Consider the following 144179-nt stretch of genomic DNA (forward strand, 5'->3'; position numbering starts at 1 on the left):
TGGCAGCTGCTGAGGCGGACCCCAACGACATGCAACTGAGCTAGGAGGGCTTCCTCCTGCGGCGGCGGCGGCGGCGGCAGCGGCGGCGGCGGCGGTCCTTGGAGCGACACCCCAGCCCAAACGGAGAGAAGAGAAGCACCCGGTACCCACAGCGGCGGCCCCGCCTCTCCTGGCCGGTACTGTTGTTGCCTCCCCTTCCTTCCCTCTTCCCCATTCCCCGCCACCCCGGGCCAGTGGAAAGAGCGGGGCTTTGATTTTCTTGGACATATTGCCATCTCCCCGTTTCCACAAACTTGATGTGTAGGGTCGGGCTGCGTTGTTAACTTTGATTTCCGAGACGCAAACGCCCGCAGCCCTTCAACTGCTCTGTGGGGGAAACTCCGCTCTCACCTCGTATCCCGGACAGACGCGCCCCCAACCCCTCCAAAGCCAGCCATAGCGCGAGAGAGCGCGCTTAAGCTCTGGCAGCATCTCTCCCCTCCCCCTTTCTCTGCGGGCCCCGAGACCGACATCCGGCTCAGTCCTATACCCGGGTGCCCGCGGCGCTTGCCAGTAACTGACTCCCGCCTGTGACACCCCCTTTCTTTCAAACAGGCCTGGAAGGGGCCAGTGTGGCACCCCCAGATCCCAGAGGGCGCATTCCAGGCGGGTACTCTCTCCGCAGTGAACCAGGAGCGCTGGGGGGAGGTCTTTGCGCATGCCAGGTGCACAGACACCGACTTCGCCAGCTTCAGTGCCCGTGCGCCGAGGCGTACCGGACAGTGCCTGAAAGGCTGCGCCTCCTCCGCCCTCTCTGCCTTCGCCTCAAGTACTGTCCGGACTCAGTGGCTCGTCGTCCAGGCCGCGTAGACGCCGCCCGACTCGCAGCCCTGCGCGGCTGCAGCCAGTTACGGCCGGCTAACTTTGAAGGGGGAAAACTGAGTAGCCGGGCTGGAGGGAGGGGGCTCGGGGCGGCGCGGCGCTCCCTTGGCCCCACGGAGCCCCCGGGGCCCCTGCGAGCGCCCGCAGCGTCCGCCGCAACCTCAGCATTGGAGCCGCCACGGGTTTCCCCCGCGCGCCGCCGGGCCGCCCTGGGCGGGACTCTTCCCGCGGCCTCCGGGGCCACGGGGCGCGCGCAACAGGCGGCCCGAGCCGGCGGGAAGCTGGAGCGCCGACGGCGTCGGCCTCGGAGGGGTGTGGAGAGGCGAGGCCAGGCAGAGCCCCGCGCAGCCATGGAGTCGCTCCTGCTGCCGGTGCTGCTGCTGCTGGCCGTATTGTGGACGCAGGCAGCCGCCCTCATTAACCTAAAGTACTCGGTGGAAGAGGAGCAGCGTGCAGGGACGGTGATTGCCAACGTGGCCAAGGACGCGCGGGATGCCGGCTTCGCGCTGGACCCCCGGCAGGCCTCAGCTTTTCGAGTGGTGTCCAACTCGGCTCCACACCTAGTGGACATCAACCCCAGCTCTGGCCTCCTGGTCACCAAGCAGAAGATTGACCGTGACCTGCTGTGCCGCCAGAGCCCCAAGTGCATCATCTCACTCGAGGTCATGTCCAGCTCAATGGAAATCTGCGTGATTAAGGTAGAGATCAAGGACCTGAATGACAATGCACCCAGTTTCCCAGCAGCACAGATCGAGCTGGAGATCTCGGAGGCAGCCAGCCCTGGCACACGCATCCCTCTGGACAGCGCCTATGATCCGGACTCTGGAAGCTTTGGCGTGCAGACTTACGAGCTCACTCCCAACGAGATGTTCGGCCTGGAGATCAAGACGCGTGGGGACGGCTCGCGCTTTGCCGAACTGGTAGTGGAAAAGAGCCTGGACCGCGAGACGCAGTCGCACTACAGCTTTCGAATCACTGCGCTAGACGGTGGCGACCCGCCGCGCCTGGGCACGGTTGGCCTCAACATCAAGGTGACCGACTCCAATGACAACAACCCGGTGTTTGGCGAGTCCACCTACACGGTGAGCGTGCCAGAAAACTCCCCTCCCAACACACCCGTCATCCGCCTCAACGCTAGCGATCCAGACGAGGGCACCAACGGCCAGGTGGTCTACTCCTTCTATGGCTACGTCAACGACCGCACGCGCGAGCTCTTTCAGATTGACCCGCACAGTGGCCTGGTCACTGTCACTGGCGCTTTAGACTATGAAGAGGGCCACGTCTATGAACTGGACGTGCAGGCCAAGGACTTAGGGCCCAATTCCATCCCAGCACACTGCAAGGTCACCGTCAGCGTGCTGGACACCAATGACAATCCACCGGTCATCAACCTGCTGTCAGTCAACAGCGAGCTTGTGGAAGTCAGCGAGAGCGCCCCCCCGGGCTACGTGATCGCCTTGGTGCGGGTGTCTGATCGCGACTCGGGCCTCAATGGACGTGTGCAGTGCCGTTTGCTGGGCAATGTGCCGTTTCGACTGCAGGAATACGAGAGCTTCTCCACTATTCTAGTGGACGGACGGCTGGACCGCGAGCAGCACGACCAATACAACCTCACAATTCAGGCACGCGACGGCGGCGTGCCCATGCTGCAGAGTGCCAAGTCCTTTACCGTGCTCATCACTGACGAAAATGACAACCACCCTCACTTTTCCAAGCCCTACTACCAGGTCATTGTGCAGGAGAACAACACACCTGGCGCCTATCTGCTCTCTGTGTCTGCCCGAGACCCCGATCTGGGTCTCAACGGCAGTGTCTCCTACCAGATCGTGCCGTCGCAGGTGCGGGACATGCCTGTCTTCACCTATGTCTCCATCAACCCCAACTCAGGCGACATCTACGCGCTGCGATCCTTTAACCACGAGCAGACCAAGGCGTTCGAATTCAAGGTGCTGGCCAAGGACGGCGGCCTCCCCTCACTACAAAGCAACGCGACAGTGCGGGTCATCATCCTCGACGTCAACGACAACACCCCGGTTATCACAGCCCCACCTCTGATTAACGGCACTGCCGAGGTCTACATACCCCGCAACTCTGGCATAGGCTACCTGGTGACTGTTGTCAAGGCAGACGACTACGATGAGGGCGAAAATGGCCGAGTCACCTACGACATGACCGAGGGCGACCGCGGCTTCTTTGAAATAGACCAGATCAATGGCGAAGTCAGAACCACCCGCACCTTCGGGGATAGCTCCAAGTCCTCCTATGAGCTTATCGTCGTGGCCCACGACCACGGCAAGACATCTCTCTCTGCCTCTGCTCTCGTCCTAATCTACTTGTCCCCTGCTCTGGATGCCCAAGAGTCAATGGGCTCTGTGAACTTGTCCTTGATTTTCATTATTGCCCTGGGCTCCATTGCGGGCATCCTCTTTGTAACTATGATCTTCGTGGCAATCAAGTGCAAGCGAGACAACAAAGAGATCCGGACCTACAACTGCAGGTAAAGCCAAGTTTTCTTTCTTTGTCTTGGATTGAATAAGGTGTGCTTATCTGTGTCTCTGTGTGAAAATCCCGGTGCTTCTGTTTCCTACTTAAATGCATGCAGCATACTTGCAGTGCTTCTTTTTGTAGGGTGAAAAGTTTGTGACAGTCCAAGTTGATCAATTCTTTTGATCTGACAATTTGCTGGAAGACAATCATTTAGTGTTTGAATGGATTCTATCACCTAATGATGAGCAATTATCATTTTAAAATTTGCACAGCTGTTTCCATGAAGGTTTGAAGTTATGGCAGGAAACACACACACACACACACACACACACACACACACACACACACACAGAGAGAGAGAGAGAGAGAGAGAGAAAGAGAGAGAGAGAGAGAGAGAGGATTGTTCATATTTTCAGGAAAACAACCACAACTTGGTGTCCAGGGCACAGTGTTTTTGGGACAGGTACTGAAAGAAGAGGGAGTGTTGGCAGCTACCCTGTCTTGTTGCAGTGATGAACTCTGGAGAGAGACTTGGAGTGGGAGTGTCAGATGGGAAAGGGAGATTAGGGGGAGGAGAGAACCGGAGTGTGTGGAGATGCAGGTGATTAGTGGTTTTTAGTTTATTCTTGGCATGTTTTTTATCTAGTCCCCAAACATCTGGCTATATAAAGTGAAATTCTATCAGGCATCTGTATGTTTTCAAATATCTGGTTGGTTGGTAGTGCGGAGACCAAACATCCCAATGAGGAGCAAGACTTCGCATCCAGATGTTTCAGTAAAAATAGCAATATTCTAGAGTTGATGCTTTCCTCTAACGGGAGACTGTGTTGTGGCATTAAGATCTGGTTGCTACCAGTGGATGTCACTATGGGCTATTGTGTTGCAGTTTCTCTTGAAGTGTGTGCAGGGTGTCTGTGTGTGTGTGTGTGTGTGTGTGTGAGAGAGAGAGAGAGAGAGAGAGAGAGAGGGAAGGAGGGAGGGAGAGAAGGGGGAGGAGAAGGGAGAAAAGAAATGTGGAAACGTAGTATTTTTTTAAAAAAAGATTTCCTGGTAAACACATTAGAAGGTTTTGCTGAAGCCCTTTCATGTATTTGGATAGAGCACATAAGTCTAAGCATTCCTAGAATCCCAAAATCCAATTTATGATGATACATGTCATTTTTTTTTCCAGCAGTGTCTTATCGAAACAGTTGAAAAAAGTTGTTTCTTTAGTTTGCTGAAAATGAATGATGCTGTTATTTATAACCAAGGTGTGTGTGTGCTTTCAACACACCTACACATCAGTGTGTCTTTTGTGCCATTTGTGCTTGCATGTTAATCAGTCAAAATATGTTCCTGTAGGTTCAGTTTGTATTTGACACCGTCTGAAATGCACACTTCTGTGAATCAAAGCCCCCTGAATATGTAACAGCCATGCAATTATTGTTTCCCTTTTACTATTCTCTACGTTACACAAGTTAGTAGACAAATGCTAACCACACATGAATATCAATCAGGTACCATAAAAGAGCAGCTGCAATGCCTCATAAATGCTTTAATCCTGTTACTAGTGAAATGGCCATGACTTTTCTTTCCTTCAGCACCAAGTCATTTCAGATGGGAGAAATGTAAATTAATACTGCCCTTACCTTTCAAACCTATGAACTGCTAGTGGAGATTTTTATAGGAGAAAACTATGGAGTCAATAAAATTTTATTTATATGGAGATAATTATGGAGAGGGCTCTTTTTAAGCCATTTTCTCAGCATAAACGCATAAGATCCTTTCCTTGATGAAAAACAAAAACAAAAACAAAACCCAGCTTGAAATAAAGATATTGAAGACTTTGCCACTTCTTGGTGATGTATGCCTAGAAGTGAGAGCCCTTTCTGAGAACTTGCCAAGGAGGTGATTAAACAGGAGGAGAGCATTTGAATATTGAAAGAAAAGAGTAAAATCTCAGTGCTCTCCAACTTCACCCAGATGTGTATTTTCTGAAGTGCTCTGTTTCCTGTGATGGTTTGGGATTAATGAAGTACAGTATAATTAAATCATTGGTCAATACAGAAAGGGCTGCACAATGAATGCTTCAGCTGAATAATTTGATGAGGCATTGCCAAACTTACCCATCATGGGTAAACAAAATGATTAAAATTTCCCATTGATTCTGTTAACAGATTAGAATAGAAAATCAACCTTAGTCCTGGGGTTTTGAGGATTTTATCTGCTCAAAACCCAATAGTACCAGTTTCCCATCACTGCAAATCTCCCTAAGCAGAGTGAAGGGGTGAGGGGAACCCAATTGCTTAGCTCTAGGTAGGTCCTGGGGACAGAGCAAGAATTTGCCTCTGTAGATGTGCAGTCTCCGTATCTGCTCAGACTTTTTAGAAACCCAAAGTTCAGGAGCGTGTCTTTTCATGTGATTAGGCAGAGGTTGTTTCTTTTTCTCAGCCTCTGCACAACCTCTTCCTGAAATGCATTCATTTATGAGACTTGCGAGATGATCTGCAATTGCTGCTTGAATTGGGCTCCCTTTTTGTATTCAATTAGCTTTGTCGAGTGAGAATAAGGCACAGTCTTTTCCCTAGTAAAGATCAACCTGTGTTATTTATTAACCCTATTGTTTTGCTGATTATTGCCCAGAAATCAAATTTCCAAAAATTAAGCTGAATCATTATGTGCAAAGTATTAAATCACTTTGAGAATCTGGCTACATTTAAATGTATTTCTTTTGTCAAGTCTCTTAATGCCTGTTGTCTTTGGTGCACGTGGCTGGGTCTGTTTCAGTGTTAATTAAATTGAGCTCTTTATGTTCCAGTTGCAGCACAGCTGCTTGTAGGTACACCTGAATGGAGAAGGATGCTGAATGCACTAACCTTTAAATTCCTTTGCAGTAATTGTTTAACCATCACTTGTCTCCTCGGCTGTTTTATAAAAGGACAAAACAGCAAGTGTCTGCATTGCATCTCGGTTTCTCCCATTAGCGAGGAGCAAGACAAAAAGACAGAGGAGAAAGTGAGCCTAAGGGGAAAGAGGTAAAAAGGCATTTCCCCTCATTTAAATGGGCTTGGCTGTTAGTTTTTTCTAGGAGAGGAGGGGGGTGGGAGAGTAAAAGGAAGCCGGGCTAGGGCAGGGAGGAGGGTGTGGAGGAGATGCGAAAGAATGGGGTCTGATCTCCTACCCCAGCCCAAAACTGATCAAGTGAGTCATAGAGGGAGCTGATTGAGGGCGTGTGCCACAGGGCAAATGCCTGGAGGAACTGGTGAGGCCGGAGTATTTTTATTTTCCTCTATCTCTTCTTTGGTGACTTGCTTTGTATTTCACCTAGGAGTTCCTTTCGGTTCCAGGGAAGCTCCAGATTTGAGCATTTTCATGCTTTCTCTCCCATAGGCTCAACTTTCCCTGTCCCCCACCCGTGCTCCCAGGCCACTCACAATGAAACATTCCAAATCCAAAGCATAGAAACTTTTTTACGGGGGTTGGTGGGAGGTTACTATGTTTAATACAAAAAGTTTATGGCCCTCAGCTTGTTTTCCCATGTACAAAGCACAGGGAGAAACCCGATGATGTAATGCGCCAGAATAAGGAGCTGGAGCAGAGATGGGGTGCAACCCTCTGGGGTGCTTAATGTTTATTAATCAGTGCATGGTTTGGAAAGGTGTTAGCGATTCATGCTGCCTTTTCTGTCACATAGAATCGCTGAGTACTCCTATGGGCATCAAAAGAAATCAAGCAAGAAGAAAAAAATCAGTAAGAATGACATCCGTCTGGTACCCCGGGATGTGGAGGAGACAGACAAGATGAACGTTGTCAGTTGCTCTTCCCTGACCTCGTCCCTCAACTATTTTGACTACCACCAGCAGACACTGCCCCTGGGCTGCCGCCGCTCTGAGAGCACTTTCATGAATGTGGAGAACCAGAATACCCGTGCTAACCACATCTACCATCACTCTTTCAACAGCCAGGGTCCCCAGCAGCCTGACCTGATTATCAACGGTGTGCCTCTGCCTGAGGTGAGTGCAACTACGTGGCTCTATGAGGTTCTCCCAGACCTCCTTGTTTGCTCCACCTGTTGCAAATATAGCATGCTTGACAACCAGCATTACTAGCGTGCCACTAAAGTGGCTTAGAAAGGGTCAAGTAGTGCTGAAAATGGATGAAACCCTCTAATGCCCTGGGACCAATTTTCCAGTGTGAGAGTGATTCAGCCTCCTAAAGCCCCCATTTGCTTTTTCTTTGGTCACATCACTGTTCTCTAGCATCTTGGTGAGAATATGGATGGGCTGGTTAAAGGGAGGCAAAGCAAAAATTAAAAAGCCACTTTGCTATTTTTTTAGCAGTTCTAGTGGTAACATTTGATGGTCGAAGAGATTGAAACTGTCATTATTGCTGAAAATATAAGAATTAGCTGGCTGGTTGCAGTGGCTCACACCTGTAATCCCAGTATTTTGGGAGGTCGAGGCAAGAGAATTCCTTGATCCTGGAATTCCAGACCAGCTTGCCAGCCTGGGCAATATATCAAAAAATAAGAGTAAGAATTATCTATGCATTTGAGTTAGCTCGGTTTCTCTTCACCGGGAATAAATATTTTTAAGTAGAAATATTTTTTTAAACGTTATGTGGTCAGATGTTTGCTGGCTGTTGAAATCTTTTAGGGCAGTAGAGTGGTGTGCGGATAATGGCTGGTGGGTGGTTGGGTGGAAGGCTATAAAATAACATTTCTTAAGTTGATTTTATTTTTCCATGAATTGCTTAAGTCCCTCTTTGGTTGGAAATGTGATGCACTCAAAGGCATATGTCCTCTTCCAAGCTGCCAGTGAAAAGAATACTGCACGTTTGGAGAGCACTTTCACATCTTTCAGAGCACTTTCCCAAACATTGTTTTGTTTGATCCTCACAATCAGGTATCTTGATAGGTTGCCCTTCAGTAAATGATAAAACTGAGGTCTGGAGATGCTAAGGGGCTTACTCATTCTTACAAAGTTGGTTATCAAGGGAGGGAGGACCAGACTAAAGGACTCTATAATCCCTGGCAAGTGTGGTTTCAGTGACACCTTCCTGCCTTAAAAATAATTCAGCCTGACATACCCAGGCTATGATACATACATAAAATGGCCTCATTGTATTTCTGTCAATTTTGTAGGACAAGGGGTCTTAGGACCGCTTACATTGATTACTCTTCTAGTTCCTGAACAATAATTCCCATCAGAATTAATGGGGCCAAACAACAGTGCTTTTGATGAGTAACTGATGGTATTCTGCCAGCAACAAAAGCATCAATATTTTCAACTTATGACTCTATAAATAAGGATTTGTTGAAAGTCCAGTATTGTGCTAGGCAAATGCAGTTATAATTATTAATATTAGTGAATACTACTAAGTCCTAACTGTAGACTACTTGGAAGACTACTTGTGGATCACCAATAGTTCAGCAACAGAAAGTGAGAGGTAGTGCTGTGTAGTGGAATCAGATTGATCATCATTTTGAATCTAGGCATCACTGCTTGCTGTGGAACCTAAGTCTCTGTTTCTTTATCTACAAAATGGGCACACCTGTCATGCAAAGTTGTTCCAAGGTATATGACTCGTGTAATATCGAAGGTCCAACTCACTGGTGTTCCTAAAATAGTAGACCTCTTCATTAGACAAATGGAGAATCACTGTTACAATGGCTTGCACAGCTGAGTGTGTCTCCCTAGGCACTTGTAACCAAAGAGGAATTTAGGCTGCTTCTATATAGATAAGTCCTACAAAGTGTTATGTCCATACTATTCCTATTGATCATTTTAACGGTAGAGGTGAAAGATGCCAAAAAGTTGTGGGTTCAGTTGTTCATAAGTAACAGTGCTGTTACTTTTGGAGATGGACAAAAGGGTTGAATCCTGGGGACTTGGTGATCACTTAGGCATTCAATTCAAGACACTAGAGAAATGTGAGTTCTGGTATCTATGAAATAGACGGAAAGGACAGAAAACAGATGACTGCATCGACTTGGTTTACCTAAGACTTAGTATCCCTTCTGGAATTCTTCCGTGGGCCGAATGAAACAAAATATTGCTTCGATTATGTAGAAAAGCCATTTAAAGTCTCAGTTTTGATCCTGTCTCTGACTCACAAAGCCAGATGCTTTTCCTTGGTTAACAAAATTACACAGTTTTGGTGTGTACAGCGGGTCAGGGGCAAGAGAGTGTGTTGTGTGAGATTGTGTGTATTTCTAATATGCAGTCCTGCCTGGAGAGTTCAACTGGCAAACACATTCAGAAAGGAGAGAGGCCCACTTACCGCTGAATACAGACCAGGCCATTTTACCTGAATCAGTCACAATGTCCTGCATAGGGAAAATGACACTTCTCCTTTTCTTTTTTATACCAAAGGCCACTGGACTCAGTGGAATACTTACGTCCAGTGAAATCTATAGAAGAGCAGGGATGATTGATTTGTTCATTCAACTGATATTTGTTGAGTGTCTACTCTTTGTAAGGCACTGCTCTAGGCTCTGTCATTAGAGAGATGAAAAAGACAAGAAATGCACATTCTAATGGGTAAGACAATCAAGTAAATAGGTGATTTGCAATACAGAATAATAAATACTAATATAGGGTGCAATGGGACATTCTCTATTGCTAGGATAATAACATGTTGATATATTTCCTAAATTATCCTTATATTATCCTAATTAATTAATCCATCCAAGAAAGCAACATTTATTAAGCAATTATAGCATAGAATGATAAGTGCTATGATGTGGTAAATATAAGATTTTATAGAAATTTCTCTATTAAATCATATTATGTTACTTGCTTTGTTGTTTATTTCATTAAACCATTCTTTCATTTGTTCATTAATTTATCCCATTAGCATTTATTATACATTTAGAATGTGCCAGATACTGTACTACTTCCTGGGGATCAAAAGTAATAAAACACTTGATTCTTGACCCTAGGGAACTTACAGAAGGACAGACAAGTAAACAGGTAGTTTCAATTCTTTTCCTGAGCACATGTTACATTCTTACTCTCCAGGTTGGGACAAAAGGCCGCTACTTAGTAGCTTCCTCTATTGGGTTACCTGTGTCAAACCGATTCTCTTTATGAACTGTAGATCCAGTTACAGGGCTTACTCTCAAAGGCATCATATATGAGTCCACTCAGACCTGTTGCGTGCTAGCTGTACTCTATCACACTTTGAAATTTATCATCATGGCATTAGATTAAGTCAGTAAGCATTGCTGGAGTATCCACTATGGGCTCAGCTATGTGGCAGGGACCATGGAGATTCCAAATAAGTTTCAGATGTAACTTCTGCCCTCAGAGAGTTAACAGTCTAGTTGGGGAGCTAAGATCACCCACAGTAATTTCACTAGCAAGCAATACAAGATAGTTTCTAATCACTTGTTACTTTGTAGACTCCTAAGAACTCCTTTTTCCTCCTTTCATGGCAGCCCTACATTTTATGTAGATTTGCTATTGAACTCTCAAAATTTAGTGCTGAGTGGAAGATAGCTCTTGTTTCAGTGTCCAAACGTAGTCACATATGAACGTTGTTGCCTCTAGAAGCTAAAAGAAGTAAGACTTTGAATGAAGTTAGGTAGGCAAGGTAAAGGGAATGGAACACTAGTTGAGAATTGGAACTTAGTTTACAGTATTGCAGAGATAATCTTGTGTAGAATTGTATATCATTATTTACTTGTCCTCTGATTTTGGCTGGGAAATCAGCTATATGGATTTTGTGGTTTTGTACACAAATTTGAGGGGCAAAGTGGAGGATGCCTTTGCTGTTTACGGAAGACTTTTGTAGAATTAGCGATGTCAGGTATCTTTTACATATTTTAAACTGAAAGGCGAGGTTCGCATTCCTTAGTATTCTGGTTTATTTTACTCATAGACTTAGGGTATATGTGAATGAATTAGAGGGTGTGTGTGTCTGTGTGTGTGTGTGTTGGGGGGGGGAATAGAAAAGAGTGAAGAGAGAGGAAAGGAGGCTGAAAAAGAAAGAAAATGGAGAAGAAAGATAGTAGGTTTGTCAGTTTGCTAAGATCTTTCTAAAAATAGTCCAAGTTTTTTGAGAGGCTCCTTACTAAGGCAAATAATTTTTCTTCCAGTTTTATGGAAGGGAGACATGCCTACTGGTGCCTCTGGATGCTGGAAAGTGTTATTCCTTTGTACAATAGAATTTCTGCATTGCCATTTTTGTCACCTGGGCCCAGTCATTATTGAAGAAAGAAAATGCAACTCATTGCTTCGACTGGAAATGGAGACTTGGGTGAGGCTTCTTCCTGTCTCCAGGAGGGAGGAAGGAAGAAATGGCCCAAACACCCAGTCTCTTTTGTGCAGTATTTTTCAATTTTAGTTTTCTTATGTTGAATGCTTCTGAGCCGACAGCTCTAACAGAGTGATAGTAGGCAAAAACTTACAGAATTTCAGTCACAGGTACCTAGGGATTTAAATTTTGGTTTCAATCTCTATCTTCAACTCTATTTGCTACCTTTTATCAGCAAACTGTAGTTTCTTTGTTATGAGACATACAAGGAGTGTGTGTGCTTGCTCTGCTATAGTCACTCATGCAACAGTCTTCATAAGTAGTGATGTAGTAGCTGTGGCAGAGTTTGCAGAACAAGAATGTATGTGGCAGCCAAATTGAATGCTTCCAATTATCATATAGAAAGTCTGAATTCATGGTCATCTTAGTGGAAATAATGAAAATAAAGCATCAGTTAGGCTTTGAAAAAAATAGCCCAGTACACTTTAGTTCCTAAAACAGAGTTTTAAAGTTAGAGATTTGCAGTGACTTGAATGAAATTCTGGGCTAAAGTCCGTCACAAACCGATCAGATAGTCAATTCAGAAAGCGCTAAAAAATAATAGGTATGATAAGGCTCCTTTGGATAGCATGGAAATGACACAAAGCATCACCTCTAATTAAAACAAACCAAGAAACCCTTTAGTGAGCCTCTTGTTTGTTTCCTTATTATAGTGGGGTCTTTAAATCATTTAAGTCCTATCCCTGATGGTCAAAAGTAACCTTGCAGGAGAGAGCAATGAAAAACAATGCAGCCCCCATCTTTTTAAGCATTCTCATTTCAGTTTTCTTTTAAAATCAAGGGTTCCATTCCTACCAGCAGTCAGTCTAGGACCACCCATTGCCTACATTGTGTCTTATTGGCACGTTCCATCTCTAGCGGAGACAGCCAGTTTCCCAGCGGGGATCGGCTTGCAAGGTGTGTTCCAGAATAAACTGTTCCTCTGTTGTCTCCATGCAACTGCCACAGAACTGCAGAACTGAGTTAGTTTACATTAGTATCTGCTAATTTATTATTATCATTCCTTATTGGCAATTAACTGGTTACCTTAGAGATCACCTCTCTCCCTGTACACCTTCACTAAAGTTAAGCTCAGCCAGAGCTCTTGCTAATGATCCTGAGATTTTTCTCCCTAAGGGGCTGGAGGCAGGACATTTTCCAGAGAGGGCTCTAAGGCTTTGGAATTCCTTTTATCAGAGGACCACTTGTTTTGGGTCCAGGTGGCTCCACCTGGCTTTTTCTCTGACTGTCAGTCAGATTTACGAAGTGGGACCGACAGCTGCAGTCCTCTCTCTCCCTAACCTTGCCTCAGTCTGTGCTGTGGCTTGGGCTTATTGTGCCCAGGGCTGAAGCTAAGGGCTTAGGGGACTAAGAAAGGATGAAGTCACCCCCTGGCAAAGCTGGAGTCTTTCAATTGTGGCGGTGCTGTGGTTCTTAGGCGTCTGCTTTTAGTTTCAGATGTTGACCCCTCTGCCTGTGTACCTCAGCTTCCAGGATTTAGCGGACGCCGAGCTTGGTTGAATCGAGGGTCTCCGATATGGGTAAATAAAGCCATTTGTACCAGAAGCCTGTCTGTGAGAGGTGGGAGGCTGGCTCTGGAACAGCCATTTTCCCCCACGGAGAAGAGGCTTGATTTCTTGTTGTGTGACTGGCTGGCCTTTGCTGTGAGCCTCGTTTACTTCGAACAATTGAAAGGCTTGAAGTGAAAATCCCAGAGGATCAGTTGTTTGCAGAGGGAAATGCTCTTCAAGTTACATTTCCTATTTGACTGTTGTGTAGTTAGAGTGGTTTCTGTGTGGGCTGCTTAGTGAGGTCACTCAGCTTCTAGTGGGTGTATCCAGGCTCCTAGCACCTCCCTGTACCCGCCAGGGGAATGAAGAAGAAAATTCCTGCTGCGGTGAGGGACAGCAATTCTGTCAGCTCCGGAAGCCTGGGTTCCTCTGCAGAAACCTTACTTGTTATCATTCGGCATATTGGTTAGGACCACACAGCTCCACGGCATTTTTAGAAAAGGTGTCAGAATGGACCAGCGGTTCCACTCTACAGTCATGAAAATGGAGTTATAGAAAAGGCAAATGACTTACTCAGGCACACGACATTTGCAGCCAAACTAGCCTCCATTTTGCTTCACAATAGTTCCTCTGGTGCGGCTTCCAAGCGTTTTCTGTCACATAATGAAAAACCTGACAGGGTTCTCCTGGAGGACCTGCGGGTGTGCTTTTGAAGATAGTTGTGTTCCTGAAAAGTTAGTCAGCCAAAGAGTGTTTGTTTTGTAAATTAAACCCCATGCTAATCACAGTAGTGGAATTCTGTATTTAAAGAAAGCCTGTGGTGGATCCTTTCATAAACGAGAGTCCTTATACAATGCGGATAATCAACTCCTAACTGACTGCTTTTGTAAGTCTGGATTTTCACATATCTTGTTTAGTTAAAATTAGATCCCTCAAACTGACAAGACTGACAAAACCTTTGAAAGTTGGGCCAATTCATTTTTCCCTTGATTGAAATCTGGCCCTTGAATCCTCACTGGTTAGCCTTCCTGGTTGAATTTTACTTAAGTAAACACATTGGAACTATGTAATATTTAGAATACAGTTTCCAGAAAAGATGGGTACATGCCATTGAAATTTAACGAGTATTAGCATTTAATATTTGCTCCAGATCCTAAAAGAATGAAATAAAATATGACAGCTACCACCTTCCCATCTTGTTCTCTTCACTCTGAAACCTGTGGCTCAAAGAGCAGAACAGAAGCCCATCACGAATGTCTTTTTTTTTTTTTTTTTTTTTTTGTCTTCACCTCTAGAGCTTGTTCCTGAAAAGAGACGTTTACTGGTCTCAGATTCTGAAAGCTCCCCAAGTCAATAAGGATTTCCTGGATTGGGTAGACCCTGGGAATTACTTTGCAAAATGAGAGGGCTCTCTTAGACATTCCTTTAAATTTAGTCTCTGGGGAGGGAGAAAAATCACTTTTCAGAACAGGGAAAAATGAGAGACAGACAAATTAGTAGACAGACATGTGTTAGGACCAGCTACCTCCAGAATTTTGAGCAGACCCTTTGGGACTGAAGCATATGGGAAGCTCAGTGTTCATTGGTGGACTAGCACTGCGGTTTATTATTTTTTCTTTTCTTTTCCTTCTTTCTTTCTTTCTTTTTTTTTTTTTGAGACGGAGTCTCACTCTGTCGCCCAGGCTGGAGTGCAGTAGTGCAATCTTGACTCACTGCAGCCTCCACCACCTGGGTTCAAGCGATTCTCCTGCCTCAGCCCCCGAGTACCTGGGATTACAGGTGCCTGCCACCACTCTTGTCTAATTTTTTGTATTTTTAGTAGAGATGGGGTTTCACTGCATTGGCCAGGCTGGTCTTGAACTCCTGACCTTAGATGATCCACCCGCATTGGCCCCGCAAAGTGCTGGGATTACAGGCGTGAGCCACTCGCCAGGCTGCACCGCGCTGGGGCTTCTTAATGTCAGATGCTTAAGCACTGCCTTGATGTGCATAGTCTTCTGATGCTCCATTAAGTCTCTGAGTGCCAGGGAGGCCAGTTTTCAGTTTCTCCCACTGGGCCCCATCTGGCCGCTATTCTGTGGCAAGCTGCTCTCCCTCAGTGCCACCAGCACTGGCCTTGGCAGTCTCTGCTTTCTGGATTGTTTCTGCTCCCAAATCTGATTTCCAGAGCATGAAGGGCACCTCTTCTCAGATTGTGTAGTTTGCTCTTCTGAGCAAAATGGATTCCCTGTGTAAGCTGACAGGAAGAAAAGTTAAATGCAAAGGCTAGATCCCTCTTTAGGGGAGAAAGAGATTAGGTCCTCAGAGACTCCTTCCCGACTCTGACATTCTGCTGGTTGTCTCTCTGAAAAAATGCTCATAAGCCTAGTCACAGCAGGGTGTGATCCCCTAAATGTGAGGCCATGGCACCCCAATTTGATATAGCTCAGGGATAGATCTCTCAGGGACTCTTTCTAATTGAGAACTCTGAATAGGAAGCAGCAAAATATTCATTGCTGTGCATACAACCCAGCTTAAGAATATGTTACATGCATATTTTCAATTTACTAGAAATTATTTCCTGATGCTCGCTTTCTCTTTTTGTTTCTTTTGGGCACAGTTCTGTATCAATCTTTCATCTTCTTTAATTCTCTTGGCTTTAGGAAGCCTACTTTGGGCTACCTATGTGTACAGGTCGTTTGCTATAAAACCATATCTTTTCTAAGTGAGAAGAATGGACACGGAGACCCTGTTAAACTGCATTCAGCGGGATTGGCTTAACCTTTAAGAGGCTTTTTTAGAACTAAAAATGTCTGTAATCTAGCGTTCATATTTGAAACTTGACATGCTTGAGGGAGGCAGGGCTCTCGAGATACAGGGACGAGCAGAGGCATATGGCTACAGGTAATGGTGAACAGCCTCTGATTTTCTCCTCTGTGCTGCCAGGCACAGAGGCCATGGTAAGGACATAGTCATACTGCACTCATAAGACTGGCATTGAATATGAGCTTGCTGTACTGATCATTTCTTTAATTAGTGCATTTACATTTTTTCAAGTATACACTTTTGAGTGATGAAGTATGCTAATGGTAACATTTGTTTCTAAAAGCTTAGAGGAGAGAACATGATGGCATTAGTATTAAATAATGGTTTTTTCATAGTGAAGATATTGCCTGATTTTAAAATTGCAAAATAATTTTATGATAGTTATGGCTCTTTGGAAACAAATCTCAAATACTACATATGAAACACCAATTTTCTGTGTGGCTTGTGTACTTACTAATGGCATGTATGTGCTTACACTTCTAAGTTATTCTTTCTAATTTTGCCTTTACTGGTAATTCTTTAGAAATAGAAAAAAGATGTGCTTTGTTACAGTAAAAAATAAAATAATTTCCTGAAATGGAAAGAAAGCTAACTTGCCTTTGCAAAAACTATGCATTGTGTAGTGGCCTGATGGGGCAAAAACCTTATAAAACTGGTAAACTATAAATACCGTGGCACTGGGCATTTTGGAATGACATCGGGGGCTTGGTCTTTCCACATCTTATCATCAGGTACCTTCAAGAGGAGATCATCGAAGATGGAGAAAAATCCGTACCTGCAAAGGTTTGTGGCTCTGCATGGTGTCATATTTGGAAGTATGGGATCAAATAAATGTGTGTGATGTTTGCAACGCTTTGCTCTCCTCACTCTTTTAGCCTAGCGGACTCCATCAGGACAATTTTCTGTAGAGTTTGGATAAGCCCAAGTGACTGTATCATCAAAGATAACCATGTAGAAATCTGCAATTCTGAGGTAGCAGGGGGAGGTCACTAGCAAAACGGATGAAACAATTAAAAACCTCATAAAAGAGAAGCTTTAGTTTATCGAAACCTGTTATCACGAGGGAAATCAGAATCCAAGACATAGAGAATTCTGAAAAATCCAAATGCCAAACTATATCAAACTTGCAACAATATGTGAGGAGATTAGAGGATCTCCAAGTCTCTTTTAGCTCTGGGTGTAAATGTATGACTGTTTGCAGCGTTGGTTTGAAGGGCTTCATACAGCTGCCTGTATTAAAGTTTGAGTCCACGTAATGCCAATGGTTGCTCTGTAGGTGGTATTGAGGGCAGAGGACGTAGCTATGGTAGGTGACACAATAGGTATGGCCCATTAGCTTTTAATAAGGGCAGTATATTCTGTGTATAATCTGAGTTGTGAGTGTGCATGTCAAAACTCAGAGCCTCTCTGTTCAAATATGTCTTCCTGTCCAATGTGAGTTATGCCATAAAGGCAGCAATAGGTATACTAACCTTGCTTCAGTTGGTCTGTACTTGTTCTAGGGATGAATAGTAGATGCATGCATCTTGCTTGGCAAATTAGACCTTTCAGGAGAGCACAAATTCACTTAAATATAAATTATGTTGCTTATCACTCTACCTAAAAATTTACAGAGCTGGAAGTCACCGAGATCTCCTTTTTAATTTGGGTATTCTTGAAAACTGTTTTGTATAGCATGATAAATTATCTAACCTTTTATACAGTTGAAGGCCAACATTATGGAAATAAGCAGCTTTTTATTCCATTCTAAGGTCAGTCTAACAAAATTATGCAACTTCTAATGCAATTGCTTGAAGCTTCCACTTTGAAAGTTTTTTCATTTTAATACTTTTGCAACAGAGATAAATATTGTAGCTACTATTCATGCTTAACAATATATTTCACTGATTGGCATTCTCTTTGTGGGATTTCTTGGCACAAGTGGCACTCCACCATGGCTCTGCTCATTTTGCTGTTTGTTATAGATTATTAGAAATGAGCCAGAATTCAATAAAAAATGTATTTTTGTTCTTATTGTTATTTTTAATTTCAGGCCATAGGAGGCTAACTGAGCCCTACAGAATCAATATATACTTGGCACTTGGGGTTTGACTTAAGAGCCAAAAATGAGGTAGATTTTCTTTTAAACTAGATTTGATTCCAGAATTATTATTTATTTATTTATTTATTTATTTATTTTTTGAGACGGAGTTTCGCTCTTGTTACCCGGGCTGGAGTGCAATGGCACGATCTCGGCTCACCGCAACCTCCGCCTCCTGGGTTCAGGCAATTCTCCTGCCTCAGCCTCCTGAGTAGCTGGGATTACAGGCACGAGCCACCATGCCCAGCTAATTTTTTGTGTTTTTAGTAGAGATGGGGTTTCACCATGTTGACCAGGATGGTCTCGATCTCTCGACCTCGTGATCCACCCGCCTCAGCCTCCCAAAGTGCTGGGATTACAGGCTTGAGCCACCGCGCCCGGATGATTCCAGAATTATTAAACCCAATGCATGTTGGAGGCTGATGCACTGCATCCAGCAGAATTTTGGGCACCTTCTGTAACAAAGCAATCTATTTCTTTCAGGGAGTCACTGCTACTTCAGGGGAAGGGGCAGTTAGTGGGGATGCTCTTGGAAGCTCTGTTCTACCCTAGGCTCCCTAAAGAATAATTTTTAAGATCTCCTTGACGGTAGGATCAATTCTATGAAACTTCTTTTGGACAGTGTCAGGTGTTTATTAAATGTATTTTGTTATTGAATGCTATCTCTACAGTGGTTATAGTGCCCTGCTGTTAAAGAATATTCATTTATTCTTCATCAAACCTTGCCCTCTATGATGATTTGCCTCCAAACTTTAGTGAATGGACTTCCTGTTTAGTAGTTAGGCTCTTTAAAAAAATTATTTTGGTTTGGAAATATCCACCCATTCATCCATTCATCAAATATCTATAGATCATCCTTTACTAACCAGCCCTATACTCAGCCCAGAGAGATATAGAGAAAGTATAAGTAGTAGCTCACCTTGTAATTTATATTGCCCCTGAGGAGACAAGATAGAAGTTAAACACATTTTTGTTTTAATCATGAAGAAAGCAAGGATCGTTTACTAAACGGTGCCATGTAATTTGTTAACAATTGGAAAAAATATGATTTGATTTCCCACTATATGACAAAAATAAATTCTACATTTATCAAAGAGTTAATATGAAAACTCAAATAATAAAATTATTAGAAGAAAATATAAATATACAATCAATTTTGAAACCGAAGAGGACTTCAAGAGCATAAAAACAATGAAAATGAGCATAAAGAAAAATACCAGCAGCTGACTATATAAAATTTAAGAATGTCTGTATATCCACAGTATCATAAACTAAGTTAAAAAATAAACCATACACTGGGAAAATATTTTACATTTATAGCACAGACAATGAACCTGTATTTATTAATTTGTTTTTTAGCTTTATTGGGTGTGTAATTGACAAATAGAAATTGTGTATATTTAAGGTATACAACTTGATGTTTTGACTCTTGTATACATTATGAAATGATTGCCACCATCAAGCTAATTAACATAGCCATCACCTCATACAGTTACCATTTTTTAAAATGGTGAGAACACTTAAGATCTACTCTCTTAGAAAATTATAGGAATACAATACAGTATTGTTAATTTTAGTCACCATACTGTACATTTAATCTCTAGAACTTAACTTGTACAACTGAAACTTTGTATCCTTTGGCCAATATCTTCCTATTTCCCCTACCCACAAGCCCTGACAACCACTATTCTGCTCTGCTTCTGTGAAGAACCTGTGTTTATTAATTCATTAATTAATGCTTCAATTATTTATAGAGTGCTTACTACATGTTAGTCACTATTCAAGGTGCTAGGGATACAACAGTGAACAAAAATCTTTGTCTCCATTGAGTTTACATTTTTATGGGAAGATGGTGATATGAAGAAAAATAAAGAAGTATGAAACATACATGTTTTGTCAAAAATGAGGATTGCTCTGCAAAGGTCAGGGAAGACATCTCAAATAAGAGAACATGTAAACAATATCCCTATATATAAAGAGCTCTTGCAAAACAATGAAAAGACAAATAGCTCGATATAAAAAATGCAAAATGAACACAAATGGGTAATTCATAAAGAAACCATACAAATGGCCAATAGATATGTAAAAATACTTCAGCCAGAGTAATTAAATAATAGCAATGAACTGCCATTAATTTTTAATTGCAAAAATGATGCATACTTACTAAAAAGTCAAGCAACACAGGAATGTATAAAACAAAAGTTAAAGTCTCCACAACTATTTCCTCACCAACCCATTACCTCAGGGGAATCACAATGATTTAATATATAAAATGTCATTTTGTACTTATCAAATAAGCAAAGATTAAAAAAATAATAGTGATGGCAAGGGTGTGGTTATGATACATTGCAGCATGGAGTGTAATTTAAAATATTGATATAATCTTTCCAGGGGGCAATTTGGCAATACACATTAAAAGACCTAAGATATCTAATATTTCTACTTTTGGAATTAATCTTCAGGAAATAATTTTAGATTGGCATAGAAATTCATGTGCAAGGGTGTCACTGTCAGTATAATTTATGGCGATAAAACCTTGGAAATATCCTAAATATCATTAATATGTTAATAGCTAAATGTATTATGATATATACATATGCTAGAAAACTGTGAAGGCAGTAGAATAATATTTTGAGAAATATTTAATGACACAGAAAAATACAGTATAATATACATTAATTGAAAAAATTAGAAAATAAAATACACAGATCAATTCTAGTCGTTTAATATTTGCATATATTAATTATTCCAACTGTTTAAATATACTAAAAATATATAGTATATAAGCAACTCTAATTGTGTATATAAATACGTGTATGTGTGTGTATATATATATATGTATGTGTATATATATATATTCATACACACACACATGCACATATGCACACACATAAGACTAGAAGGAAAATTACCAAAAGATTAACAGTTATCTCAGGTTGTAGGAAGTCAGGCAATATTTACTTTTTAAATAGTATACTTTTTAAATTTTCCAAATTTTCTACCCTGGACATGGATTATTTTTGACATAAGAAAATCAATTACTTAAATTAATCGTGATATTATGAAGTAGGTATTAAGGGCCAAAGAGGTGGCATAGACAGTTTTTATCAGTTATGCTGAGGAAGGGCAGACCGAAATCTTCCTTATTTTCATTTTTCAATTAGATCATACCAATTTTTTTTCTTAATTTTCTTATCTTGGAGGTCTCGCTCAGAAGGTAACAGGTATGAAGTTTTACATATAAAATAACTCTTTTCTTTACTGTTTACCTGTTAAATGTGAGAATAATGTTATGAACAATATTATTTTCCTTTTTCATTCTTCTTGCCCGTAGATATAGTCTTGTAAAAGTAGGTTTGTCTCACTAGTATTAGACATCTAGTTCACATATTTTATTTTTATAATGGGAGGTTTTAAAATAGTAACATTTAACTGCAACTTGTACAGATATTTAATACTATAAAAATGATATGGGCTTTATCTAAGGGCCACTTTTGGCAAAATATATTTTTTTCAGTGCCCTCTTCAGTACCAAATGGCCAATTTGGAGGGAAGTGCTTTTTTAGTATTCTCCAGTATTTGATTTCATGGCTCTGAGGCATACTGTTTCAGCGTGATAGCCCCAACCATTTGGAACACAAAAAAGAAAGAGTCAATGATTTGATGGTCATTGAGATGCTAAAAATTTTAAATTCAACCTTGACTAAACGCACTAGTTTTTTTCTTTTTTCAACAAAGTAGAATGGGTTCAATCCTTTTATGAAAGGGAGATTTATTTGATTGCATCCTCATCTAGTAGCCTAGTTTTGGGCAGCATAAACACAAAATCCAACATCCTCTGGAACACCTCTTTAATTGATGGCTGTATAAACTTCTCACATCCTAAGCAACACACTTAAGGGCAAAATATTTAATTCAGTGGCCCTGTGTAGATAGACATCAGAACTACTTAGATATTGTAAAGAAAAGTCTCATGGAAAAAAACCTCACACAGATGCTTCACTCTCCACCCCATAGCTAATGCATGACCCTATACAACTTCACTCTGATTGCGAATGGAATCTTTGCTACAGGAAAATGTCTGTGGCCTAATTCTGTAGTCTGTCCCTTGGATACATGGAGGCTATGACTTTCAATAGGACTATATTTCTTATATGTGCAACCATTTAACTAGATGGGCTTAAATTTGAATTGTAAGGTTTTCATGTTATAACATGGAGCGTTTGATAGAAATAAATATCGATTCCTTTTTTCATGTCAGTGGGCATGAAAGAAGGATCTAAAAATTGAGGGACCTCCTATCCCAGCCTCCTTTATATTTCAGTTCCTTAAAGTAAAAGTCTTCATTTAAAGAAGTATTGAGAATATTTGAAACTTGATTATGGAGCAACTTAAGATTCAGATTTTCTCTTCAGATGGCTTAAAGATGAGATTGTTTGGATTAGAAAAGAATTTCCAGGAAATTAAAATATTTAATTGCAGTTAAGCCAGGATTTGGAAAAAGTTAATGTGATAAAACAGAGTGTTCTAGCTGAAAAAATTTATGTAATATTATGTAAATTCATGTCAGCACGAAAGTTAATATAAAACCCCAGAAGGTGATAAGAAGATCTAAAGCAAGGAAATTTGTTTATTGAATTCAAATTCTATTTGTACTTGCCAACCAGTGAGGGTTTTGGACTGGCTGTGAAGAGAGCCCTACTAAACACACGATGTTCTATTTGATGTATATGAAGGACTGACTCTGAACTTGCTATGGGTCCTGGATAGGCCAAATAGCCTTGAGGTACCCCTACCCACTACCCTCCACTTCTTATGGCTGCTGTTCCATAGGTCCCAAGAAAAGAACTGATGGGATGTTGTGACGGAAATGTTCTTGTTCACCAGTGCCAATGAGGGCAATAGAGCCATATAGGGAGATATAGATACACAAAAGGCCCCTGCAACCAATGCTAATCTCAATGAGTTGGTATCTTTGAAAACACACATATTAATGACATGACTGAATAAATGCCTAATAATGTTTAATTAATGAGAAAAACATCTGTGGTTTTAACATTTTAAAATTTTAGTTGAGACAATTTTCTCTTTCTTGTATTTACATTATGTCATAATATTTTTTCTTTTTTTGAAATGGAGTCTCCCTCTGTCACCTAGGCTGGAGTACAGTGGCTTGATCTTGGCTCACTGCAACCTCCGCTTCCCAGGTTCAAACGATTCTCCTGTCTCAGCCTCCTAAGTAGCTGGGATTAACAGGTGCCTGCTACCACACTTGGGTAATATAGTTTTAAATTGTTATTTTTCAAAATAGTGCTCTGTTACAAGTGGAAACATACAAAGCATTCATTTATTATGAAATACAAAGAAAACATCACTTCCTCCAAGAGGCAAACTCTACTCTCCCTTCTCTTCTCCCAGTGGGTAACGACCTGCCTTAGCTGTTTGACCTGTTTGCAGTGGCCCTGGTAACTGAAAGATAGTCAGCTGCCTGCTTCCCTGTGGCACAAACATTGTCTAAGGTTATCTCTGGATTGGTAATTGCAATTTAGTGGAGAAGACTAAATGCAGAAGTGCTAGATTCTCAGGAGTCATTTAAATGAACAAACTCTCCTTTGCCAGTGTAGAAGCATCCTGAGGTTTCACCCACACAACTAGGTGAGGCTGGGTGAATGTAAGATACTGATACTGATATCTTTAAGACGGCTATCAGTTATAGCTAATTTTTGCATTTTTAGTGAGACGGGGTTTCCCCATGTTGGCCAGGTTGGTCTCGAACTCCTGACCTCAAGTGATCTGCCTGCCTTGGCCTTCCAAAATGCTGGGATTACAAGCATGAGCCACCATGCCCAGCTAACATTTTTACTATGTCATTAGAGAATATTTATAATCAATTTTTTAGTGGCTGAATTTTATTCTGTTCTATAGATAGGGTTTACTCTTAATCGCTAGCATTGAACTTTGAGGTTATTTAAATTTTTGTTTTATATAAATAGCACTATGATGGCTATCCTTATATGTAAATTTTCTTGTGATCTCTGATTGTTTGCCTATACGAAGTTCTCTACAAGTGAAATTGTTTTATCTGAGGGTTTATATATTTTTAAAAGTGGTAAATATTTCCCCCAGATAAGTTGTAGCAATGTATACTCCCATTGACAGTGTATGAAAGCCCATTTCACTGTATTGGCAAAGCATTATTATAGTTTAAAACATCATCACCACCAATCTGGTGAAGCTATGGGGAAACAGGTGGTCCCATGAATTATTGGTGGGAGTATTAATTTTTTTTTTTTTTGAGATGGAGTCTTACTCTGTCACCTAGGCCTAAGTGCGTTGACATAATCTTGGCTCATTGCAACCTCAGTCTTCCAGGTTCAAGCGATTCTACTGCCTCAGCCTCCCGAGTAGCTGGGATTACAGGCACTCGCCACAGTGCTTGGCTAATTTTTTATTTTTAATAGAGATGGGGTTTCACCATGTTGGCCAGGCTTGGTCATGAACTCCTGACCTCAGGTGATCCAACCACCTCTGCCTCCCAAAGGGCTGAGATTACAGGACTGAACCACCACACTTGGCCTGGGAGTATAAATTAGTACCAGTCCCGTAGAGGGCAATTTGACAATGTCTCTCAAAATTACAAATGCATGTACACTTTGACCCAGCAATTCCACCTTTAGGGAATTAATCTTATAGATATACTTGAACGCATGAAAAATGATGGATATACAAGGTTCTTCATTGATGTATTATATGGAATAGCAGAAATGGAAACAATATGTATGTCTGTCAGTAGAAAGTATTTTTTTAAAGGAGTGTTTTATATATCGATATGGAAATATCTCTAAATAGATCGTTAATTAAATAAAAGAAAGATTCAGAAAAAAGTGTAGGGCACACTATTATTTCTGTGAAAAAAGGGAAAAAGAATATGTATTTTATTGGTTTCTATATACATGAAATTATATGGAAGAACACATAGGAAATTTATTAGAATGGAGATCTGTTGGGAGAATGGCAAATGAGAGGATAGGGGACAGGAGTGGGGGAAGAATTACTAGTTTCATAGATGGAAAATGGATTCTAATTTTAGTTGAAATTTGTATTTCTTTTTTTTTTTTTTTTTTTTTGAGACGGAGTTTCGCTCTTGTTACCCAGGCTGGAGTGCAATGGCGCGATCTCGGCTCACCGCAACCTCCGCCTCCTGGGCTCAGGCAATTCTCCTGCCTCAGCCTCCTGAGTAGCTGGGATTACAGGCTCGTGCCACCATGCGCAGCTAATTTTTTGTATCTTTAGTAGAGACGGGGTTTCACCATGTTGACCAGGATGGTCTCGATCTCTCGACCTCGTGATCCACCCGCCTCAGCCTCCCAAAGTGCTGGGATTACAGGCTTGAGCCACCGCGCCTGGCTAATTTGTATTTCTTTTATTACTAGTATATGTATTAAGGTAAATCCCTTATTTAATTTATTGCAAATACTTTTCTTCAGTTTGTCATATGACTTTTAATTCTGTTTATGCTTATTTTTGATTTATAGTGTTTTGGAATTATTATGTGAAAAAAATTATCAGTGCTTTAATCTGCAATTTCTTCTGTTGCTTTTAAGCTATTCAATTTTCTACCAAGAGATTATATATATTTCTTCTGGTATTTTTATGAATTCATTTTTATATTGCATTTTAAAATCATTAGAAATTTATTTTGACATATACTTGGAAATACAATGTAAAAAGTATTTTCCTAGATGGTTATTGGTTTTGTGCCATTTATTGTTTATTTCTTCTTCTTCACCTTAACTTTCTGCTGCTTCTGAAAAATATGTTGAGTTTTTATAGAGAGTAAGGCCTTTCCTGACCTATTCATTTATTTTCCGCTGATCTGTTTGTCTACTGATATACTAATACCACACTGATTTGATTATTGATGCTTTATAATAGGTTTTAATAGATAGTAGAGTTAGTTTCTCGTTATTCTTTGTCTTTTAAAAAGAGTTTCAGTTTTTCTGTTTATTGTTTCAGGTGAACTTTGGAGTCAGGTTAAGTTTCAAAAATGATTATATTGGGATTTCGATTGAAAATGTATGAAACTGGTAAATTTAGGAAGAATTGACGTGTGTATAATGTTTAGTCTTTTTATCTAGGTACATGACATCTTTCCATTTAGTCATGTTTTATTCTAATGTCATCAGTATATTTACATAGTTCTCCTTACATTTCTTGTTAAGATTACTTCTGGCTGTTTAATAGTTTCACTGTTACTTTGAGTGGGCTTTTTATTCCATTACATTTTCTAATGGGACAAAGCTGGCAGAGTACATAGGAGAGCTCTTGACTTTTGCATCTGTATTTTGTATTGAACTCTCCATGTTTTCTTAGATATGGTTTGTCACTTGAGTGTTCATGTAATAGTTATTTTGATTTATTGCGTCTTTGCTTTTAGAAGTTAGAGTCAGGAGCCGAGTGGCTTTAGGGAAATTACTTCCTCTCTATGCCTCAGCTTTCTTATCTGTAAAATAAGAGTAATGGTACCTACCTCACAGATTCTTGTGAGGATTCAATGTGAGTGTTCAAGCATCTGGCACTTAATAAGCCATCAGTAAACGTTAAGTATCTATTATTATTATGATCCCTTTTTGACTAGGAAAATATTTAATTTGTGCCTTTTAACCTGGAAGGAGGCAATCAGATTCTTACTGCCCCTAGCAGTGTACTGTAGAGGGCAACACAATCCAATTTTGAAATTAAAGAAAACTTCCATTTGCCTTTATTCTCTTACTAGAAATAAATTCCACCCCAGTGTGCTTTTCTGCTTTTGGTTACACAAATTCCTTTTTACATCACAGTATATATTCTTTTCCTCAGTGGCTCCTTCAGAGTTTCTCATTGTTCCTTACTGTGACACCCATCTCTAGTTCAAATGTGAAGTGGGAGGAAGTCCTACATGAATCAGAGTTAGCTAGATGTGCTGGCCAGAGAGCCAGAAGCCCTTTGCTGATGTTATCCCTTAGTATTTTTTTTTTTTTCCAGAGTCAATGTATATCAATTTAGGCCTTAATCTGGCATTTTTCAATCTTTCTCCTGCATGACTCTGTGCTGGGTATCTCCATTAGCTAGGAAGCTCTGGAGATGGCAATTTCATGGACCACTGCCTTAGGGTTGTGACCTGCACTTTAATAAATACTGCCCCAAGCCTTTCTTCTCCTGTGACCTGCTGCTTCCGCAGACCTGGGCTCTGTTTCAGGGCCACTGCCTTTTCTTCTTTCTTTCATGCAAGTGACTTACAAATGAATTTTAAATAGCCAGTTCATGGTGAGGAACTTTTGAGATCATGTTCCCAGGACTATGCTCTGTCTCAAACATGCTTTCCGTCTACCCAGGAAACCAGCTCCTTGTATCTCTTATCCAGGAATATTTTATACTCTTTTCTCAATTTTGGGATGAAATGTAGTGGCTTAGGGCAGGGACTCTAATTTCACTTTGGTCACTTGTGGACCAATTTATACTCGTGGGGGGGTTTTAAGGAAGTGCCAGGTGGCTTGGGGAGGGGGCGAATAAAAGTTTGGTTATCTATTATAATATCTAACCTGAATGTGAAATGTGTGAACTCTGCCAAACAGAGTCTCACTGTAAATGAAGCATTGCCAAGAAAATAATAGGTAGCTGGTTGTGTCTGTTTCTTAATCAGATTGTATACAGCCCTGAGACACCAGTTTGCTTTTTTTTTTTTTTTTAAAATGACTAGATATTGTTCCCAATAGAGTCAGCAGTTGAGTACTAACTGCTTTCTGTTCATTTCAGTAAAGGCTGATTGTTTTCCTTCTCTAGCTTATAGAATTGTAATCCATGCACGTGTAATTAAAATGATATCCAAATGCAGCTCAGGGTTTCCTTTGAATTTATAGTGGCTGTGTGTATAGGGAAGGTTGTTGCTTGGCTATAAACCACAGACCCAGAGTAAACCTCAGCTGTGCTGCAGCTATTTTGGACGACAACTTTCTAGTTGCTTGTGTGTAATTGGCCATATTACATCATCCCAACCATTGTGAAATGTGCAAAATACAAGGCTTATCTAATGATTCATTTCAGGTGGACAGTTTCTTTTAAATTAATTTTAGAAGTGGTTCTCTGCACTAAACAGATCCCCCTACTTTGTTCTTGCTTTCTTGTTCAGGCCTAAGGTAATGTAATGATTGATAATGATGTAGCAGAGAGAAGTGTATCATATTCATTGTGCCAGTAACCATTATAGTCTACCTAAAATGTTCCATTGCATTTCAAGTAAGCATTAAACTCAAATGAAATTTAATTTCCCTGTCGTTGAGTAGCAGAAAAAAAAGCTATCTTCAACGGCCACAAGAGGCTTGATCTTACTGGAGTTTCAGTTTGTCAGATTATACTGTCTTTCATTATCACAGGCATATACTATAGGGAAGACTTTCAGTGTCTCTGTTGGTGGATTGTGGTAACTCATCATTAAGTCAGTTATGTGAAATTCAAATAAGCTAAGACTTTCCAGGTTTTTCTTATCAGTGTGTAAACATTCATTCGTAGGCTAGGTAATATTACATGTTTAGTTACCTACTAGTAGGATGAGGTGTTTACAAATAATAGCAATTATCTTTGGCCTTGGACCTTCTGTGTTGCTCACAGAGTACAGTTTTGTAAAATGTCTTATAGGTAATATTTCAAAGTGGACAAAAAAAGAAGATTTCTTTGAACCGGAAAGGTCAGAAATAGATCAAATAATCCTAGGACTTTTTATTGCTGAATAATGGACTTCATAAATATCATATGTGACTCTTAGACCAAATGAGACTACATAGAATTCAATATTAATTGGTTCAGTATCAGCTGATGGCCTGTTTGCAGTATACAATGAAATTGTATTATCAATACAATGTTTTATTGATTTCTTGGTTTGCAAAATTAAATAAACATAGCGTAAGCACTTGCAGTGGTAAGTTGTAGCAGGGAAACGGATTTTGATTTGGAATTTGAAAACAAAATTAAAGGTGATTGAAGCAGAAAGCAGGCTGTGGCATAAGATTCCTGCCAGCACTTTTTGAAGTAATTGAATATATCTGGTTGTTTGGGAGGAATAAGAATCAGAAAACAGAGACTGGAGGAAGTGTTTCAAAATGCTTTCTTAAGGGTTATTTCAATACTAGCAACTCATTTTGTTGAATAGTTTAGTTTGCTTTGCTATGGACATATTAATTTATTTCATCCCATGCGATTTTTTCAGTATTTACCCCATTCTTTGTGTTGTTCTAGATAATGGCTAAATAGTGGTCAGCAAAATTGATATAGTCCCCTGCCTTCATGGAGTGGAGAGACAAAACACCAACAATATAAAATTATAACGCTATGAAATAAAAGAGCATATTATTATGAAAGAGAAAATGAGGAAACTCAACTTAGTCTGGGGGATTAGGGAAGTAATATTTGAGTTGACCCTTGAACGGTGAGCAGGAGTTGTGATGCAAAAAGTTGGGGGACAGGAAGATGATTGAAGGCTGGCATTAAACTCTTGGCCTAATCTCAGGGAACCGTTTTCCCCCACCAAGGTGGTGTGAATCTGAGTGCCATAGTCCTGAATCCAACACACAGCCATTGGTTAAAAAAGTAGAAAGAGGCTGAGGCAGGAGGTAGTAGTTGTGGTAATACACAGAGTATGCTGTGACTTCTGGAAGAAGCAAATTCATTTCAGCAAAGTAGTAATGGAAATAATCTATTTCAAAGTAAAGAAAGAAGCAGCCTGCAGCCAGCTTCAGATGGATGGTTTGTGGCTCAAATCCATTCCTCTAGTTTCTGCTCGATGGCCTTTTGAGTCCATGCCACCTCCTACTCCCAACCAATGTCAATGGCTGGAGTGCAGATGCAGCTCAATAAGACAGTGTTTTTAGGGCATGCAAGGCTCATCTGGTCACATTTATAACAGAATCAGTAGTGTCAAGGTAATATTTATCATTTTATATTCTTTCTTGGCTGCTCTTGATAAATAGGAGGTAAGGGGCCTCCTCCTCTTCATCTTCCCTCTGGATAAACAGACATCAGTCTCCAGAGAAAAAAGGCATCTTTCCCTCCCTATTTTCTGCTTCCAATCTGTTTCTTTTTCCCTCTTTCTGCTCCAACTTTTTTTCTGTCTGACAGTCAGCAGAGGGCGCATAGACGCACCAAAATCCAGCCTTTATTCCTCTGGCCACAGTAATTTCATTGTCTTTATCGCTTCATCTTTACATTCCTCAGAGACAGGGATGCATCCTGGCCTTTTCTCTTTGTAATAGTACCATCAAGGGCAACCATTCCCTACCTGTTTTACAAAGGTGGGCAAAAGCTGCTGTCTAGATAAAGGGAAAAAAGTTGTGTTCCTGAGAGCTGGGAGGAAATTGTGTGTGTGTGTGTGTGTGTGTGTGTGTGAGAGAGAGAGAGAGAGAGAGAGACACACACACACACACACACAGATCTCAGAGTTGCTGGTGCCCTATGTGACTCGCTTGGGAAGGACTCATTTTGCCAATAGCAAAGCAGAAAGTCTGTGTTCCTCCTCTTCTTTGCCTTCCCCGGGCTGTTGTCCTGATAGCAGCTGCTCTGCTTCCTCACATGTCCTAATAATGAAGATGATGTGGCCAGGGGGAGATTCATCTTCTTCCCTAATCTGACTTCTTCATTGGATTTTTCCCTTGCGGAAGTCCAAAGAGGATTGTCCCCTCTTAACTGTGTGTTCTCTTTACTCTGCCCAAGGTCAGAGAATCCAGCTGTGGCCTGTCTGCCTCCCACATTTCTGGCCACAGAGAGTGATCCATGTTTGTCTGTGACAGTTGTGTGGATGATATGTGACAGGCAGAGGAGAGCTATAGTTTAAGCTGCTCCAAAGATGTCTTGGCATGGCAGTGCTGACAAAAGGGAAGACTTGTTTGTGTCAATGACATAATCAGAGAAGATATCCAGGGCCCACCTGCAGGGAATGAGGAGGTGTGCAGCTTTATAGTCTTCTGACAAAAGCCCACACACTTCACGTTCATCTGCCCCTAGTGCCAACCTCCTTCTGATGTCTTAACCTGACTTTTGTTGTAGTTTGTTCAAATGGTTCCGGTGTCAGAAAGAATTGCTTGGCAGGTGGTAGTTATACTGGCTAGCACAATAATATAAATGCAGGGTATTTTATAACCAGCTAGTCTCATAATAACTACACATGAAGAACAGGCGAGGTTTAGTTTAGCATATTCTGCCTATTGTAAAGCATCAGGCATAGTTACAGCTCCTCATAATAATACTGATGGCTCCTAAAGGCCATTTTTCATGTAAATTTCCTTACTGTTAGTGAGCTTGAAAAAGAACTGTATTGACAAACAGGTTATTTAATCAGTAGAATGATTTCTCAATAAAATACTTTTCAGCTTTTCCCTTTGGGGCTCTGGGGTTCCCCCTTGTCTCAAAGATCCACGTGGGCAGATTGCACGTTAGCCAGAGAACCCAATAGACACATTCTTACTTTCCATGCCAGCAAAACACTAATACTGTAAACACAAAGGGCATTTAACACAGTAACTGTTTCGGATGGAGCAAGTGGTACTGCCAGCTTGCTTTCTCTTGGATGGCTTCTGTACGATGAGAGCAGGATTGGGAGTTGAGCCCAGGCTACTCCTCAGTTTGCGTGGTATAAATGAACAACTTAAGAATACTGTTTGTATAGTCAGGGTCATTTCTGCCCTTTCTCAATGGATTTTCAATCCTGGGCTGAATATTTATCCAGCTTGGTTTTGTGTTTTTGGAACAAAGGGAATTTCCAGTGACCAGTCTGGTTAATCACTAACGCTTATTCCCTCTTCACCACTATTTCATATTGGATTTCCTTCTATACCGGTACATTGGATTTCCAATCACATCGAACCCTATTAGGCTGCCTTCCATTCATAGCAGTTTAGATTCCCTTACACTTCACTGCCTCGAAGCATTTTCCTCTCCACAATGTGTAGAGTATTAGGTTCCCTTACATAAGTTGCTGCTTGTTAAGTTGTGTTCAGTGCTGTGTAGTATCGAATTCTCTTTCTCATCAGCAGTCACTGAGTTGTTAATTACACACTTGCAGATTTACTTCTCTTGCACATGCTGTGACACACAGCTCTCCAAAGCTCTGACCTCACACTTCAGTGCCTTAGTCAGCCATATCTGTCCAGATTCAGTTTATTTTAGCTGTGTGGTATTGAACACTTATGCATCAGAGACTAGGCTAGATACTACAGAGTTTACAAAAACGAGTGCTGAATAATCCTTGACCTCAAAGAGTTTACAGTCTACTGGGGTGTATCTAGGGGGAAGGACAGTGCATTAGATGAAGAATCATGTGCACAAAGATTAAGTATTAGTTTTACTATTTTCCTAGAAACAGTTTAGTATCTGGCATATTTAAAGCACCTTAAAAGACAACATGTTCGTCATAATGCCATGTTGCCGTCATTCTGTTCCATAATGGAAAAAAAAACATTAAAAATACAATTGTGTTTAAAAAGCAACCCCTTTTACCAGGTTCCAATGCTGTTATTGGTAGAGTTGGTAGAAAACTCTTGGGTCTTTTAACAGCCCTGCTTTCATACAGACCTAAGACAGTATTATAAATCATATAATTCTAAGAGATCTCCATTAGGCATAGAGAAATAAAGCCAGGAGCGGTGGCTCAAGCCTGTAATCCCAGCACTTTGGGAGGCCGAGGCGGGTGGATCACGAGGTCAAGAGATCGAGACCATCCTGGTCAACATGGTGAAACCCCGTCTCTACTAAAAATACAAAAAATTAGCTGGGCATGGTGGCGCGTGCCTGTAATCCCAGCTACTCAGGAGGCTGAGGCAGGAGAATTGCCTGAACCCAGGAGGCGGAGGTTGCGGTGAGCCGAGATCGCACCGTTGCACTCCAGCCTGGGTAACAAGAGTGAAACTCTGTCTCAAAAAAAAAAAAAAAAAAAAAAAAAAAAAGATTCCTATGTAGACTGCTCTCTAACGTGCCTTGATATTACTTGCGAAGTAGGATATATCTCTGTTGTATTTCTTTTGGTACCAAAATGTTGCTCACCCCTGGAAAAAGAGGGAGCCAAATTTTTTCACCCCTGGAAAAAGAGGGAAGCAAAAGTAATATAAAGTGGAGCGGGTCATGGTTTCCCACAAGCAACAGAAAGTGGAGAAGGCATTACCTTGTGATCTTATTGCTCCACAGCCTCAACTTCATTGCAAATTCACAACCTAGTGTCTTGCAATAGTGTAGATATTGCCTAATACCTTCTTCATGTAGTTTCTCATTCCTTGAATGCTTAACATGTGCCAGGCACTGTTCCAGGTGCTTTACTGTAGAATTCCAGTTATTGCTCACCACAAATGAATCTTCATTCTCTGCATTTGCTGTAGATAAAAAAAAAAATCTAAATTACTGGCAACAAAAGGATGTGTTTTTCTCTCTTTCTGCCAATTCCGCTAGAGCATTTCATTAATGCCAAATTTCTGGTTTGATGTGAGCAGTACTCACAGCATAGTCTGAAGCTTGAAATGACAAACAGTGATTTATAAAGAAACATAGTTTAGAAAAAGACCTAGCTAATAAGAAAAGCTATTTACTATTGGAATTCAATAAAAACCCAGACTTTGGTTTAAGTTTTCTCTTTAACAACAATATATTGTGTCATTTAAAAAAAATCCCTGGAAGTAAGGGAACCAAAAGTAAGTCAAAGTGGAAAGAGGTCACAGGATCATGCTTTTGCTATCTACCCAGTCTTTTCTAACTACTCATATATATTGTGTGTCTAAAACTCAGAGTATGATATTTGTATTTTCTAACCTAATTGTGTAGCATAAAGAGATTTTACTAGTATGGAAAAGTGACAGCAACATTTAGAACTCATTTTTCAAAGGTGTGTTACTATTCAAAGTGTTTGGATCATAGCACCATTTCATTAGAATAATAACACATTGATCTTCAATTGAAATACTCTACTTTCTTGACCATGGTTATCACCACTAGTCAAGGAAGTTTTCTTTTCTGAGGCTTGCCTTTAATCATATAGGGCTTAATATGAACATCTAGACACAGACTTTATTCTTCCTTAATGCTGTCCCCAAACCGTTATGGGGCTCCTGCTATGTGTAATGTAGCATGTTCCTACCTTCACAAACATTTCTACAGGGCCTGTACTTTCATAACTCAAATATTTAATATTTCATCTTCTTATGAATTGAAGACTTGTGACCATAATTTATGGATTATGGCTTCAGAGAATCAGTTACAATGTATCTTATGATTCCTTGGACATGCCTTATTTAGTAGTAAAGTTTCCATTTTCCCCCTGTTGCTCATTTTTAGCTATAAAGACCATAGTGTCAGTCACTGCCTAAAATCTAACCACCCCTTTCACATTAATATTAATGGCATAATGGCAAACATTCTGTACATTGCCTGTGACTCACATAATCATGCAAAATGCATCATTCATAAATTGTTTAGTGCGACCTTTTGAACGGTAGCGCTAATTATTATTATCACAGAAGCCCAGTAAACTAGACTGGTAATTATCAGGGATTTATTTGAATGGATAGCTAAGCTATTCTTGGCAAGTTAGGCAAAGCAGTTGTCATGACAGCCATACAAATATGTCTTATGAATTGGATTAATTAGGGTAATTAATAACTGTTTTTTGTCCCCCTTTTCCTGAGATACTGCCTCAGCATTATCAAAGGGTGAGGGGTGTAAACTTTAAAATAATGCTTGACTCCTGCTAAGAAAGCTATTTATGAAATCAGGCCGGGCACGGTGGCTCAAGCCTGTCATCCCAGCACTTTGGGAGGCCGAGGCGGGTGGATCACGAGGTCAAGAGATCGAGACCATCCTGGTCAACACGGTGAAACCCCGTCTCTACTGAAAATACAAAAAATTAGCTGGGCATGGTGGCGCGTGCCTGTAATCCCAGCTACTCAGGAGGCTGAGGCAGGAGAATTGCCTGAACCCAGGAGGCGGAGGTTGCGGTGAGCCGAGATCGCACCATTGCACTCCAGCCTGGGTAACAAGAGCGAAACTCCGTCTCAAAAAAAAAAAAAAAAAAAAAAAATAAAGAAAGCTATTTATGAAATCAACGAAAGCTACCTACCCTCCAACTGTGCTCCCCTAGACAAACCCTCATTTTTATGGGACCTTCTCCTACTTTTGGATGTTTCAGAGTGAGCAAGCACAAGCCATACTGAAAAAAAGTAGTTAAAAAGAGGAGCTAAATAGTTAGTTCCCTGAGGCTGCTGCTTTTCTTGTAGTCACCTGTGAGAACTCCCAAGAGATGGTCCCTCTGGCTTCTACTTTTAGCAGAGCCTGCTTTGTTTTTTTGCTCATCTAGAACTTTCTTGCCTTGCTCTGCAGCCTGTTCATTGTATCATTTTTTTTCTTATTTTTCCCTCACAAGGCAATTGTGAGTTTTTCTCACCCACATTTCTGCCCCTCTGAGGTTTTCCAAGTTTTAATTTTGTTAGAGGCCTTTTTAAATTTAATGCCTTAGGGACCATCTAACATTGCCTGATGGTGGTTTTGCTCTTTTTCTAAAGAAAGGAAAATAGGCTAGCTCTGAAGAGCTTTCTCTTTCACTTCCTTAAAAAAGTGTATGTGGTAAAAGTCCAAGTTTCTTCTCTGGGCATCACAGCATATTAAGTTGTTTTTCTTATTCTAGTGCAAAGAAGAGAGAAAGGGAGAGGTTAAAAACTGAAACTAATTTTCCTCAGTGAGATGATTCTTTCACAGTATATGTTGTTCACAAAAAGACTCCAAGACTTTTTATAATGGTGTTGAACAGCAAATTGATTTCTCTCCATTTCTTGCGTAAAACTAGGAGAAGAGGGCTAGGTGCAGTTGCTCACACCTCTAATCCCAGCACTTTCAGAGGCTGAAGCCTGTGGATCACGAGGTCAAAAAATTGAGACCATCCTGGCCAACATGGTGAAACCCCGTCTTCACCAAAAATAGAAAAATTAGCTGGGCATGGTGGCTCATGCCTGTAGTCCCAACTATTTGGGAGGCTGAGGCAGGAGAATCGCTTGAACCTGGGAGGCAGAGGTTGCAGTGAGCTGAGATGGCACCGCTGCACTCCAGCCTGGTGACAGAGCCTCAAAACGAACAAACCAACAAACAAAAACTAGGAGAAGGGATACAAGGCAGAAAGAAAACTGAGGATGTTAATTAAACACCAAATCGATGTCAGTTTCTGGGCTCAACGTTTTTCATATATTAACTAATTTAATCCTCCCAACAACTGTATAAGACTGGAAACATTATTATCCTAGCTTTACAGGTAAAGAAACTAAAGCATATAAAAGTTAAGTATTTTTCTGATATTACACATAAACAGGACTTGAACTCAAGTCTCTGATCCAGAGTCTCCTTTCTTCTACACCAGCTAGAACAGTTTTCCCCCCTAAAAGCAAGAGGCTTTTAGTACTTTATGAATTCCAGATGCCTGGCTCATACTCCAAGCTTCTATTGAATAGGAATGCCCATTTCTTTTGTTTCACTGTCTGTTCAGCAATCGAAATTTCTAGGTCACTGCCAGCATTCTGGCTGACCCATAAATTTCAAGTTTGGGGGCAATTCTGGTAAAAAGCTTTTAGCAGAGTGTGTTAGAAAATACCTCAGAAAAAATCCCAAGGCACATTCTTCCCATGTCATGCTGGAATTTCATGATCAGAAGGTAGCGTCCTTTATTTTACATTCTGTTGCCCTGTTAGGGACTAAAGGCTTTCTACTGCAGAAGTGGCTTGGCTGTGCTTGGAGGCTGGCAGAGGATACATGGAAGATGGAATGGTTTAGGGTTCTCCAGGAGTCCCCGTCCTACTTACCAAGTCAGAGATTAGGATCAAGTTCTGACATCTTAGGAAGCTGAAAACTGACACACATAGACCCATTTCTTTTTTCTTCTTTGGTTTTTGAGTTGGAGTCTTGCTCTGTTGCCCAGGTTGGAGTGCAGTGGCATGGTCTTGGTTTACTGCAGCCTCCACCTTTTGGGTTCAAGGGATTCTCACACCTCTGCCTGCCAAGTAGCTGGGATTACAGGCATACACCACCACTCCTGGCTAATTCTTATATTTTTAGTAGAGACAGGGTTTCACCATATTGGCCAGGCTGGTTTCGAACTCCTGACCTCAAGTGATCCACCCACCTCAGCCTTCCAAAGTATTGGGATTACAGGAGTCAGCCACTGTGCCTGGCCTCCATTTCTTGATATGTTATTATTGAATGGACAATGGTATCATCTATTTAGTATTTTTAAGTTTTTTTTTGTGTGTATAATCATTTGTCTCATCCATAAAGGATCTTCATTCACTTGATAAGCATTTATTGGATACCTACTTTGAGCCAGGAGCTGTTTTCAGGGTTCCAGGAATAGCAGTAAACAAAAAAATTCATAACATCATGGATGTTAGGAATTCTAATAGGGGAAGAGAGATAATAAACAAAACAAATACCATATAAAAGAAATATATGATATTTTAGAAGATAAGTGCTATGGAGAAAAATAAGGCAGAAAAGGAAGATAGTGAGTTTTGGAGAAAATTTGCAAATTTAAATAGAGTGGTTAGGTAAGGCTTCAGTATGGCTTAATTTTATTTCTTATCACTTCACACACAGACTTTATTCTGCAGCCAAGCAGACGGTTCATTCATTCAATAATGCCTACTCTATTTTATATCCTACCAGATATAGGATACACATTTAAGGACAAAACATACTTGCCATTGCCCTTTTGGAGCCCAAAGTATACTACAGGAGATAGATGTTTAAAAAATAATTACACAGATAATTACTTGCAATTGTGATAAGTGTGATGGAAGTAGTTGAAAGTACTAACACGTGCCACTAATTCTATTGGGCTACAGACAGATGGACAGCAAACAATTGTCTTCTTGCATTCTAGTAGGAAGGGCCACGATGACATGATTACAAAGCCACAAGTCTCATTTGATTTAACCTGTGTTGAGGGATCCATGAATTTGTGATTTCAAATGTTTGTTTGCCATAATTTTATTAGATACCTTCAGCTCCCACCTAGCCAATTACTGGCATTTGAGTTTAAACACATGCACACACACACACACACACACACACACACACATCCACACCATGTATTCTTTGGAAAACAAATGACGTTTTGATGTGGTGTATTGGGGAGCTGCTAGAAAACTGGCTTAGAAGGAGGGAAAATATTAATGAAGGTGATGGCTGATGGTTATAGCAGAGTACCTATTTGTTTTTTCTTGTCCTTGCATTGTGCCTCCAAAGCTTTAAAACCTCCTAAAAATGAAAGATTATAGGAAAAAAGCGCATCTTTTAATTTTTAAATGGTAGACAACAAAGTGTTTTAATGAGGAAATATACTATATTGTTCTCCTACAAACCAAGGGCTAATAGTCTGGAACTGGCGTTTCAGCTCCGTAGAAAGTCCAGCAAGACAAGCCAATTATGGACTCTGAAACATTTTTATTTTTAGTTCCTTGTAATAGCGATTCATTCTCTGCTATGGTACATTAACTGGAAAATAAGTTGAAATGAGAGTTTTGGTACCTTTAGAATAATTGACTGTATTTACCAAATTCTTAATCATGCAGAGAGGTTAGTAAGGGACGGGCATAGAAGAGCAAAAGGCTAGGTCAGGGAAAAATTACATCTAGGAGAGTCTGACTTTCAATAAAGGCTAAATAGACAGCTTTAGATAACTTTTTTCCTTTCAGTTTATTCCTCAAGTAGACAACAGTTAGGTTATTTATGCTGATTTCTGTCTTTGTGTATGATGTGGTGTTACTTCTGTGAGCAGAAGTAATTAGTTGTTTACAAATGAAGAATGCAGTAGGCACAGCTGTGATATTCTTTTCTCTATTACAATATCTGGTAGTCCCCAAATGTCCCTCTACATCGATGTGCATTGGTAACACTGTTAAATGTTCGGTTCCATTTCTTTTCCAGTATAATGTCGTTTGTTTGGGAGGACTGTTACTTTTCTTTTTGGTCCTCTTTTCCTTCAGTGTCTCTGCTTGCCACAGTGGTCGTTTTGGAAGTTCCAACCCAATGCCAATCCAGAGTGGAGCTGGTGATGCTGAAATGGACCACTAAAACAAATGTAATCTTAGGCCTCATTAAGGAGGTATAGTTTTCTGATTATGTGAGGTATTAGTCCCTCTGAATTCTTTGCTGTTCAGACCACATCTGGAGAATTATGTCTAATTCTGGATGTATTATTTTACGTGAAACACTGATACATTAGAATGAGCTTCAAGAAAGGTTGAGAGACTGATAAATGGCCTGGAGACCATGTCACTTGTGGAATAACATTCATACTGCTTAATTATGAGAGAGTCAAAAAGTTGTATGAGGCCAGCCTTACCACTAATCTGCACTGGGCAAATGTGTTGAAATGAAGAGACTAAAACTAAACATTCACAAAAGCATGAAACATTCTTCTTAATGTTTGGCTTTTTAATTAGTTATGTTGCGTACAAATATTTATAGTATTTGAGTCTAGGACCAGCTAACTGACCAGCACAACAGCTTTCACATACTCAGCAAAGGCAATTCGTTCTTAGGTATAAGGCCAAAGACTGACCCTTGGGTGATCAGGGAGATTTCCCTTCCCTTTGTAGAGTACTCTGTATTTAATCTTCTCATCATTACGAAACAGGTGCTTACCACTGACAAAGGTGGGGTTCTTAGAAAAGATGGACTGATGGCTGTTATGCTGTCTTCCATCTTCTTGAGACCCTTAGCAGCTTTGTAGTGGTATGCTCTAGTGGGGTTAGGGAGGAGTTAATATCTTGTAAAAACCTTGCATGTGATTTTTTTTCCTCTTAGGAATATTGAGAAGATGAACACACAGTGGGAATTTTTGAAATTTACTGGTGCTATAGGTTTTTTTCTAAAAGGCACTAGTAGTAGTAATAATAATAACAATAATATGCTCAAATGACAGAAGAAATATTGATTTATGAAAATGAAATTTCAAAAGGCAAATTTTATAATATGTTTGACCACCTTATTCCTTTTAGAACACATAGGGAGAGGTCATTCATACCTTTATTTATTAATTCTTTATCTTCTCAAGCCGTATTGATTTACTTTTCCACAGCAGAGAAAACTTTGGGGAAAAGAGAGAAAAGTAATCCCTGTTTGCACAGCAGCACGATGTGTACACTGTAGACTTAAGGCCTGTGGTGGACAGAAAGACTCTGGCCTCAGAGTCCTTCAGGCCCTCTTATCTAGGAAGAGAAGACACAGAAACATCATTCTCAGAGTAGAGACCGTGTTTCTGAGTGAGTCAAGATTTCACTTGTTTCTTCTTGTGACCTTCTTCCTCTTTGGGGCACTGAATGGGGTCAGGCCTCTAGGGATGGCACAGTTAGTTGGTGAGAGACAGGAAGGGACTCAGGGTCCAGCAGCTTCTGGAAGGCAGAAGAGTGACCCAATAACTTTTCAGCTTCTTTTGAAGAAAAGGCATAGTGTTGAGCAATAAGGAGAGGAAGAAAACAAGCATAAAATCCACAGCCTTAAAGTCTATAAATGGTGAAAGGAAAGCTCTGTCTGCTCCCCACCAAGTGTGCAAGTTTTATGGTAATCTGTTCATAGGGCTGAGAGAGAGTGGAACTGACCTGCTCAGGAAAGTGAAGGTCTCCACCTACAGGCTGCTGCAGGAAAGAGCTCAATCTGCCTTTCCTATCCTTGACAAGGGGACTAGAGGCAATTTTCAGAGGCTATCCAAGCTAGGGTCAACTTGTCTCAGGACTCATCTGTATGCAAAGTCTGCAAAAAGAATTTGAAAGTCATGAACATCTGACCATTGGAGAAAACCTTTACTGGCTCAAAAAATAAGTCTCTGTGGTTTAATTAGCTACCCCTTCGGACATTGATTTTTCTAGCACTTGTATGGAATGTAACTCATCTTCCAAACTTTACAGAAGAGCCAACCCAAATCCGGCTGGATTTGTGGCTGTAGAGAAGTTGCTTGATTTTATTAAGCATGGCTTATGTTCTCTCTTTCTCTCTCCCCTGACATTCATACGTAACTTGCAAAATAAAAAATTACAGTTAGAGAGAAACAAACTCTTCCCCCAAACCGAATATTTTCCCTAGTTCTATCCCCCTTAGATCATATAGTCTGAGGACACTTCTGATGGCATATGTCACCTTCAGAGGCTTTCTTCTCTGTTGCTCTCTCCTCCGTGCTCCCATGGCAGGCACACTGTACATACCACTTGCTATGGCCTAAACGTTGCTTTTCCTTCCAGTTTATATTTTGGGGACCTAAGACCCAATGTGATAGTATTAAAAGGTGGAGCCTTTAGGAGGTTGGTTAAGTCATGAGGGCTCCACCCTTATGAATGGGATTAGTGACCCTGTAAAGTGGCTCCAGGGAACCAACTAGCCCCTTTTTGTTTTTCCATCTTCTGCTGTGTGAGGGCACAGTGTTCCTCCCGCCCAGAGAAAGACACAGCAACAAGGTACCATCTTGGAAGCAGAGAGCAGCCCTCATCAGACAGCGAATCTATTGACACCTTGATTTTGGATTTCTCAGCCTCCAGAATTGTGATAAATAAATTTCTTAGTCTCGGATATTTTGTTATAGTAGCACAAATAGACTGAGATACCACTGTGGTAGCACTTACAACCCTGCATTATAATGGTCTATCCATTTAACTGTCCCCAACACGAGAAATGTGAACTCCTTGAGGGCAGGAGTGGAATCAGGTTCATCTCCAGATCTCTAGCATCTCCCATGGGGCCTGACACATAGTCTTAACAGTATTTGTTGAATTGAATTAAATTATTTCAGCCTTGAGCTGTACAAACTGCCATTTTTTTCTGCAACAGTCAGTTAAGGACAGCTAGGGAGCATGAGGCAAGTCTTTTCCATTGTGGGGAAGCCTCTGAATGATCTGTTTTTGCCTTTTTCTTCCACCCTTCTCATCGATTCCATCTACCCCTTTTCATTACTGTTTGCCTGCACTTTGTGCAAAGAGAAGTCTTAAACATAGTGCAGAGTCTTCAGTGACTTTTTTGTCTTTTGACTCAGGGCTGATGGCTTTTCATTTTACTCATGCTTCATATGGCATAGTCAAATCTGATTGAGAGTTATTTGGGGGAAGGGCAGTCAGAATTACAGATAGAAAAGAAATGCAGTTTTATTACTTTCAAGTTCACAGAATAATAAGAATTAGACTAATAAAGTCTGTGCCAGGAAGTTTTGCAAAGTAGAAGTCCTTGGACTTGTTTTTATGAATAAATAAGAATGATGTGCAATTAATATATCTATTTTTTGTAAATTGCTTCTAAAGTGCTTAAAAACAATTTATTCTCTTAAGTAGTTTAAACATTTTCCTTGTAATCTTGTTTATACCATAATTTGCCCAGCAAACCATTCTAAAAATAGATACAGCACCCTAGCTCTATCCAAATGATCACCAAATAAGAATGAGCGAAATCTAAACTGCAAAGGTATGACTCCAACATGAGAATGCAAGTAAGCCTGAGATGAATGCTTTTAGGAAGTGAGCAGAATAGATTTTCCCTTTTCTGCTTAGGTGTTTCTAGTTGCAAAGGCAGAAGCTTAGAGTTAGTTGTTCAGTACTATTTAGAGAAGAAAAAAGCTCCCTTCACCAGGGAGCAATACTTGTCATCATTCCAGCTCCCCTTAGTGGTCTAATGCCAGAGAGTTTCTTTCCACTGAGGCAGTAAAAATGACAAAATTTACCTTTTAGATAATTTCACTATGATCAAACAATCCCCAGTGGGCAAAACTAATAGAAGATACTGTATTCTGATTGCAGTTTATCTCTAGCAATTATAGATGAGCAATTTAAGTGGCAACAAAGCAAGTCATTTGCTAGAATGAGGCTGTATTTCACAGAGCTTTATCATTCAATATTCTCTGGATCACTCAGCTGAAGGCAGTCTGTTTCCTTGGGTGGATTGTACCTCCTCTTTCTACAGTATCCCTAGGAACAATTACTTTTCTTAATGATAAGAGTATTGACAAGAAGTGATCTACAAACATCATTTACATTAAATTTCACTTTTTTCCTCCCATGAGAAATTTAGTTGACAAGACTTTGAGTATTAGGTTTTATTCTTCCAGGACTCCTTAAGAGAAATAACAAGAAGTAGCTGGGCAAGTAGAGAGAATGTCAGAAGAGCTCAGTTCTGAACCCATGCCTCAGTTTCTGATAACCAGCTGCATTGCTTTGCGGTGGTTGTAAGTTTCACTGGGCCCATATTTTAATCTTCAAAATATTGTGTGTGTGTGTGTGCAATATATATATATATATATATATATATATATATGTGTGTGTGTGTGTGTGTGTGTGTGTGTGTGTGTATATATTATAGATTAGATAAACTCTAAGGTCCTATTGAATTTTAATGCTTTGTGGGTATATATTCTGTGATTGTTCATGAGCCCAAAGAGGAATTTTTCAATTTTTCCAAGACTTCAGTGGAAGCATAGCATTGTCAGATTGCGGTAATGATTTCAATAACCTTTGAAAATGACTACATTTGGCAATAAAGCTATCATAGGCTCTATCATGACCTGAAGAAATAATTACTATTGAATACAAATGTATTTTTTTAAATTTATGAAAGCTAGATCTCAGTAGGGACTATAAATTGAAAGCAAAAGCAGTAAGTGAGACAATTGGGCTTCCATTTGGGAAGAAACTTTTGAGTCTCAGTTTTTCCATCTGCTAAAAATGGAAAGGAATATTTTACCTATATACATTTTAAGACTGTTGTGGTTATTAGAAGGGAGCATAGGTCAAGGATCTGTAAAAAAGCAATTGCTATATTAGTGCAAGCTGTTATTTGAGAAAATAATTTTTATAATTGGGCCATTGAGATACACACTTCTATAGCTGTTCTCATTGTGTTAGATTGTAAAACACTGTCTTTGAAAGTGTGGAATATATCATGTACAATATTATCTATGTTATACATTGGCATTTAAATGTTAATAAATATGGGATTCTAATTTTTTTAGGTTTATAAATGATACTTTGGATAAATGAAAGAGATGGGAATAGAAGGATGGGGAAACAGAAAGTTAGTTTTTGACTTAAACCAGTTTCTCCTGCTGTCTAAGTTCTTGACAAATGTTGAAACAAATACAAGTCTAGGAATCACAGTAGCCTTTATTAAAAGAGCTTTGTAAACTTTGCATTTCTGATTCAATCTATGAAAGAGACAGGTGAGAGGCTTCTATCAACTGTTAATTAGTTAACAAACAATGGGTGAGCACCTAGCCTGTGCCTGGAACAGTGACAGGCACTGAAGATACCAATATTAAAAGTGTGGTCCTTGCCCTTAAGGAGTTCTCCAACCTAATGGGGTGAGATATAACTAAGCAACACAATATGTTAGGTGATGTGATAGAGGTAAGTATATTCCTTATATTTCCTTAGGTAACATTTCAGAACTGGCGAATCCTGGGTGACAAGCCTCCAGTTTCTCTCTAAGGCACTGCTGTCCAATAGAACTTTCTGTGATGATGGAAATGTACTATGTCTGCTCCGTCCAGGACATGCTAGCCACATGTGGTTACTGAGCACTTGAAATGTGGCTACTGTGATTGAAAAACTAAAATTTTAATTTAATTTAATTTTTCTTAATTTAAATTTAACTAGCTACATGTGGCTAATATCTATGCTATTGGACAGCATACCTCAGAGGAGTTAAGAAATGACTGCCCACACCTGTTTCTACTGGTTTAGCCCCCACAAAAATGTTTCTTTATTATGAAATAGACACAGGTATTGAGCCGACCAGGATGAGGAAAGGGGGTACCAGTTTCCTTTGAGAAAAAGGTGTGTACATAAGAGTGAAAGAAGAAAGAGGTGTCTCTAAACATGTTTGAAAAATTGACCAAGAGAGAGCTTGTGGAGGGAGGAAGCTGAGAGCAATGTGGGGAAAGCAAAGGAGACATTAGCCACAGTGGTTGAGGAGTATGCTGTCTGACACAGTACAGTGTTCTGTTTCTGACAGGGTTAACTTTTGTTTTTTCACAGTTAAGTTTAAAATTGGTCCTGATTTTTGCTGCTGGAAATCTGATGGTAGAAGTAGAGTGAGGTGTTCCCCCTCATTGTTTCATTTCATAATCTTTCTGCAGGAGGAAATTGCTTTGATTATATTCACTGCCCTTGAAACTGTCGTGTTTAAGCAAGCTAGTGTATTTTTTTCCCTCTCAAATAGTTCATCTAGTCAGCCAGTCCTAATTACTTTCATTTCACTGAGTTTTCCAGAATCCTAATGAGGTGTGGCCTAGTGGTGTGAGTACAGGACCTGGCATCAAGAATCTCAAATTCTAGTTGCAGTTGCTAGATGCTTCTATGTAGCAGAGGGCAAGTCTCTTGACCTAGTCTATAATGCTGTTAATGGTTAATATACTTATTTAGCTCATAAAGGCAGCCAGGGAATTAAATAGTTAATTGTTGTTTAAAGGGCTTTGAGAAAAAGAAACGGCAAGTTCTTGTGTATTGTGTCCATTTTCAAATGCTAATTTTTTAAATTGTACTTTAGGTTCAGGGGTACATGTGCAGATCATGCAGGATTGTTGCATAGGTACATGTATGCCAATGTGGTTTTCTGCCTCCATCCCCTCATCACCCATACTATATCTGGCATTTCTCCCCATGTTATTCCTCCTAATCCTCCCAACCCTCCACTGTCCCTCCTCTAGCCCACCCCAACAGACCCCAGTGTGTGATGTTACCCTCCCTGTGTCTCTGTGTTCTCATTGTTCAACACCTGCCTATGAGTGAGACCATGTGGTGTTTGAGTTTCTGTTCTTGTGTTAGTTTGCTGAGAATGATGGTTTCCAGATTCATCCATGTCCCTGCAAAGAATACAAACTCATCATTTTTTTATGGCTGCATAGTATTCCATGGTGCATATGTGCCACATTTTCATTGTCCAGTCTGTTGTCGATGGGCATTTGGGTTGGTTCCAGGTCTTTGCTATTGTAAACAGTGCCACAATGAACATATGTGTGCATGTGTCTTTATAATAGAATGATTTATAATCCTTTGGGTATATACCCAGTAATGGGATTGCTGGGTCAAATGGAATTTCTATTTCTAGGTCCTTGAGGAATCGTCACACTGTCTTCCACAATGATTGAACTAGTTTACACTCCCACCAACGGTGTAAAAATGTTTTTATTTCTCCACATCCTCTCCAGCATCTGTCATCTCCAGATTTTTTAATGATCGTCATTATAACTGGCATAAGATGGTATCTCAGTGTGGTTTTGATTTGCATTTCTCTAATAATCAGTGATGATGAGCATTTTTTCATATGTTTGTTGGCCTCATATATGTCTTCTTTTCAAAAACATCTGTTCATATCCTTTGCCCACTTTTGGATGAGTTTGTTTGTTTTTTTTTCTTGTACATCTGTTTTAATTCTTTTATTAGCCCTTTGTCAGATGGGTAGATTGCAAAAATTTTCTCCCATTCTGTTGGTTGCTGGTTCACTCTAATGATTGTTTCCTTTGCTGTACAGAAGCTCTGGAGTTTAATTAGGTCCCATTTGTTTATTTTGGCTTTTGTTGCCAGTGCTTTTGGAGTTCCTTGCCTATGCCTATGCCTATGTCCTGAATGGTTTTACCTAGGATTTCTTCTACGGTTTTTATGGTGTTAGGTCTTATGTTTAAGTCTTTAATCCATCTGGAGTTAATTTTAGTGTAAGGTGTCAGGAAGGGGTCCAGTTTCTGCTTTCTGCACATGGCTAGCCAGTTTTCCCAACACCATTTATTAAACAGGGAATCCTTTCCCCATTGCTTGTTTTTGTCAGGTTTGTCAAAGATCAGATGGCCGTAGATGTGTGTCGTTGCCTCCAGGGTCTCTGTTCTGTTCCATTGATCTATATCTCTGTTTTGGTGCCAGTACCATGCTGTTTTGATTACTGTAGCCTTGTAGTATAGTTTGAAATCAGGTAGCGTGATGCCTCCAGCTTTGTTCTTTTTGCTTAGGATTTTCTTGGCTATATGGGCTCTCTTTTGGTTCCATATGAATTTTAAGGTGTTTTTTTCCAGTTCTGTGAAGAAGGTACTTGGTAGTTTGATGGGGATAGCATTGAATCTGTAAATTACTTTGGGCAGTGTGGCCATTTTCATGATATTGATTCTTCTTAACCATAAGCATGGAATGTTTCTCCATCTGTTTGTGTCCCCTCTTATTTTGTTCAGCAGTGGTTTGTAGTTCTCCTTGAAGAGGTCCTTCACGTCCTTTGTTAGTTGTATTCCTAGGTATTTTATTCTCTTTGCAACAATTGTGAATGGGAGTTTGCTCATGATTTGGCTGTCTGTTAGTCTGTTATTGGTGTATAGAAATGCTTGTGATTTGTGCACACCGCTTTTGTATCCTGAGACTTTGCTGAAGTTGCTGATCAGTTTAAGGATATATTTAAGGGTCTTCTAAATATACAATCATGTTGTCTGCAAATAGAGACAATTTGACTTCCTCTTTTCCTAATTGAATACCCTTTATTTTGCTTTCTTACCTACTTGCTCTATCTAGAACTTCCAATACTATATTGAGTAGGAGTGGTAAGAGAGGGCATCCTTGTCTAGTGCCAGATTTCAAAGGGAATGCTTCCAGTTTTTGCCTGTTCAGTATGATATTGGCTGTTGGTTTGTCATAAATAGCTTTTATTGTTTTGAGATATATTCCTTCGATACTTAGTTTATTGAGAGTTTTTAGCATAAAGTGCTACTGAATTTTGTTGAAGGCCTTCTCTGCATCTATTGAGATAATCATGTGGTTTTTCTCTTTGGTTCTGTTTATGTGGTGGATTACGTTTATAGACTTGCATATGTTGAACCAGCCTTGCATCCCTGGGATGAAGCCTACTTGATCGTGATGCATGAGGTTTTTGATGTGCTGTTGCAATCAGTTAGCCAGTACTTGATTGAAGATTTTTGCATCTGTGTTCATCATGGATATTGGCCTGAAGTTTTCTTTTTTTGTTGAGTCTCTGCCGGGTTTTGGTATCAGGATGATGTTTGTCGCATAAAATGATTTGGGAAGGATTACCTCTTTTTGAATTGTTTGGAATAGTTTCAGAAGGAATGGTACCAGCTCCTCTTTGTACATCTGGTAGAATTCAGCTGTGAACCCATCTGGACCTGGACTTTTTTTGGTTGGCTGGCTATTAATTGCTGCCTCAACTTCAGCCCCTGTTATTGGTCTATTCAAAGTTTCAACTCCTTTCTGGGTTAGGCTTGGGAGGGTGCAAGTGTCCAGGAATTTATCAGTTTCTTCCAGGTTTACTGGTTTACGTGCATAGAACTGTTTGTAGTAATCTCTGATTGTAGTTTGTATTTCTGTGGAATCAGTGGTGATATCCCCTTTATCGTTTTTATTGTGTCTATTTGATTCTTCTCCCTTTTATTTTTTATTAATCTGGCTAGTGGTCTATTTTGTTGATCTTCTCAAAAAAACCAGCTTCTGGGTTTATTGTTTTTTTGAAGGGTTTTTTGTTTCTCTATCTCCTTCAGTTCTGCTGTTATCTTAGTTATTTCTTGTCTTCTGCTAGCTTTTGAGTTTTTTTTTTTTTATCTTGGTCTTCTAGCTCTTTCAATTTTCATGATAGGGTGTTGACTTTAGATCTTTCCTCACTTCTCTTGTGGGCATTTATTGCTATAAATTTCCCTTTAGACACTGCTTTAAATGTGTACCAGAGATTCTGGTACATTGTGTCTTCATTCTCGTTGGTTTCAAAGAACATCTTTATTTCTTCCCTTCATTTCATTGTTTATCCAGTTAACATTCAGGAGCAAGTTGTTCAGTTTCTGTGACGCTGTGCAGTTCTGAGTTAGTTTCTTAATTCTGAGTTTTAATTTGATTGCCCTGTGGTCTGAGAGACAGTTTGTTGTGATTTCTGTTCTTTTGTATTTGCTGAGGAGTGATTTACTTCCGATTATGTGGTCAATTTTAGAGTAGGCACCATGCAGTGCTGAGAAGAATGTATATTCTGTGGATTTGGGGTGGAGATTTCTGTAGATGTCTATTAGGTCCACTTGTTCCAGATCTGAGTTCAAGTCCTGGATATCCTTGTTGATTTTCTGTCTCATTGATCTGTCTAATATTGACAGTGGAGTGTTAAAGTCTCCCACTATTATTGTGTGGGAGTCTAAGTCTCTTTGTAGGTCATTAAGAACTTGGTTTATGTAGCTGAGTGCTCCTGTATTGGGTGCATATGTATTTAGGATAATTAGTTCTTCTTGATGCATTGATCCTTTTTCCACTATGTAATGCCCTTCTTGGTCTCTTTTGATCTTTGTTGGTGTAAAGTCCATTTTATCAGAGACTAGGACTGCAACTCCTGCTTTTTTTTTGCTCTCCCTTTGCTTGATAAATCTTCCTCTATCCCTTTATTTTGACCCTATGTGTGCCCTTGCACATGAGATGGGTTTTCTGAATACAGCACACCGATGGGTCTTGACTTTTTATCCAATTTGCCAGTCTGTGTCATTTGATTGGGGCATTTAGCCCACTTACATTTAAGGTTAATATTGTTATGTGTGAATTTGATCCTGCCATTTTGATGCTAGCTGGACATTTTGCCCATTAGTTGATGCATTTTCTTTTTCATTGTGTCGATGGTCTTTACCATTTGGTATGTTTTTGGAGTGGCTGGTACTGGTTGTTCCTTTCCTTGTTTAGTGCTTCTTTCTTTATTTTATTTTATTTCATTGCATTTTAGATTTTGGGGTACATGTGAAGAACATGCAAGATTGTTGCATAGGTACACATGTGGCAGTGTGATTTGCTGCCTTCCTCTCCATCACCTATATCTGGTATTTCTCCCCATGGTACCACTCACCAACTCTCCATCCCCCGCTGTCCCTCCCCTATTTCCCCCCAACAGATCCCAGTGTATAGTGCTCCCCTCCCTGTGTCCATGTGTTCTCATTGTTCAACAACCACCTATGAGTGAGAACATGCGGTTTTTGATTTTCTGCTCTTGTGTCAGTTTGCTGAGAATGATGGTTTCCAGGTTCATCCATGTCCCTACAAAGGACAGGAACTCATTGTTTTTGATGGCTGCATAATATTCCATGGTGTATATGTGCCACATTTTCCCTGTCCAGTCTATCATTGATGGGCATTTGGGTTGGTTCCAGGTCTTTGCTATTGTAAACAGTGCTGCAATGAACATTCGTGTGCACGTTTCCTTATAATAGAACAATTTATAATCCTTTGGATATATATATAGTAATGGGATTGCTGGGTCAAATGGAATTTCTATTTCTAGATCCTTGAGGAATTGCCACACTGTCTTCCACAATGGTTGAACTAATTTACACTCCTATCAACAGTGTAAAAGTGTTCCTATTTCTCCACATCCTCTCCAGCATCTGTTGTATGTTTGCCATTCTAACTGGTGTGAGATGGTATCTCAATGTAGTTTTGATTTGCATTTCTCTAATGACCAGTGATGATGAGCATTTTTTCATATGTTTGTTGGCCCCATGTATGTTTTCTTTTGTAAAGTATCTGTTCATATCCTTTGCCCACTTTTGAATGGGCTTGTTTGTTTTTTTCTTGTAAATCTGTTTTAGGTCTTTGTAAATTCTGGATATCAGCCCTTTGTCAGATGGGTAAACTGCAAAAATTTTTTCCCATTCTGTTGGTTGCCGATTCACTCTAATGACTGTTTCTTTTGCTGTGCAGAAGCTGTGGAGTTTGATTAGGTCCCATTTGTCTATTTTGGCTTTTGTTGCCAATGCTTTTGGTGTTTTAGTCATGAAGTCCTTGCCTATGCCTATGTCCTGGATGGTTTTGCCTAGATTTTCTTCTAGGGTTTTTATGGTGTTAGGTCTTATGTTTAAGTCTTTAATCCAACTGGAGTTAATTTTAGTGTAAGGTGTCAGGAAGGGGTCCAGTTTCTGCTTTCTGCACATGGCTAGCCAGTTTTTCCCAACACCATTTATTAAACAGGGAATCCTTTCCCCATTGTTTGTTTTTGTCAGGTTTGTGAAAGATCAGATGGTTGTAGATATGTTGTGTTGCCTCCGAGGTCTCTGTTCTGTTCCATTGGTCTGTATCTCTGTTTCAGTGCCAGTACCATGCTGTTTTGATTACTGTAGCCTTGTAGTATAGTTTGAAGTCTGGTAGTGTGTGCTTCTTTCAGAAGCTCTTGCAAGGCAGGCCTGGTCATGATGAAATCTCTCAGCAATTGCTTGTCCATAAAGGATTTTCTTTCTCCTTCACTTATCAAGCTTAGGTTGGCTGAATATGAAATTCTAGGTTGAAAGTTCTGTTCTTTAAGGGTGTTGAATATTTGCCCCAACTCTCTTCTGGCTTGTAGGGTTTCTGCCACGCGATCCTATGTGAGTCTGATGGGCTTCCCTTTGTGGGTAACCTGACCTTTCTCTCTGGCTGCCTGTAGCATTTTTTCCTTTATTTTAACCCTGGTGAATCTGACAATTATGTGTCTTGGGGTTGCTGTTCTTGAGGAATATCTTTGTGGTGTTCTCTGTTTTTCCTGGATTTGAATATTGGCCTGCCTTGCTAGGTTGGGAAGGTTTTCTTGGATGATATCCTGAGGAGTGTTTTCCAGCTTGGATTCATTCTCTCTGTCACATTCAGGTACACCTATCAAATGTAGATTAGGTCTTTTCACTTAATCCCATATTTCTTGGAGGCTTTGTTCATTTCTTTTCACTCTTTTTTCTCTAATCTTGCCTTCTCATTTTATTTCATTGAGTTGATCTTCAGTCTCTGATATCCTTTCTTCCGCTTGGTTGATTTGGCTATTGAAACTTGTGTATGCTTTGTGAAGTTCTCATGCTGTGTTTTTCAGCTCCATCAGTCATTTATATTCTTCTCTAAGCTGTTTATTCTAGTTAGCATTTCATCTAACCTTTCTTCTAGGTTCTTAGTTTCTTTGCATTGGGTTAGCACATGTTCTTTTAGCTCTGAGAAGTTTGTTATTACCCACCTTCTGAAGCCTGTTTCTGTCAATTCATCAAATTCATTCTCCATCCATCTTTAATCCCTAGCAGGTGAGGAGTTGTGATCCTTTGGAGGAGGAGAGGCTTTCTGGTTTTTGGTGTTTTCATCCTTTTTGTGCTGGTTTCTTCTCATATTAGTGGCTCTATCACCTGTGGTCTTTGTAGTTGGTGACTTTCAGATGGGGTCTCTGAGTGAATGTCCTTTTTGTTGATGATGAGGTTTTTTTTTTTTTAATTTCTTAGTTTTCCTTCTAACAGTCAGGCCCCTCTGCTGCAGGACTGCTGGAGGTCCACTCCAGACCCTGCTTGCCTGGGGATTGCCCACAGGGGCTGCAGAACAGTAAGGGTTGCTGCTGGTTTCTTCTTCCGATATCTTCGTCCCAGAAGGGTACCTGTCAGGTGTCAGCCTGAGCTCTTCTTTATGAGGTATCTCTTTGTTTATATGGCGGTCAGGGAGCTGCTTGAGGAGACAGTCTGTCCCTTATAGGAGCTCAAGTGCTGTGCTGGGAGCTCCATTGTACCATGCAGAACTGTCGGGCAGTTACTTTTTAAGTCTGCTGCAGCGGAACTCATAACCACCTCTTTTCCCAGATGTTCTGTCCTAGGAATGTCAACTTTATTTATAAGTTCCTGTCATGCTGCTGCCTTTTTTCATAGATGCCCTGCCCCACATGGAGTAGTCTAGTCACAGTCTGCCAGCAGAGGCATTGCTGAGCTGCCACAGGCTGTGCCCAGCTGCTGTGTGAACTGCCTTGGTAGTGGTGGACTGCCTCAGTAGTGGAGGTCACCCTTCCTGTACTGAGCTGGACCATTGTGGGTCCAGCTGCACTTGCTGGGAAACTCTCATTCCAAAGCATTTCAGATAGCTTGTTTTGTGGAGGTGGTACCTGCCAAGCAAGATCACCTGGCTCCCTATCTCTGCCCCCTCCCTTTCAGTTGAATGGTCGGTTCTCTCTCACAGGCGTTCCAGGCGCCAGTTGAAATGGCCGCCCAGATTTGTATGAATTTCTGTGAGCCAACCAGGCAGTGGCTGAAACTGCCATGCTGAAAAATTGTGGCACTTTTTGATCTGGGAATCTCTTGGTCTGTGAGCAGTGAAAATTTGTTTGGAAATGCAGTGGGCAGTCACCCTCTGCATTGTTCTTGCTGGGAACTGCACTCCAGAGCTATTCCTATTCGGCCATCTTGGATTCTCCTCTTCAAATGCTAATTCTTATAAGAGGAAGCATCTGCTCCATTGCAGTCATTCAGCACCTCATGAAAGTCTTGCTGGCTGGATGAGAAGGAAAATTCTTCAATTCTGTGCCATGAGATCTGAGAAAATGTAGCTACCTTCAGCCCCAGTTATGAACTTTTGTGTCTGTTTTCTCCCCATCTAAAAACATTCTTCTTTTTTATTGTTTTTCTAAGGTTTAGTAGTTTTTCTCTCTTTTGCAATCTTTTATGCTTACCCTTACTGGTGCAAAATGACTATTGTGTTTCAGCTGTGGGGGGATATGAACCTTTTTATAACAGCCAGTTAGACATTCTGGAAGTCTTTGTGATAAAAGATTTCATAGAAATACAAGGTGCTTTGGTAATTGTTCTGTTGGTGCCTTGCATAACTGCATTACAGATTTCTACTACTCTGGCAGTTTCAAGATGGTGATACTATTAGCCACTTTGTGAGATGTAATTATGGCTTTCTGTGCATGGTTGCCAGCACTCTCATGTCAGATAGTAGCCTTTTGGTTAATCTCTATTTTAAATCAGATCAAATTCTAACCCACCCTCATCCCTCCTCATCCCCCTTCCCAAATAAAATGAGAAGCACTGTGAGAATTTGGGACAAGGACGGGTGGGCTGTTTTAGAGAATGAGTAAACATTTCTATTATTATTTTTGAGTCATCTTCTTATTGCTTCTCAGTTATGGTTTACAAAGCGATGCCAAAGTGTAAGTTCTGTCTTTCCTCCAACGCTGATTTGCTACAATGCTTAAGTCTCTAGAAACTGGAGGCTCCTGTGGGTTTCCTTCTGTGCCTAATAATTTCAACAGAGCCAAATGCCCTTTATTTACTACAGTCATAATTAGAGGGCTGCCAGTGTTAAGCAACCATGGAATCTGAGATTGAGAAATGTTTATTGTGCCTCATTAAGTTTGAAATGAGTACTTAAAAGTCAGAAATAAATAATCTGTTTATACTTTTGTTACAGTAACTATAAGTGAATGCTGTGTGTACATATCCTTGACTCTACTCATTTCAGCACACTGAGACACCCCTCTGCCAAGGCAGTAATATCTGCAACAAAAGAGAACTATGGTAGGTTTCATTGATCACAAACAAGAAAATGATCCATTGTATTGTATCTAATTAGAAAACATCAATATTAGAAGCTAATGCATTCACCATTTCCAAGACGGTCTATCAGTTGATTGTTTTTTGTCAGCATGATCACATTTTACAGGCTTGAGCAACAAGCTGGTACAAGGGAAATGAATTTAGAATGATATGCCAAAGGCTGTTGCTCCTTCAGTCTTAAATAAGCTTGTAGAGGCAACTGGGTTTTTAGTGGCACATAATATAAATAATGGGATTGGGGTTGGAACAGAATTTGGGGGTGTTGTTTTGGCCCAAAGGCACAAGGCCACCTGCTGCTTTCTTTCCAAATATTTTGAAAGTCTTTTCAGCTGACAAAGCTTGCTCAATAGAAATTATACGTTGCACACTCTGTAGGCAGTCAGGGCTCTGTAGCTGGTAAGTGGCAGAGAACTGAGGCACTGATAAAATAGAATTTAGGAGAAAGGAGTGGATCAGCTTAGGTTCTGAGGGTGCTGGTCCTTCTCTGGGCCAGACGGGCTCAAAGGTAGCCTGGATCCAGGATTGCTCATACTGTGGATTCCTGGATCCCATTGCTTGTGGCAGATTACACACACACAGACACACAGACACACAGACACACACACACATGTATATATATGTGTACATATATGTATATCATGTATATGTATATATAATGTATTTGTATATATGTATACATATCTGTGTATATATTATGTGTGTGTGTGTATATATATATATATATATATATATATATATATATATATATAAAATTTATTTGAGATGGGCTCTCGCTGTATTGTCCAGGCTGGTCTTGAAGTGCTGGCCTCAAGTGATCCTCCAACCTCAGTCTTCCCAGTCACTGGGGTTACAGACATGAGCCACCATGCCCAACCCTCTTGTGGGAGATCTTACATGGGTTTCTTATTGTTGGTTGGACCAGCTTTACTAAATCACAGCTTCTAAAATGGAAACCACCATCATGACTAGTAATCTTACATCTTAGGTCACCTTCTAATAATGGTTGCCAGTCTCTCTAAAGGACAACCAAAATGGTCACCAAGGTTTCAGGGAACAAAGTGACTCATCTCTGGATCTCTTGCGCTATGTGACTGGGCCCTCCAGCTAGGTTTGGAGAATGATTTCCAGTTAGTGTGTGCTGAGTTTTTTCTTTGTCTAACTGCTGGACTATATACTCCTGACCCTTTCACCAGAAGTAGCCAAGGAAATCACTCAGAGAAACACAGGTAGGAAGCAGGCTAATCACTTCCCGATGTTACTGTTTTCTGATTGCTTCCTATCCCAGTAGCAGAAAATGCCAAGAACAGTGCTCCTGGGGTTTCTCTTATTGTCCTTACTGTTGCCGCATGCTCTAGCTGAGTTAGTACTTAATGTGGCTGTAGCACTTAACCTGTGTGTTTGTTTTCATGGCTCTTTCAGGGGGAAATAACAGTTGGCACTTGCTTGTAAAGTGCTTTGATATTTGGGGATGAAAGGCATTCTGTGCCTGCAAAATAGCTTTAATGTGTTGTAGTTACATATTTGGGAGGGTGATTGGACTCCTGAATTTGTTCCACTGGCAAATGTGGTTGATAGCTATTTGGTTCTCCATTAAGTTCTGTTTACATGGGATTAAAGAGTTTGAATTACATGACTGGATTTTTCATTTCATTTGCTCTTAAACTACTCTTACTCATACTGAGATATTGTTGAGTTTGCATTTGTACATATAATAGTCATTAACTGGTCCCAGAGAGCTTTCTATAAGCAGATACTATTTCAGAGTGCACTATGCCCCACAAAGGACTTAGAAAAGGGTCGAGAGCCTTCTTCAGAAGCCTATATTTGTTTAATGGTATGGTGTTTAGGCTCATCTTTCAGCAGGCTTTGAATTGTATGGATTACTGCAGACAGCTGCTAGGTTTCTCAAGGAGGCCTTTGTAGTGAAATTCAAAACTAGGTGCCCTTCTAAAGGCATAACTTTGACCCAAAGATGAGAGCAAAGAAAAGTGCTTTTCCTAAGCCATCTTTGCCACCTCTAGGTAGTGTGACCATATCAATGGTGCTAGTGAAACAATAAGAGTGATGACAGGCTGCTAGGAGGGGAATTCTTTCAATTTAATTTGTTGAATGTTAAGCACATGGCCTATATTTCTCATTAATAGCCCTGTCCTGATAGTCACTGGGATGCTAGAGTTGTTTACCACCTGTAGAAAAGTAGCTGCCACACTGTCAATCTGTGACTCAGAGGTAAGCTACGTTCTGGTGAACCCTCATCTTCTCACAAAAACATTACCTATTTGGGTTTGGGAACACTATCATATGTTGTCACCACCATTCCCAGAGATGTGGCAGGACTGATAGAGTTAGATAGGCCGAAAGCACTTAACTGTGCTATTGTGTATTTATAAGGTAGTAGTTGGGAGTACTAACAGTGAACAAATTATAACTACAGAAGGCAGTGTGCAGAATGGATGCTTTCTGAAGAAGTAGAACCACCTTGGCCTAATAAACTTGGTCACCTGACTTAATTGTGATAAGTAGCCTTATTTTATTCCATCCATCTCTTCTCTGATCATTCATCGATGTATTACACAAACACATGCTAAGTGTCTATCATTGTGGCAGATGGCATAGGGACCTCAAAAGAGAGCTTCCAGTCCCTTTGAGAGATGAGCTGACATACTACACATGAAATAATCATAGAACCTGAGGAAATGTATAATTACATTGTACAGTCTGTATAAAAAGTGCTGAGAAAATGCTAAGCAATGTGGGATAATCAGTGATGGAGATATATTAGAAATGAGGGAAATTAGATGGCTTGGGTTGGATGACTGCTTAGCTAAGGACTTCATTTAGATTTAATGCTAATTGCAACAAGGAGCTACTGTAAGATCTTGAAAAGAGAAGTGATGTGATGAAAATAGTGGGTGAGGAAGATTATCCAAACAACATTTCGCAGAATAGGCTAGAACAAATGAAGGTGAGAAAACAATGGCACAAGGTGATGAAGGCTGTGGAAATGGAGCCTAAAGGACAGATGTATGAGCTATTTTTAAGAACTTTATGAATTGTTTAACCTATTTGATAGAATAGGGGGATTTCTTGCCTTTTTTGATGTGGGTTATGTACATATGACACATATGAGGGCCAAATTCTCCTATGTTAGTCACCTGTGGTCATCAAGCTATTAGGGTGTTATTTAGTTCTCTAAAGTAGCAGTGCAATTCTCCAAGTTGCATTCCAGTAGCCTGCATACAAGTATATGCATGTATCTGCAGGTAGATAAGTGCCAGTCTGTGTGTGTGTGTATTTAGCTCAATGTCTGACATTTGCTCATCTCTGGTCAAAGATCCATTAGTCTGTGAGCCCCTTGAAGGTGCAGGCTATGTCTTTTTTTAAAAATTGTACTTTAAGTTCTGGGGTACATGTGCAGATCTTGCAGGATTGTTGCACAGGTACCCACATGCCATGGTGGTTTGCTGTCTTCATCCCCCCGTCACCGACATCAGGCATTTCTCCCAGTGTTATCCCTTCCTAACCTCCCCACCCCCTGCTGTCCCTCCCCTAGTCTACACCCCCTAACAGACCCTAGTGTGTGATGTTCCCCTCCCTGTGCCCATGTGTTCTCATTGTTCAACACCCACCAATGACTGAGAACATGTGGTATTTGGTTTTCTGTTCTTGTGTCAGTTTGCTGAGAATGATGGTTTCCAGATTCATCCATGTCCCTACAAAGCACACGAGCTCATCAGGGTTTAGTTCATTCTTACTGGATAGATAAATGAAAAAATTAAATATCACCTTGTTTTAGAAGCCTAGAATTATTGGAGATTGAAGGGAACACGAAGTCCTTTTGGTTATCCTCCTCATTCTAAATATAGATAAATTAAGGACTCAAGAGTGTTACCGTGATTTATTCAAGATCATCAGTAAGTTAGGGCCAATCCTAGGGAGAGAATCCAGCTGTCCCCACTATACCACATTGCTTTCTGTAGTCCAACTGTGTGTGTGTGTGTGTGTGTGTGTGTGTGAGAGAGAGAGAGAGAGAGAGAGAGAGAGAGAGAGAGAGAGAGAGAGAGAGAAAGAGAGAGAGAGAGAGAGAAATAGAGAGAGAAAGAAACAGAGAGACAGAGAGAGAGAGAATTAGGGCTGGCATGTGTGGGGAGCATATGACTGACAATAAGTGTGGTTAGTAGGAGTTTATCTAGCTTGTTTTCTAGTTCAGGGCAAATATGAACTTTCTAATGATGGCAGCTGGGGGTGGTGTCTTTTATTCCATCTTCACTAATTTCTGCTTCAGCTGCTGCTGTCTGGATGGATGAGTCTTTGAATATACATTTTAGCTGGAGGCATGTCGGCTTTATTTTTATATAGAATTTACATATTCATTTTTTATGTGTTGGGGGTAGGAAGTAGGCAAAAACCATTTATTATCTCATTTCCAAAAATCATTTTTGTGAGGAGATGGCCATTTGAACATCTAAAACAGCAACCAGCTTTAGAAAAGGTTATGGATCTTTTCATCATTGATCAATAGGCACAGTTATCACTATTGGAAGATAGCAATTAAAAAAAGAAGTGGCATTTTATAATCACTTTGTTGTGTAGCTGATATGGGATTCCAGTTTTCCTATTTTGATTGCTAAAATTACTTAAGACTTAAAAACTTTTAAAAATTAGGTAGCAAATTACAGTTATAATGCTTTTCAGCTTGATGAGACCTTAAAAGTGTCTTGAAAGTATCGTTCATTTTCAACTGAAAATCTAAAGATTTGAGTAAACTGTTTTAATCCCAGTGTCTGCAACCTTATTTTTGCTTGGTATAGTGACCTGGGATTTGTGCCACTGGGAAAAGAGTCTAGTCCTGGATATCTGCATTTATTGGGCTTCTTTTTCCTTAGGGTTGAAGTCTCTTTGGTGATAAATGTGGTGCTGAGAGAGCTGTAGTCACTCTTCTAGAGACGAGGGCATGATTCAGTGAACTGTAAAAGTAATGCAAAATGACAATTAAAGTAGGGCATTCTCTGGTACCTTGCAGGCCTGACAAAGTGAAAGTATTTGACTTCTGATATGTCAGACTTATTAACATAGAAATATAATAACATATTCCCCACCCTAACATCTTACTAGAAACCTCCCATATCCAGAAGGGAGCTGAGAACAGCAGGTAGTAAGTAAAGCAAGCTCCCAAGCAGCTAACAAACAAACACACGAACAAAAACCAAAACACTGCACAGAAGTCCATATATTAAAGAGTATGTAATTTCCACCTTTAGGGCCACAACATCTCAGCCCTCTATGCAGAACGTTACAACGCTTTTTTTTCTAGACATAAATATATAGTTTCCAATAACACAGTAGACTAAAAGTGTCAAACTTGAAATGGAAGAAAAGCTACTTTTGTTACACCAATGGCACTGAAAAGTTAAAAACCCCGTGTTTAATAGAAGGTTGGTGATGATCCTATGTTAAAAATTAAAGACAAGAAAAAGAACCACAACAGTTTGGGATTATTGAGTATACAGGCAAAACCTGCATGGTGTAATAATTTATGTTTATAAAGATGCTCCTAAGTAACCAATAAGAAGTTAAATTATGTTTTTTTATACCGTATTTTAAGGAGCAACTTTGCGATATGTTTCAGAACAAGGCAGATGGTTAAAAGTTTCAGTTATTAAAGGAGAATGCACTAAGCTCTCTGGAAAACTGAGCTGTCCAGAATTATTTATTGAGATTTTTTTTTAAAATCAAAATGTTATTAAACCTAGGTCAAGTGAGGAGACATTTTCAGTGAATTCCAATGATAAAGAATTCAAATTAGAGAAAGAATTGTGATAAATATAATAAATAAGAAAGTGACTCTTATTTACCACTGAGATGAAATAAAAAGGTTTGCTCCAGACCCATTTTTTCTAAATGTCACAATTAGGTTTTTCCAAAGCAAATGTTGTTCTTATCTGTTTGTTGTGTTCTTCTGTTAACCTGGCTGTCTCATTAGAAACAGGGACATTTCCTAGTGAAATTAATGTGACATTTAGAGAAGATTTCCTCTCTCAAATGTTTCATATTGTTTGCCATTGAGCATACTTAGAGAAGATATTGGAATAATGTCAAGCAAATTTTGATTAAATAAGGCTAACTAGGAGCCAATACATTCATGCATGAAAAGAGAAAAGCTCTTGTATTATATCTTAAAGAATGTATTTCTTCTGTGGTTCTTTATCCTATATTGAAATGACCTTGACAGATAATCTGACAGAAGAAGTGACAACTCCTAAACAGCTGGGCTTGCCCTAGAAAATGCAGCACATTTGGTCAGGGCCTGTGGTCAGTCCTTTGCTCAAGACAATTGTTTGCCACCCTGAAGGTACACTAAAATTTCCTGGAAAGCTTTATTAAAAAAACCACCCAGGGCCTGAGTCCAGCTCCAGGCTAATTGCCTCAGAATCTCTTGGAGTGGGTCCTTGGTGACAGTATTTTTATTTTTTATTTATTCACACAAAAGAAGATTTTGAGAAAATTCTCATGTGTAGTTTGGACTGAGAACCACTGGCTTAAGACATGCAAACTATTCATTAAGAAAATATTATTTCCTTCTTTAGGATGATCTGAGTCTCATCCTTTGCTCCACCAGAAGCGTGTAAAAATATACTCTCTTAGTGCACAGGAGCTGGGTTTGGGCATACACCTTGAACCAGTATGAGCTAGAACACTTGATGTCAGTACACATAGACCCATAATATAATAGGCCATCTATGGCCAGTTAACTCAGTTGTTTGGAATGTAGTACTAATGAGGCCAGAATAGTGTATTCTATCCAATTAGAATAATTCTGTTGCATAGATTTTTCCCATAACTGTAACCCAGCTGCCTCACAAAGAGACCTGAGACAGATTACAAAGGCACAAGACAATGGGTGAATCAGCATAGCCCCATCCATTCTGGGAAAATTGGTTTTAGGACCCTGCCACATTGACTAGTGCTACTAATTGCATTAGGATGCAGCATAGGACATCTGCCCATGATGGTTTGTGCTGATTTGGGGAATTATATATTTTCATTTGAAGGTCAGGACCTGCAAGAATGGGTGGTTTACTCCTTTGGAATTAAAAAGGAGGAAGAAAGATAGGAAGGTTATAAGCTTCTATGATACTCTCCTCTTTACAGTAGCAGATCATGCCTGGCACATCTGCCCAGGGTTAACTGACCTGTACTGGGGGAAGAATTGTTTAGGTCATTACAAGCAAGCCCTCTAGACTTGTCTCTTCTCAACTTAATGCCAGGGAGTGGGAATTCTCATGATGAGATATATTATGGCATTAGGACCAAGAAGTAGTATTTTCGTTAGAGATAAAACGTGCATGGTTTTGCTTCTTTGCCCGAACATGTGGTTCTGGCACCATGCCTGGAGGTCAGGTCTCCACGGAGCTTCATATTTGTTGCACAGTGCACACAGGTTCCATGCCTTCATATGCAAAAATATGGAAAATTTTCTACTTGAGAACTGTCTTCTTTAAAGGCAGTAGAGACAGATTCTTTAAATACAGTAGCTTGGGTTGCTGGCACACCTTATGGTTTTTCTGCAAAGCCAGTATCCTCTAGATTTACTTTTTGTATTTGTGTCTCTTTACTAACCTTCTTGAAAAAATGATTTAGTAAATTTTCAAGATGAGATAGAACATGGATATGCCACTATTTTATGGCCTGAATGAGGTTAAATTCCTGATCCTACTTGGAGTTGCAGGCTCCATATAAAGCACAGGGATCGGGATTCCTGCCTTTCCTGTCATGGGTCTGATAAACACAGCTGAAATTCTCCTTTGGATTCATGTTCTATTATCCCTGTTTTACAGAGAAGAAAACTGAGGCATGCAGGGATTAAGTAATTTGCCCAAGATCACAGACTGAAACGAATATTTGAACTGCTGAGTGCTTAATCAATTCCCTGTTTTAACAGATGTATTAGTCCATTCTTACATTGCTCTAAAGAAATAACTGAGACTGGGTAATTTTATAAAGAAAAGTGGTTTAATTGGCTTATGGTTCTGCAGACTGTACAGAAGACATGATGCCGATATCTCCTTGGCTTCTTCTGGGGCCTCAGTAAACTTACAATCATGGTGGGAGGTTAAGGGGGAGCAGGCACATAACATGGTCAGAACAGCAAGAGAGAGAGATGGTGAAGAAATGCTACACACTTTTAAACAACCAGATCTCACGAAGACTCACTCACTATAGAGAGGACAGTACCAAGAGGGATGGTGCTAAACCATTCATAAGAAATTGCCACCATGGTCAAGTCACTTCCCACCAGGCCCCACCTCCAACATTTGGGATTATAATTCAACGTGTGGTTTGGATGGAGACACAGGTTTAAACCACATCAACAGGGTAGCATAAGTTTTGTGGAGCAGTGAACTTCTCACTTGTTAAATTATATATTGTACTGAATATCATAGATGAACACATTTAACCAACATCATTTTTACCTGTTATGTTGGTACAATGAATTAACTCAAGTGTTTGTTGGTTGACTGACTGATGGATAAACTTCTTCCGGCAAATACTTGGATTGTATTCCTAACACAGCTTCAAGTTTGCTTCCTTTTCCTGTTTGTGACAATTTCAGCATTCACTCTCTATGAAGAAACCAGAAATGAACTGACCCTTTTGATTTTTAGTCTCCCAACCCATGCTTCCAATAGTATTAAAAATTGCTTGAGTTTACATTAAAAGAGGGATATAAAAGTCTAGATAAAAGCAGCATGAGTAGATACTATACAGTCCATCTTCAAATGAGGGGCATAGGTGGGTGCATGAACGTACCTGAGTAAGTGCAGGGCAATGTTGGGGTTTAGTTTCCTTCTAAGTACTGTCTCCTCCGCTGTCTTACACATTCACCATCCCCCTTCCTACCTACTGTAGGCCCTTGGGGTCTTTCCCCTTACTGCTGGCTGTTTGGTGCCCATGTAGTAGCTGGATCTGCTATTGCCTGTTCTGTTTTCTTCTCCATCAAACCGTGAGCTCCTTGGAAGCAAGAGCAGCATTTAGGAGCCTAGCAGAGTTAGTATCTGACAGGTAGAGCTCTGAGAGGAATCTGCTCTTTTGTTTGCTAGACAGCAATTGTGTTTCCTTTTCCAAGCACTCATAATTTCAGAAGGCTCCTAAGGAAAGGTGGGAATGGTGGAGATTTCTAGTGGGATGGCAAGAGTGGGGGCGATGCGTTTGGGTAATTTCTAGATTATACAATGGTTTAAGAAGAGTAGTACTTTCGTGCTGGGGATGAGATCCACTTTACTAGAACATCCAGTTACTTTAGTGTCAACTTTTCTCTGGATTTCACCCCTTCTGAGGCTTTTCCCCTCTAGTTCTCCCAACCTCTGGGTGATCATAAGCTGCTTTTTCATCACTTTCATCTGGCAGGTATTCTGCATTTGCTTTTATAAAGCCATTGCTCCAGCAGTCTGCTGTAACCAGATTAAACAGTGTTGTTTTAATGACAGGAGCTGAGACAGGGGTTTGCTTGCAAACTTCATGTTTCACATGAAAGGCTTTGGCACCCCCTGTGGACTGCTCTTCACCCTGTTTTAGGCTTAATACTTGTTTGCCTTTATATCTGGGATAAAACAAAGGCCTTCTTGTATAACCAGTGCTGAGCAAATGTCTTGAAACAAAGGGAAGTGCAGAGTTTAAATCCACAGTGGGGGATTACCTTGCCTGCATTTCCATATCTTTGGAATAAATATTTTAACATGTTAATTATCTACTACTAATAAAAATACCTTTGAACTTCCAGTCAATCTGATAGGCATAGAATTGTCTCCACTGGGGAATGGGAAGCAATTAGTTTCTGTAAAGATTGTAGGTCATGTTGTCTCTTCTCGGTAAGTGGTTGCATGGTCAGTAGCCAGTCATATTCTGTTTGTGCCAAGGCTGCCTTGGTCTGCCTCCACGGAGCCCCTAGGGCCTGAAGGAGGCAGAGGCTGCTGCTCCACTGTGGCTTTGGATTCCAATTCACTCACCGCTTCTTAGCCCAGAAAGAATATTCTTTCTAAGTAGGACAGTTAAGACTCTACTTATAAATCATCCATGTAACCTTTTAAATTTTTTCTTCTCATTGCAGACTGAAAACTATTCTTTTGACTCCAACTACGTGAATAGCCGAGCCCATTTAATCAAAAGGTATGTTGGTTTGCTTGCTTATTGCTACAACTAACCTTGATTTCATATTAAAAAGCAAAACAGATTAAAGTTTTTTAGTTGTATTTTTCTGGGATTTTAAAATGAATGCCTAACCTACTTAGTGTAGGAAGTTTGGAAAATTGAGAAGCATAAAAAAAGTAAATAAACATCACTGGTAATTCCATCAACCAAGGATAATCACTGTTGACATCTTACATTTCTTTGTATGAAAATGTATGTATAAACACTCAAAATGAAAAATAAAACTGGGATTATATTAAAATATAGTTTTATATAGTGACAGAAATCTGATATTACAGATATTCACTATTTCTAGTATTATTTCTAATTTCTTATATTTCTAATGTGATATTAGAAATATACAATAGAAAACTTTCACAATCATGTTGATACAAAAATCTTGTTGCTCTTCACTTTAAGCCTTAACATTTTTTTCATGTAGAACTTCACATGTGTTTTGAGATTGCTGCTATTTCAACAACTTTGAAATCATTTTAAGGGTATTTTAATGACAGAGAAGCTAATCCTTTGCTTTCTAGATGAGAGAGAAAAAGAAATTTGCCTGATTCTTCTTAAAATATTTAGAAGTGTTTCAGATGAAACATTCAAAGTTGAGATTTATGTGATGGGTTGGTCATAATTTAGTATCTAAGGAGCCGTTATGGATGTGAGTACAGAACTGAATAGTGCCAAGAAAGATTCCATCTGGTGCAGTGGTCTGCACCCAATGAGGGAAGGACAAGGGGTTTGGGAAGCCCTCTAAAGGGTGGAAACTGAGCAAAGAACAGAATCTCTCAGTGGAAACTGAGAAAGACCAGTCCTGATCATTCAAATGATGACTTTATTGCTCTTTCATATAAATAGTTACTTAAATGGTCAAGTGATTATTCTGCAGCTAAAATTGAACTCTGAGTATGTTTGTTAAAACAATTGAAATGAAACAGAGAGGCAAGCAGGGTATGTTAGAGCTGTAGCAGAGAAGACTTGCAAATTCTATTATTTTGCTGGCTCTAATCCCATAAATTTACATCACCAGAATAGTAGAATTCAAGGAATAAACAAGCTTCAAGTAACTTACATTCATGTCTAATTTAATTCATGAGGCTTCAGTAACCCCTAAAACATGCTAAGTTTATCTGTATTGGTCTGGAATTACTTGTGACCCTGAGTGATGATCATTAGTTGTCTGACAATGGGTAGTCCTTGTATTACCAGTGAAAGCACAGTTGAGAATTTTTCTTTTTTTTTGAGGGGTTGGGAGGAATCCATTTAGAATATTTTTCTGGCTCACATAATAAAAGCAAAAGGTGAGGAATTCAAAATTATCTGGCTAATTTGTTTTAGAAAGAAAAAAAAAACCTTCTTATATGCACTGATTAGAGTGCCTTTGTAGTAGAAATCTGCTTTGTTTTCTGCTTCCGGATTGATATTTTCAAAGCTCCATTTTAAAACTTTGATAACAACAGTGACTTACCTTATCCTCCCAGGTCCCTTGGGCTAACTCAGGTTACTTGAGAATTCTGTAGCTGGGTTAAACAGATAACATGACGCTGGACGCAGCGTCTCATGCCTGTAATCCCAGTGCTTTGGGAAGCTGATGATGGAGGATTACTTGAGGCCAGGAGTTCGAGACCAGCGTGTGCAAAATAGTGAGACCCTCCCCGCCACACCATCTCTACCAAAAAGAAAAATAAATAAATAAAATAAAAAACCTGATAATATGAGTCTTATTTTCACAGCCTGGAGGAAAGCTAAGACTCTCAGGGACCCTTGCATCTTAAAACAGTCCTGACTATCCAATTTACAAGGTAGACTGATAAAATAAAAACTTAAGTTTAAACATTTAGCTTTGGGGATACATGCATTCCCATAGCAGTGTTGAGACTTACTGGGAACCTCTGATTTTGGTTAATTATTTTATATATTTTTTGTTTATACACACATACACACAAAAGGCACAAGCTAGACTTAATAGGTTCTTGGTGAAAAAGTCTCCTGATTTTGCATGAAATCGAAGATAGCTTTTTTTAAAAAAAAAAAAAAAAGCAGGGACTACCTTGATTAAGAGGAAACATCTGAAAGCTCAGGGACACATGCGTTTCTGACAGGATTCTGTGTATAGAACTGTGAGGGCTTTAGGAAACCCTGAAGGCTTTGGAATTTGTGTGGTCAATTGAGTTTAGACAAAGCATAATACCTAGAAACATACAGGGAATCTTGCGTGCTGTGTTGTTCTGGGGACCAACTGTGATAAATGTAAAATGTGTGGAAAATGTTGAGAGTGGTGGCAAACACCGGGTGATAAAATCATTCAAATCCTGTTCAAAGAGTTCACAGCAATGTTTGAAAGGAGTTTTGCTCTATGTGGTTTTTTGAAGATCCATTTATATCCATGGAAAAAGCTCTTGGCCAGGAAATTCTGAATCTGATTATCAGTTTTAATTTTACTATCAAGTCCCGTTTCTTTGAATGCCAATACAATTTCAGGCTGACTTTGATAACTCACCTTTCTTTTTTTTTTTGAGATAGAATCTTGCTCTGTTGCCCAGGCTCGAGTGCAATTGCTCGATCTTGGCTCACTGCGACCTCCACCTCCCGGGTTCAAGCGATTCTCCTGTCTCAGCCTCCCAAGTAGCTGGGGTTACAGGCATGCACCACTGTGCCTGGCTAATTTTTGTATTTTTAGTAGACATGGGGTTTCCCAGATTAGCCAGGCTGGTCTTGAACTCCTGACCTCAAGTGATCTACCTACCTCTGCCTCCCAAAGTGTTGGGAATACAGGTGTTCACCACCACACCTGGCTGATAACTAATTTTTCTACCCATGTTCTCTTGTTCTATTCATTTTCTACTTATCCAAGGATGTTTCCTGGACCTTTCTTTTCAACATTTTCTAGCAGTGGTTAGCATTCTTAGCCACACTGTTTACATACAGGTATCTTTTCCTCTCTTACATCTATCTATCTTGAGTAGTTGAACAGCAGCTACCACTGTCCTCCTTTGGTTCTTTCCTTCATCAGTCAGGGTTCCTACATGAAGTAGTTGGCACACCTAAATTGGAATGGATTAAGGAAAGTTTATTTACAAAGGGGACTATTTACAAAGGCTTGGGCACGATTAGTGAACCTCCAGGGATACTGCAGTATTATGGCACTGGAGGAGATAAAAATACATCAGGCAGGACCGGGGAAGAGAGCAGGTAGGGAACATTGACTTGAGAGTAACAGTTACTTCTGGTTGGCCAAGGGATCCAGTCATCATGAAGTGACCCTGAAAGGAAGTAGCAGAGGCAATCAATATCCTGATATCACTGTCCTCCTCTGTTCTGATCTCCTGCTGGTGTCTTCCTTTGGCTAAACCCAACAGAAAGCCAGAGAGCAAGGGGGTTCTCACAGGCACAAATCAAGATTGAGGAGGATCGGAAAGGGAAAAGGGAGTGATATGGAAGGTTCCCCATAATTTCATGCACCAAGGAATCTAACATTATATTTCTGTAGTTTATTATTTTTTTCTCAGAATGTCACTTGCAACCTGAAGGTATACCCAAGGAGGCTTATATGAGAGTCCCAGATTAACAAATCATGGCAGTGTAGACTTTCTTTTGGATGGACTTCCTTCTTGCTCTGTTTGTTTCTTGCTATCTTCTCAGAGCATTGAAAGCCAGCAGTGGTACTTTGCCCATGCTGCAACACTCTTTCCTCATGCCTGTTTTGTGGTATGCTGTCTGATATCCACTCCTGCAGTACTTTGGGAACAATATCAAGCAGGCCATGAGTCTGTGTTTACATGGTAAATATGGGTCAGAATTTGTGTGTTGTTCATTCATTATGCATCTGCTGAGTAGCTCTTCTGTGCAGAACCCTGTTCTAGGTCTTTTCAAACATACCTGTCTTTCTGTTGGCCACCAGAGCAGTAATAGAAACATGTGCATTTACAATATCACTGGAAACAGGAACCTCTAATTTATTGTCCCACAAAAGTTGTTTTACAAGTCCTTCATCTCCCAAGAGGTATGCTGGTAATAAAGCAAGTGAAATCAGCATTTTTTATGCCTGGCATAAATTGTTACTTGTTTTGGGTGAGTAGCCATTTACCAGCCTATTTTACAATTTGCAGCATCTTGTTCACTGGGTCTTAAACTGCCTTACACAAATCCACTCATTAAACCACTAAATGCTCTTACAAGATCAGTGTAAGTGGCACTTAGTTTGTCAGATGGGCAAACTAATCTTTAAATGAGTTAACTATTCTAAGGTTTGGGAGAGTTGTTACACCTCTTGCTTTTTATTCTGAGAATATACAGCTTCTTGTGCTCACACTACCAGTCCCTCACATCCTAGTAGCTAATCCTTCACTGTTTTATTTCCATCATTTCTATTTAAAAATCAAAATCTCTGAGGTTGTTTATAACATTCAGATGCCTATAAAAAGGATGATCAAATTTTTAAAAGACAGATCCAAAACCGATTAGGAGAAGTAAGGTAGACATCTCTGGCATCCAGGGAGGTAACTGACTGCAATTAAACATTACATTGATGTTGAAGTTTTTGAGAAGCCAAGACAAAGCAATAAGTACATCAGTTGACATAGTTTTCATTATTCAACAAAGGAAGGATGGACATTTGACAGAACTATTTTTTTTCTGTTCTTTAGTGTTAGAAGAAATTAACATATTAGGCAGTGTGTGGCTATTGTTTGCAGAAGTTATAGAAATGTTCTTTAAATATAAATTTTCCATACCAATCCTATAAAAACCATGGACATAATATTTAATTGTAACTCAGTAAAAGCATTACTACACAGAATAATGATTGTGTTAAACAATAACCATTTATGGAGCATCTATGTGTATCTGGTACTTCATGTACAGTCTCTGTGAGTCTTCTAAATGGCCTTGTGAAGGCGATTTTAGCAAACACATTTTACAGATAAAGAAACTGAGATTCAGATACATTAGGTATCAGGTTCAGGGCCATACAGATGAAGTGGTAGATTACACGTAGATTACAGATTATTACTTGTCCTAATGACTCCAAGTTCAGTGCCCTTCACTACAGTTTGCTATAGAAATAAATAACCTAGAGCAGTTGTTCTCAACTCGGGGGTGATTTGGTAATGTCTCTTTGGAGACACTTTTGGTTTTTTCCCTGAAGTGGGGGTCATTACTGACATCTAGTAGATAAAGGGCAGGGATGTTGCTAAACACCTTACAATGCATAGGCAGCCACAACAAAGGGTTATGCAACCCCAAATGTCAATAGTGCAAAGGTTGGGAAGCCCTGTTTCAAGGGCTGGTTAGTTAACATTGCCCTCATGCTAGATCCGTCACCATCATATGTTTCAAGCAAGTTTCAACAACTGCTGAATTTAGAGTTGACTACTTTGGCTTAAAGTGACAGTTTTTGTTGTGAATTAAGGAAATTTTCAGATACCAGAAAATATACAGGTTGGAAAGTTAATATTTGTTATAAAAATGGAGGACCTGAATATCATTCAGGTAGGTCTTTTCCTTTCTCCAGAGGTACATGGATGCTTGTAGGCAGGCACCCACCTCACAAAACAGAGAATAGTTTCTAAAAAACAAACTTTAAATTTATTTAAACTGTGGGATTATAATAGTATTTACAGAAAACTCCGTAATATGTGCCATAAAGCTAGAAATGGTGAAACACTTAAATCATGTGTTTCCAATTGGCCATCCTGACCATGAAAGAACTGTAGGATAATTTGTTTTTCTAAAAGAACTGCATCCTGGTGGGTCCATAAGGCTGTTAGCTGTGTGACATAAATTGAAGGAGCTGAGTGAGCTGGCCTATTGAGTGATTTTAAATTTAGTGCGGTTGATACTCACTTATTCTTTCTGAAAATAATTAGCTAACAGGTCAGTGCTTCACTCTCTCCTACTCTTCATTTTCTTATAATTATGGCTTTCCAGTTACTGCCCTCCAGATCTTTCCTTTTTATATTCAGGTCAGCAAGCATTCTACATCTAGGTTGGTCATATGTTAAAAATCTGCTGTGATTCTTCTTGACCAAGTGTGAAGAGTGACAATGTTTCCATTGTGTCCATGGCATAGCTTTTCATTTTATGTACTGAATCTTCATATCAGTCTCAGAGAGCCAGGCCTGTAAATGTCCAAGGTTGAGCAGATCAAGTGAGTTTGCAGTGCCATCTCCACAGGGATCTTTTCTCAGAGATATAGTAGGTCTGTTAGGGTTTGTTTTAATTCACAAACATGCCACTCTTCCTTGTTGAGGCAACAACATATTTTCTTGAGTGTGCCTTTGCTGTTTCCTCACTGACTAGGGAATGGATTCACCATCCATTAGATATTTCAGATACATAATTTATGAATCATGGTGTAGCACAGCTGTGGATTCTGTCAGGACATACTAAGTATTATAAATACCAGGTGGGTACCCTATAGCTGTACCTTATGTATTATTCTCTATTTCATGAGAAATGGTGTGGAGTTCTTGGATTGCATGCTTAGTGCATTGTATGGTAGATTGATTTAATAAATGCAAGAGTCATGTTACCCACCAACTCCTGAGCTGAAAGTTTTCATGTTCTTAGTATGACTATACTCACAATTGTATTAGTGCTCACTCTCTGGTTCTCATTTTTATCTTACCTTCTATATTAGTTAGGGTTCTGCAGAGAAACAGAATCAGTACGCATATCTAAATCTATATATATGTAGAAAGAGTTTTATTGTAAGATATGGGCTCATGTGATTATGGGGGCCGAGGAGTCACATAATCTGCCATCTGTAAGGTGGAGAACCAGGGAAGATGAAAGTGTAGTTTGAAGGCCTGAGAACCTGAGAGCCAATAGTGTAGCTTCAAGTCTAGGTCTGAAGTCTTGAGAACCAGGAGCACTGAGGGTGGGAGATGATTAATGTCCCAGTTCAAGCAGTAAGGCAGACAGCAAACTCAACTTCCTTCTCAATTTTTGTTTAATTCAGTCCTTCAATGGATTGGATGACACCCATCCACACTGGGGAGAGTTATCTGCTTTACTGAGCCTACCAATTCAAATGTTAATTTCTTCTGGAAATGCCTTCATAGACACATCCAGAAATAATGTTTAACCAGCTATCTGGTCATTCCATGTTGCAGTTAAGTTGACTCACAAAATGAAACATCACACCTTCCATGCACCAAGGCTCTCCTCTTCTCAGCTACTGACTCTTCTCTTTTTCTTTGAATATGTTCATCTATCTTTCCCAGATAAAACTGACCTGGGTTCTCTGATCTTGATAATACTTCCTATTTTAATTGCACTGCATCAGTTTCTCCTACCTTTGCTTTTTAAAGTTGGTTAGTAGACATCTTTTAAGAGTCAATATGCATATTGGGTAAATTTCTAGGCCAGGCTCAGCAGCTAGACTACCTGTTTTTGGTCTTAGATTGGCTATATTTTTTACCAGCTGTGTGACATTGGGCGAGTTATCTCACTTCTATGTACCTCTGTTTTTTCACCTGTAAATGAGAATATTAGTAAAACCTTTCTCTTATAGAATTGTGATGATTTAAACAGTTACTTAATGTCAGACACTTAAAACAGTGCCTCATGAATAGTTATCCCTCAGCAAACATTAGCTATTATTATTTTACTTTGATTTTATAAGAAGAGAATAAAGCCTTCTGAAATGATGACATTCTTTAGAGGCAGTTTTAGGTTTGTAGCTTCTTCCACCTTGTCTGTAGTGATGTACTGAAGATAAGGGAACGAAAATATTAGCCGTATCAGCATCCAATAGTGGGAACCTCTGCAGTGTTAAGTTTCATTATCTTTAAATGCAAATTTCTCTTTCCCTTATTCCTACCCTATTGGGCAATCTAGCCACTGTTTGCATCATTACAGAGCTGACATCATCCTGGCTCAGAAAGATTTTTAAAATCAGATCTGTCACGGTCATAAATTATCATTCTTTCTTCAACCCAGCAGCTCCACCTTCAAGGACTTAGAGGGCAACAGCCTAAAGGATAGTGGACATGAGGAGAGCGACCAAACTGACAGTGAGCATGATGTCCAGCGGAGCCTGTATTGTGATACTGCTGTCAATGATGTGCTGAACACCAGCGTGACCTCCATGGGATCTCAGATGCCTGACCATGGTAAGGACTGGTTGGATGTAAGTTGCAACAATCGATTCTAAAGAACCGAATGTTTGTGGGCACACTATACTACTTTGCTTAATGAGTGTGTTATCAAGATGTCTACAGAGCTCATACCTCAGCATCACCTACAGGTTTTTGAGATGTTCTGACACCTAGCCAGACTCTTCTTTGCCCTCCCTAAGTGGATCCCCTAGGTCGATATAATGTTCAGGCATTTTAGAAGCTGACTACATGTACATATTGCATACATTTTCTTCAATAAAATTGCACTGAGCTTATAGGAGATGAACAGATGCCTTCTCTCCAGGAATAAATGCCTCTTTTTGCTTTAGTACATGAATTTAGTTGATCAATTGAATTGCATAGAACACAGCACTAATGAAACCAAAGGGGTGGGTTTTATTTCCCTATCAGACTGGTTAGCTTTACCCAGAGTGAGACTGTTCTCTGACTGTGTACTATTTACTGAGGATAGAAAGTCCCAAAGTTCCCATTTTGTCTATGGGACTGCTATGCCAAATCCCTCCCTCTAGCTACTACACAAAACCATGCCATAGTCATAGGGGAGACCAGGGTAAGAGAACGTGGCTGAGTGAATGTAAAGTGTTGCATTAATATGAAAGGCACTTCAAAGCACATGTCAGAAGTGGCATCCTCATGTATGAAGAAGAGTCTATTTTTGTGAACTCAGCCACACATGCTTTAGCAAGGGGCACTATTTAAAACTTTGCTAGACAGAAACCAGGGTATAAAAGCATTAGCAGAGTTCAACTATGGCAGAATGTTTAGATGGACTTGGGCACAAATGTCATTTTCAATATTTTACTGATGCAAACATGCTATGCAAACAGCCTGTCTTTTTCAATTAAGAAATATGAATTCAACTTGGTGTTTAGGCTCAGTGAAGCTTTAGAATGCTTGGCTATGTCTTGAGAAAAGCTAGACTCAAGCTCAGCTGGAAGCCCTACTGCTAAAAGACTTAAAGATGAGAAAACAAAATATGGTGATTATGTGCTGGTCTTCAGCTGTTTCATTTCACTGTAAACATCATTAAATACTTTTGTTTTGGTTTTGGAAATAAATCCAAAGGAAAAAATGCACCATCCACAAAACAAAATGTTTTTCATGGAAAAAAATTAGTCACTGTAGATTCTATTAAATTGTCTAATCCATCACCTCCCCAGCAGACCCAAGTGTCAAAGTCTATTATATATAGAGGTCACTATGAATTGTATACTGTTGTCTTCCCTAATTGGTGAGTGGTGACATCTGCAGAGATAATACACTTTCTGGGAAACCTTACTAGGACTAAAGATGAAAAAAATTAAACATTTATATAACTGAAACAGAGGCAATTTAATACTCAGAGGATTAGCAGTATGTCACAGGATGCAAACTGATATATATCATTTACTAGTCGTGTGTTTCATAGAAACGCTTTTTCATTTATATCAAGAAAGGGTTTTAGTTAGATGCTCTCTAGAATGAAATGACTCCAGGAAAGGAAATAGTCATAATTGATTCTCACTTTATGCCTGGCTAGCACAGCATCTGTTTTAATTTTTTGTCACATTTCTCTAGGAAATCGGTATCGGGGGCTGGAGCTAGTTTTTCCGGGAGAGTGTTTATTACGAATGGGATGTATTACATATGCATGTATTTATGTATACATATATATGTATTTATGTATATATATATGTGTTTATATATATACACTGTGTAGATTGGATAATAAGAAGAGGATTCTTTTTTGTGAATGCATACCTAAATTTTATTTCAGCTTAGCTGTTTAGGTTGAAGGTAGAGTCCACCAGTCTCCATATAGGTAGTGACCATATATCCCAATTTGCCTTGTATACCTCACTTTACATCTGTGTCCTTGTCATAATCAATGATGAGAATATTCTAAAGGAAATGTGTGGCAATGTCCCAAGATTCTCCTACATGTAACATGATGATTTTATACACACACACATGCATACACACACATATATACTTTTTGCTTTTCCATTTTTTGGCATCCATTTCACATTTTCTTTCTTACTATTTGATTTGCATGTGTGTATCTTCATTTTTTCTATTATTCTGACAGTGGTTAAATCTTGAGCCAACCTTTGAGTGAGTTCTTTTCAACTTGTGTGATTGCCTAAAGTTTAGGTACAAACATAATTTGGATCTTTTTTACACCTCAGTCTCTCCCTTGTGATATCCTACTACTTCTGAAGCTTTCTGTAATAATACTTGTGTGTCCCAAATGAACTCCAGGCTTGCCACATAGATTCCATCACCAGTTCACTTGGACTCATGACTACAACCTCAAAAAAGGGCAATAACTTCAACAATTCACATTTCATAGCATTTTACTATCTCAAGCCTGCATTTGCATAATAAGTATATCACATTTTATCTTAAGGTACAGTGGTTGAAAGGCAGTCACTGCGTGATCTATCATGCATGCCTGATATTATAACCATTTTAGTTAGATTTGTCCTGGGGTAGCATGGTATTGTTGCTTCAAAGGACTACCAATTTGGAAAGGTAAGAAGGGAAAATAGAATCTGCACTGGACTGAGACCTGTACTGAAAATCTCAAGTATTTCTTGAGGAGAAAAAAACTAGTCCCAAATCCCCTTGGTTCATTTGGCACTGTGATAGGAATCTTAAACCCAAGTGTCCTGAAATCCTTGGAATTCCAGAGCAACTGTTCCTGAGGTTTGTGTAGGTATAACCAGAACAGAGTGAAGAACGTAGTGAATTTGCCAGGCTAACTCTGATCCTGATATTTCTTTTCGTTCTGCCAGAACTACTGCAAAGTTGGGCCAAATGTACCCAAAAGAGTGTACCTTACACCTTTGTTTTGGGGAGTTTGTCTCACCTTGTATTTCATGTCTGTAGCTCTCTCTGTGACTTTTCTAATTTGGATATTAGTATTACATCTTCCTTGCACATATGTGGACACATGATTGATGGGTAATCTCAAAATTTTCAAAATAAAGGTGATTTTGTACATCGGTTAATTTTTCCATTGAGCAGGAATGGGTTGTTCAATGAGCTGATGTTGTGTTGCCTGTGTTTGAGGTAAAGGTACAAACTATATTCACTTCTCTTTCTGAGAGACACCTGGGCCCTGTGCTTTTCCATACTGCCAAACGTTCCTATGGGATTTGTCCTTATGACTGTAATGTAGCAGAAGAATGATTGGTATGAATAACAGAGGTGGTTTGTGACTCTGAGCAAGAGCCCAAATTCATTAATTTTTAGTAACCCTTCTCTGAGAACATTTCTAGAGGTGGGAAACCAGAATCACTATATTTAATGAAGGAGGGAGAATATTATATTCAATAGAGGAAAGAGAATGTCTAGAAGACTTCCTTTTTTTTTTTTTTTAGACGGAGTCTCACTCTGTCACCCAGGCTGGAGTGCAGTGGTACGATCTGCTTACTGCAACTTCTGCTTCCTGGGTTCAAGTGATTCTCCTGGCTCAAATTCCCAGGTAGCTGGGACTATAGATGCACAGTACCATGCCTGGCTAATTTTTGTATTTTTAGTAGAGACAGGATTTCACCATGTTGGCCAGCTTGCCTTGAACTCCTGACCTCAAATGATCCACCTGCCTTGGCCTTCCAAAGTGCTGGGATTATAGGTGTGAGCCACCGTGCCTGGCCTAGAAGACTTTTGAATTCAAAGGGCAAAAGTCACGTATTTAGTCACTAGGAATTTTGGATTATGTGTTTCTTTTTCGAGTTTTAAAAGTGTCTAAATTTATTTTTTATTTTGTTTATAAATGACAATCATAATTTTACATGTTTGTGGGATACACTCTGATGCTTCAATACATGTATATGTTATATAATATAATTAAATCAGAGTGGTTAGTATATCCAGCCACCTCAAACATTTATCATTTCTTTGTGGTAATAGCTTTTAAGATCCTCTTTTTTAGCTATCTTGAAATATATAATACATTGTTATAAGCTATAGTCACTCTGCTGTGTATAGTCACCAGAGAGATTGTATTTTGATTGTCCAACCAAACACATGTCGTGAGCTTGGTGAGGGTGGAAATGAGAGGGAATGATAAGAATCTATGCTTTCTGGATTACTATCAATCTTTGTATTTCTCTTGACATGCCTAAGACAAGGCCAGTTGGTTGATGAACTGGCTAAGCTAAATTTCCTGGTTGCCAGTTGACTGAATTACAAATTCCTTTGTCATCCAGTGCCCATTAATTAATATGTCTCAATTTGTCCTTAGTATCCAGCTCTTGTTGTTATGGCTTCCCAGAAAAGAAGGTGATAGAGAATTCTTTATCCTGTGCTTTCTACTGGCATGTTGTAGAATGACATTTTTTGGAACACTGTCTCCTAATAGCTCTGAATGCCTTGAGACCAAGTAACTGTTGTCATTTGGCAGGTTTTACCACTTGATTTGGTTCTTGAGGCAATTTGGTGCTGAGCTTGGGAGTCACACTCAAATTTTTTAGCTGATGCCTTTCCGCTCTGAGGGAATTATTTGGATTGAGGGCGTCTGAGTTAGTTGGTAAAATTACCACCCTCTGGTGGGGATAAGAAGTTTGCTTTTATGGAGTTCCTGCAGAGTCTCTAAAAAGAGTGATTGACAAGTAGAGTCGTCAGAGGTGCCATAGTCTCATGGGTTTGTTGCATGATTAGAGGTATTACCGGGCTTGAATTTCTTCTGATCCAGGTTATCACTGAGCTGAGTAGTGGGGGCCGGAGTCTGGCTCCTCCTTGCTTCTTTGCATAACCATTTTTGATGATGCAGATATCTCATTATTCTTACTTAAATATGTAATCCTGATATGAAATTGGGGTTTATAGGGATCATGCCCTAGAAGTGTACACTAGTCTCAAGCTCAGCTATTTTGTTTCGAATTATATTCAGTCTCTCTTTCCTTATGATTTTAATTATTGATTATAAATTCATCAGCTGAAAAGATGACTCTAATTGTTCTAATATGCACCCAATTTGGAGTTCACTACAACACTGAATTGGTTTTCCTGTATGCTAATTGATACCAAATGGAAGCAATATACAGAAATTTTTTGTAAGACTTATCTGCTTTTTATACCTGAATGCACCCAAATGCAAAATAATGATTGCTTTATTTCTGGAAGTGTAGGTTCTGCTGTCTTACTAGACCTGTTTGTTTACTAGTTTCATCACCTGAATAGCATTTAACACGTTTGCTGTGTATAACATGGATTTGAGGAACTTGATCTGTGCCTAATGCAACTGCTGTTACAAATTTGCCATGAAAATGTTCTATAGGCTGCATACTATACTTAGTCTAGTGTCAACCACAGGTGTATTAAGATGTTAACACTTTCAACACTCTACCAGCAATGTGTAATTTTGTTTCCCCTAGACTTTTAAAGAAAGTATGATTCTGTGACTGAACATCCCTTCTTTTATCTTCTTATCTATCCCCCTGACTCACCTCTCACCTCACTGAATTTTGAAAAACTCATTTCAATTTGTCTCTTGGCAAAATAGGGAGTTCTCAATGGAGACTATTTTGTGTCATTGCAAAGCAGTGTGCTGCTGGGCTCCAGAAATGGTAGCATGGGCCAGATGTTCATAGAGTAATTGAAAATTCCATTTTATCAGAATAACATTTGCTGTCAAAAAAGTTTTATCTTTACTTGAACAAAGAGGTTGATTAGATCCCCCTGGACCTGAATTAGCATCTTTGAGGCTAGATACACTGTTTTGCAATTCATGTGGTTATTTCTTCCCCAGTTTTGCTCATATAGAGACTTTTAAAAATGTCTTCATCCTCTTGCAAATATACCTAGTGAAATGTTTAATTACTTGAACCCAGGAATGTATATACAGTGTTTCTATATATGTGACTTCCAGCTGCTGTCATCCTGTGTCTGGTATAGTAGGCACGAATAAACCATGAAGAGACAGATATATATCACTCATTACTGAGTAACATTTTTGAGTGCCCACTATGTGCTTAGCTCTGGAAATTGAATGTGTCAACTACTGCTGTTATTATTGACTGTAAAAGTTGTCTTCTTTTTACTTTTGTTTATCTGAGGTTTACTGAGATGACCAAGGCCAGCTCAATGATGAAATGAATAATTCTAATTTAAAAAATCATAAGAATAGATTGTAGGACCATTAAAAACCTTGCTTTATTGTGCCAATAAAGCAAGAGAAGCAACATAAAAAGACTATCACAATCAAGGTCTTATTTTCAATAAGAATTTCACGAAATATTCCTCCTTTGATGGTCTGATATGGACAATATCACATTGGTAAACTTTTTTTTTTTTTAAATCCACCTGTTGTGAGGTTGAATTTACTACTCACCTTTGGTTAATGTCATTGTAGGATGCTAAGTTTAATCTCTGACATGTCCAGTTACCTTGATGGTTCAGAGGCAGTCAATGCTTAGTACCCCTTTTTTTCTGATGCCCAGAAACTTTATCCTTTCTCTCAGTCTTAGCAATTTTGGGGCAAGTAGAAAAAAAGGTGACAGGTAGAGCTTTTTTTTTAGTTCAAAACAATTATCTGCTGTATCGCATAATTGGATTTTTTCCAAAACAACATTTACATTTTATAGGACAAATAATAACTAGAACAAAAAGTTGTTCTTCACTAATGGAAACCTCCCTGTTTTTAGAATTTCTTTACTAGCATTCTTTTGGCATGGGCCCTTTGGTCAAATAATTATTTGAACAATTGTTTTGGGACAGTTCACCATTGGTTTCTTCATGCAGGATATTAGGAATAATATCGACTGTTTGTCTGATTTTAAATAGATATGCTATTGTGTTATGTATACATATATCAGGAAAACACCCATACACACATATACACACACACTAGTATGTGTCTTACATATATGTGTATATGTGTGCATGGGCGTCTCTGCTAAATATAGTATGTGTGCATAAATATATAGTGTGTATATACACACACACACACACGCACACACACTCATGCCTATAATACCAGGACTTTGGTAGGCTGAGGCGGGTGGATCATTTGAGGTCAGGAGTTCGAGACCAGCCCGGACAACATGGCTAACATGGTGAAAACCTGTCTCTGCTAAAAATACAAAAGTTAGCCAGGCATGGTGGCACATACCTGTAATCCCAGCTACTCAGGAGGCTGAGGCACAAGAATCACTTGAACCCAGGAGGCAGAGGTTGCAGTGAGCTGAGATTGTAACAATGTACTCCAGCCTGGTGACAGAGTGAGACTTTGTCTCAAAAGCAAAAACAAAAACAAAACAAAACAAAAAAAGCTACCTGTGGTAAGGAATTAATCGCTCACAAAAAATAAAAATAAAAATAAACAAATAAATGCCAAAGCTTTTCTTGATTAGTTGACATTAAGAATTCCATATTTCCAAACATGTTGAACGCATTAGTGGATATAGGATATATAAAGGGAGCACATTGAACAATTAAGAATTTCATTCTCTAGTAGTTTATGGCCCAATAGCAAAAATGGTCCAGTATGGAATAGATTACATTGGATCAGTGAGGAAATTAATTAAGATTATTTGAACTGGAAAGCAAAATGCATTTAAAAGGACGCTTTGGTGTAATGGGATCCCTTTGGAGGAATAGTGGAAGCCAGGCCCCAACATAGTAGGCTAGGTAAAATTATGCTCTGTTTGGGTAATTTGTTAGGTGAATATTTTCCAGTTGCTTCATGAAAAATCAACTTCTGTAGGCCATGATAAGTAGGGACACTGCCAACACGTTAACAGATGAGAGACAAATCAAATTGTTTTGTGGGTCCTTTCTTTCTTTCTTTCTTCCTTCCTTCCTTCCTTCCCTCCCTCCTTCCCCTCTCCTTCTCTCCCTTTCTCTTTCTTTTCTTTCTTTCCTCTCTTTCTTTTCTTTCTTTCTTTTTTCTTTCTTCTTTCTTGCTCTCTCTTTCTTTTTCTTTTTTCTTTATTCTTTCTTTCTTTCTCTTTTTCTTTTCTTTCTCTCTCTTTCTTTCTTTCTTTTCTTCTTTCTTTCCTCCTCTCCTCCTCCCCTCTTCTCCTCAGCCCAGTTAATGAAATCAAGGAGTGACTGAGAGATTCATGGTTTCCTAAAAGACTGGAAATGTCTTGAATTTGAAGAGTTGAGGAAGAATAATCAGGAATAGTCTAAAGCAACTGCCCAGTGTCCAAAACATAGGGACATAAAGAAGACCTGGCAAGAATGTCTCCAGATGGTGACAGGTTTGCAGACTTTTACCGGACTACTTTGAGGCCAACAAGCCAACCCTGGCCCTCTATTTATGGCCCTTCCCTTTTCTCCCTTCCCCTCTCCTCTCTCCTTTTTTTGAGATGGTTCTCACTCTGTAACCCAGGCTGGACTGCAGTGGTGCAATCACGGCTCACTGCAGCCTTGACCTCCCAGGCTCAGGCGATCCTCCCACCTCAACCTTCTGAGTACCTGGGACCATAGGTGCATGCTTCACTAATTTATTTTTGGTAGAGATGGGATTTTGCCATGTTGCCCAGGCTGGTCTTGAGCACCTAGGCTCAAGCAGTCCTCCTGCTTCGGCCTCCCAAAGTGCTAAGATTACAGGCATGAGCCATGGCTCCCAGCCTAACATTATTTCTGTCCTGTCATAAGATGGTTAAGAGCCATAAACTCCATCAGGATGGGAAATGATGAGTCTAAACATGGATTTTAAATATGTATATATTTTTTCTGTTCATTATCCTCTTAAGCCCTTTGTTATGAAATAAATATGGGGAATTAACTCCATTCTTAGCCAGTTTAAGGGACTGAAATCAAGCATTTTTTTTTTTTTTTTTTTTTGAGACAGAGTTTTGCTCCAGGCTGGAGTACATGGTGCAATCTTGGCTCACTGCAACCTCCGCCTCCTGGGTTCAAGTGATTCTCCTGCCTTGGCCTACCAAGTAGCTGGGATTACAGGCACGTGCCATCATGCCTGGCTAATTTTTTTTGTATTTTTAGTAAAGATGGGGTTTCATCATGTTGGCCAGGCTGGTCTCAAATTCCTGACCTCAGGTGATCTGCCCACCTTGGCCTCCCAAAGTTCTGGGATTACAGGTGTGAGCCACTGCGCCTTACCCCATGGTTTTAAAAGCAATTTCAACAATACCAAAATTGTGTGTCATTTATTTATTGTGTAGGTAAAATAGCCGTGACATGGCTTTCTTCTCTTATGATAGATTCTTTTTGTCATACAGGTCCAGGACTTGCCCAAGGTATTTTTGGTCACCTGTCTTTATCAGATGGCTCAGTGCCCTGTATACTTTTTGTCAAGGAAAGCTTAATTGATACATCCACTTTGGAAATGTGGCTTTTTGACAAGAAAGTCTTTTTAATTTCTCTTTCTATAAGGCTTATTTTCCGTAGAACTCCAGCCTAGAAAAATCATTGTGTTACTCAGTTCTCACAGTGCTATAAAGAAATGCCCTAGACTGGGAAATTTATAAAGGAAAGAAGTTTAATTGACTCACAGTTCTGCATGGCCAGAGAGCCCTCAGGAAACTTATAGTCATGGCAGAAGGGGAAGTAGGTACCTTCTTCACAAAATGGAAGGAGAGAGAGTGAATGCAGGAATGGGGAAGTGCTGTACTTTAAAACCATCAGCTCTTGTGAGAACTCACTCACCATAATCAAAACAGCATGAAGGAAACTATCCCCATGATCCAATCACCTCCCCCTCTTAACAGGTGGGGATTATAGGTCCCTATCTCAACACATGGGGATTACAATTTGAGATGAAATTTGGGTGGGGTCACAAAGCTAAACCATATCAATCATCAAGCACCAAATTAGAATAGGTTTGAGCTGCCCCTTTTAGAGCCATCAGAAAAGTTGCTTTTTAGGAGATCACACGCAGGTTCTTCTTTTTAGAAGATCACACACGGGATATTTTCAAAGATCTCACATAATCTAGGCTTAGGTTTTAGATGGACTTTTAAAGCTCATGGTGGATAGACAAAATGGACTCTTTTGCAACTGGACAAAATGGAACCCCATAAACCAAACATTCTGCCATGTAGAGAGAATATAAGGCAGTTTCTCATAGTTTGCACTAAAGAGATTATCAATGAAATATCAGTCTCCAGAGTGGTTTTGGAGCAAATCCTTTGGGACTGTAAGTGTGTGTGTGCAGGTGTCAATGTCAGAAGGGTGCTGTAGGATTTTAGGTTTTGTGGTAAACCCTGGACTTCACTTAAAAATGTGCCATTCAGAGATCTAATATGTGGTTGGAAGTATGTGTAGGATGATGTGTAGAAGAGGTGATTTGAAAGGCAATGAATCTGGAAGGGGCCAAAAGAATTGATCCAAACTCTTTGTGGCTGAAGTTACTCAAAGTTTTGTCATACTGAGGCGGCCTCATTACAAATACATTTTTCTTTTCAGAATCTCTGGTAATCAGAAATAATAGTTGTACTTTATTATTCTTCACGACAGTTTAGACAACAAACATGCAAGCTGTTAAATTTGAAGCAATAGACAACCCTGTTTTATCATGAGTTTAGTTCTCTTTAACCTTAGGAATGTTCATTTTAATGGCAAATAAGACTCTTTAGTTTCCTGCCTTGGGAAAATTTTCAATCTGGCTAAAGAACACTAGAGTTTTAGAACTCTGGAAGCAAGTTTATCTCTCTCTGCCCCGAGTAAACTAAGCCTTAGGATCTTTCTAAATTATGGTCTAGTACCCAGACTCTAAGTAATGTAGAACTGCAACTGTAATTTGCTTTCAATAAAAATATAACTTATAATATTGCTTCCTTTTAAAGTAGAAATCTGTAAACATACACTGCTCTAATAATTTGGAAAAACTTGGTACTCCTGGTTGACTGCTGCAAGGCAGCTTCCAAGTCATGAGTTTGCAAATCCAAGTTCAATGCCAGAGATATATTTTCCAATTTCTGTGGTCACCTTTCCATTTCTAAGCTCATGTATTCTCTCCTTTTCTATCCTTAACTTGCATAATAATAGACGTTGTACAACTTGCTTTCTTTCGTCCTCTTTGATCCTGTATGGAGTTTACAACCTGTGTGAATAGAATATTTCCCTTTTAATACATGGAAAAGAGGGAAAAGAGGAATGATGAGTATGTTTGAAGATATTTAGACTGGTCAAACTGTTCCAAAGCATCACCACCTGCTGTTTTTAATCATTAATGAGGTTGTCAGTTGCTCTAATCTGGGAGGTGAACCAAAAGAATTGTTTTGACTTTAATTTAAAAATCAGCTTATTGAAAAAAAATGCTTCCAGCTTGTAAGAGTTAGGTTGCACACTGTTGATAAACCAAAGCAAGTCAAAAGTGGATGCTGAACCATCATTCATATGCAAACATGAACTGTTTTAACCTTGGAGAACTATTATTACCATCACTAGCTAGAAATTTTCTTTCTTTCTTTTTATTTTTTATTTTTTTTTTTTTGAGACAGAGTCTTGCTATGTCACCCAGGCTGGAGTGCAATAGCCTGATCTTGCCTCACTGAAACCTCTGCCTCCTAGGTTCAAGCTATTCTCCTGCCTCAGCCTCCCAAGTAGCTGGGACTACAGGTGCCCGCCACCATGCCTGGCTAATTTTTTTATTTTTTATTTTTAGTAGAGACGAGGTTTCACTATGTTGGCCAGGCTGATTTTGAACTCTTGACTTTGTTTTCCACCCACCTTGGCCTCCCAAAGTGGTGGGATTACAAGTGTGAGCTACTTCGCCTGGCCAAATTTTAGCTCTTTTAATCCAAGTAGCCATTATATTCCAGAGGCATGCTGTGTATAAATATCTGTTCCATTTTTTAGAAGAAAAACTGATGCACCAAAATTTTAAACACTATTAATATCAGAACACAAATCCATAGCAAAGTCCAGAGTGAAGCTTAAAGTGCAAATTCTTTTGCTTGACTCAATGTTCATCACGCTGTACATTTTAAAAGTTTAGTGACTATCTGTGAGTCCTCTATTAAATTTGAATTTTCTTCACTGGATGGTTTTGCTCAGTGACAAAATGAGAATTCAGAAATACAGTGTCTCTGCACAAGTGGATTTTAACGACCTAGAGCCAGACCTTTGTTTGTGCCAACTGTCAATTTAGAAGGTTTCATTATGCCTCTCTGAGCTTCATCAAACACTTTCAGATTTATAATTGATGTCAACTGAAGACAAAGTCAAAGAAAACCTTCCTTTTTTGACTGTAGAAAATATTACCTTATTGTTGGGCCCTGGTTAGCTGGAGGGTAGGTGTATCAAATCACACTAGCCTTCTGCTAACACAGCAAGTGAGCACTTGCTGAATTCAGCTGATAATCAATCTGCAGCTAATGAGTCTGCAAACAGACTGGGCGGCTGGAGCTGGCACCAGGAAACCACCATTCCAACTAACCATCTCTTATTAACCTTTTGGTGTTTCCTTTGTGACGGTAATTAGAGACCCATAAAACTATCTGCTCTAGATCTTCAGTTTAAAATACAATTTTCAAAGAAACACAGTTCACTTTAAGGCTCCTGTTAATATGGCCTTTTCCTTCATGAAGGAAAATGACTGACTTACTGTTTAAATAAAGTTTGGATAATTAATCTGTAATGTTTTGGTAATTAAAATGCCAGGAAAAGTTGGTTCTGTAGTTGGTATAATTTATAATACTCTCCAGATTCCGGTTGTACTGAAGTAGGCGGCAGATGTTTCTACCACCGTTATGTTTTGAGTGTCTGAAAGTAGCCATTCCCACGCTGTAGCCCTGTCTGCCAGACTGCCTGTCTGCCTCCTCCTTTGGAGTGAATTTGTTTTGATTGCCTGAGGGGGTTAGATGTGTGCTTTGCTTCCTTCCTTGGGGATGATGAGCCAAGGAATGAGTTTTGTGCTCTTGGGAGAGGGAAAAGTCTTCTAAGTTGATGTGCTGTTTAGCTCAAAATAAGTTTTCAAATGGGCCCACTCAACATTCATACTATTAGATTTACTTGATGAAGATGGAGGAGCAACATGCCTTCCTGCTGTAGTCCCCCATTTCACTTCCTCTTTAATATTTTCTACACCCAGAAGTTAGTTTGTCATTGAAGAAGAGCATTATGTGATAGGTGTTCTAATCATGTTGGACCCATGTGTTCATCCTGTGCTTTTGTTTACCTGTCCATAGCACCTTTTAGTGCCTCAGTTCTCTCGTTTGTTCTAAATAAAAATTACCTAGTATAAATGACTTACATGATCCTACGGGACAGAATCTCTAGATGAGGAATTGACTCTCTATTAAATAAATAAGATTTGCAAAGCTGGACATTGTTTTATTTGATTTAGCAAAGAGATACTTCTTCCAGAAGCCAACTATTAATCATCTAGGATCCTTTGGAGATTAAAATATCCATATAAAAAATGCAGACATAGAACCTAATATTCTTGCAGCATTACTTGGAGCCCCGTTGATATCTTAAGTTTTTGCTGTCATCAATATGGAATGTCTAACGTCTTAAAAAGTCCTGAAATCATTGTGAGATGGAGCTCATGTTATAATATGTCATTATCCCTTACAGCGACGCTGAGACGGAAAGACAAGCATAGAATTCCAAGTAGTCAACATCTATACTGAGGATCAAAGTCAGAAACTTGGCTGATGGGGAAAGGTTCAGAAAATTAAAATGAGGTGACAAGAGAGAAGAGAAGTGAAATAAGATACAAATATCTATGGTTGAAACTGAGATTGGCAGGGACATAGGGGTATAATCCAGATTTCGTTTTATATGTACTATCTAGCTAATACTCATTGATAAACCTAAGAATTCTAATTCTCATTGGAATCTTCCAGACAGATAGTGTCCCTCCAATCAATTCAGGCCCCAACTAATATGAGCCAGTCCTAATGAGTCAGGGCAACTATTTCCACTCTTCCCCATTATCTTCAAGATTGACATCATTAGTCTGCCTGTAAATACAGAGGCATAGAGAACATCATAGTGGCTGAAGAGTACAGACTATGAAGACTTTGAAGTAAGACAAATTTAAGTTTCGTGCTTATCTTTGCCACTTAATAGCTATTGACTTTACTTTTTTGAATCCTCAATTTTCCCAACTGCAAAATTGGAGTAATGATAGAAATTACCTATCAGAATGTTGTGAGAAGATCCAGGTAAAGCACTTAGTATATTTCCTGGAATATAGTAAGTGCTCAAAACACAGCAAGTGTTACTGTGGAGATTGAGTCAGTGAAATAGCCACTTTATAGGATTTCAGGGACCCTACCACCCAAAGCCCCTCATCTGTTAGCCTCTATCTGTGATCCTTTTAACAGAAAGTGAGGCATTTCATTTTACAATTACAGTTCATGCTTCAAACAGTCCATGGGGAGAGAAAATGGATTTATTCAAATTCACACTAAATTGTAAATGGTTGCTATCAGATTGTTTTAAAGCTTAGGACTTGAGAGGAGTGGTGGGGCAAATAGATGGTTTCTAGAATATTGAACTTTAAAAGTCTCAGGGGAATAGTCAGGGGGAGAAATGCATTGAAATGTGGTGCCAAAGAGTGACAACCTCATGAGTTTGCCAGAACTATCAATGTCCAAAGGAAGTCATTTGATTTACTCTCTGTGAAATGTCTGGGTGCTGGAAAGCTGCCTTTACTATCAAATCATTTTTCTGAATCAGCACAGACTCTGGTTTGAGAAATTATAAGATGTCTGCAAATGGTTTGAAGTGAGGTTTGTGTTCATCTACATTGCAAAATACACATATTCTTGAGCACTTACTGTGAGGTAAGCAAAGCTCTGGTTCTCCTCTGGAAGCATTGACTCTACCCCTGTATCAAAAGCTACATGCCCCAACCCCAGGATTCCTGCTGCTCTTTCCTGCTCTCCCTCTCTCGCTTCATGGTTCTTAAATGGGTAATGGGTGGTAGATGTCGTTTTGATTCCTTTATTTTCTCACCCACTGCATGCTCAGACTTTCATTAAAAAACAAATAAGGAGATGCATTTTTCATTTTTAGTTTTTTTTTTTTCTAAAAGAGTCACACTGCAAAGAATCCCTCTATTCTTTTTTTCTAACAACAGACTGAAAAATGCTCAGCTCTTACTGGAAAGGTCATATCTCCTTGCCATATGAATGAGCTTCCAGCAGGTCCATAGGGAGAATGTCATCTGAGAAATGATGGGAATTTATGTGCCTTTGGATTTTGACCTCATTTTGTAGTGGAAAAATGAATTTATTAATGATAGAAAAAAAAACCCTCAACCAAAGCCCTTTATAAAATTCTCTCTATAACTCCCAGGAGAGAGCCACTCAGATACATAGTTGTTAAATGAAAAAATATTTTTTACCCTTGCCTTACTTAGAGTTGTTATATGTCTTATATTAATGTAAGTTAGGTGGCTCACCTTCACTAATAATATGGTGTTGAGTATAGGAACTTGCAGTTCTATGGCATAAAGTGTTTTGGTTTGTAAGGGACCTTGTGACATATTTGTGCTTGTCAACATCTTATTGGAAAGCAGACCTGGGGGAGACATGTACACACATAGAACTGTGTGGAATTAGGGATATGAGAAAACAACTTATAACACAGAGGCAAGTGCCATGTTTTTGAAAATGGCAGATTAATTGTGAAAATAAATTTTCTTTTATAGTTTGAGCATTCCATGAACAATGTAACTAGAAGTGCATACTTTTTGCCTTCCCTCAAATCTAAATCCACGGGCTATATGCAAAATGTTAAGATCATTATGGCCTCTAAAATACTTTAATGCCATGTGACCTACTGGGAAATGACAATTGTAGTTTTCATTCTATTATTTGTTCATTCTAGAGCCATGGATAAGTCACTAACCTCTCAAAGTTTCAATTTGTATATTTACAGGTGGGATGATGAACAATGTCACATTAATGTTGATAAGACCAATAATTAAAGTGTCATGTATGTATATATATAAATATATAGTATTTTTTCTTAGTACAATATAATTGTGAATCAGATGGCTAGGTGTTTTTTGGTTTTTGTTTTTGGTTTTCTGGGCTCTTCTCTTCCTTGGCTTGTTGACCTATCCTGAGAGTTGGGAATTTGATGTGCTTATCATATTCCACAGATTCATAACCTATAAACAAGTTATTTGTCCGGTGCAGTTTTTGGATTTCTCATCTGCAGAATGGGGGATACTGGTAGTACCTACCTTGTAGGGTGGTTGTAAGGATTAAATGAGACAAGGCATGTAAAACACTTAGTACAATGTCTGTTCCACAGTAGGCACTTAAAAACAGTAGCGGCAAGATGATGCTGATATAAAAACATTCTCCTTGGCTTCTTGTCTCCCCTCTTCAATTGTCTATGTCTTTTTCTCTCTTTAAAATCATGGACAAAATTTAAGTCCCAGGAAGTAGCCTCTTTTGACTGACAGTTTGTCTTATTCTCTCCTTTACTTGGTGTTCTTTAATACCCAAGTACACAGTTTATATCACATTAATTTGCTTTTTTCCTATTTTTTAAAAAATGCCAAATGAGATAGTTGGTAATTGTTAAGACCCTTCAACTTCTGAGCTTCTTTTATTTTGATTTTGGGTTCTGGGCAAAACCTTTTCAGATTCCTGAGCACACAGTCACTTGTCAATGGATCGGTAATGAGGGCCACACTCAAATTAACAGATGGTATGGTGTGCTTGCTTTGAGGGATAATTGCTCTTTTATCTTAGTTTCCTCCCTTTGGCATTCCTTCTTTGGATGCTGTTCAGTGGCAATGCTACGAAGCATGGGATGAAAATCAAATAAGTAGCAGGTCACTTGTCTATCTCAGAAAAAAAATTATTGTTAAAAACCAAGAACCAGTGAAAGTCTACCAAGTGAGAGGCTTGTAACTACTAGTATTAGGGACCAAGTAAGTCTTAAGGGTACTTAATTGTCTGGTCATTCCTCCTTTCCTAAGGAAGATGTCTATTTCTAGTTGATAACGGTCTCAATTTTTCTTAAAGTTTAAGAAGATTCCTCCTCCTTGGCTATCATATCACACCTTTCACAGTTGGTCTGTTATTCTTAAACTCTTAACACTGTAAGCCAAATCTGATGTCCTTTCATCGTTGGAGCCAGTTGTAAACTGCCAACCTTACTACATAAACTCCTTTGCCCTGTCTTCTTCTTCCTCTCTGGTCAGACACACTATATTCCGTGAGGCTTCTTATTTAGTTCTTTCTCCAACCCTCCCCATTTTCAGCTTGGCCTAATTCTAGCCTTTTTTCCTCTAGGCAATTTGTCATTCATCTCAGTTTCTATAGAGAATAGAGATAATTTTTAATGAAATTAAAGGAGAATTTTTTTGGTTGTAGTGTTTCAGTCTTCCCTTGTGAAGATTTTTATGGCTTATTTTATTTCGTAAAGTTACCTTCTTTACTATTTTTTCTCTCCTTCTACACAATTCACAGTAGACAACCATGGTTGAAGAAGACCCTCAGTGAATAAGTGCTGATCAATTTATTTCTCTGAGCAATACCAAACAACAGATATCATCCACCAATGTTTGATCCCCAGGGAAGTTCTTATCTACCTTATTTTACAGATTCCAGAGGTGAAATGATCTATTGTAAAGCAGTGCAAGGATCAGAAGGGAGTTTGTGTTTTCTGGATATATTATATGACTCCAGGGATTTGTTCTACTTTTCCATTTGAAATCTCAAAGGCTATTGGACTGACAGGGAGTTTTCCTTCCTGTTATGAAAGGGTTACTGCCTCCAGTTTGGAAGAGATGTTGCTTAGAAAAACAGCAGCAGATTACAGCAGTAAAGCCAGAAATATCAGGGAGTCAGAAGCATTACTATGAGATGGAAGGAAATAACTGGTGTGCCTAACTGGCTCAGGGGCATGTTTGATAGTACCAGATATGACTACAGAATTGGTACCTGTATAGATATTGACCTTTCAGTGTGTTTTTTACATATTACTCTTTGAGTTGGCCTGCTGTGTTTTCTGTGTCACTGGCAATTCTGTTGACCAAAACACTTCAATTGAATCATAGCTTGAGTCTTCAAGTTTCTTTCCCTATAACCTTGATGGTTTCTTGCTCATGTTGATATTTAAGAACTTCTTTCAATTCTCCGAAGTTTCTGGATACAAGATTAATTTACACAAATCAGTAGCTCTTCTATACAGTAATAGCAACCAAGTTGAGAATCAAATCAAGAACTCAAACCCTTTTTACAATAGCTGTAAATAATAATAATAATAATAATAATAATAATAATAATAATAAAATACTTAAAAATATACCTAACCAAGGAGTTGAAAGAGCTTTTCAAGGAAAACTACAAAACACTGCTGAAAGAAAGCATAGACACAAACAAATGGAAACATCCCCTGCTCGTGGATGAGTAGAATCAATATCGTGAAAATGACCATAATGCCAAAAGCAATCTACAAATTCAATGCAATTCCCATCAAAATACCACCATCACTCTTCACAGAATTAGAAAAAATAATTCTAAAATTCACATGAAACCAAAAAAGAGCCTGCATAGCCAAAGCAAGACTAAGCAAACACAACAAATCTGGAGGCATCACACTACCTGATTTCAAACTATACTATAAGGCCATAGTCACAGAAACAGCATGGTACTGGTATAAAAATAGACACATAGAACAATGGAACAGAATAGAGAACCCAGAAATAAACATGAATACTTACAAAATAGAGAACCCAGAAATAAACACATAGAACAATGGAACAGAATAGAGAACCCAGAAATAAACACGAATACCAACTTATCTTCAACAAAGCAAACAAAAACATAAAGTGGGGAAAGGACACCCTTTTCAAAAAATGATGCTGGCATAATTGGCTAGCCACATGTAGGAGAATGAAACTGGATTCTTATCTCTCACTTTATACTAAAATCAACTCAAAATAGATCAAGGACTGAAATCTAAGACCTGAAACTATAAAAATTCTAGAAGATAACATTGATAAAAACCCTTCCAGACCTTGGCTTAGGTGAGGATTTTATGACCAAGAAACCAAAAGCAAATGCAATAAAAATGAAGAAAAATAGTTAGGACTTAATTAAACTAAAGAGCTTTTGCACAGGAAAAGGAACAGTCAGCAGAGTAAACAGGCAACTCATAGAGTGGGAGAAAAGCTTCACAATCTATACATCTGACAAAAGACTAATATCCAGAATCTACAATGAACTCAAACAAATCAATGAGAAAAAAAAAAACAATCCCATCAAAAAGTGGACTAAGAATATGAATAGACAATTCTTGAAAGAAGATTATACAAATGGCCAACAAATATGTGAAAAAATGCTCAACATCACTAATGATCAGGGAAATGCAAACAAAAACCACAGTGTGATACCACCTTACTCCTGCAAGAATGGCTATAATAAAAAAACAAAAAACAAAACAAAACAAAAAAATAGTAGATGTTGGCATTGATGTGGTGAACAGGGAACACTTCCACAGTGCTGGTGGAAATGTAAACTAGTACAACCACTATGGAAAACAGTGTGGAAATTCCTTAAAGATCTAAAAGTGGAACAACCATTTGATCCAGCAATCGCACTACTGAGTATCTACCCAGAGAAAAAGAAGTCATTATATGAAAAAGATACTTGTATGCACATGTTTATAGCAACACAGTTCACAATTGCAAAATCGTGGAACCAATCCAACTAGTCATCAAAGAAACTGTGGTATATTTATATGATGGAATACAACTCAGCAATAAAATGAATGATTTAACTGCATTTGCAGTGACCTGGTTGAGATTAGAGACTATTATTCTAAGTGAAGTAACCCAGGAATGGAAAACCAAACATCGTATGTTATCACTGATATGTGGGAGCTAAGCTATGAGGATGCCAAGGCATAAGAAGGACACGATGAACTTTGGGGACCTAAGGGGATGGGTGGAGGGGAAGGTTGGTAAAAGACTAAAAATAGGGTACAGTGTATACTGCTCGGGAGATGGGTGCACCAAAATCTCACAAGCCACCACTAAAGAACTTACTCATGTGACCAAATACCATCTATACCCCAATCGCTTATGGGGAAAAAAAGTTAAAAAAAAAGTTTTCTTTCAAAAATTCAAGTTTTTAGCTTCTGTTCCTCTTGTCGTTTCTGCTGATCTAGGCTGTTTTAGATAGGATGTTTTCAAAAATTTTAGCAGATGGCTGTATTCTTTTTGGCTTACTGGACTGCAAGGGTGCTAAGGCCCAGCCATTCAAGATTGATTAGTTCTCCGTGGTACTATATGGGCATTTTGGTGATTGTCATTTCTCAAAAATGATCCAAAAACTATTTTCCACATTGTTTAAACACCTTGTGATTACTCTTGACATCCCAATAGTTACCGAGGTGTTTCTTATTGCCTTTTTCTTTTTATTGGGGTTTTTATTGCATAGGAAAGGGGAAAAGCCCTGATTCAAGCATTTGGGTTCAGATACTGGAACTGCCACTAACTCTGTGTGATCTCAGGCAACCTGCTTCCTCTCTTTGGGTTCCAGTTTTTTTTCATCTGTAAGTGAAGAGTTTGGACTGGAATGACTTATATAGGTGCTTATTATTGCTAATACTCTATTACTGTTTGTTGTTCATTTAGTATGGAAAGATTGTTTGGAAAGTGGACAGCAACTTGGCTGGATTTTCCTGTGTATTTCTAAAAACCAAGGCAAGGTGGGAAATCTGACTTAGTCATGGGGCTTTGTGCTGTAAAAATCCTTCCATCATGGCAAGAGGAATGAGGATGAGACATTGGTGAAGGTGGCTTTTGTTAAACATTCTGAGCTTTTTCCTTCTCTTAGGCTTTTGTTTGCTTATGTTTAGCTTAACTCTGCTTTCAAGTGTGTGTATTTTTGTGGAAATGGTCCTCTTTTCCTTTTATACCAAATTCATGTTCTCATATTCCTTCTCCCTCACTGAATCATCCATTTCTGAATAGTTAGCAATTTTCAACTTAATTAGGACTTTCCCCTAAGTGAAGAACACAGCTGTTCCTCCTATGATACTTTGGCAGCTGCCTCTGCCTTTTCCAAAATGGAATGATTAGCTTTTTCCTTTGATTTTGTAGCTGGCCATTAGTTCAGGACCACTAGCCCATTTCCTGTGGGATGGAACTACCAAGTCCCATGACCAGAATTGTTCCAATTTGCCTTTGGTATCTTTTAGTCTTCTGGGGGCTTAATTCATATGAAGTGGAGGATTTACCAATTTTTCAGAGCTCCATTTGCCTCATTATCTCCAGTGATTTCATTGTTCACCCTTTTGAGATGCTGATCTACAAGGAGAACCTAGCCGGTGTCCCTGATGTGGTTTTGATGGAAAAATAGAAGATAAAAAGTTCCTCAATGTATTTTGTTCCTGAATTAAATAGCCCTCATTTGTCACAGGATCTCCACTTCAGTTTCTGAAAAGCCCTTTTCCTGTTCCATTTTAGTCTTATGTACCTGTATTGAAGAAAGTGATTGCTGTTTTTCCTCATGTGCTTTGACTTCATCTGCCCCTCCAGCCTTTAATTTTATGATTTCATATCCATTGTTAATTATTGGGATTTTCTTTTATCATATGTTTCCCTTACGCTTAAGATATCAAGTCAACTTCTCCATTCCACTCCAATTCCCCTCTCACATTATGCTCCCTGTTAATCAACCAAAAGCATTATGGGTTTAGTTGTGCTGTTCCAAATGTGTGTGGTGCAGCCTGTTTTTGCTTCTCCACCCCAAACGCCTCATTCAATTTAATTCCACATACTTAGCATATTAGGCATCTTGTCAATATTTCCTTTCTGAAGTCTATTTTTAAAATTTGAATGCATTCTGCATGTGTAGATTTTTTTTTTCTTCTTAAATGATGAGATCTACTGCAACAGAGAGCCAGAATTAGCTCTGTGCCTAGGAGGAAAGGAAAACACAGAGGGAAAGAATATTTCTCACATTCTCAGAAGGTGTATGCGAGAGCCAGCCTTTGGCACAATTATTTATACAGTGCCACTATATCTATCTGCCCGCACCTTCCCCTCCATTTGGGAGCACAGGTATCTCCTTGGGTTTTCTTAGTTTCTGCCACCATTAACCCTTCTACTCAGGGCCCTGCATTCCCAGTCTTTCTTTATTTCCTACTTTCCCCATAAAAACTTACCTGGTCCATGTTCCGTTTCCCCAAGATCCTAATTATTTCAAGGGACCTGTTAAGATGATCTGTTCTTCTTCTTCTTTTTTTTTTTTTTTGAGACGGAGTTTCGCTCTTGTTACCCAGGCTGGAGTGCAGTGCAATGGCGCGATCTCGGCTCACCGCAACCTCCACCTCCTGGGTTCAGGCAATTCTCCTGCCTCAGCCTCCCGAGTAGCTGGGATTACAGGCACGCGCCACCACGCCCAGCTAATTTTTTGCATTTTTAGTAGAGATGGGGTTTCACCATGTTGACCAGGATGGTCTTGATCTCTCGACCTCGTGATCCACCCGCCTCGGCCTCCCAAAGTGCTGGGATTACAGGCTTGAGCCACCGCGCCCGGCCTTTTCTTCTTTTTTCAAATAGTATTTGCATCTTAATGTAATGGCAATCCAAAAGAATACCTAATGGTGGCATTTGGGTCACCAATGCAGCCTGATTGGGTGATGTCTTTAGCATAGGATCTTTCCCAGCATCGGTTTCTTTATATCCCACTAATAGTTGGCTACATGGTCAAATGATAAGGCTAGCTTGGACTCTGTTTATCCCAGAGAGTTAGAACTGCTTGATGGATAATAATACCTACCTAACATGTATTAAATTCTTCCTTAGTGTCGTTTAACTCTGCTTACATGCATTCCCTCTTTTAATCATGCCAGCAATTCCTTATGAAGGTCAGTGCTATTAGTCCTGCCTTACGGAAGGGAAAAAAAAGGCACAGAGAGTAACTTTAAGTAATTTCTATAGGATAGGTCTATTAAGTCTTACATCTGGGACTCTAAGATAGTCTAACTCCAGAGCCCATAGTCTTATTCATTTTGCTGCCCTGCCTCTGGGAGAAGGATGGTACCTTTTTTACATGTACATTTCACTCAGAAACTTCAGGTGTGCTTCTGGGTAGTAAGCTTCCCTTTGGCGAGGAACAGATGACGTCTTGAGTTGCTCCAGTAAATCTGGCTCATATCTCATTCTTCCTGGAGAGAAGTTTGCCTTTGGACACAGTGCTGTAGTGGAAAGGTTTGCCTTTGCTTTTTTGCACCCCAAAACTTAGTATTAAAAACTTTCTTCACCAGTCCGTGTAGTTTTAAGTCCTCATTAGGGATGTTTGCCAAATGCTTAGGAACAAGCTTATACTCTGTCTTTTCTCTACCTTCAGAGCTGAGGGAGCTGTGTATGTGTGTGTGGGAGGGAGGCTCTCTTTGGTGTTGGTGAGCAGGAATATGACAGACACAGGGTAGGGGGGGTTTCCATGAAGGGCAGAGCAGATTCACCCACACTTTCAAGGCAAGTATGGTTAGAAACCCTGTTTCATTCAGGTAGCGCTAGTTTCTTCACTATAATTATTTTTTTTAAGTGTTTTCTGAGGTGGATGGTTGTGTTTCCTGTTATTACTGCTTTTTTTTTTAATTTTTTTCTGGACTGGGCTTTTATTGGCTGCTGCTTACTTACTAGTAGACATAGTACTTCACACCTGTGGGCTGATGCAATCATGACAGTGAACATTCTGTTCAGAGGGGAGCATTCGTTCTCTTTCCCAGCAGCCATTACCCCAACACTGAGAATTAATGCATTCATTTTTTCTTCTTTAGCTAAATAGGATTAAATTCAGAATGAAGCAAGGAGGAGTCTTAGTCTGTGCTTTGTATGATTTTCAGGTTCTGCGAAGTTCCAGCTGTGTAAACATGATTGCAGAACTTAAGTATTGTCTAATGGGGGAGGATCTCAATTAAGGAGAGGCACACCATAGCTGGGCTGGAGCCAGACATTTTTCCACCCACTTCAGTCCACACCCTGTGCGGTCGGCTTGCTCAGCTCTTAGAGACAGAAGTGAAGATGGGGCAGCTGGAGTTAATTATACTGTTTTATAGCCTCTTATCAGTAGGGGATGAGAACTAGGCAACGGCTAGGAAAATCTAAATTATATCCTTAAATATGCTCCAGTTATGGTAGTAGGAAACAAAGAAATGGAAGACATTGGACAAAATAAGGAAACCCAAAATATTAAATATGACAAGAAAAAATTCAATAAAATGTCTATTGAAATTGCAGCTGTATTTGTATTCCAGTTGATTCTTTTTTTGTGGTCACTGGAAGCAAGAATAGAGAAATAATGTATTGATTGTAAAAGACTGATTTTTTCTAATATTTGGAGTCAGTTTTGTTCTTGAGATTTGTTTAAGTAATGAGTAGATAAGTAATGCTAAAGACTTCTAATAAACAAGCACTATTATTATGAAACGAAATGCAATTTTTTCATAACAAATACAAATATGGATCATCCAATTCTTTTGTCCCTGTTCTCCAACATGATTATGTACAATGTTGGCTCTGCTCAGTTCAACAGATCTAGTAACTGTTCTGTCTCTCTAAAGAGGAACATGTACATACATATTCCTGAGCCCTAAAGGATGGGATTTTTGATGATAAAGCAGGTTTTGTTAGAAACCTTAGACTCTCCAGGTTATTCTTGGGGGAGTATAATTGATAATTAACACAAAGGTACTTGACTTCCTCCTGGATACGAATGTCAAGACATGGTCCTGATCAAGGAAGAAAACAAAGCATTTTGTTTTGAATGCCCTGGGATTCGACTGTATTTAGAAATAACCGAGTCAATGATATTGCCTCCTGATAGAACTGACTGTTGAAAAAATATTTTTCTGACAAGCTCACTTCAAAGTGTCTCTGAGACAGAATATTCTTTTATAGGATGGGGAGCTCTGGATTGAAAAGAGAAATGCTAGGATGATAGAGCACTGAGTTTGAATCATATGGAAAGTATTCAAGAACACAAAGGGAGGAATATTCAATAAATTACTGTTGATGCGATATTGGATGTTCAGGGTGATAAGAGACTCACTAGAGATTTCTAGTCTATGATGCGTTATTTTGTTCACTAGTTGTGGTAGTCTGAAGAGGCAGAAACATGACTCTGGAATACCAGCAGGCCATAGGGGATGCTCCGTCTTCCATCATATTCAACTTCAGTCAGGGGATGGTCCTGTCAATACTGCCCATGTGGTACCTCTGGAACTTGAGCCTGGGAAGCCTGTTAATGCTTCACTGAACTCTATAATTATAGTATGTGCAGCACATATCATAACACTTAGCTCGTGTATGCTTGTCTGAATCATTAGATATGAACATTATGGGTGCCATAATAGCACAGGAATTCCTGCAACTAAAAAGGAAACACATTTGGCTTGTACTTCATCAACAATCACTTACACTTAAGCTATTGATGGTTGGTTGGGATCTGTGAACTGCTGGGCTTGTGCCATGGGACTTATAAGCATATTTGATGGGCAGAACAGACAGGGAGGCTATAGATTTTGGCAAGCTGTGTTTCCTATTAGTCAGGCTGACTGTATCTGACACTAGAGATCCCAGTCCTCCAAGATGAAGCTTACTTCTTTAGGTTTTGGCTGATGGCCCAACAATCTTGACGTGAAGGACAGGAGAGGACCAATGTTACATTAGACTGTGAGTTTCTAATGAGCAAATAGTTGAGTGGTTTACTGAATACCCTGTTGGTTTTTTGATGGGGTAAACACAAAATTCATAATTTGAGAGACATGTAAGATTTGAAATTTTATTTTATAGTACTTGTTAACCATTCATTCTCCTAATAGGGAAATGTGGGCTCTTTTATAGGGTGTGCAGATTATGTAGTTGTACAGTTAATATTTCTGTGTTTTTCTTGTAAGGGATGCTGATAACATACCCCACTGAGGAAATTCCAGGCACAGCTGTTTCTAATAATAGGTGCCCCACCCCACAAGATTGTAAAGCTTACTGTCAAGGTTCTTTGGTGGGAAGGAGGAAATGCCACAGAGACCAGGCTTTTTCTATATGAGTAAATTTTCTGGCAGAGTCTTGGCCACTGTCATTGTCTCTGATTACTTCCCTGTAGCTTACTTGGAGGTATGAGTTTCTAAGCAGAAACGTTTGCTGTGATGAGGGAAGGCCACAAAACTGAAGGAAGAGAGATGAGGTCTGTATAAAACTGTGAGCGGTATTTTGGCCATGGCAGAGATGAGTTGAACACTATGAAATGGAGACTAGATGAGAAGAGGAGTGGGAATCAATTTATGAAAGCACTTATTATTTATAGGTTGGAATACAAGGTTCATTGAACTCCAAGGGACCCTTCCTATATGAAACGCTTGTGAATATGTTGAAATTTTGTAATGGCAATTCAATCTTAAATACCCCGGGGGAGCTGACAACCTGCAATTTATGGATTATTCTATCTAGTGCACAATCACTCTTCTGTCCTCCGGCCCTGGACATTCTTCTGGGTGTGGTCAAGGGAAAGTGGGTAGAACAGATGGAAGATTTTCTCTCAGGAGAGTTCAAGAGATTCCCTAAACAAAGGCAAGATATAAGCATCACCTTTTACTTTCTAAACAACTTTTTCTGCGAGCTACCTGGAAAAAATTCTAGCTTCCTCACAGATCCAAGTAATTTCTGAAATATTTAGAGGCTACTATTCATTTAACTTTTAAAAATAAAAGTTGGTTGTGCTAAAAAAATCATCTGGACAGTCTGTGTCTAGTTGGGTGGGGAAGAAAAAGAGGAAGCTCTTGGTATCAATCTTTATTCCCTCTGTAAACACATGACCAGAAGAGAAGGCTGTTATTAATGGTAATGCAGACCAGAAAAAAGGATATTATTTTCAGTCTGTTGACCAGTACAAAAATGCTTCTCAAGCACTGTGTTCAGATGTTTCTTTTTATTAGCTGTCACACAAGGAATTAGACTCATTTCAGACAGTTCGTTTCCCCACTCTTGTCTCCGTAAAATCGTTACTCATGAGTGGTTTCTTTGTTGAAATACTGCTGACCTCCCATATTGGAACGCACAACAGGGTGTTAAAAATATAAACTTTTTAGTTTGCATAAACTCTGGAAGAAGGGGGACAAAGAGTCCCCAGGAGAATAAAACCATTCGTCAATGTCCTTGTTTATTAGTGTCCTATAAGCATCTTATTCAGGAAGCTGTGTCAGCATTACAATTCTGTGTAGACTGTGTGTGTGTGTGTGTGTGTGTGTGTGTGTGTGTGTGTGTGTGTGTTCAACAGCAGAGGGCTCTTTGAATTCCTGCAGGAGTTTTTAAAATATAATTCTGCATCTGCCCCTCTGTCTTCTTATTTCCAACAATTTTCTCCCTCCCTTCCCACCACTGACCCATCCAGAGCTATTAGGATAGATGAAATTGTGCCATGTCTTAATATATGAGCCGATGATGATCCTTACCTCATCAGCTAGGCGCTGTTTGCATTTTGCCAAAGCTGATTATTTTATCTGCAGTTTTAATAACAAGCTAGGTTATTTGCTGTTTACTAACTGATAAAGGCAAATAAAAAAAGATTGCAAAGTGGAATTAAGGGGATAAGAAAGCACTAGAGCCAAAGAAGGCTTTTTCTTTAATTAATAATTTCCATTTACTGTTAGAATGTTTTTTATGCTAGATTTCAGCATCTTCTATTAAACATGTGTGCACCCTCCCTTTTATAACTGCTGAATTGGAATCTCAGAATGGAAATCATGCAGGCTTGAATGGAGCTTCAGATTCTCCCAATGTTACCTTGTTGTCTGTACACAGAACTAGACTCCTCAGGGTTTCCCCCACCATAGCATGGCATTCCTCTATTAGCCCCATGTTTCACAGACCCAGTCATAAAGAACTGGCATTTTAACTAACAAGTAGAAAATACAATAAAATTGGAGTTCAGGAGATGCAATGTTTTGGAAAAACAGATTATTCCAAGAGTGTAAAGATACATGATCTAAAGATGGACAGAGCATTTAGATTTACCAGCCTTGTTTTTAGTAATTTTTTGATTTGTTTCATTATTTTAATTTGTGAAAGAAAATGCATGTTAATGATGATGAGGACTGGTGGTAGTGGTGGTGAATGTGTGTGTGTGATTTTGTGGCCATGATCCAGCCTTACTATGCATCAGCTCCTAAAGAGATTTTTGTAGAGCTGTGTCAGTGTGTCTTAATTCAGGTCATCTGAAACAGGGAGCCTTCTGCTACTCCTATGTGCAAAGGCTTGAGTCAACTCAGAAAAGGTCCTCACAGCTGTGGCCCAGATAGATTCTAAGACTTCTCTGACACTTCAGATGACACTTTGATTCTCTCTATCAAGGAAGAGGTGGGCAAGCTGGAGGCCAGAGGATTACAATGTAATCTTCATGTGCTGAAAGGTGTAAAGAACATTTTCTTCTTCATAAGAGCACTGAGACAAGCATAGGGTGCCTTCAAATTATCAGACTTCTTCAAAGACTAGATCAACTAGCCTTTCTTCTGAATTTGTATAATTGCTTTTGAGGCAACACCCTGCAAAAATATAGCTTACTTTCTCCTATTAGTATAATTAAGTAGAAAAATGGAAAATGAGTTATTCAAAGTAAATTTTAAAGAAAAGAGCAAAAGAGTAAAATTTAGCATTGTCCATGAAAGATGGATAATGACAAGTAAACATAGAAGGTGCTGTTTGATCCCTTCAATTTTGGTATTCATTATTCATAGTTATTATTCATAAATTGCAGCACAAATGTTAGGCTTGTGCCCCAGTGACACATTCACATTTTATTTTAAGTTGATTTCTACCTGGTTTTGCAAATAAGGATTTAATGATTTGGGCTGCCTCTGACTCTTCCTCTGTCTCTTGTCTTTTCATATACAGTGCTGGCTTCTCGCCCCTTTTACACCCTTTATCTCCATCATCAGTCTGCTTCTCTCACCCAATATTTTACATACACACACTCTCTCTCTCTTCCCCTCCCCAATGTTTTAGGAAAAAAGATTTCTAACATGAAAAAGTGATATTTGAATAGAGTCCCCTAAGGCTATCAATTTACTTTTAATTTATCTGGAGCTAAGCTTTTCTTTGTTGCAATGAGGAAGGATTAAAACCGCTGTAAAATTTATTAGCTTCCAGGAAGATATTTGAAATGAAGTTTTTTTAATGATTGTGCTGTTTGCTGTACCCAGAAGCAGTGTCATCGCAACTACAGTATTCTAGATGGTTCCCGAATTCACACTGAAACATCAAGATAATGCTAGACTTTTTAATAATGCCTCTATTGGTAATGAATAGTCCATCCCAGGTAGCTAATAGATATTAATTAATAGATATTTGTTTCCAATAACTGTTTCTAGTGATACCCAGCTGATGGCAAAACACACACACTATCCTGTTGAATCATTACAAGAGACAGTGATTGGTTTACTGAGCTCTTTATTCTCCAAATGTGGAAGAAGCGATTGGAGAATTACTAATGCTGTTTCTTAGCTTCCCCACCCAGTCCTCAGAACATTTTGGTAGTCAAGAACCTTTAAAGAACTTGGAAGTTACAGCTGCAACATTTTTCATTGACTCATGTATAGTATGGCCTATTCTCCAAAATTGAATGTCCTGGGACTTGACTGAAGGAAGTGCCAGTTGCTGTTAAGGGGAACACCAGCTGCTGAGTCCCTTTTTTGTTCCATTCAACACAAAATTTTCATTTAAAAAGGGAAGATTTTTCTCTTGTTGAACATGCCCTGTCTACTCTTGCTTTCTGTATCAGTCTTATGTGTGCCTATTTATTCTCCCAGAAGCTCATGACCATCATGAAACTGGCTTCTTCACAAGCTGATGATCTGCTAGGAATTTCTTTATTTTTCATGGAAGAGCAAAACCAAGTTGGAGATAACTTTAGGTTCAGAGCTACATGTTAAGTGTGATAGACTCTGTCACTGGGCACAGTGGCTCTCTCCTGTAATCCCAGCTACTCCTGAGGCTGAAGTGGGAGGATCCTTGGATTCCAGGATTTCGAGACCAGCCTGAGCAACATAGTGAGACTCTGTCTCTAATTTTTTAAAAAAAGTTAGCCAGGCACCTGCCTGCAGTCCCAGTTACTTGGAAGACCAAGGTAGGAGAATTGCTGGAGTTCAGGAGTTGGAAACTGCAATGGGCTATGATTGCACCATTGCACTCCAGCCTGGGCAACAAAGTGAGACCTTGTCTCTAAAGAGGTTTTTTTTGAGCTTATTTGGATCTTCTCTCTTGTTTACTTGGTTAATCTTGCTAATGGTCAATCAATTTTATTTATTTTTTTCAAAGAACCAGCTTTTTGTTTCATTTATCTTTTGTATTATTTATTTTGTTTCTATTGCATTTAGTTCTGCTCTGATCTTGGTTGTTTCTTTCCTTGTGCTGAGTTTGCATTTGGATTGTTCTTGTTTCTCCAGTTTTGTGAGGTGTGACCTTAGATTGTCTATTTTTGCTCTTTCAAACTTTTCAAAGTAGGCATTTAATGCTATGAACTTTCCTCTTAGCACCACTTTTGCTGTATCCCAGAGGTTTGGATACGTTGTGTCACTATTATCATTCAGTTCAAAGAATTTTTCAATTTCCATCTTGGTTTCATTGTTGACCCAATGACAATTGAGGAGCTGGTTATTTAACTTCCATGTATTTGCATGTTTTTGAGGGTTCCTTTTATAGTTGATTTCCAATTTTTCCACTGTGGTCTGAGAGAGTACTTGATATCATTTCGATTTTCTTAAATTTACTGAGACTTGTTTTGTGGCCTATCATATGGTCTATCTTGGAAAATGTTGCATAGGCTGTTGAATAGAATGTTTTACAGTTGTTGGGTAGAATGTTCTGTAAATACCTGTTAAGTCCATTTGCTTTAGAGTATAGTTTAAGTCAATTGTTTCTTTGTTGGCTTTCTGTCTTGATGACCTGTCAAGTGCTGTCAGTGGATTATTAAAGTCCCCCACTATTATTGTGTTGCCATCTATCTTATTTTTTAGGTCTCATAATAATTATTTTATAAATTTGGGAGCTCCAGTGTTAAGTACATATATATTTAGGATTGTGATATTTTCCTATTGGACTAGGAATTTTATCATCATATAATGTCCTTCTTTGTCTTTTTAAACACTCTTTTTAGTCTGATATAAGAATAGCTATTTCTGCTCACTTTTGGTGTCCATTTGCATGTGATATCTTTTTCCACCCCTTTACCTTAAGTTTGTGTGAGTCTCCTGAAGACAGCAGAAACATGGTCAGTGAACTCTTATCAATTCTGCCATTCTGTATAGTCTAAGTAGAGCATTTAGGCCATTTACATTCAACGTTAGTACTGAGATTTGAGGTACTATTCTATTCATCATGCTGTTTGTTGACTGAATGCCTTGCTGTTGTTGTTTCTACATTGTGTTATTTTTATATAGCTCATGTGAGATTTATGCTTTAAGGAGATTCTATTTTCATGTATTTTAAGGACTTGTTTCAAGATTTAGAGCCCCTTTTAGCAGTTCTTACAGTGCTGGCTTGGTAGTGGCAAATTCTCTCAGAATTTTTCTGGAAAAGACTGTATCTTTCCTTCATTTATGAAGCTTAGTTTAGCTGGATACAAAATTCTTGGCTGATGATTGTTTCATTTAAAGAGGCTAAAAAGAGGACCCCAATCCCTTGTAGCTTATAGAGTTTCTGCTGAGAAATCTGCTATCATTCTGATAGCCTTTATAGGTTACCTGATGCTTTTGCCTCACAGCTCTTAAGATTCTTTTTTTTGTCTTGATTTCAGATAACCTGATGACTATGTGCCTAGCCAGTGATCTTTTTGCAGTGAATTTCCTGGATGTTCTTTGAGCTCCTTGTATTTGGATGTCTAGATCTCTAGCAAGTCTGGGGAAGTTTTCCTCGATTATTTCTTTAAATATGTTTTCCAACCTTTTAGATTTCTCTTCTTCCTTGGGAACACCCATTATTCTTTGGTTTGGATGCTTAACATAGTCCCAAATGTCCTGGAGGCTTTGTTCATTTTTTTTGAAATTCTTTTTTCTTTTTCTTTGACAGATTGGGTTAATTCAAAACCTTTGTCTTTGACCTCTGGAGTTCTTTCTTCTACTTGTTCAATTCTATTGCTGGGACTTTCCAGTGCATTTTGCATTTCTCTAAGTGTGTCCTTGATTTCCAAAAGTTGTGATTGTTTTTTATTTATGCTATCTGTTTCACTGAAGACTTTTCCTTTCATATCTTGTATCGTGTTTGATTTCTTTAAGTTGGACTTCACCTTTTTCTGGAGCTGCTTTGATTAGCTTAATAGTTGAGCTTCTGAATTTGTTTTGCTGGCAATTCAGATATTTCTTTTTGGTTTGGATCCATTGCTAGTGAGCTAGTGTGATCTTTTGGGGGTGTTAAAGAAACTTGTTTTGTCATATTGCCAGAATAGTTTTTCTGGTTCCTTCTCATTTGTGTAGACTATATCAGAAGGAAGATCTAGGACTCAAGGGCTGCTGTTCAGATTCATTTGTCCCATGCGGTGCTCCTTTGATGTGGTGTTCTTCCCCTTCCCCTAGGGATGAGGCTTCCTGAGAGCCAAACTGCAGTGATTGTTATTTCTCTTCTGGATGTAGCCATCCAGTGAAGCTACCAGGCCACAGGCTGGTACTGGGGAATGTCTGCAAAAAGTCCTGTGACATGATATGTCCTCAGGTCTTTCAGCCACGGACATCAGCATCTGCTCCAGTGGAGGTAGCAGGGGAGTGAAGTGGACTCTGTGAGGGTCCTTGGTTGCAGTTTTGTTTAGTGTACTGCTTTTGTGTTGGTTGGCCTCCAGCCAGGAGATGGTGCTTTCAAGAGTGTATCAGCTGCTGCTTCTTTCTTTCTCTCTTTTATTCCTTCTTTTTTTTCTCTTTTTTTTTCCCCAAAAAACAACTTTCTTTCTTAAAAAAAAAAAAAAAAAAAAAAAAAGAGTGTATTAGCTGCAGTACTATAGGGTGGATGTCGGATCATCTTATTTTAACAGACTTTTTTTTAATGCATGTATCCAGATGAATGAAAACTGTGGAATTTTTTCTCCATGCTACAAAGGCTGGTTCTTGGATAGCACTTCTTTGGCATCTGTCAAGTAATACCACATAGGTGTTTTGAATGCCAATCAGTGCTGGCATCATTTTCCTTCTGCCTGATGTCTGTCCATCATTCCATAGTGCTATAGGGGAGGGCTCTAACAAGGAGGAGGGTAGGAAACAGGAGAACGAAAAGAAAGTGTTAGGGAGCAACCAAAAGTGGAGAAAAATGCTGAATAAAAGGGAAGAAAGGAATGAGAAATAGACAAGTAATTGTAGTGTAATTTGTGACGTGCTTCTTGTCACATAGATTGACTACAGGATAGCTTGGTGTCATTGGTTCATGAGTGTCTTCAAATATCTTAGCCTTCACTGGTGTTCTCTTGAATGTTTAACAGATGGATTTCCATCTTTTTTGGCTAAAATTTTATTTTAGAATATGACTGCAAATTCCCTGCAGCATTACAGCCTGGGAGGGCCCTAGGAAGTTGTCATTATGCCCGTATTGAAGTTTTGCAAGATATATAACAGATATTTTCCAAATGTTATCTAAATACCCAAAGAAGACCAATCCTCAAGATACCAATCATAACAAAACCAAGATAAAATGCATAAAGTAATATTTCCCTTCCCTTCCCTCCCTCCCTCCCTTCCTTCCTTCCTTCCTTCCTTTTCCTTCCTTTCTTTTCCATTGAACCCATTGCTGCTGTACTTGCCTTGTTACATTACAGAGACAGGATCGATAATAGTGCAGGAGAAAGCACTATTAACTATTGTTACGATAGAAAACTCGCAGGTCTATGACAAATGTATTTTCAACTGGATGTCAGAAGATACTAGATCTCTCTAACACCTGTATATAGTGTGCAGAGAACCACACAGAGGCTAAGAGGACACTTGACTTTAATGTTTCTCAAGTTGTGAATTTACTTTACTGCCTCTGACACAGCTACATAGTTTATTTTGTATCTTTCTGTAGTGTTTATGATAAAATAGTCATTTCTGCTTTTAGGAGTTGCACAGTATCTGGGGCATTGACCAACATTCTTTCTTCTTTCTGTGCATTTTTCATTCAATTCCATTCAATTATTATTGACAGTTTAATTGACGGCTCTGTGCTGGATGCTTTGCTATGTTGAGATAGATACAATCTTTGCTCATACAGAGCTTAAAAGGTAACAGAAAATATAGACATTAAACAAGTATGGTTGTCTCTTGGCATCCATGGGAGATTGATTCCAGGACTGCTGAGAATACAAAAATCTGTGCATACTCAAGTCTTGCAGTTGACCCTGGTGAATTTGGTAGAACCTATGGATAAATCAAAAGTCGGCCCTACAAATCTGAAGGTTTTGCATCCCACGGATATTGTATTTTCTATTCACATTTTGTGGCACACGCAGAACCTGCATATACAGAGGGCAGACCATATTTCTTTTTAAAAATCTACATGTAAGTGGACCCATGTAATTCAAACTCTTGTTGTTCAAGGGTCACAACTGTAATTATGTTGTGATGAATGTTATAAAAGGGAAGTGCTATGAGATCTGCCTTAGTCTAAAGGATCACAGAAGGACTCCCTGGGAGAATGAAATTTAAATGGAGATTAAAGGGATAATGTATTAATCATGAATTGTGTTTAACCACTAGTAATAAAGGCAGCCCTCTCTTACTAAGAAAATTAATAAATGTCTTAAATAAGAGAGATTTATTTTCCCTCTTATTAAAAGAAGTTCAAGTCTGGTGAGGGTAGCTCCACAATATCTTTAATAACCCAGGGTCCTTATATTTTTTGATTTTACCACACAGGCACATGGCTTCTATCTTCAGGGTTGCCTCAGGGTAGTTAGATGGATGTTGCAGCACCAGTCATTATGTCTCCATTCCAGATAGGACAAAGCAGAAAGGAATGAAGACAAAATAGTCTCCTACCGAAGTCAGCTCTTCCCTTTTAGGGAATTTTTTTAAACATCTTGCCTTGATAACATTGGTCCAATCTTATGTTACATGGCCATCCTTGTCTACAAGGGGACCTATGAAATGTAGTTTCTTTTAGCTGAGCACATTGCCATCCCTGATAGAAATGGGGCTTTGTTTCTATTTAACAAAAATAGATAAAGATATTTGGCAGGCAATTAGTTATCTCTGCTTCAGATGAGTAGGAGTTTGGTAGGTCAAGGGTAGGTGGTGCACTTCTCAATAATTATGTTTCCTTGATTAGGCACATGTGACCAATTTTAACAGCACTAAACTTCTTCATAATTGTTGCCATAATGTCTTCCATTATATCACACAAAAATGGCCCTGCTTTGGTTACAGATTGTCTTGTTCATGAGGGGATGTAGAATAAGCTTAGTGGATGTATAAGAATACAATTCAGGAGGCTTTTCTGATATACACATCACTTGCTTGTTGGTTGTATTACTGGTGCCACTTAGAAGTAGCCAACTACTTGAGCTCTCAGGAACTAGAACTCACTTTAACTTTTTTCTGCTTCATTGATTGCAGGTCATTTCTGAAGAGGAAACATATTGCTCTCTTGTAACTGTAACCTTGAACTACTTTAGTGTTGTATTTTTGTCTATGATCATTAGTATCTTTGAGCTAATACACCCAAACTCTGAATCACAGTAAAGAACTGCCAGTATTATTGAACACATCCATTGTGACTGGATATTTATACAAACCCAGCAGAGCCTCTTAGCTCCTATATTCCACCAGGACTTTGAAAGTTTTAGCAAAGCCTGAGATGATGTTTTCATCATTTTCTTGCATTACTTTGGTGGGGACCATGGGTAGGCTCTTTCTAGTGTGGAATCACATTGTTTGCCCACATCTGAGGAGATGGCAGTTTCATGTCCTGAGGAGAGTAGTAATTGCTGCATAAACTTTTGCTATTATCTGCACAAAGTAACACATTCTGGTCTTTTTCTATTTGAATTACTTCCTTAATCCATCATGACTTAGTCATTACTGCCTGTTATGCCTCCTGTACCCTCACAAGACTGATGCTTTTAAGATTTTTTTGTTGTTGTTTTTTGGCCAGGGGTTTTGGAATTCTCTCACCAAATTTCCTGATGACAAATTGCAGCCCACAAATACTTATTGCTATCTAGATTGAAGACATTTCCTTTTTTATGGTCTAAAATAATCAGATTTATTTTGAACTAAGGAGTTATCTGGTCTCAAGATTTGTGTTCCTCTTCCAAATTTATGAACTCTCTTTTTCTTGTTTGTTATTGCAAATCCTAGGAACAACTTCAGAAGAAGGGAAAACCAATTTACAATTGCAAATTCATCAGTCAACCCTAATCATGAGTATGTTTAAATTAAAGACACCTGCCTTCATTCATCTATACATGAATTTCCACAACTATGTGTGGATTTTAGAATGCTGCATTTTGCTTTGCTTCAGTTCAGGTCAGAACTTTCAGATAAAAATGTAGCAAGGTCTCAAGTCACAAATAGGCTAACAAGAAGAATCTTAGCAGGAAATTAGTGAATTGTTAGTCTACCTCGCTATATAAGCTGCATCCAGCACCTTGACAGTTTATGATGATATAAAATGATTCTTCTCTAGTCTCATGGCTCCATTCCCAGCCACTATACTACATCAGAGGTGGCACAGAATCTTTACAAGTCCTATACAATTACAGAATTAGTGTTTTTTATTTTTATTTTTTACATCTGGTCTGTCTTCATTGCTATTTTAAAGGGGCTTTGTATTGTGATTTTCTTATATTTACTAAATACTTAATTTCTTTACTAAACTGAAATTTTGATTTTTGAAAGGTAATTCATCTGCAGTATATTTATGAATGTAAATTACCCTGTGCTGGGCAGAGATGCTCTTTCTGCCTGTCTATATCAACCATTTTTTATTTCATGTATAAAGTGGCTATGAACTTTTTTTTTTTTTTTTTGAGACGGAGTTTCGCTCTTGTTACCCAGGCTGGAGTGCAATGGCGCGATCTCAGCTTACCGCAACCTCCGCCTCCTGGGTTCAGGCAATTCTCCTGGGTTCAGGCAATTCTCCTGCCTCAGCCTCCCGAGTAGCTGCGATTACAGGCAGGTGCCACCATGCCCCGCTAATTTTTTGTATTTTTAGTAGAGACAGGGTTTCACCATGTTGACCAGGATGGTCTTGATCTCTTGACCTTGTGATCCACCTGCCTCGGCCTCCCAAAGTGCTGGGATTACAGGCTTGAGCCACTGCGCCCAGCCCTATGAACATTTTTAAGCTAAATTAGATTTCATTGTAATTGTATAGACAAAAATGTCACAAAATATCTGAAACACAAAAATAAGAAACAGCAACTCAGTGCCCTTGGTAAGGACTTAAAAATATATGGTTATCAGATCCAAGCCAAGGATGAGACATTGTGATTAAAAGAGTCTCTTAGATTCACATCTTCTCTTGCATGAGGTAATGGCAGTGCATATAAGTTTACATAAGTAATCTGAGAAAACTGCATATGATTCCAGCTCATATGGAGCTGGAGTCGGCTCAGTGAGCTTGGTAGGGAGGCTTCGACTGATTGCATTGTTGGGTATGTCCTGAGTTAGTCTACTTTTCCCTTTTCCCAGGCAGTGATTGTTTCATTTAGACAATGGGCAAGCTGAAGGCAAGTACTATCTATGCAGAGAAGTCTCAGAGAAGATTGAATTCCTTGCCCTTGTCTTCTTATATTTATAAGTTTTTGGAGATGTCTGCCTCTGGGCTTTCTATTCTCCCTCCCTATATTCTGGGGTTCCAAGTCTCGTCATGCAGTTAATTTGAGGCAGCCTAGTATAGGGAAGGGGCACTGTACTTGGATTCAGGGTGACACATGGGTGGCATTCTCCTATTGAATGGTGTTGAAAAAAGCTGAATCTCAAAATCAGAGGACAGTCACTTCATATTAAAAACTGAAAGAAGGCCAGGCATGGTGGGTCACACCTGTAATCCCAGCACTTTGGGAGGCCGAGGTAGGTGGATCATGAGGTCAGAAGTTTGAGACCAGCCTGGCCAACATGGTGAAACCCCGTCTCTATTAAAAATACAAAAATTAGCCGGGCGTGGTGGCGCGTACCTGTAGTCCCAGCTACTCGGGAGGCTGAGGCAGGAGAATCCCTTGAACCTGGGAGGTGGAGGTTGCAGTGAACTGCGATCCTGCCACTGCAATCCAGCCTGGGTGACAACAGAGCAAGACTTCATCTCAAAAAAAAAAAAAAAAAAAAAAAAAAACGACTCTCAAAGAAATAAGAGCTTCATGTTGAGAACAACATTGGGCAGATTCTACTCAATTGTACTTCACTACTGTTCTGCTTTAGAAGTGTGAGCAAGTGGCCTGCAATATCAGTTTTAATCTGGCTGGGATTTTCTTTTCATAGTTGCTCACATATTCATGGTTTCAGGGCTGGCTGGGAGTTTCCTAGTTGCTCACATGTCCATGGGGCTCTAAGGTTAGGTCTTTATGCTTTTATGTATTTCAGTTACGGACAAAAAGGACAGAGATCTTGCAGCTTTCTGAACACTTTTTTGCTGGCTTCCAGGGAATTTTACTCTGATTTGTAGAAATTGAAATAATTTATTGAACTTTACCCCAACTTGCACCTGCTTACTCTCTTTACCCTGAAACACTCTTACTAATTTTTTAGAGGTATTATTTGGAAAGTTACCAGATAGGCCTCAGTAGAGATGAAGAGGCAAAAACAGCTTACTGGGAAACCCTAAAGATGTGACTTCTGTTCTAGTAAAGGGATCTTGGGACCTCCTGGGGAAAGCACTATATTTGGAGGAAACTGATTAAAAGTGGATCATTCTGTTTCGTCTACACAAAGTGCTTCTCAAGTACATCCCAACACACTTCCCTTACTTTCATATTTTCTGCCTCTCAGGTACATATGTATGTTGAATGATAACAGGGCATCAGATGGCAACTGAGAGAGTTTGCAGGGAAGGGGCAGAGAAAGGGCTTTGACAGACCTTTGATTTTTGCAGAAGTGGCCATGCAGCCTGATGTGGAATTGTGCCAGAATTTGCATGAAACATCGTCCTATCTATGTGGAAGGCACTTTCTCTGTTGGTGATGTTGTTCACTTGTTATTTGGTTCCCACTGTGCAAAATTCTGAGTGTTTTATTTCCCCACTGAAAGGGGGCTGAAAGGTTCCATCTTAAAGATAAATTGGCAAATTATGTCCAGGTACACTGAAGAGGTCTTGTCTTTAGTTTGTTTTTAAGTAGCTTAAGTGAGGTCAGGGACCATGCCCAGAATTGTGTTGAAATTTGGATTTAGCTTAGATTAGATCCTTGATATTTAACAGGCTTCTAATATCTTTCCTCCAAACAATGAAGTGTACAGCCAATTCAACTGTTATTCCTTGAGCCGTCTCCCTTGTTCCCCTTTGCCAAAGAACTTTTGATGAATGAGGCAGAGCAGTTCCTTGCTTTGCTATGCCATTTACTCTTTAATGAAGCAACCAAAAAATGCCAACAAAATAGAAATACAAGTATACAAGGAAGGTGTGTTATATATAGATTGATGCCAGGTAAGACTCTGAATTGCAGACATCTTCCCCTGCCAAAAAATCAGTCACAGTATATATATACACACACATGCACACACATATATGTATATGTATGTATATTTTACATACATATGTATATATATGTATTTTCTGTAAATGTTAAACTGCTCATATTTTGATGCATTGTGCAGTGTGATGAAAATTTTCACTAGGTCGTTCTCTTGTAAGAATATAACATAAATATAAATAGATCTGGAAAACTAGGGCTATAAAACAAACATTGAGATTAACAGTTTTCCAGTGACAGGCAGAAGTTAACCCTGGGTTCATGCTTGATAAAGCCTGTGTAGTAAGTCTCTCTGAGAGCCAAATTGAAGCTTTAACCCTTAGTGAACCTGACCTGGAAAGAGAAATGTGTGTCCCCAAAATTGTGAATTGTAACTGCTGAGATCTTCCAGGATAGAGTTAAAATAATCCATGAATGATTTCTTTATTTTAAGAAGTATTTCTCCAACAAAACTGCAGATAAGAAAGATAAGGAGGGATGGCTAGTTGGGTCTAATTAACGATGCCGAACATGTGACTGATGTTTGCATAGGGCCAATTGAAGCTTATGAGTCAGCTGGAAAGACGGGATCTCAGTATATTCCTTCTGATGGCAAATAAAGTCATGGAAGTGGCATAGTGAGGAGACTGGCTGGTGGGACTGGTGGTCAAAAGGAAGGGGTGTGATTGGGTTTTCATAGAGAGTAGGATATCAATCTAAACTTAAATTAAGCACTGTGTATCAGTGATGGGTAAGATGGAAGGGTGTTGGGCAGTGCTGTTGTTCAAAAATATGGCCAAGGCTTCTTAAATATACTGACTGTTGCTTTCCCTTCCGTGCCTCCACTCCCTCATCTCCTGAATCCAGTTTCAAACATAGGTGATTTTTGGCAGGAGTTGTTGATGAAAATGATTGACTCTCAGTATCTTGATGCTCTGGATAAACTTTAGAATATATATGTATTTTCATCATAATGTGTTTCCCTTTAGTTTTTTGGTTTTGTCAGTAGTGGGAACCTTAAAAGGGATGTACATAGGGGAAGCTCTACAGCCTTTTAATAATCTAGTTCTTCATACTTGTCCCAAAAGGCAATAAAGGACTATCTAAAAGTGCCATTTCCCAGAGGGGCCTGTGGATATCTAAGAAACCAGAACACTGGGGAGTAACAGTGATTCCTGGGAAAAGCTGATGAAATTGGTATTTTCTTTTTTCAAACAGATCAGAATGAGGGATTTCATTGCCGGGAAGAATGCCGGATTCTTGGCCACTCTGACAGGTGCTGGATGCCCCGGAATCCCATGCCCATCCGTTCCAAGTCCCCGGAGCATGTGAGGAACATCATTGCGCTGTCCATTGAAGCTGCTGCTGCTGATGTAGAGCCTTATGACGACTGCGGCCCCACCAAACGGACTTTTGCAACCTTTGGGAAAGATGTCAGCAACCACCCGGCTGAGGAGAGGCCCACCCTGAAAGGCAAGAGGACTGTTGATGTGACCATCTGCAGCCCCAAGGTCAACAGCGTTATCCGGGAGGCAGGCAATGGCTGTGAGGCAATTAGCCCTGTCACCTCCCCGCTCCACCTCAAGAGCCCTCTACCCACCAAGCCTTCCGTGTCTTACACCATTGCGCTGGCTCCTCCGGCCCGTGATCTGGAGCAGTATGTCAACAATGTCAACAATGGCCCTTCTCGTCCCTCTGAAGCTGAGCCCCGTGGAGCTGACAGCGAGAAAGTCATGCATGAGGTCAACCCCATTCTGAAGGAAGGTCGCAACAAAGAGTCCCCTGGTGTGAAGCGTCTGAAGGATATCGTTCTCTAAACCATTCTCCGGGAAGAAGAGAAAGAAACCACACTGGCTAGTGAAGAAGCAGGAGCTGCTTGTTTTAATTGCTCACCAATGGTTCGTTCTCAAGTGGCTGTATTTCAGAGCTTTCCCTAAATGTATTGTTTATAGATAACTTATCATTCTGTGACAATCCCTTGTTTCAACAGGCAGCAGGGGTGTTCAGTTGGAGCAAATTAGCTTTGGCTTGAGTTGTTCATGGGGCCTCGATGTTGGGGAAACAGAGACAAATTCAGTTGTGAAAAGTATTATGTATTAAGTGTTTGAATTTATATATTTTTCTATGTCAAAATTATAATATAAATTACCATTGTTTGTGGAGGATTACATTAAAAAAAGCAAAAAGAAAAAAGAAAAAAAAAAAGAAAGCTCTGGACACCTTTAATAAGCTCGCCACTGTTTTTTGTAGTGTAGACAAGTTAATGGTCATTTATTGTGTACTATTCATTGATTCAGTGATGTGAAATTGAGCCCCCAAAAGGTTGTTTCCAAAGCTCAAGTACTTTCCAATGCCGCTACTTTGCTGTGGACACCCCTGCTTTAAAAACCCTTTTGCTAGCTGTGCTATTGTTGTATTTGATATTGCAAATTGCTATGTGTGTGGTGATGGCAAAAGGCTTTTAAAGGTTGGTGTTTTTTCTTAAAAAAAATAATAAAACTACAGACAAAAACAAAGTGCAAACAACTGAGACAGCAAATGAATGAGCAACACCACTCATATAGATTGAGTACTTGGAGGATACTCATGTTTTTTAACCCATGTAGTGATTGCTCACCACCTTGCAAAGTATTTTTCCTGCCTTTCAGTGATCTGCCCAGGTCCATGATAGATCATGGCAGAAAGTCATTTTTGGATAGGCTGCTATCTAATTTGCAGTTGTCAGAAATACTGTGCTGAAAGTTTTATGACATTCATCTTTTAGATTTTCAGGCCCTGAACGGGAAAGTTGCTCCTGAAGTTATGTTTCCAGGCTGAGAATTCCCTCTCTCCTATCATCTAAAACTGAAAATGACTGAATCTATTTTAAGATCTAAATTAGCATCTCTTCAGACACACACTTCCTGATTCAGTGTTTCCCAATCATAATTAGAATTAGACTGCAAAGCACGTCATGGGCTGGAATTGAGAACTCCAGGTTGCTCTGTATCTTAGGCTTATACATAGGGATAGAGTAAGCAGTACAAAGTGTACATGTTGGAAAAGACAGGTAACAGGGAACAGCATCGCTAATCCAATTACTGTGCCTTCTAAATGGAGACACGCAGACACTTGAACTCGTCTTTTTATGACTAATACTTTTTGATTAAAAATGTGAACACAAAAATATTAAAAATCCCTTAGATTTAGCTAACTCTTTTTGCTGTAGGCTACAAATACACCCCTTTTAAATTAACAAACTTTACATCCTTTTTTTCCATTTTAACATTCCTCTAGCTCCCTCATTTATCTTTTGTCTATTAATATTCGCTACCCAACATAGTATTTTTGCAGCCTAAGAATTTATTATTTAAAAATAAAGAAATATGTCACCTTTGTTCTGCCTTGATCTTAAGAGAGCTGTTTCTAGAGAAACAAGTTTTACGGTTCTGTTTTCATTTGTTTCATTTTTTGAAATTCAAGAGTACACAGAAAGAAGGCCTAGAGGTTAGAGCACTAGAATGCAAAAGAGGATTTATTTTCTTAAGTTTAGATAGATAAGTCAGCTCTTTTGAATGTTTTACTTATTTTTTCCTGAGTTCCTAGCTTTACACATTACTAGGAATATTTTCTTTTATGGGAGGGAGAAGGGTTTTGAGGGAGGGGGTGGGTAAGTCAGTAGGGATGGGGTTAGGTAGGGGAGAACATTTCTGAAAAAGAACCTATAATGAAGCTACAAATCCATCCTTATTTCTTATTCAGTCCTGCATACTACCTCATGCAAAATATTGGTGTGGCTGCAAATTTCCCTCTGAAACTGACACAATTAAGGATGAATTATCATAACATCTTCATTTTGCCTCATTTCATTGCCTCTCATAGTTTTCTCCCTTTGATTTATTTCATTTTGATTGTGAATTTTAAATTATTTTTCTTTGCAAGTGACTATTTGATTAACACATTAAAAAAAAAATTTCCCTTTAAGTTATGACGACTGCCTATAGAATTTAGACTGTTTCTCACCCTGATCCATTCTGATATTATGTTATTAGCAGCCATTTCAAGGTCACTTTGAAGTCAGACTTCACAATTTTTTACAGGTGTATTCCTTGCTATGCTCAGTGGGAACGAGGGAGCAGAAAAGATTGTCGAAAGTGGGAACATTAAATGTCGCGTGGCTGTTAAGCCAGAGAGGCCACTGGTTGCCATGACTCTTATCATCCAAATTTTAAATGGTTAGAGTGGCATTGGCATTGGCTTTGCTTTTCTCTTTGGTTTTCTTAATTTCTTTTACTAATTAATCTTCAAGCTATAGATCCATCATCTTTCCCTCTCCAAATACTTTGTTCTCAGTGGGCAGTCAGAGTTTTTTGGCTTCCAAACCTCACTGAGCATGTTCAGAGAATTCCTCTCATTAAGGAAATATTTTCCCCACAATTGTCTGATGTATGAGTCCTCTCAGAAGCACAAGTGCATCCTAGGAAGGCTTTGTAAGCTGGTTTTGTAGGCAGGCTGTACCTGCAAATAGGCATTCTGAGCAAGGATCCTAAATTTCCCTTTGGCTCATGTTTCCTGCCCCCCTCTGCACCCCACCTTCTCCTTTTTGGCATGTCTTGTGAAAAGCTACAAGGTCCACAGGGCCAAATATTCTTCCTTTTCCTTCTCTAAACATGTTCCACACTTAAACTCAAGGGAGGAATTTCGGTTCCTAAGTCCTAGGGAGTTCTATTCCATTTATTCTGATGTCCCTTTTAAGGAGGAGTTGGTGTTGAAGTGTGACATGCTTTAATAACAACTGCTTTGGCAATTCCCCAGACAGGTAAACTACTTCATCCAATATAAGGAGTCTAGTTTACATTGATAGATTGCTTTCCTCCAAATATGGGGATATACAATATAACAAAGGAGAAGGGGGCAATGCCATGTGGAATCCCTTTTTACTTTTCCCTTTAGGGACTAATCTATGAACCTCTTCAGAATGGAACTTACCATCCCTTTGGTCCTCTTACAGCCAGTAGAGTAAATTATGGCCCACCTTATTGCTGAAATAGGTAATGGGCCCCAAAGGATCCTACAGTTTCTGTAGAGCAGTGGTTCTGAAGTGTAGTTCCTGGATCTGCAGCAACAACATTACGTGGGGACTTGTTAGAAGAGCTAATTCTCCGTCCCCACCAAGACCAATTGAATAAAAAATTCTGGGGGTGGTGTTCAAAAATGCTTATGAATCAGATGCCCATTAAAGGTTGAGGGCTTGTTAAAGCACAAGTTGATAGCTCCCTGACAGAGTTTTAAATTCAGTTGGTCTGGGGTGGGGTCTGCATTTTTGTGTATCTAAAAATTCCCAGATGATACTAATGCAGCTGATCCAGGGACCATATTTTGAGGACCATTTCTCTAGTAGAAACCTGCCTGATAGAGCTAATTGCACCTAAGGTGTTCATTGAAACAAATTTGTTCACTTAGTGATTCATTGATCTCTAATCAAAAATATTTTGAAAAATACAATTTAGATCTCTGAAAACTGGAACCACCCAGAGCATCATCTTGATAGTGTTACTTCAGCATATGACTGACTGATGGTATAAGGGAATTTAGTTGACTTTTCCCTATAACCTTATCATATTTTAAAAAGTAAAAACCAAAGTGGTCCACTTAAAGCAGCAAGGACAAAGGGCAGTTTAGGAAGAGGCAGGGTGAAGGGAATAGCTCGACTGGGCATCCAGGGTGAAAAAAGGATTATTATTGTATATAATAGCAGTTCTGGCTGGAATTACAATCCACTTTCCGGGGATCATTTTGATGTTGAATGTTCCCCAAAGCATTCTGACAAGTTGGTCCACTTGGCTCTTTACCCTGGGTAAAAAGACCCTTATTGACTTCGAAAAACTGGCATAAGTGAGCTTAAGAAATCCATTGTATACAGTCCTAGTGTTTGCCTTCTTGGTAAAATTACATTTAAGGATGTCATTTCATGAGTCAAATTGTATCTGCTGCCACTGAAGTGTATTGAGATGTTGTTCTTTAGTTTAAATATGTAACAAAGTAATATTCAAAGGGGATGTGTGGGGGTGGGACCGGGACCGGGTGGCTTTATATTGATAATGAAATATTCCAGAGCAAAACACATTGTCCTAATGAAGTTGTTGCAGCTCTCTTTGTTTTCTTGTGAGGCTGGAATTGGCCTGTGGGTCACTTGTTGTGCAAAAGTGAATTAATTTCAAATAGGAATCATATTGCTTTTGTGAAACAAAGAAAATCTACCACCTTGTCTGAAATATAGTTTGGAAGGCGCTCTTGGTAAAGAATAACCCACAAACACCTGATCTTGATTGGAAAGCATTGTAGGTCATTAGGGAAAACGGATGATGCCGACTGTTGCTCCAGCTGTGTTGGCAATTCAAGATGACCTTGTTACTAACCGAAAGTTGCTGTCAACCTTAGCAAACAAACCAGCTAACACCATTACAGCACTAGTTAAGTAGTTTTTTACTGGCACTGGCTGGCGTTCAGCTGAGGAAGGCTAGGATACAGACTTTAATGACCAAGAGCCAGACTAGCTCAAGCTAGAAATTCAGCAACAAATACCTCTTTGTGCTATTTGAATGCTAAGGTATTAGTTGCAAAAGGCTTACGCCTTCGCTCCTCTAGTGAGGGGAATGAGCCTGATGACACTATTACTGTTTACCTGTCAAACCAGGGTGGAAATTTAGAGGGATGCAAGTACAGTATGTCTCATTAAGCAGTCTGTTGCTGATTATATGAAGATAAAGTTGTTGTATATGCTGATCTGTATGTTATGTACATTTTCACAGTGATTGAATCATTGTAAAAAGAAAAAAGACAAAAAAGAATCACCACTGTCTATTTTATGAAGATGATAAAGCAGCTTTATTAAATTATTACAGTTATGTTTTAAATGGTGTTATCTGCCACATTGTTTCCTTTTATCTGGTGGTTCTCTGTTTCCCCCTTTAAATGTGTTTTCTCTGCTTCAAAAATTTAATGCATTTTAGTATTAAAGGCTATTATGGAAAAATTATTGAGTGTTTGGTGGAATGTGTTTTGGAGAGTGTTTGTTGGCTCACGGGGGGCTACTCTTAGACCTAAGAGGTCACCAGTCCTTAGTGAAGTCATTGATGTTCAGACCCCAAGGGTTCCTTTTGCCTTTTCTATTTCACAGCATTCACGACTCTCCAACTAAGTGGGGGGCCACTTCCTCCAGTGGGTTCCACGCATTTCCTGAGTACCTCCTCTGCTTTCTACCCCAGTCAATACCATTGCCTGAAGAGGGAGTCCCATACATATGTGGAATGGTAAAGACTTTCCTGGATGGTACTTTAAACAAGAGCGCTAAAGCCATTCTTTAAAATAAATCATTTCAGGGCAACTTGACAGTGAGACTTCTCTGAAGAATTAATTTTAAAAAGGGTGAGAAATAGTGGAGGCTGACAGCAGGGGAAAAGAGAGTTTAAAAAAAAGATGACCTGGCTGCCCCTTTGATGCCTTCAGGTTTGAAAGTGAAGCAACAGGAGAGCCTCTGACTTTGCACAGAACATGGCTGCAGAGAAAGCCCTGACAAGCTTTCTTTATCCAAGCTGTTATTCTCTGGGACTTAGCACTTGGGCTGTAAGTATTCATTCTGCCTGCAACTGGCAGGAAAAAAAGAAAAACCAGAGTAGAGGAAAAACAGGAGCATGGCAGAACATTTCCAAATAGTGCCGTTAGTGGTTAAAGGCTAAATTGCTTCAGCATGACCTATTCTCTCCGGACAATTAAAAATGATCTCAAGGAAATCCACTGTCTCCCTGGATCTCCATCTTCCTGTTATCTCTATCCACCTGTGTTAAATTGAGATTGCATCTTATGCTCCAGAATTAGCCCTAAAGCCACAGCAATAGCCAGCAATTTGCTACTGTAGTTTAACAGGTGTTGCATCAGAATACAAGCACAGACATGCTGGGACACATGGAGTCACATATACTGATGTATGTACAGATGTTCACGCAAACTCCCAGATGTTCATAAAAGCATATTGGAAGGAGGCTTCTGTGTCACTGGCTTGGAGGGCATTAAGTCATAGGAGGCTATATGCATGCTTCTGGGTTAGTCCACACCAAAAACAAAATAAGTTTCTTTGACCCCATTTCAACTACCCCTTTTTTTTTTTTTCAGGGGGAGGAGCTGGAAAGGAAATGGCAACTCCACCCTAAAATAAGATCCTCCATGAAAGAGCAAGAGAAAATAAAGTCTCACATGATGAAGGACATTTACGTATGCAGCACAGGCATATCCAAGGTCATTGACAACGCCAGTAACTCTGCCTAAGTGTGGGAGAGTGGCAAGATTATAGGCATTACCTCAAATCGATTCAACTTTATAAAACAAAACAAAATAAGTATTAAAATTATCCAAACTGCTTGTTACACATCTTGTATATGTCACTGACATGCTGTGTGTGAAGTCAAGAAACCATGATGGGAATTGATATGTAAAAGGGCATTCTCCAACAGGAGATGATACCTTCTCCAGAGACAAAGATACAAGTAACCATTTATGTTATTTTGGTTTGGGGGTATAGACATGCCTTAGAGAGGTATACCTTGAATGCACTGCTACCACTTGTAAAGGGATAGGGCTGTTACTTCGAAAACAGAGATTTTCAGGTCTTAATCTTTCTATACCTTCACAAATAACCTATTTGCACATATCTGACACTTCCATCCATTTACTGCTTTTTTGTGGGCAACTCATTTAATGTGGACATTCAAGGCCTGGGCAGAGTGGGGAGTGCTAGGACTTAAGGGAACAAGACTTTTCATGAGCACTTACTATGTGCGAGACACTTTACAAACATTATCCCATTTTATCCTTACAGCAACTTATGTAGTAAATAAAGACATATAAATAAATAATATTTTTACACAAATAAATTGAGGCTCAGAAAGCTTATGAGAACTTGCCCAGGGCCACATGAATACTAAATGACAGAGCTAGGATTCAAATCCATGTTTGTCTACTTAGGAATTATTATTCTTTTCAATTACTCTTAAGGGACCAACAACCAACCTGATAAGTTCTTTCTGACTAGAGGAGCAATAGTGGGTGCTAATGTCTTAAGGCATTTATCCATCCTGGAGAATGTGTTGACATTTTAACTGAGATCTTTGGGAAACCAATGTCATGGCCCAAAGAAGTGATTGCAGCAGTGGGATTTTCAAGCTAGGGTGCTTTTGATCAGCCTCCTAGGCATGTTCCTACTCCTTCTCTACCCAGTTCCTGCCTTTCAAGTTGCATTAGTCATGCATGGCAGGACTGTGGCTCCTTTTAGAGTCTGTGCACTCTAGCTAGTCAACAGCCCTTGAAATAAAGGTCTGGTAACCCTATATTCATCTGTCCCTCTGGGTTTCAAGCAATCTGTCAAGGATGTATTCATGTGTGTTACAAGTCAGCACAGTTGGAGTCAATCCCAGTATATGTTAGTAACAGGCCTTGGCTACTTTTTTAGATCTAGAAAGTTAGTTGAGGGTGAGGGAGGTTGATGGCTAAGGCAAGGTTATAGTGGTAGTGAATAGGGAAGGCATGTTTGAAAAAGAAATTGAAACCCCAGGATACTATAAGGAAAGAAATTGGGGTGGAACAATCAGTTGGGAAATGTGGCTGAATCAGCTGTAAGCACTGGGCCATCAGAAACCTAGGGATTTGTTTTTATGCCTGCCTCATATTGCAAGTGGAGTTGAAGAGGTGTTGATAGGCCCCCAAAGGACATTTATCTGGTCCTTCTAAGTTAGCAAGTGCCCTGACATGGAGCTAAACTAAGAGGTGAGGTCAGATTTAAAAAAAAAAATGGAAAGGGAGGAGAGGAATGATCCCAACTACATGCTTAAAGTCTTTGGTAATGAGTAGACCAGCTTCTCCAAAGGAGGCCTCTATACAGAGAGGCTAAATACCAAGTTATTTAAAACATTTTGTTGTTGAAGTGTTCTTAATTTGCCTCAGTGGCCCAGAACTTGTCAGTGTGGGATATAGTTCTCAGGGTTTTCAATGTCAGAGCTGAGTTAAATGCGATGGTAAACACTGAGATGCTTTGCCAGTGCCATTCTTTTTTTCCCCCTTTTAGCAGAAAAATAGGGATATTGTTGAGACAGAGGTATTTTATGCCCTTAAATCAATACTCAGGAACTTTTCCAAAAATATCTGATAAACTTTCTTTATTTCCACTGCTACCACAGTGGCCCAGGCTTCAGCATCTCTCATCTGGATGATGGAAATTGTCTCCTAATCTGCCTCTTATTCACCTTGCCTCCCTTTATAACATTCTTTATACTGCAGCCAGACAGATCTTGCTAAAACACAACACTGGTTAAATCACAGCTCAGCTTAGAACTTGACAATGGTTCCTTTTAAAATGAAATCCAATTCCTTAACATAGACTACAAGAGTGATTTTCAATTTTTTTGTCTGCCTTCCATACTAAAAAAAATGCATTTTGTATCTCAATTCAGTGTCACACGCTCGTAACTGAAATGAACATTTCACAAACAATACTTATCCTTACTACCTGAAAAACCCTGATATATTCTATTGAACTCTGAATGCCAAGGGTCAGCAAACTTTTTCTGCAAAGGACTGGATAGTAAATACTGTAGGCTTTGTGAACCATGTGGTGTCTGTCGCAATTACTAAATTTTAGCCTTGGAGAAGCACACACAAATACTTTTGCTTACAACTCCAGGGTCTTTTTGCATCCCTCAGACAAAGATCGCCTGGTTTTCAGAATGCAGAGCGCCACACCCTCCACCCCGGGTAGACATTTCAGTATCACACAACGCCATAATCACAGGCCTAAATCATGACTAGTTCCACTCCAATGTCCCCTTTAAATATTATACCTCTGATTTTAGGAAGTCAAACTTGCTATTTGCCAATGATACAATCATATACCTAGAAAACCCTGAAGCTTCTCTAAGACTCCTAGAATTGGTAAATGAATTCAATAAAGCCTCAAGTTACAGAATCAATGTCCATGAATCAGTAGCACTGCTATACACCAACAAAGACCAAGCTAAGGATCAAATTAAGAACTTAATCCCTTTTAAAATAGCTGAAGAAAAAACTAGGAATAATTTACCATGGAGGTGAAAGATGTCTACAAGGAAAACTACAAAACACTGCTGAAAGAAATCATAGGTGACACAAACAAATGGAAACACATCCCATACTCATGGATGGAAAGACTCAATATCGTGAAAATGGCCATGCTGCTCAAAGCAATGTACAGATTCAATGCTCAGGGGTAGGGAGACCACTTAGGAGGGTGGTGTAATAATCCAGGTTAGAAAAGGTAGTAGCTTGAGCCAGGGTAGTGGTCATGGAGTAGGTAAGAAGTGATGCAGTTACATTCTTAACTGCTACAGTGCAGCTACAGATGCTGTTATTAATATCAATATAAGATAAAGACTAGAAAGAGGGAAGAAATGTGGCAAAATGCTGGAGAGTCTCAAGGTCCTGGTGAGCAAAACAAACTAGGCAGTGGAGGGAGGAGGAAAGATAATTATGAGAAATAAAAATAAGGCCATGTGGGAGAGCAAAGTCAGAAAATGAGAATGTGTCTTAAATCCATTTTCCATAGCAGGTGCTTCTGATAACATAGACTAACTCATCACCATGTCTTTTCATTTTATCTATGTCCATATAAGGTAACTTGTTTTGCAGCATATTAAAATAATGGACTTGTTCTTTTTTGTATGTATAGATTAAGGAGATACTTGTTCTTCTCAAAGCTAACTGAGGCCAAATGAAATTTTAATCAGCCCTGGGAAAGGAAATTAATGGGTCATAACAGCCCAATACATTTTTTGGAGCTGTGGTTCCTGAATGAGCAGACTATAGGCAAAGCCCTCTCTCATGTCTGCTCTGCAATCACCAAGTGTGTGATGCCCAGATTTGGGGTTCAGTACTATCTGTTGGTAGATGAAAACTCAGAATTCCTTCCTGCTGTTGGAAGGCTGGAAGCAAAGTATATAGTATCTGGAAATTGTTTGGGCCTTGAGTTTTTGAACTTTATTATGAACAATTTCAAATCTATATATTGTTAAAATAGTATGGTAAATGCAATGTCGCCATCACACAGCTGTAATACTTATCAATACACCTGGGGTTTGTATTTCATAGAGAATAAAGGGGGAAGCAGAACCCTTGAGTTAGACTCTGTCTTTTGGAATTTTGACGTTTTGATCTCTCTGAAATCAGAAGACTCAGAGTAGAGTCTTGTCCAGAAATAAGAGGGAACTCCAGGTTTTGCAGACTGAAGAACAACAGGGGCTAGACAGAGCAGGTGTGATACAATTTAGAATTGGGAAAATTCTATTAAGGAAAAGTAGAAAACACTGAGCTGCTGGTGGAGCACAACCTCCCAGAGGTTACAGGTTGCCAATTATGGCTAATTTCGTTGTCCTCAAAGTTTTTTGCTCAGTTCATTCATTCTACATGGGATTTTTCCTTTTGAAGAAATCCCAATTCGATGCTATATTTTATCATTGAAATCCATGGGAAAAGTAATCTACTTTGTCAATAGTTACCATTCATTTTTTTTTAAATGCATTGACTTTTTTTTTTTTTTTTAAAGTTCAAGCTCTACGTTTTTTGAAAGATATAAGGTCTTTTCAGTTTACTGTAGTGTTTCCTCATATAATAAATGTCAGGCTTAACTTTGCACCATCTTCATCACTCTTATCCCTGACCTTGATGCATTGGGAATAAAAAAGTGTGTGTGTGTGTGACTGCACATGTGTGAGTGTGTGCATATAGGCAAGAGTGCTTCAGCAGTTTTAGGAGGAGGTGAGTGCAAAGGGGGAGTACCTACAAATGTTATTTTTTCAGTTGGTAGTTGTTGCCAGTAAGGGGTCCAACTGACAAATACTGGTACGATTTTGCTTAGAAAATAGCTAGTTTGACACAAAGAACTCTAATGAGGCTATAACAGGAAGGGTCATGCTCATTTGCCATAGGCTTACCCTGGGGGTGGTGGTGTGGACTGGGCTGGGCTATAGAACCTGAACCTGGATGGAGCTTGTTGAGCATATGGTTCTCTTTCACTTACTTGTTTTCAGGTGGCAGGTCAAATGTTTGACCTGGACCAATCCCTCTTGAGATCTCCAAACGCAGCTGAAGATGTTTTAAATTTCTCTCAACATGTTGTAAGGAAGCTGCAGCTGGCTTTGATAGATCAAGGAGTAACTGATCAAAACAGTAGCCTCAGTCAGGAGGCAGAGAGCACAAGAAGGCCTCCTTTCTCAGGACTGCATAAGAAAGAGAATTGCACGTTTGGAAACCTTGAGGAAATACACACACACACACTCCTGGTGTGCCACATAGTGGTGATTGGTGGTGCTGATGCTTCCTAGCAACGTAGTTCAGGTAAGAAAACTTAGCAAGGACGAAGTCCTTCCATTTTATAATCTTTCAACTCAGTTAAAATGAAGTGGAATCCAAGGAAATTTCAGAAACATAGGTGTGATGTGCAGGTTGGCCTTATTCGACCTCTATAGTCAAGCTGTGCTTTATGAGGAGCAATTTCCCATCGGGAGACTTAGAGACTGTACGTCATAGCGTGACAGAAGTTGATTAGTGTTAACCATCATTTGTTGGGTATTTGGTATGCACCAGGGATTATCAAAGTGGAATATATATATTCTCATTTAGTCCAACTAATGTAGAAACTAGTAAGATAGTTACTATTATCATCATTCCCATTTTGCAGACAAGGAAGCTGAGGTGTGGAGACCCTTTACTTGATGAGGTTCACATGGCTAGCAAGTATAAGAAATAGGGTTGAAATACAGGCATCCTAATTTGAAAACCTATGATTTTAAGCAGCATTCTCTATTTTCTCTCTCAGCTGGTAGGGAACTTAGAAATCATCCGTCTTCCTAATTTTACAGATGAGGAAAATGAAATGCAAAGAAATGAGTAGACTGTAAGATCCATAGCTCTATGAGGGCAGATCATAACTATTTTGCTCACCATTGTAGGCCCTGCTACTAATCATAGGGTCAAGTCAATTCTGTAGTAGGCGCTCAATAAAAAAAATTATTGAATGAGACTTTCGGCAGGTGGTGGAGCAAGATGGTGGAATAGAAGGCTCCACTGATTGTCTTCCAACTCCACGAGGATACCTGTTTAACCACTATCTACACAGAAAAAACACATTCATAAGAACTGAAAAAACAGAGGAGCACTTGTAGTACTTAGTTTTAACTTCATATTATTGAAAGGGCATTAAAGAGATAAGGAAAACAGTCTTGAATCAGGAATTCCATCCCTCCCCCAGGCCTCACAGCAGCAGCATGGTACAGAGAGCAACTCTGGGCACTGAGGGAGGAAGAACACAGCAATTGTGAGGCACTGAACTCAGTGCTGTCCCATTACAGCAGAAAGGAAACCTGGACCAAACCTAGCCAGAACCCACCCATGGAGGGAGCCTTTAAACCAGTCCTAGCTATAGGGGAATTGCCCATCCCTGCAGCTAGAACTTTTTAGTTTCTGCAATCTTTCCACTGAGGACTACAGTGCTTTGTGTCTCCAAGTAAACTTGAAAGGTAGTCTACACTATAAGGACTGCAAGTCTTAGGCAAGTCCTAGTGCTGAACTAGGCCCAGAGACAGTGAACTGGGGTGGAGCGGACGTGACATTCTGAGACACCAGCTGGGGTGGCTAAGAAAGTGCTGGCATTACCCCTCCCCTACCTTCAGACTGCACAGCTCACATCTCCAGAAGAGACCCCTTCCTTCTGCTTGAGGGGAGGGGAGAGAAGAGTAGGGAAAACTTGGTTTTGCATCTTGGATACCACCACAGTCACAGTAGGATAGGGCATTTGTCAGAGTCCTGAGGCCTCCGTTCCAGGCCCTAGCTCCCGGACAACATTTCTAGATATACCATGGGTGAAAAGGGAACCCACTGCCTAGAAAAAAAGGGCCCAGTGCTGGCAGCATTCATCACCTGCTAACTGAGGAGCCCGTGGGTCCTGTAAAACCAGCAGCATTACCCAGTACTACATTGACGGCCTTGGGTAAGCCTCTGAGACTTACAAGCTTCAGGTGAGACTTAGCACATTCCCAGCTGCGCTGGCTACAGGGCAAAACTCCTTCTGCTTGAGGAAAGCAGAGGGAAAAAATAAGAGGACTTTGTTTTGTACCTTACGAACCAGCACAACCACAATGGGGTAGAATACCAAGTGGTTTCCTGGCGGTCCCCAATTCCAAGACTTAACCCTTGGATGGCATTTCTGGACTTGCTTTGAGCCAGAGAGGAGCCCACTGCCCTGAAGTGTGAGTCCTAGGCCAGGCATAATTCACCACAAGCTGACTTAAGAGCCCTTGTGCTTTAAAGAAACATCATGTTAGTTTGAGAGCACTCCTCATGGCCTATGGTGGTGGTGGCTACAGGGTGAGCCTCATTCTGCCTTTGGAAAGGGGAGGGAAGAATGGAAAGGGCTGCATATTGTGCTCTGAGTGCCAGCTCAGCCACAGTACAACAGAACACCAGGTAGACTTGTAAGCATTTTGACTCTAGTCCCTGACTGCTGAACAGTGCTTCTGGACCCACCTCAGGCCTGGGGGACCTCACAGCCATGAAGAGGACCAGGCCTGGCTAGCTTTGCCTCCTGCTGATTGTAGATCCACAGGCCTTGAGTGAACATAGGCAATAGCTAGGGAGTGGTTACAGTGGGTCTTGAGTGAGACCCACTGCTGTGCTGGCTTCAGGTTGCCCCAGTGCAGTCATAGTTGTGGTGGTCACAGGGGTACTTGAGTGACTCCACCCCCAGCTTTAGTTGTCTCAGAATGAGCGAGAGAGAGAGAGAGAAGAGAGAGGCACTCCATTTGTTTGGGAGGAAGTAAGGGAAAAGAACAAGAGTTTCTGCCTGGTAATTCAGAGAATTCTCCCAGACCCTGTCCAAGACCACCAAGGTGATAGCTCTATGAGTCTGCAAGAATGACAGCGTTACTGAGCTTGGGGTGCCTGCTAAAGCAGATACAGCTTAGATCACAGCATTGAAGTCCTTTCAAATATGTAGAAAGCTTTCTTAAAAAGGATGGCTACAAACAAGCCCAGAAAGTCAAGACTGCAATAAATACCTAATTCATCAATGCCCAGACACCAAAGAACACCTATTAGCATCAGTGCCATCCAGGGAAGCATGACTGTTCCAAATGAATTAAATAAGCCACTAGGGACCAATCCTGGAGAAACAGAGATATGTGACCTTTCAGACAGAGAATTCAAAAGAGCCAAGTTGAGGAAACTTGAAGAAGTTCAACATAACACAGAGAAAGCTAACAAAGATTGAAATAATTAAAAAGAGTCAAACAGACACTATGGAGCTGAAAAGTACAACTGGAATACTGAAGAAAGCATCAGAGTCATTTAACAGCAGAAATAATCAAGCAGAAGAAAGAATTAATGAGCTTAGTCTATTTGAAAATATCCAGTCATAAGAGACAAAAAATGAATAAAATACAATGACGCACACCTAGAGGATCTAGAAAATAGCCTAAAAAGGGCAAATCTGAGTTATTTATGGGATCTAAAAATCAAAACAGTTGAACTCATGGAGATAGAGAGTAGAAGGATGGTTACCAGAGGCTGGGAAGGATAGTATGTGCTATCAAATAGCCTTATTCATTTTTTCTAACTATTTTTTTCTACCCGTTAATCATTCCCACTTCCAACCCACTCTCCACTACTCTTCCCAGCCTCTGGTAACCATCCTTCTACTCTCTATCTCCATGAGTTCAACTGTTTTGATTTTTAGATCCCATAAATAAGTGAAAATATGCAATGTTTGTATTTCTGTGCCTGGCTTATTTCACTTAACTTAGTGATCTCCAGTTTCATCCATATTGTTGCAAATGACTGGATCTCATTCTTTTTATGGCTGAATAGTATTTCTCTGTGCATATGTACATTTTCTTTATCCATTCATCTGTTGATAGACATTTACGTTGCTTACAAATCTTCAGTATTGCAAACAGTGCTGCAAAAAACACAGGAGTGCAAATATCTCTTTGATATACTGATTTCCTTTCTTTGGGGTACATATCTAGCAGTGGGATTGCTGGATCACATGGTACCTCTATTTTTAATTTTTCAAGGACCTTCTTCCAAACTGTTCTCCATAGTAATTGTACTAATTTACATTCTCACTAGTAGTGTACTAGTGTTCTCTTTTCTCCACATTCTCACCAGCATCTGTTATTGTCTATCTTTTGGATATAAGCCATTTTAACTGGGGTGAGATGATAGCTCATTGAAGTTTTGATTTGCATTTCTCTGATGATCAGTGATATTGAACACCTTTTCATGTGTTTGCCATTTGTAGGTCTTCTTTTGGGGAATGTCTACTCAAATCTTTTGCCCAATTTTTCATTGGATTATTAGATGTTTTTTCCTATAGAGTTGTCTGAGATCCTTATATCTTTTGGTTATTAATCCCTCATCAGAAGGATAGTTTGCAAATATTTTCTCCCATTATGGGGGTTTTCTCTTCACTTTGTTGATTGTTTTCTTTAATTTACAGAATTTTTTTTAACTTCATGTGATCCCATTTGTTCATTTTGGTTGCCTGTCCTTGTGGGGCATCGCTCAAGAAATCTTTGCCAAGACCAATGTCCTAGAGATTTTCCCCAGTGTTTTGGTATAGTAGTTTCATAGTTTGAGGTCTCAGAATTAAGTGTTTAATCCATTTTCATTTGATTTTTGTATATAGCAAGAGAGGGGTCATGGTGGATATGGTTTTTGCTGTATCCCACAGGTTCTGGTATGTTGTATTTCCATTATCAATTATTACAAGAAATTTCCCAATTACCTTCTTAATTTCTTCATTGACCCACTGATCATTCAGGACCATATTGTTTAATTTCTATGTATTTGTGTATAGTTTCCAAAATTCCTTGTTATTAATTTTTAGTTTTATTCCACTGTGGTTGGAAAATATGCTTGATATTATTTCAATTTTTTAAATGTTTTCAGACTTGTTTTGCAACTTAACATATGGTCTATTTTTGAGAATGATCCATGGGCTGAGGAAAAGAATATGTACTCTGTAGCCACTGGATGAAATGTTCTGTGAATATCTATTAGATCCATTTGATCTATAGTATACATTAGGTCCAATGCTGCTTCATTGATTTTTCTGTCTGGAGGATCTATCCAATGCTGAGTTTCCAGCTATCATTGTATTGGGATCTCTCTCTCTCTTTAGCACGAATAATATTTGTTTTATGTATCTAGGTGCTTCAGCATTGGGTGTATATACATTTTAAATTGTCATATCCTCTTGCTGAATTGATGCCCTAATTATCATGTAGTGACCTCCTTTGTCTCTTCTTATAGTTTTTGTCTTGAAATTTATTGTTTGATATAAGTACTGATGTTATGATTGATAAGTAAGGACTTACTCCTGCCATTTTGTCATTTGTTTTCTGGCTGTTTTGTGGTCTTCTTTCTTCCTTTCCTTCCTTTCTTCCCCTAGAGAAGGTGATATTCTCTGTGATATGATTTAGGTTCTTGCTTTTAACTTTTTGTGTATGTATTATATGTTTTTTGCTTGGATGTCAGCATAAGGCTTGCAAATATATTATAACCCATTATTTTAACCTGCTAACAACTTAACACTGTTTGCATAAACAAGCAAAGAGAAAACTAATAAAAAGTCTATGCTTTAACTTTGTCCCTCCACTTTTTAACATTTTATTGTTTCTATTTATATTTTATTGTACTGCCTATGTCTTAAAAAGTTGTCATATTTATTATTTTTGATTGGTTCATCCTTTACTCTTTCTAGTTGGGATGGGAGTAGTTTACACATCACAATTACAGTCTTATAATATTCTGTGTTTTTCTGTGTACTTACTATTATCAGTGAGCTTTGTAGCTTCAGATGATTACTTAGTGTTCATTACTGTCATTTTCTTTCTGATTGAAGTACTCCCTTTAGCATTTCCTATAGAACAGGTCTGGTGTTGATGTAATCCCTCAATTTTTATTTGTCTGAGAAAATCTTTATTTCTCCTTCATGCCTGAGGAATATTTACACTAGATATACAATTCTCAGGTAGAAGTTTTTTTTTTTTTCACTTTAAATATGTCATGCTACTCTCTCCTGGCCTGTAAGGTATCCACTGAAAAATCTGCTGCCAGATGTATTGGAGCTCCATTGTATGATATTTGTTTCTTTTCTCTGGCTGCTTTTAGGATTCTTTCTTTATCCATGATCTTTGGGAGTTTGATTGTTAAATGACTTGATGTCGTCTTCTTTGGGTAAAATTTGTTTGGTGTTCTATAACCTTCTTGTACTTGGATACTGATATCTTTCTCTAGGTCTGGGAAGTTCTTTGTTATTATCCCTTTGAATAAACTTTATGCCCCTATCTCTTTCTTTTCTTTATAGAGATAGAGTCTTGTTCTGTCGTACAGGCTCTAGGGCATTGGAGCTATCTTGGCTCACTGCCACTTCTGCCTCCTGGATTCAAGTGATTCTCCTGTCTCAGCCTCCTGAGTAGCTGGGATTATAGGCGCCGCCACCGCACCCGACTAATGTTTGTGTTTTTAGTAGAGATGGGGTTTCATCATGTTGACCAGGCTGGTCTCAAACTCCTGACCTCAAGTGATCTGCCCTCCTTGGCGTCCCACATTGCTGGGATTATAGGCATGAGCCACTGTGCCTGGCTGCGTAATAGCACTTTGGTAGGACATTTCAAAAATGGCATTCTGTCCGTGGGTGAAAAAGCAGTATGGTATGGAGGCTAAAGTTGTCATCTTTAGACTTATACCATCTAGAGTTCAAATCCAGTCTACTCCCTGTTTCCAGCTGAGTGACCTTGGGGAAGTTGTCTACCTTTTACAACCTTAGATTCCTAGTACCCAAAGCAACTTTTTCTAGATACAGTCTTTAAAGGAGGGAAAATTCAACAATGAAAAAAGAATTGGGAGAGCTACTTATGTTTTTTACTGCTCTCTCTCTCTCTCTCTCTCTGTATGTATGTATTTGTGTGTGTGTATATGTGTGCACATGCCTGTGGGTATGAAAGCATAAACTCAATCTCACTGTCACCAATCTCACTGGTCAATTGACTAGAATATTAAAAAGTATCTTTGTCACTCATCTTTACAATTTTCCCTTTAGACAGTGGTATATAGTAGAATTACACACAAACTGTATTTTATATCTATCCCAATAATGAGTTCATTCTTGACCACATTTATTAAAATGAATATCAATTATTTGCCACTTATCAAATGTTAGCCAACTTTACATCCACATCTAGTTATGTGACAGTTGAGCACTGATGTTTATTGCTGGATATTAGCAATTTTACAGAGCTTCACTGAAAACGTTTGCTGCCTCACAATCTGTTGGCACAAAAAGTATAACAAAGCAAATGACAGGAGAAGAGATTATAATGGAGTCTGATGGTTCATCTTTAAAAGGGAAACCTATTTCCAGAGAGAACATTTGCTCACAATGCGGAGTGCGGGCCATAGCTGGGGCTGCTATACTTTCAGCAGATGGAAGTGGGGTGGACTAGAAATTCACAGAGCATTGGAGACTGAGGTTTGTCACCTCACCAGATTGCTTTCTGAGTATTTCCTTGTCTAGCAGCTTTGAACCTGCAAATGCCAAGTGAGTACACATTGTCTTCTGAGTAAAAAAGCCTTCCCATGTGTTAATGTCAACACTAATCTTTTGTTAAGAGACCCATGGCTCAGATAGTTACATGTTTCCCTGTATTGTGTACATGTAAATATCACAGTCCATTTGCCTGTGGATACATTAATCAGATTTGAATGATAAAGTCATGGCTATCATATGAGGAAATAACCAAGCAGGTCAATTAACTCACTTCCTCCTAACCATGGCAGCCTTCTTTCCTCAACAATCAGTCTGGCCTTTGTCCAATTTCATTTTAAAGGAAAAGCCTTTGCAAAGTTCCTTTTCACGTAAGGCCATTAGCCTCCTGATTGTAGTACACTTTCGTTCTTCCTTCTTCCCACCTTTTTTTTTGGTCAATAGTTCACGTAAGATAATGAAATTCATACTCTGTTAAATTGCTCAAAGATCTAAAAGTAAAATCTTATTGTAATATGACAGGGCCGTGCTAAAAGAATTGTGTGTTAGTAATTTTCCATTATAGTAACTTACCATTGTGGCTGGAAGTGAAAAATGCTGAGACTTTTAACAATGAAGCAAGTTTCTTTAAAGGCCTCAATTAAAGGCAGGTAGCTGTATTCTGAGGGTTAAATTTAACATAATATAGTATGCATATTTTTAAAATGGCAGTAAAATGTGATTTGGGGGCTCTCAAACTTTATCCTGAAGTGTCATTTCTATCTCTAACAGGAAAGGACCTGTTTAATGTATTTGGCTTGGTACTGATGTCTGATGGGCTAATGGACACTAGAAATATGTAGAAGGATAGATTTAGATAAAAGAGGCCAGTGATTCATGCTCACTTATCAAATGATGTTTCATTCAGAGTTATGAATAAGTCATAATAAACACAGAACTATGATTTGTAGTTGAGCATCAATAAAAGAAGATTAATATCAGTGAAAAAAATAAGCAATAACCAGAAGAGATCCAAAAATTACTGTAAGTAAAAGACTTTTCATCACTCTCCCTTTTGTGTCCGGGAATAAGAGGTTTTAGTTAGTGCATATGTGTGTATGTGTGTATGTGTGTGTGTGTGTGTGTGTGTGTGTGTGTGTGTGTATGTGTTTTAATTTTAAGCAATAAAATCAAGTGCTTTGGTAGTAATATTATATATCACATCTTAAATATGTATAAATGCTCCTGGAGGTACAGGGCACTGTATTATCCAACAGCCTCAAAATCTTGAATGTCCACCTATTCTGTTGAATAAACTGTGCTAGATGCCATGGGAAGAAATAAAAGGTATACCATGATCTCTTTCACATATGAAATGAGCGAGCTTAGAGCCCTGTCCAATATGTTTTTCTTTCCATAGCTCCTTTATATTTTATATTTTTTTGAAAATTCATCCAACATGTGACAATCTTCAGTACCAGGGCAGTTTGAAGGGTCTGCTTAACAGCAATGAAATTTTAATCTAAAGAGTCAAGTAATGCCACATATATTTGTGAAACCCAAAGGACATGTTTCAAGGTAATAGCATTCCCATAAATCTAACTCATCCAATAGGGCTAAAAACTAGAATAAATTGGAAATGCAATTCATGTGAATTTACAGATGCATAAAAACCAGGGTCATCAGATCTGGATTTGGGTATTAGAAGGAATACCAAGCTGTTTGCTGTATTTGTCATATATCCATAGTCACATATCCTAATGTTCTAATCATTTGGATGACGGATTTTTTCCCCTAAGGCTTTGTACATATTTTAGTAATTTGTTGATGGTCAAAAATATTTAGACACAAGGTTTGGAATACCAAGGCCTTTTGGTATTGTGCAAGTGCATGTGTGTGTGTTAAGATTTTTCAAACAGAAAGCACCAGGTTTCTTCACAGGGTTCTCTTCACTCACTTTTGACATTTCTGATTCTAAACAATACAAATAGATGCAACCTGCTGTGTATTAAGCCTACTTTAAAACTGGCCCTTGGACTTTTCCTCTCTTCTGTAGATTTTTTTTTTTTTTTTTTTTTTTTTTTTTTTTTTTTTGCCAGTGTTTGGGGTTTTATCAACAATGGCTGGGGAAGAACTCAGGGTGGTAAGAACAGTTTATGATATGATAACCCCTAGCTTTCTTATCAGACATTAAGAGTAGGGGTGCTCGTCAGAAAAAGTAATTGCTAACATCATCAGGAGCTTACTATGACTAGGCTTTGCTGTGATTACTTCATATAATTAATTTTATTTATTCCTCACAATAACCCTATGATTTAGGTAATATTATTACCCTCATTTTGCATTTGAGACAACTGAGGTGCAGAGAGTATAAACGACTTGCACACAAACTGATAGTCTTTTTTTTTTTTTTTAGATTTTTATCTATTTTATTGCATTTTAGGGTTTGGGGTACATGTGAAGAACATGCAAGATTGTTGCATAGGTACACACGTGGCAGTGTGATTTGCTGCCTTCCTCCCCATCACCTATATCTGGCATTTCTCCCCATGCTCTCTCTCCCCACCTCCCCACTCCCTGCTGTCCCTCCCCTATTTCCTGCCAACAGACCCCAGTGTGTAGTGCTCCCCTCCATGTGTCCATGTGTTCTCATTGTTCTTAAGTGGCAAAACTGGGTGTCCTACCCAAGCAGTCTAGTTTCAGAGCCCAAGACAGTAACCACTTCACTGAGCTGTCTTACCCTTAGAGAGTTTTGTTGACAGACCTGAGAGTGATGTGGTCCGGGCGTCAGTATTTAAAAAAAATCTCCTGTTGAAATTCTGGTGAGCTTTCAGGGTTTAGATGCTCTGTCTGAAAGCAAGCTGACCTGGCTTCTTTGAAAAAGAGCCAGTACCCAGGTCTGAAGGGAAAATGGAGGCAGACAGCAGAGATGCTTATGGGCCATCTGATGATAAACACCTACCATATGGTCAAAATGATTCCCACTGCCTCCCAGTGAGAGAAGCAGACACTTTTGCGTATGAAATGCACTCCTTATTTTCTTGTGCAGTGGTTTCAGTTCAAATTAAATGTTTCACATCAGACAAGGAACTAATAACAAATGATCTTCTCCCTCAGTGGTGCAGTAACAAATATGTAGTAATTTGAAAGCTGGGAAGAAAATTATTACTCCCAAAGATGCAATAAATATATGATGTGTTTAGAGAGTCCTTTGATGAAATGAACACTGAAGGTGCTGCTAGCAGTACTTCTGCCTAAGAAAAAAAAAAAAAGTGTAGTCAAAAAAAGAAGAAGCATTTAAAAATGCTGTCTGATCTGTCAACATTTTGTTAACATGTAATACCTTAAGGACACAACTTAGAAGTCGAATCTTCAGTGAAGCAAAAACTCATTCTTTCTTCACATCACAGGAGATGAAACTAGCGAGTAGAACAGCCAGGCATAAAATTTTGCAGTTTAAAAGCAACTTAGTAAGATAGACTGTTTCTGCCCTCTTTCTTATTTTGATTGGTCTCTGAAAAGGGCAATGGCCAAACATTTTGTTTTTCTTCAGAAAAATACCCTGATGCCTTCCCTCTCCTCTCCCCAGGAGCCATTTCCATTCTACTCTCTTAGTTGTCACACTATCCTAGGAGATCTGCTATTTCTTCTCACTGCCACGCTTCCTGTTTCAAGGACTCCAAAGAAATCAGTTACAGCCCATATATTTGATTGCATCTGGCCCTGATCTAAAGCATTAGCAGAGACAAGAAAGAAGTTCAAGGCCAGGAGTACCTGCTGCTGCTAGTGTGCAGACCTAGGGAGAGTTCAAGGTCAGTCTCTGCAAAGGGTCTTGCCTACTTAATGCTTGCAATAGCCAGCATTCTTCCTGGAGCCTACCAGGCAGGTTACCACACTGAAGGGCAGCAGCATACTCGTGTTGAGATCGGGCTTTTTACCTTTACTTTTTTTTTTTTTTTTTTGAAATAAGTATAGATCCACAAGCAGTTGCAGCAAAATGTACTGAGAAATCTCATGCACCATTCACCCGTCTGTCTCCAATGTTATCATCTTGCATAATCATAGCACAATAATAAAACCATAAAATTGACATTGGTATAATCTACAGAATTTATTCAGATTTCACCAGTTATAGATGAACTCATTTGTGTGTATTCGTGTATATGTGTAGTTCTATGCAATTCTATCACTTATGTAGCTTCATGTAACTACCACAACCAATTTGTAGAACTGTTCCCTTACCTCAAGGCAACCTCATGCTACCACTTTATAGTCACCCCTACTTCCCAAATATTAGTCTCTGGAAATTACTAACCTGTTTACTATCTATACGCTACATTATTTCAAGAATATTATATAAATGGAACATAAGATATGTACATTTTTTTCACTCAGCATAATTCCCTTGAGGTCTACCAAAGGTGTTGCATGTATTAAAAGTTCTTTCTGTTCTTGCAGAGTAGTATTCCATAATATGAATATACCATGGTCTGTTTAACCATTCACTTGTTGAAGGACATCTGGGTTGTTTCCAAATTTTGGCTATGACAAATAAAGCTACTTTGAAAATTAGTGTACAGGTTTTTGTGGGTCATATAGCAGTTGCACATTTAGTTTTACAAGAAACTGTCAAACTCCTTTCCAGAGTGGCTATATCAATTTACATTCTCATCAGCAACATATGCATGATTTGGTTTATTAACATCTTTGCCAGCATTTGGTGTTGTCATTGTTTTTCTATATTTATCCATTCTGATAGCTATGTAGTGATATTTCATTGTGGTTTTAATTCTCCTTTCCATAATGGTTAATGATGTTAAATTTTTTTCTGTGCTTATTTGACATCTCTATATTCTCTTTGGTGTAATATTTATTCATGTCTTTTGCCCATTTTCTAAGTGAATTGTTGTATTTTTAGTATTGAGTTTTGAAATTTCCTTATCTATTCCAGATAGAGGCCCTTTATCAGATAGGTCATTGCAAATATTTCTTTCCAGTCTGTAATTTGTCTTTTTAAGTGAACATTATTATTATTTTTTTTATAGTACAAAAGGTTTTAATTTTTATCAGGTTCAATTTACCAATTTTTCTTTTTATGGACCATACTTTTGGTGTCAGGTCTAATAACTTTTGTCTAGCCCTAAATCCCAAAGATGTTTACTTTTGTTATTATTTTGCCAATAAATGTACAGTTGTCCAATTACTACAACACTATCTGTTGAAAAGTCTAACGCCCATTCTTCTTCCATTGAATTACTTTTGCATTTTGTCAAAATTAGTTGCACATATTTGTGGAGTTTATTTCTTGGTTCTCTGTTTTGTTCTATTGACCTATGTGTTTATTCTGCCAATACCACACTGTCTTGATTGCTGTATCTATGTAATAAACCTTACTAGCAGGAATAGTGATTTTTCCCTCATCTTCTTTTAAGAAAAAAATTTTTCCTTTTTCACCTTTTTTTTTCTCATGCTATTCTTATTCAAGAGTACATTCAAGAGTAAACTTGTCGGCAATTTTTCTATCCCTAAATTAGCTATGGCTGAATTCATTCTATCTAGTCTGAATAGAGTAAGTGCCTTTTGGAAGTAGACAAAGGAACCAGTGTATTGTGGGGGAATGCCAAGTGCATAACTTAGATTTTCTAGGGTAACAGAATGAGGCATTTCGAGGATATGTTTGGTTTGCTTTACTACTAACTCTTTTTAAAATTTTTATGATACTTTAAGTTCTAGGATACATGTACAGAACATGCAGGTTTGTTACACAGTTATACACATGCCATGTTGGTTTGCTGCAACCATCAACCATCATCTAAATTAGGTATTTCTCCTAATGCTATCCCTCCTCTATCCCTCCCCAACAGGCCCCAGTGAGTGATGTTCCCCTCCCTGTGTCCATGTGTTCTCATTGTTTAACTCCCACTTATGAGTGAGAACATATGGTATTTGGTATTCTGTTCTTGTGTTAGTTTGCTGAGAATGATGGTTTCTAGCTTCATCCATGTCCCTGAAAAGGACATGAACTCATTCTTTCTTATGGCTGCATATTATTCCATGCTGTATGTGTGCCACACTTTCTTTATCCAGTCTATCAGTGATGGGCATTTGGGTTGGTGGCAAGTCTTTGCTATTGTGAACAGTGTCAAAATAAACATATGTGTGCATGTGTCTTTATAGTAGAATGATTTATAATTCTTTGGGTATATACCCAGTAATGGGATTGTTGGGTCAAATGGTATTTCTAGCTCTAGATTGCTGAGGAATTGCCACACTGTCTTTCACAATGGTTGAACTAATTTACACTCCCACCAACAGTGTGAAAGTGTTCCTTTTTCTCCACATCCTCTCCAGTATCTATTGTTTCCTAATTTATTTTATTTTATTTTTATTTTTATTTTTATTTTTTAATTGCATTTTAGGTTTTGGGGTACATGTGAAGAACATGCAAGGTTGCTGCATAGGTACACACATGGCAGTGTGATTTGCTGCCTTCCTCCCCTTCACCTATATCTGGCATTTCTCCCCATGCTATCTCTCTCCAACTCCCCACCCCCCCGTCCCTCCCCCATTTCCCCTCAACGGACCCCAGTGTGTAGTGCTCCCCTCCCTGTGTCCATGTGTTCTCATTGTTCAACACCTGCCTATGAGTGAGAACATGTGGTGTTTGATTTTCTGTTCTTGTGTCAGTTTGCTGAGAATGATGGTTTCCAGGTTCATCCATGTCCCTACAAAGGACATGAACTTATCATTTTTGATGACGGGATAATATTCCATGGTGTATATGTACCACATTTACCCTGTCCAGTCTATCATCAATGGGCATTTGGGTTGGTTCCAGGTCTTTGCTATTGTAAACAGTGCTGCAATAAACATTCGTGTGCATGTGTCCTTATAGTAGAATGATTTATAATCCTTTGGATATATACCCAGTAATGGGATTGCTGGGTCAAATGGGATTTCTATTTCTAGGTCCTTGAGGAATCGCCACACTGTCTTCCACAATGGTTGAACTAATTTACACTCCCACCAACAGTGTAAAAGTGTTCCTATTTCTCCACATCCTCTCCAGCATCTGTTGTCTCCAGATTTTTTAAAGATCACCAGTCTAACTGGCATGAGAAGGTATCTCAATGTAGTTTTGATTTGCATTTCTCTAATGACCAGTGATGACGAGCATTTTTTCGTATGTTTGTTGGCCTCCTGTATGTCGTCTTTTGTAAAGTGTCTGTTCATATCCTTTGCCCACTTCTGAATGGGCTTGTTTGTTTTTTTCTTGTAGATCTGTTTTAGTTCTTTGTAAATTCTGGATATCAGCCCCTTGTCAGATGGGTAGACTGCAAAAAATTTTTTCCCATTCTGTTGGTTGCTGATTAACTCTAATGACTGTTTCTTTTGCCGTGCAGAAGCTGTGGAGTTTGATTAGGTCCCATTTGTCTATTTTGGCTTTTGTTGCCAATGCTTTTGGCATTTTGGTCATGAAGTCCTTGCCTACGCCTATGTCCTGAATGGTTTTGCCTAGATTTTCTTCTAGTGTTTTTATGGTGTTAGATCTTATGTTTAAGTCTTTAATCCATCTGGAGTTAATTTTAGTGAAAGGTGTCAGGAAGGGGTCCAGTTTCTGCTTTCTGCACATGGCTAGCCAGTTTTTCCCAACACCATTTATTAAACAGGGAATCCTTTCCCCATTGCTTGTGTTTGTCAGGTTTGTCAAAGATCGGATGGTTGTAGATATGTTGTGTTTACTCTGAGGCCTCTGTTCTGTTCCATTGGTCTATATCTCTGTTTTGGTACTAGTACCATGCCGTTTTGATTACTGTAGTCTTGTAGAATAGTTTGAAGTCCGGTAGTGTGATGCCTCCTGCTTTGTTCTTTTTGCTTAGAATTGACTTGGCTATGCGGGCTCTCTTTTGGTTCCATATGAAGTTTAAGGTGTTTTTTTTCCAGTTCTGTGAAGAAGGTCATTGGTAGCTTGATGAGGATAGCATTGAATCTGTAAATTACTTTGGTCAGTATGGCCATTTTCATGATATTGATTCTTCCTAAGCATGAACATGGAATGTTTCTCCATCTGTTTGTGTCCTCTTTTATTTCATTGAGCAGTAGTTTGTAGTTCTCCTTGAAGAGGTCCTTTACGTTCCTTGTTAGTTGTATTCCTAGGTATTTTATTCTCTTTGTAGCAATTGTGAATGGCAGTTCGTTCTTGATTTGGCTCTCTTTAAGTCTGTTACTGTTGTATAGGAATGCTTGTGATTTTTGCACATTGATTTTGTATCCTGAGACTTTGCTGAAGTTGTTTATCAGTTTCAGGAGATTTTGGGCTGAGATGATGGGGTCTTCTAGATATACAATCATGTCATCTGCAAATAGAGACAGTTTGATTTCATCCTTTCCTTTTTGAATACCCTTTATTTCTTTTTCTTGCCTGATTGCTCTGGCTAGAACTTCCAATACTGTATTGAATAGGAGTGGTGAGAGAGGGCATCCTTGTCTAGTGCCAGATTTCAAAGGGAATGCTTCCAGTTTTTGCCCATTCAGTATGATATTGGCTGTTGGTTTGTCGTGAATAGCTTTTATTATTTTGAGATACATTCCGTCAATACCTGGTTTATTGAGAGTTTTTAGCGTAAAGGGCTGTTGAATTTTGTCAAACGCCTTCTCTGCATCAATTGAGATAATCATGTGGTTTTTGTCTTTGATTCTGTTTATGTGGTGAATTACGTTTATGGACTTGCATATGTTGAACCAGCCTTGCATCCCTGGGATGAATCCTACTTGATCATGGTGGATAAGGTTTTTGATGTGCTCTTGCAATTGGCTTGCCAGTATTTTATTGAAGATTTTTGCATCTATGTTCATCATGGATATTGGCCTGAAGTTTTCTTTTCTTGTTGAGTCTCTGCTGGGTTTTGGTATCAGGATGATGTTTGTCTCATAAAATGATTTGGGAAGGATTCCCTCTTTTTGGATTGTCTGGAATAGTTTCAGAAGGAATGGTAGCAGCTCCTCTTTGTATGTCTGGTAGAATTCGGCTGTGAACCCATCTGGACCTGGGCTTTTTTTGGGTGGTAGGCTCTTAGTTGCTGCCTCAACTTCAGACCTTGTTATTGGTCTAGTCAGGGTTTTGACTTCTTCCTGGTTGAGGCTTGGGAGGATGCAGGTGTCCAGGAATTTATCCATTTCTTCCAGGTTTACTAGTTTATGTGCATAGAGTTGTTTGTGATAATCTCTGATGATGGTTTGGATTTCTGTGGAATCTGTGGTGATATCCCCTTTATCATTTTTTATTGCATCAATTTGATTATTCTCTCTTTTTTATTAATCTGGCTAGTGGTCTATTTTGTTGATCTTTTTGAAAAACTAGCTCTTGGATTTATTGATTTTTTGAAGAGTTTTTTGTGTCTCTATTTCCTTCAGTTCTGCTCTGATCTTGGTTATTTCCTGTCTTCTGCTAGGTTTTGAGTTTTTTTTGATCTTGCTCCTATAGCTCTTTCAATTTTGATGATAGGGTGTCAATTTTAGATCTCTCTTTTCTTCTCATGTGGGCACTCATTGCTATATATTTGCCTCTAGAGACTGCTTTAAATGTGTCCCAGAGATTCTGGTATGTTTTGTCTTCATTCTCATTGGTTTCAAAGAACATCTTTATTTCTGTCTTCATTTCATTGTTTATCCAGTCAACATTCAAGAGCAAGTTGTTCAGTTTCCATGAAGCTGTGCAGTTCTGAGTTAGTTTCTGCATTTTGAGTTCTAACTCGATTGCACTGTGGTCTGAGAGACAGTTTGTTATGATTTCCATTCTTTTGCATTTGCTGAGGAGTGATTTATTGCCAATTATGTGGTCAATTTTAGAGTAGATGTGATGTGGTGCTGAGAAGAATGTATATTCTGTGCATTTGGGGTGGAGAGTTCTGTAAATGTCTATTAGGTTTGCTTGTTCCAGGTCTCAGTTCAGGTCCTGGATATCCTTGTTAATTTTCTGTCTGGATGATCTGTCTAATATTGACAATGGGGTCTTAAAGTCTCTCACTATTGTTGTGTGGGAGTCTAAGTCTCTTTGTAAGTCATTAAGAACTTGCCTTATGTATCTGGGTGCTTTTGTATTGGGTGCGTATATATTTAGGATCGTTAGCTCTTCTTGTTGCAGTGATCCTTTTACCATTATGTAATGTCCTCCTTTGTCTCTTTTGATCTTTGTTGCATTAAAGTCTATTTTATCAGAGATGAGAATTGCAACTCCTGCTTTTTTTTTGCTCTCCATTTGCTTGGTAGATCTTCCTCTATCCGTTTATTTTGAGCCTTTGTGTATCCTTGCATGTAAGATGGGTTTCCTGGATACAGCACACTGATGGGTTTTAGCTTTTTATCCAATTTGCCAGTCTGTGTCTTTTGATTGGGGCATTTAGTCCATTGACATTTAGGGATAGTATTGTTATGTGTGAATTTGATACTGTCATTTTGATGCTATCTGGCTGTTTTGTTGGTTAGTTGATGCAGATTCTTGATTGTGTTGATGCTCTTTACCATTTGATATGTTTTTGGAGTGGCTGGTACTGGTTGTTCCTTTATATGTGTAGAGCCTCTTTCAGGAGTTCTTGTAGAGCAGGTTTGGTGGTGATGAAATCTCTGAGTACTTGCTTGTTCGCAAAGGATTTTATTTTTCCTTCACTTATGAAGCTTAGTTTGGCTGGATAGGAGATTCTGGGTTGAAAGTTCTTTTCTTTAAGCATGTTGAATATTGGCCCCAAATCTCTTCTGGCTTGTAGGGTTTCTGCTGAGAGATCTGCTGTGAGTCTAATGGGCTTCCCTTTGTGGGTAACCCGATCTTTCTCTCTGGCTGCCCTTAGCATTTTCTCTTTCATTTCAACCCTGGTGAATCTGATGATTATGTGCCTTGGGGTTGCTCTTCTTAGGAGTATCTTTGTGGTGTTCTCTGTATTTCCTGTATTTGAATATTGGTCTGCCTTGCTAGGTTGGGGAAGTTTTCCTGGATAATATCCTGAAGAGTATTTTCCAGCTTGGTTTCATTCTCTTCGTCACATTCAGGTACACCTATCAAACGTAGATTAGGTCTTTTCACATAGTCCCATATTTCTTGAAGATTTTGTTCATTCCTTTTTGCCCTTTTTTCTCTGTTCTTGCCTTCTCCTTTTATTTCATTGAGTCGATCTTCGACCTCTGATATCCTTTCTTCTGCTTGGTCAATTCGGCTGTTGAAGCTTGTGCATGCTTCACGAAGTTCTCGTGTTGTGTTTTTCAGCTCCATCAATTCACTTATATTCCTCTCTATGCTGTCCATTCTCGTTAGCATTTCGTCCAATCTTTTTTCAAGGTTCCTAGTTTCTTTGTGTTGGATTAGAACATGTTCTTTTAGCTCACTGTAATTT

General features: G+C 39.3%; 1 protein-coding gene across 5 annotated transcripts; it reads left to right on the top strand.

Annotated features, from left to right (window-relative positions):
• Positions 1 to 1132: 1132 nt before the first annotated feature.
• Positions 1133 to 119229, top strand: PCDH19 (protocadherin 19). 5 transcript variants are annotated; one of them, XM_003940119.3, is made up of 6 exons: positions 1133 to 3358; positions 6222 to 6362; positions 7022 to 7340; positions 64479 to 64537; positions 72509 to 72681; positions 113430 to 119229. In XM_003940119.3, exons 1-6 carry the CDS (start codon positions 1212 to 1214, stop codon positions 114026 to 114028), a joined length of 3438 nt encoding a protein of 1145 aa, XP_003940168.1. In that variant the 5' UTR covers positions 1133 to 1211; the 3' UTR covers positions 114029 to 119229. The 5 variants fall into 5 exon arrangements, with proteins under 5 accessions (XP_003940168.1, XP_074248435.1, XP_074248436.1 ...); XM_074392334.1 differs by having other exon boundaries at positions 72512 to 72681; XM_074392335.1 differs by lacking the exon at positions 6222 to 6362 and having other exon boundaries at positions 1134 to 3358; positions 7289 to 7340.
• Positions 119230 to 144179: the final 24950 nt, after the last annotated feature.

This window comes from Saimiri boliviensis, chromosome X (genome assembly GCF_048565385.1).
Source record: "Saimiri boliviensis isolate mSaiBol1 chromosome X, mSaiBol1.pri, whole genome shotgun sequence".
In the NCBI taxonomy this organism is placed as follows: domain Eukaryota; kingdom Metazoa; phylum Chordata; class Mammalia; order Primates; family Cebidae; genus Saimiri; species Saimiri boliviensis.

Bases quoted from the DNA above. Each gene is read 5' to 3' on its own strand.
- PCDH19 (XM_003940119.3), top strand. From the start codon at position 1,212: ATGGAGTCGCTCCTGCTGCCGGTGCTGCTGCTGCTGGCCGTATTGTGG. The intron at 7,341-64,478 runs GTGAGTGCAACT...TTCTCATTGCAG, and splicing joins ACGGTGTGCCTCTGCCTGAG to ACTGAAAACTATTCTTTTGA. The intron at 72,682-113,429 runs GTAAGGACTGGT...TTTTTCAAACAG, and splicing joins ATCTCAGATGCCTGACCATG to ATCAGAATGAGGGATTTCAT.